Source organism: Patiria miniata, unplaced genomic scaffold (genome assembly GCF_015706575.1).
Source record: "Patiria miniata isolate m_02_andy unplaced genomic scaffold, ASM1570657v1 HiC_scaffold_7, whole genome shotgun sequence".
Classification (NCBI taxonomy): Eukaryota; Metazoa; Echinodermata; class Asteroidea; order Valvatida; family Asterinidae; genus Patiria; species Patiria miniata.
Genome location: NW_024037074.1, coordinates 5963553 through 6077942, shown reverse-complemented (window position 1 = coordinate 6077942; position 114390 = coordinate 5963553). Strand labels below are relative to the sequence as shown.

Below are 114390 nucleotides of genomic sequence, written 5' to 3'. Positions count from 1 at the left end.
TGTGGGTCCTGAAGTTTCCAGAAACTCTGGGTAGAAATAGATATTCATAAAAGTTGGAGGCGCCGGTAAGACGTTTTGATCCTTCCTCAAAGGTTAAAGCAAGATCGTGAGAACTTGAGATCCAGCTAGGCTGAGACATCGATCAGCTCATATATAAAGTGCCCTTTAATTTGTTTGATAGCACCATGGTTATGAGGAAACGCATTCCTCCATGGTTGTACACACTTCTTATTGAGGACTGTGTTACAATGTTTAAATGAACTAGCTGAGAAAAAGAGAATTCGAACAAATACTGAATAAACATGATTCAATTGAATGAACGAATCAATCAATCAACCAATCAATGAAACTGGTTTAAAACGCTGCAGACTTTTATCTAAATGTGCTTTGCGCCATCTCACAAGGTATCTCACAAGGGCGGATCAACATTTTCGTTTGAAGGGGGGATGGGGGGGGGGGGCAAAACAAATTTTGGTCCAACAAAAAGTGGGTCCATGACGGCGTGGAGTTCGTGGCCCGCTCAAGGGCCCCTGAATTCCTCTGTTGTGCGATCTGAGACAATTTCTGAGGCTACTGCCTCTGTTTGCTGGGATGTACAAAGTGAAACTTTTGTGCATTCATTGTTACTGGAGTGCTGTGGCCTCGTGGATTTGTGGTCTGTGGGTAAAGCTGCAGGTTGTGGGTTCCAGTCCAGCCCAGGGTCATGGTGCGTGTGCCCTTGGGCAAGGCCCTTTGTCACTCATTGCTTCTTTACACCCAGGAGTAAATGGGTACCTGTGAGGTTATTGTGATGGAATTAGCTTCCTTGCATCAGGCTGCATCAAGCTGTTAGCTGTATACTCCCCAAGGAGCTTTACATATATTTTATTGACATTTTTCGTACCTGTTGTGTTGGCATTATTTAACTAAAAACCATTTCGCGATCGCTGCTTGGTTTCCTAGGATCGGAAAATAAAGCCTAAAGGGAGAAAATAAAGAAAAAGATTAATTCCCAAGACGTTAGTGCGAGCAGCTCAGGCACGATGATGGTCTAATAATGCACGAACCACTAATAGCACTGTCGATCACTAGCGTCTATCATTTTCGTGTTTTGCACGATTCTGATAATAGACAATATTCAATATTGGTCACATTTCTGTGCTGGATGCAAGCACTCAATGAACCTCCTCCGATCTTCACAAAAACATTTTTTTTTCCGAAAGGTTTATTAAAAAAACAACGCACTTTTCTTTTCTGATTACAAATTTTGATTGACATTTCTGAAAGACTTGTGTGGATATTTTCCATCGAATTCCACGCAAACAAGTTTATGACAACAATGCAAAAAAAATATTCTCAGGACAAGAACGTTTACAGCAACAATCCTCAAAACACTTGGACAATATTTCCAGAAAAAAAATTCCTGTAAACAGAAAAGCGAGAATTAAAAAAGCCACTGGAATGCTAATAGTGACCACAACAGAAGTGCTCGCAGAAAGTAGTAAGGATCCGTGTCAAAGTTGTGAAATAATTTCAATTCCAGACATCCAAGCACACAGCGGCTCTATCACAATGCCAGCGTAAGCCTTTGTTATGCCATATAACTCCATGGCCATTCATGTTCGCCCTCGATCATAACATAATATTGGTTAGAATTTGTCTGGCAGAATATTATTTCATATCCCATCAACCCCCCCCCCCCCCCCCCCCCCCGGTCGAGCTCACCGTCGTTGTCAAGGATCGATGGACTGGATCCGTCTGTTACGCTCGCCCGTACTGGCTCGCCTTCACCAGTCTAACCAATCAGGCGCACCGTTACAAAACGCGTCGTGGCTGACTGTGTCACAAAATGGCGTCGAAAACTGTGGCGAAAGGCCAGCGATACATCGGCGAAACGAAACAACAGCTAAGAGATGGTTCGTAAATCTAATCGGTTGTATACAATGTGTTTTTTTAATCATGACATCATGATTGATAAGTTCCCTTCGTCGATTTTGTGAAGATTTAATGGATCTCCATGGATTTGGGGTTGGAAATAAATCCAAACCTCAGTCAGAATGTTCCCATTCACTCTACATGCTTTACACACGATGAGTTGTCTTGTTTATTATTCGTAAACAAATTCTTAAATCTGGACTGAGAAATATTGAATAAAAATATTTAAAAAAACGGTAAGAATATTGCAACCTGACGCTGCTTTTTTCTTCATATATCATCTCAATGAAGGTCAGTCATCGCAAAAATGATGATAAGACTGAGTAGACATGAATCTGGGACTCATTTCCATTTTCAATTTTGTTAGAAATAGGCCTAGGCCCCCTACTTTACTTAAAAAAAATTCTTGACTCTCCATAGACTGCTGACTCTCCGTACACAACTGCTGAAGAGGCGTTAGGTTGTAATATTCTTTCAAAAAAAAACAGTTGAACATGCTTATTTTATAAATATTTTAGCAAGATTAGGACACCTGACCTTTTTTTAAATTTTACTTTTAAGTTTTAGGCCCTATGCCTACTTGTTCCTTTCAAAAACTTTTACAAATGACTGTCATTGTCATGTTGATTGTGTCAAAACTCAAATTTCCTCAATGAATTTTCGGTAGGGCCTATTTATTTGTCTTTTGTTATTTAGATTAACTAATTTTATTTTATAAAATGCAACTTTCTAACCTGTTTTAGCGTTTTACAATGCTAATAATAGTCATGTTTTTGTTAGTCATACTCATCATAGAGACATTAGAGTCACTGGTAAAGAAGTTCAATGCCATCACTATAAAAACCCTGCCATCTTTCAACAATTTTTAGTGAATTTAACGGTTGTATAGGCCTGGATGAAGATTGTGCAGAGGTGGGGAACCTTTTCCCAAGTTGACCTAGCTTATTTTGGTGCGATCAGTTATGTTGTGCTTGAATATATAACATTTGACATTGAAAATAAATTCGTGATTATCGCAATTTTATCAATTATCAATACACTTCACAAATTCTGATGTTTGCATTTTCACAGGCTATGGGATCTATAAATATTCCAACAGCTTCTTCCGTTATGAAGGTGATTGGAAGGAGGGAAAGAAACATGGTAAGTGAAAAATAAAAAAAATTCAGGTTTCTGTAATTGAGCTAGGACACCAATTCCAAGCTCTGCTTAAAAAATGCAACAGCAGATTTTGATTGTGAATGTGGAAATTCGTCACCGGTTTCACGAAGGGGCGGGCATGTCAAAATTGACAATTTTTTCAATTTCGAGTTTTTTCACTATTTTACTTTAAAACATGGTACTCAAGCATTCTGACATGTTTCCGTAAGCAAAACATCATTAATTCCTGAATAACATTAATGACGCCAGGGGCAGGCATCTCTATAAATGCATTTTGCGATTTCACGAAGAGACGCGAACATGCCTGCCCCTTGTACACGCACAAAACGTATTGCACGGAGAGGCGTAAAAGTAGGTCAACAGGAGATTTTCGATTTCACGAAGCGACGGGCATCTTTGTTACATTCTCAGCTGCGCGCGCGTAATCGAACACGCGCGCCCTTCCCTATGGAAAAGCACATTAAACAAGAAGGGCGTAAATGTGAAACGGAGAGATTTTCGATTTCACGAAGGGACGGGCATCTTTACTAATTAATTTTGGCTTATTAGCCACTTTATTAATTATAATTAATGGGTTCAAATTAAAGTTTACCTATCAAAGAATAACGTCATGGTTTTCTTATTGCATAAAGTTGTTGCAAAGTAGTAGTTTTTGCAGTTTTAAAAACGGAGAAACTTCTCTTGCGATTATCTCGAAAACAGTTTTTCTTCAAAATCCACATGCCCGTCCCCTCGTGAAACCAGAGACAAATTGTAGGAACAAATTCAAAAAGACACTGTGAAAACTCCATTAGAATGGCAACACGGTGCAGAAAAGCCAAGTTGAATTGGACGCGAGTTTTTCAAGAATTTCTGGATCATGGATGACTAAAAGGTAGAATAGATCATTTGCAGCTATCCATATAGTAACTGACCAAAATATTGTTGAGAAGCTCACTTGGTTTAAAGATAGTAATGGCACTAAACGCCCTGTGAAATTATTCCTTCTGGCATGCTGTCATTTTGAAGAAAACAATAAAAGAAGGTCATTTCCAAAGATGAGTCAAGTGACACATTTTTTGGAAATTTCTGTTAGTAGTTGGTTTGTAATTGGGCAAATCCGTGAATGGGTGCCTGCGACGACACGACACACACATGTGCGTGGTTGTTATTATTGGTCAGTTCAGTGCGTGACATCGCGTAGCTGCAATCGACTGAATGAGAACATGTCCCAGATGCTGATTTCGGGCGGAATTCAAAACATGACTCCGCAGCTTTTGAATTGAAGTCAAGATCCTAGAGTATAATTTTCCTGGAATATACAGCATTCACAGAACCAAAAGTTCATCAGGTTAGTTGTTAAGCACCCGTCTTTGGATTTTGAACACTTTTGTTGCTTCAAACGAAACAAATGACATATGATCTTCTCTACCTTTAAAGGGAATATACATCATTTGCTTTTGCTGTAATTTTCAGAAATGGATGGAGTTGGGGGGTTGGAAATATATAGCAAATATAGTTACACTGACTTTTTGAGGTTTTGGGTTCGAAAATGCTATAAAAACCAAGAAAAACAATAATTTTCCTGTAGTCTGGTTCCCTGACTCCATATGAGAAGAAACAGAGCAGTTTACATACATTGGGGAATTGTAAGGTCAGGGAACCAGTCTAGCTGGCTTGTACCCGTTCATAGGTGTGTAATGGATTGCAAACAAGTGCGAAGGTCAATTGGGGCCAGTATTTGAAAAAAAAGCCAGTTTTTTTCCAACGCTGGTCGGCCGACCAGCGTTGGAAATTGATACAAAAATACCACTTTTCTTGAAAATGACAGTATACCAGGTGCCATGATTTAACAGGATGCTTTACACTGTCATTCACTAACAGTGCAGCAAGGTATTTCAAAATGATTTGGTAGTTTTATTTTTTGATGTTTGCAAATGTTGTATTTTCCCTTTAATTGAACGTACAGGGCATGGCAAGCTTGTCATGGCGGACGGTAGCTACTACGAAGGGGAGTTTATCCACGGGGAGATAGAAGGTCATGGCTTCAGGAAGTGGTCATCAGGGGTCACTTACTCCGGCCAGTTCTTGGACGGGGAGATGAACGGCCATGGTGTGATGACGTATGCTGACAACAGTGTGTATGAGGGAGAGTTTCTCGGCAACAAACGAGAAGGTAAAACTCAAACTTAGCGTATGGAGTGTTTGCGCGGGAACTATAGGTGGCGCTGTTTTGCCTTATCGTATGAGCCGAAGGACACATCACATTTGTGCTCTTGTTTACATATATGGCTGCCGGGGGTCCCAGGAACACTGAGCAACAATAGAAACAGTGGGACCCACACGTTCGTCCAAAAAAGTTTTCAGTGCACCTCTAGTGAAATGTTGTCAAGTTTGAACAAGGGTAGGGAAGTAAAGGATCGCAAGAAAGTTACCACATTTTCCGTAAAGAAGTATGTGTGAATGGTGCATAGTGGGCAAAGCCACATTTTAGACAGATTTTTACTTCGCTACCCCAACCAAGGATGGTCAGGTGAAAAAAAAACATCTTGGGAAATACAATGTAAGCAACCTCTATTAGTTCAAAAAAAGTCTTCGGTTTCTGGTATTCTGGTATGGAGCTTGCCCCAAAAATGGTGCAGCGAGGCCAGCGACGCGGCTTTTTTAGTTTTTTTGTTTTTTACTCTTTTTTTCTTCAAATGTCAGCTGATGTCTGCAAATGGTGCCACACTAAATTTAGTGCAAAATATATGGGTGCCCAGAGAGGCCACATAAAGCCTTACTCGATCGTAACCCCATCTAAAAACACATTATAATTGTGAAGCAGCAGGATTCCAGTCAAACCAGTGAGTTTGGCGGTTTTGAGACATCATCTTACATTGAAAAAAAAACTTTTTAATTTTGCCGACGTGCATGGCTACGGCGACGCGCACAGACCAGAAACTGGAGAATTTTTGGGGGCCTTATAGGGAGAGCAATGATAATTAAATAATGTATTTTGATATTTTTTTTGCAGGTCATGGCATTTTTAAACAATCTGATGGAGCAATCTATGAAGGTTCCTTCCACAATGATAAGAAACACGGTGAAGGCTCACAGCAGTATCTGTAAGTCATTCGCAGTGCTTTCAGTTGCTTAAAACTTTCATACATTCAGTGCACCCCACTTGACCCTGTAGCTCCGCCCCTACTTCTGTCTCAGCTCAGATGTCATATACCAATGTCAAAACTATGGCCAATTCTTCAGTATGGCATCAACTATGACTCTAGAATCAATTATTTAACCATAATAATTCATCCAAATTAAGATACTATACACTTAGGGCAATAGGCTTCAAATTAAATGAGTTTATGTTCCTGAAGTAAGAAAAATAGACTTATATTTTAAAGAATATTATTTGTTGGTTGTATGACTTTACATCCACTTGTTGAAGTGAAGGTTTAAGTCTTTGTTGATAATTTTGATTTTTTTGAAGTGCTTTCATTGATATATGAGTTGTATTACTTGGTTTGTGACAAAAATGTAAGGTGTGTGAATATTTTACTCCAAAGGTCTGTGATCGATATATCTTCCATCATTTTTGCAATTTGCTTTTCTATATCCACCCATTTTTTACAGGAATGGTGATGTGTACATCGGTGACTGGATCAAAGGCTGCAGACAAGGTAGCGGGGAACTCCGATGCGCAGACGGCACGCTTTATGATGTAAGATGCTTCCAAAGGATTTCGCAGATTATTATCCCCATAAACGGACCTAACAGCCGTTCCTGGAACCCCACCAACTCCAAAGTGAACAAGCACAAGCAAAAAAACGCAGCTTTAAGTTTTTGATATTCCATTTTCCCCACATATTTTTGTATCCAATGTATAGACTAATTCAGCGAACAGAATAAGAAGACACTTTTTTAAGGTGGAACCAGGCTCTCACTTAGGTAGTATGCACATGCTCCGGGCTCCGACGACCAATAGGGTTATCAAGATGCACACGTGCCTAGTCTTTTGTAAAGAAAGCATGCAGCATGCTTACAGACAGATTCCACCTCAAAATAGCTTCTTATTTAGTTCACCGAATTAGTCTGTAGAGTATAGACTACCGCTAGATGAGTAACTCGATTACTTGAGTAATTCGGGCGATTCACAATGCAGTGCGCCACCAAGAGTTTGCCACGGAGAGTTCGTTTTTCAAGGTCACGGTCGACAAAACATGGCCCATTTGAATGAGTGTCAGTAGAAAACTTGAGCTAATTATTATAGATTGGGGCAAAGCGATCTGCCGCCTTACAAAAAACTCCATGTTGATAAAACGAAAAGAAAAGGGCAAACAGATACTCGAATCATACGCTCCCACATCATCTCCCACAATGCACTGGGAAAAATGAACTCTCTGTGGCAAACTCTTGGTGGCGCACTGCATCGTGAATCGCCCGAATTGTGTGTAGTTTATGCTACTCGTTTTACTCATGGTTTTTTCATCTTTTTGAGTACTCGTCCTTGCGCGAGTAGAAGCAGGTACTCGCTAGTAGCAATTTACCCCTGCAAACACTGAACCACTCCCTTAACCTCTCTCTCCCCCTAGGATTCCATTTGTCTTGAATAAAAAAAAATCAAGTACATGTAAATGACCCAAAACTTTAGCATGTGCCGAGCACACTCACTTCGTCTCTGTAAAAGAACATGTGATGCTCCACAAAGAGGCCCCATTCACATTTGTTTGTTTACTGTTTATGTTAACAGGGTCAGTGGCGTAACGACCTGTACAACGGAGAAGGCACCATGATTCACAGCTCTGGCATGACGTACGAAGGCATGTGGATCAACGGTAGACCGGCAGGTAACCACGGCAACATGCTTCATTCTTGTCAGAAATTCGTTCATTCCTTCATTGTCGTCAGAAATTCAACAAATTATAGGTGGCATGGGTGGCTTGTGCGTAAAGCGCTCGCCTCTCACCAAGGTGACCACGGTTCGAATCCTGGCCGCAGATCGCATGTGAGTAGAGTTGTGCGTTGGTTCTCTCCTGTGCCACGAGGGTTTTTCTCCGGGCCCTCCGGTTTTCCTCCCTCCGGAAAAATCAAACACTTTCGATCTCAGGCTGTGCTCCGTGGTCATATATGGGTCGATGTGGCCGGCAGCCATAGGTGCCTTTACGTGCCAGCGGCCCGACCACGTTGCAGCCGCGTCCTTCGCAATTCAGCATACCAGCTGCGAGTAAGGATGATTAGCCTCCCAAATTATTATTATTATTATTATTATATTGTTCCTGAGGAAATGTTAATCACTGCACACCAGTCAAGACAGGTTGGCCTACTGTGCTACCCCAAACCATGTGATCTGGGTCCTTTCCTCGCTTTGCACCACTGTGACCAGGGTTCAAGTCCTGGCTGGGCCAATATGGGGATTCTGTGGGTTTTCCCTAGAATATCATTCTGGGGATTTCCTCCCACCACTAAAACTGTATTTTCCTTCAACATTTTCTACCAAGGGACCCTACCGGAAATAAGCCGAAAGACCTTTGTGGGTTATCCTGGCCAATTGACCTATCGTCATTTGTGAGTTAGCCACGCCCCTTAGACAACCCTATGAAGTTTTTGTACACTAAGTTTTGTTTGTGTCAGATTTTGTGCGTTTTGCGTCCATTTGTATCTCATGCAATTGGACAATATTTTACAAGCTGCGTTGACACGATTCTACCTCGATAGGTCAGTTGTTGTATAATCATACAGTGTTAATTAAAAATAAACGATAGTTGAGTGAGTAATAAGCAAGATGATTTCAGTTGCTATGGTGACCTAAGATTTGTAAGCTTTTTCCCTAATCCAAATCCTTGAAAAGTAAGAGTAAAATTATCTCAACTTCCCTCTTTCCTTTTTTTTTTAATAGTGGAGGCAGCGAAAATTTCCATTATTAACGACCCAGAGCTGGATATGTACCAAGGCACGTCGTTTAGCATCGAGGTGGAGGTGCGTTCAGAGAGCGGCGAGTTGGTCTCTCCGGAGAATGGACGCTCGCTACAGATCACCGCAGGGTTCAGGCACTACATGCCCAGCCAGACATCACCGCTGTTTGATCTCATCGAAGATATGGAAGAGAAGCCATCACCTACTCCGTAGTAAGTACAAAATAATCCAGTGTTTACTGTTTGGCTCATAATGCTTAAACGTAGGAGCGAAAGAAAACGTACTATAATTTGCCATGGGCTCTGTGCGCCAACGAAAGAGGGCACCCTTTTACCTAGCAACAACGTCCCATGGGCGGAACATTTAGCTGGTAGACGCGCACCGTTCCTTGTGTGTGACGCACGTACACCGAGGGACTTGTACTATGTACACGCAGTGGTATGGCTGCGCGTCGCGGCAAAATTGCAGTCAGGCAAGATGGCGTCGGTCTGTCACCCCCAACTGTTCTTTCTTTGTCGGTGAGGGGGTACTTGTGAATGGAGCGGATACTGGTGTATTGTGTTATTGTATACAAATAATGAATGTTTGTGAATGCAGTGTTGAGAATAATTTCATGAGGTGACAAATGAATGTTCCATTCCACGAGGCGAAGCTGAGTGAAATGGAACATCCATCTGTCACCGAAGGAAATTATTCATCCAATTTATGTATTTTAAAAACTGTTCTCGACAAGTTCAGAACTACCATATTCAAATTCGTCTAATTGTTTGGCAGCAAATCTTAATTGCTTCTTTGTGTTAGCAGCGTCAGCATTTACATAGAGTTCCGATATTTTTTCGGAGAACAAACAGAGATTCTCGCGTACGGTATTGTCCGCCAATTTGAAATTCTGTGAATCGGATTGGTAAACAGCACCCCCACTGGCAGTAATGAAAACTGTGCAATGGAAGTTCTATTCACCGTACAATAAACTTCTATTTTTTGTGGTACAGCCGCGCTGTGTGTTGGGACGAATTATTCAACGACATTTAATCAACGATCCACAAATCAGATGACGGAAATTTAGTCAGGTGTTGTATAATACAGTGAAACGCCGCTATAACGAACACAATTGGGTCCACAGAAAGTTATCGCTATAGTGGTTGTTCATTATAGTGATTGTGCATTATAATAGAATTCACTATTTCGGTAGCCCGTGGGGAAGTTCGTTATAACCAAATGTTCGTTATAGCGGTGTTTCACTGTACTGGATATTAGGTTGGAACAATACTGACAACACAATGGGATTCAAACCTAGGCCCCCTGGGTCACTATACATTTTGTGTACATGTGCTCTACCACCGATGTTGCTAGTCTCAAAAACCAAAATATTAAAGCATTACATTTGTTGTGCTTAATAACCGCATGAAATTGATTCCTCTGTCTCAAATTTGAATTCCCTCACGTGCAGCGGCTATGATGTGGTAGCCTACCCTCTGACTGAGTACAGTTACATTGAGGAGAAGTATTGTCTAGACGGCTACATACCCAAGCCCTCCACGGCACTGACGGAAGCCACGACGGTAGAAGCATCCATCCCTGAAGAGCCAGCACATGTTCCACAGATAGAAGGTACGAGGCTTTGAGGTATGAGGCCCGTTTCGCAGGGCAGGCAGCTTTGACGCTTGTCGCCGAGTTTGCTGCGTGCGGGATCAACTGTGATCATGAACAACTTGTGAACACATGCAACATAACACCCTTTGCGCTTTATTGTAAAGCGGTGATACGGGCTCCGTGCGCAAACAAGAGAGGGCGCTTTTTAGAGCTCAGTGGACGGGACTTACTGCGTGCACGTTCTGGTTAGCGCGTGTATAGGGCCGAAGTACGCACAATTCATTTTATTTTGAATGTGCACAAAGCGTCTTCGCGTGAGCGTCAGGCGTCGGCAATGCATTGGAATGTCACTCCAAGGTCTCCCCAACTCTCCCTTTCTTACCGTTGAGGGGGTACTTGTGCACGAAGCCCATAGTCGTGAGATGTAATGATGCACCATTTGGTTTTCTGGTGACTCTCTAAATTCCAGTTTAGTGGGTACAAAGGGACATCATCCCCATCTGGCTTCTAATGAGACAAGACATGTAGGGGTAAAGAAAGTTCGGACATCATGATGTCCGAGGTTTTCAGATATATGCCAAACTTACAATATATCATAGGGGAAAATTTGAAATCAGTTGTCAACATTGTATGGTTGTCAAACAATATATATCATGTTGCACGTTGACAAATTGCCTTTGGACAACCACTTCAGTAGCAAATTTACACTTTGGCACAATTTGCACATATTTTTTTTTTGATAATCCTTGTAGTTATCCACCCGGGCAGTGAAGCTCCAGAAGAGACTACAAAACCTGAACCAAGCAAAACAGACGAGGGCGCTGTGACAGACGTAACCAGCACCGAGCCCTCGCCCCTGGCTGGCAGCGAGCAAACAGAATCAGCACCTGGTAAGGAAGTCTAGCATTTCACGAACTGTGGTCATGTCCAAATTACTTGGTATACAGCTTGCAAGTACACATGCTTTATGGGAATGGATAAATCCACTCTAAATCTACAATCCTAACATTTGAAATTCTATTGATTGATTACAACGTGTAACGTTTACTTTTGTTTACTGAGATTTTCTCTATTTTACCCCTCTCCTGATGCGTCGACATAGCCACCGCAGCCGAAGGCTCCGTAGCAACCGACCAGCAGCTACCAGGCACGGCCGATCTGGCAGAGGAGTCATCACCCATCCCTCCCGCAATCAATGACCAAAAAACAGAGAGTGGACGCACCAGTTTCAAGGTAGGATAGTCTCTTTGACTTTAAATAAAAGTAATAGTACTAGCAAGTGTGAGCGCATATCGGTATCTTTACTAACCTGGATATCTTTACTAATCTGGTTTACTTAGTACTTAAGGTCAGCCCACAAGTGCAGCACTTCATGTACTAACTAGCACTTTTGTCAACCTGTAGGACCTCATCTTAATAGAAGTACTTTAGTCCAGGGCCAAGTAATATTCATCTACTTACTAACTTTTCTTTAACCTGTCCGAGTTTCAACTATCTTAAACAGACACTCATTGAACCTAGTTGAATTGATAAGTACTTTAGGTCAGCCCAAAGTACTCCACTTCATGTACTAACTTGCACTTTAGTCACCCTGTAAGAAGATGAGTCTGTCCTGGTTTATTCACTTATTCACTCACAAATCCTTGTCATAAAACAGGGTTTCTTACCTGGTTTAAGAAGGTACTTTAGCTGAGGGCCAACTTATGCACTTCAAGTACTAACTTGCGCTTTAGTCAACCTGTAAGAAGATGAGTCTGTCCTGTTTAATTCACTTATTCACTCACAAACCTTCATCATAAAACAGGGTATCTAACCAGGTTTAAGAAGGTACCTTAGCTTAGGGCCAAACCATTCACTTCATGTACTAACTAGCACTTTTGTCAATCTGTAAGATCAGTCTATCCTGGTGTCTCCCCTTCACTTACAAACCCTCATCATAAAACAGGGTATCTAACCAGGTTTAAGAAGGTACTTTAGCTCAGGGCCTAATCTTTCAATTCATGTACTAACTAGCACTTTTGTCAGTCTGTGAGATCAGTCCTGATATCTCCCCTTCACTTACAAACCCTCATCATGAAACAGGGTTTCAAACCAGGTTCAAGAAGGTACTTTAGCTCAGGGCCAAATCTTTCACTTCAAGTACTAACTAGCACTTTTGTCAACCTGTAGGACCTCATTCTCCCCGGCGTCTCCCCATCTTACTTTCCCTACGCCATTTCCCCGCTGAAGGAGGACTCTGACCTGAGCCTATCGGCCGAGCAAAGGTCCCGGAGCGGAACAAAAACCAAACTCAAAACCAGTACTGGCAAGGGAAATAAACGAGTGGAAGGTTTGAGTACAGCTGACCCTGGTTGATGGTTTATAGAATCAAAACCCGGTTTAACTCACTAATAACCGGGTCTTGACGCAGTTAGAAAGGACTTGACTTTATGGTGTTGCTGAAACTTTCAGAGGGCCCAATTTTATAGCGCTGCTTAACAGCCGAGTTTGTGCTAACAGAGCGTCCGTCTATTTCATGGAGACCGTAAGCAGTAAGCACAGCAAAAGCATGCTTAACCCCGGAGGAAAAACTTGCTTAAATCAGTGACGTAACAATAGAAATCCTCATGCACGCGTAACTGTTAGCACATCAATGCCAAGAAATAGTGTTTAAGCAGCAACATGATTTTCTGCTATACAGTGGAACGTCGCTACACCGAACACCGCTATATACCAAACATTCGGCAATACCGAACATCATGCTTGGCTCCCAACTTTTGTGTATAAAACGTACCGGTACCGAACATTGCTGTTGAAAAAATGTCAACAGAAGAGCGACAAGTGGCTATTATTTCCCCAAGGAATAGGAAGGGAAAGCCACCCATTGCTGTAGGTACAGGAGCTCAAAAACTGTGTAAACATAATTCAATAATCGGCACGTGTTCAAAAATCAGATTTCAGTAAATACCAGGGCGTGCAGGGTGAAGTTCTCAGAAGGGCGTTTTTTATTGAAAAGTAAGTACCGGAGCACCAGCAGCTTCAAATAGCTATACCGAACGATCGCTATTACAAACAATTTCTGTGGATCCCGCAATGTTCATTATAGCGGTGTTCCACTATAGTAAGCACAACTTTTCTGGTAACTTAATAAGCTATGAAATTGGGCCCGGGTTTTGTTAATGTATTTACTAATCAAATTTAGCACTCTGAAGGTTTGGTCATGCGCAGTGCAGTTTCTTGTTAACTACTAAAAGTGACTTTCAAACCAAGTTAAAAACCAAATGGATAATTACAGAAAAACAAAACATTGCACAAAAAACAATCCATCATAAAATTGGGTCCTTGTTGTTTTACAAAACGTTTAGCAGTTGCAGTTGCGTTTGAAAAGCAGGTTTGAGCTTAATTGTGCTGTAGCTGCAAGTGTGTCGTGTTCTGCTGGAGCAAATTTAACATTTTGCAGGTTTGAAGCACCGAAGTTCTGTTTGTTGCACTAGCACTAGCAATAACACACATTTCACTAACACACAAGTCATTCTAGGGTTGGAACCAGAGAAGTAAAAGGGAGATGTACTCACTATTTTTCCCCACAGCTGTAGAATATTAAATTTATCAGGCTTTTGTCACTTGTTTTCCTTTAAACCATTTTTCGCAAAAGGCCACATTTTCTTAGCCAACTTCTGATATTCGCAAGAGTCATTTCAACAGTATTTGTCTGATATCTCTTGCCGAAATGTCATGTTTCAAGACTCTGGGGTGTGCACTGGAGCGTAGATTGTACAACAATAGGCCGTGCACAACGGCCAATTCAAGATCAACACACGGTCTGCCTCCACAGACTTCACAGACTTTGTGTGTGTGTGTACAAAAGGAACGCGGGTTTAGCGTGATTAGACGTCGAGGCAATCTTGACGTCTTAACCCATCAGCCGTGCCTGTTTATAAAAATAATCAGTATGTGTTATCACGTCCTCCGACGCGAACAGGTTAAAAGAGGTCTCCCATATTTCACAAGTCTGGATCCACCTCTGGAAATTAATGCGTCGCATTCTAAATCTTGTTCATATGTTTGATGCCCTTGTGTGTTTTTATCAACAGCGTTTTCGCATTGTTTGTAGCACCTGGCAAACACCCTAACATCTTTCAACTGACAGCTAAAAATTCTGCCATTTTTGTTCATTTTTACTTCGTTTGACCCGGTTTCATTGCAGGCTGTTCGTCTAGAAGAAATGTTGAAGGTTTCGATGTTACTGTTGAATTGTTTGCTTTGTTTCTCATGGAATTGTTTTCACTTTTGAGTCATTTGACAATGTTTACAGGTTTTTGTGGTTAGAATTTCATGGGTAAGTGGTGTTTAAGCTGGGGTGGGGATCTGTTGGAGGCATAGCGGTGAACAACTCAAAAATTTGGCCTGCCCAATGACATGAAGCTCATAACCAGAAATGTTGCGTAAAATTCATTTAAACAAAAATCAGCTGAAAACGAGGCTCAGGCAATGTACATAGCATGAGATTTTGGCACTCGGTATTGAGTATTCAGTAAGCCAATATTTTCCAGTTCTTTGAAATATCTCTGGCTGTGAGTGGGAATATACCTGGAAAAATATTCCTACTCACAGTATGCCATGTTTCAAAAGGAGCACGTTGAACACGTTTTGATTTTGAGATAATCCCCTCCCTAATTCGCTACTTACTCATATTTTTGAATGCTGAAACTCACAAGCATGTTTTTGTTGAACCTGATGGACCCTTGCATGTGTTGGGCCTAACACGTGAGCTGTGCAAGGCAGAAGTTCTTTTCATTTTAAAATACTCCGAACCTTGGCTAGAAATCGATAAAATTATCAGCACGGAACTACTCAGCCCAGATAATGCCCCGCCTGGACTCCACCCATCCCCACCCTGGCTGCGAACCAAACTGACCACCAAATACCTCATGTTTGTTCTCCATTAATTATCGCAAATTGCTATCCGACTTCCCTCCCTGTCCCATCATTCCTGTCTCACTCCACACCCAACCCACCCCGGCCACGCCCTTCCGCACCCCCTTGTACACCCCTTGTACCCCTGATAGGGCTTGGTGCTGCCTGGGGCACCCATCGGCTATCGCCCGTTCAATGTGCTCGATATCATGTTGGAGGAAGAAGCACGCACCAAGACTCGCAATTCCAAAACGGCGGGGCTAGCCCAGCAATTGCGACTGGGCGCTAAGCTTGGGAAGACAGTAGGTAATGTACAGAAAAAGAAGAATTGTATACCTTCAAAAAAAATCCTTCAAAAACCAGGCTTCTTTTGATTCAGATTCTCAGATATCTCAGAATCCTGTTAAATTGTCAGAAAAACTCACGATAGCAAATACTTGAATACAGGAAATGATAGTCTCATCATACCAGATAAACAAATTCATTGAGAAATTTGATCAAACCAAGACATGAACCCAAGACCAGTGAATTAGTAGCCAGGACCGGCGGATTGGTAGTCTTAGTCTAAATAAACATCAGCCGATTGTTTTGACTGCAGCCAAATGATTAATTTAACAATCAAGACAGAGTGTTTGAGTGAATTAAACTAACTACAGCGTGTGTCAATAAAAACGTAGCAGTCAATCCATGAATATTATAAATACTAGCACTCACTTTTTGCAAAGCTTATCTACATGTATAGAGTCTAAAGGTGTAGTAAATACTCTACACAATGGTCTTTATCCCATCTCATTTGGACACCCCAGTCCAGGGATGCAGCTTATTAAATAAAAGGACTTGAATTCCAAGTTTGGCCACTTTTCAGGTTTTATCTGGTATCTAATGAAAGGCATTCACATACCAAAAAGGCGTGTGAATGCCAATATCAGAGAATCTGAAAAGTGGCCCAAGCAGATTTTGACAGTCTTTACAAGCTTTGCCGTAACTTTCAAGCAAAAGGTCCAAATCACACGGAACAAAAATCCTGTCAATGGTAAAGAAACAGTCTATCATCTCATAGTAATTATATTTTTTCCAAAATGTATCCCCGAAATAAAATGTTGCTTGACTACTGCACATTTTTTTTGAGACGCGCTGTAGTTACCACATTTTTGCAACGACACAAAAGACTCATGATGTAGCAACAGACTTTCACTGTGTTTCTAAAACAGCGTCTGAATTTCAAACGGTTCTTTTATCGAGATATCTCCTGTGAATTTGGATCAATACTTCCTGACTACTGAATTTTGCTTCCTTTACTTGTCAGTTTTCTTGATAATTTAAAACTTGAACTTTTTATCAATTGGTTTGCTGTACTTAACTACTGCTGCACATGACCATCAGTGGGTCATAGTGACCTCCAACCTCCCTGGTCACGGGCAAGAGTTGCTGTGATATGATATAAATTACGATATCATAGAATATAATGATGTCTCTATCAATGTAAAACTACGGTTGCTCCACCAGTTTTCCAAAATTCTCACAGTTTTTACTCACTTTGATTATCTTTAGTTTTTAATATAAGGAACATGCACATTTGCTGTGTTCCTCTCATTTCTCCTCGATTTGAATGTAAATTTATAGCCACCAGTCTCCATCCTGATTCCACGATGACCTCAACACCACAATCGTTACTGTCCGGTACAAATTCCTGTAATGACAAATTTGCTTGCTCGCCTGCCAAATGAAAAAAAAAAAAATCACCCATCAAATTTAAGTTAATGAAAGCGCTTCTGTATTTAATTCTAAGTCATAATTGCTGCATGTAAAAACACACACAGAAATTGCAAGCTCATTTGCATAGAATGTCAAATTTTGCATTTGAAATGATGAAAATCTTGTCCAATTCCTTTTGATTCACTTGCATCTTTTCATGCTTTGAATTAAACTGTTCCCCTTAATTTATTCACAAATGTGACTTCTCAGTGCTCAATATACATGTGGTGCGAAATTAAAATCCATTCCTGAAAATTTCCAACTCCGAGCAAAAAATTCTGCTCAAATTAATATTTGTAATAATCTTACCCTAGTAACATAACTGAGTCTCGTGCTCAGAATAGACATAAATACCATGTATTTCCAATGCTCCCCCTAAAGAAAAGACCCCCCCCCCCTCTAAAAAAGAAGAAGATAAATTCCAATTATAACAAGAATTTAAAATGAAGAGTGATAATTAAGCACGGGTCAGCTAACAAGGTTAATTTTGTTTCCCTGTGTGGTTCATTTGGGGGGAAAGGGTTAATTTTAAATAGTGGTGGGAGAAATCATAGATTCCAAAATTCGGTTCTCCCATTTTGTTCAAACCAAAGAACGGTTATCAGATTTCACGGGAAGTTCCCATCCAGCTCACAGTCACGCCAACAAAATGTGACGAGTGAGGTGCCACATGAAATGCCCTCCCAATGACTGGGTCTAGTTTGCAGGATTCAATGACCACTGGGCCTTTACAAAAACACAGCTGTAATGTTGAAAAAAATGGATGGGAACTCTCTTATAAGTCAAATGGGCAGGCTACTCATACACCAAGAAGACCCCTAGCAAGTGAATGCAGTTACAGTCAGAGACCACGGAGCAAATTGGGGGATGTTTTAGTTGTTTTCTTTTGCCTGTGTCACAAAAACTAGGAAACTTTATGGTTTTTAAGGTTGGTTTCGAATATCCACTTTCCAAAATCAAAACTGAAAAATGGAATTCAAAGCTATTTTTTTTTACAAAATCCAGATTTAAATCCCACCGCTAGTTTTAAAAAGGACTTTGAAACTTACTGCAAGTAACTGAGAGGTTGAATGAGAAGTCACGTAATTTTGTCCACACTAGTTCCCTTGTTCTGTACTTTCTCGTAGTCAAAAGCTTTTAGTTTGCATTTTGTGTTTCTAGCTTCTTGCTGTGCTGTATGTATCGATGTAGTTGCACCTGATGTGTCAGCATGATTGTGTCCACTTTTAGTCAGAAGTTTTGTTGCTTGCTTGTAGAATTTCTTAACTATTTATCTGAATGAATCTAATTTTTTATTTTAAATTTTTCATGAATTGTCACTTGATTATTTTACTTTTATATCCTATTTTAATTTTGCATGCTTTCTTTAAACTGCTTCATTTCATTGCTGTCAAATACTGGTAAGAATGATTTTTTAGGCCATGATAAAAAAAAGATACATTTATCATCTTCAAGCAATTGTTACCTTTCCTTTATTTTGAGAATATATTTTTGGGAGGAAAAATTGAACTAGAATGACGATTAGACAAGACACCAGAGAAGAATTCATTCCAACTTTATTAAGTTAAAACATTACGGTCATCTAGTATCGCCGAACATTTGTACAAAGCAAACATTTAGTGCAAGAAAAAAAATGTTATTTCTAAGCTAAACTGCATTAAACTAAATTAAAATGACTACTTCATCACATGATTAACTCCATTCACAGTTTGTTTTAATTTTTTTTTTGCTGAATCTTTAAGTGAATAGTATATATTTATTAATATTAAAGTTATGTCTGTTAAATTTTGCTGAACAGGATTTTCTCACCATTTCTTAACACTAGAAAATCATTCTTGTTTCAAGAAATGTTTTCCTGTCTCATCTGTAGAAACTTTTTTCTTGAGATTGAGACGACAATATTTTTCAGCATAATTTTTTTTTATTTAAGAAAACTGTTTTTAACAATGCTTGGGGAAGTGGAGATCTTACTGTCCACTTCCAAGCACAAAAACTACTTTTATTAATACTTTCTTTCTACTTTTCTATCCCTTAATCGAAAAAACAACTAAAACAAAACAGACGATATGCCGATAGATGCCACCTTGTTGGAGAAACGAGACCCTAAAGCCTACAAGATCAAGAGAGAGAAGCTGTACGGCGACGAACGATTTGCTAGACCAGGTGAGAAAATTGTTGGCTCAAACAAGGTATTGAGGGAGGCGGGGGAAGGAAGGGGGAGCGAAGGGGACTTCACAGAGGGTGTGGCCCTCTTGCCTCTCCATCAACCCTGGTAAACACAGAAACTCCACCCTCCTAAATTTTCCGACCTCGTTTTTTTTATCCTCCTAGCTGAATACGTGATCATGGTGAATGACGTCACTGAGCCACTGTTCTTTGGCAAACGTCTCCCCACGGCCTACTGTCTGGTCAGAATACAACACCCGAAGAAGTCCAAGAAGGTCAAGACTCCATCAAAGGGATCAAAGCCAAGCTCAAGGGGATCCACACATGATTAATATGGACCAATCGTGTAGCAAGGATTGTGTCACGTGACTTGTGACATCCAATCAGGATGGGAGAAACTCTTAGGTGACTGTGTGCCAACCAATCAGAATTTGAGCTTGGTTTCATCAGGAACCATCACATGACTGATGTCATCCAATGAGAGTACTCAGGTCTAGGGGATCATCACATGACTGATACCGTCCAATCAGGATCCAGTCCAACTATATGCATGGACCTGTCACATGATCAATTAATCCTATCAAAGTGTTGCAAAAAAAAAGTTACAAGCATTTCTATTTCAAAGTTGGTGCAACATTTGAGTTTATTCCGTCCAATCACATCCTTTACTTTACCCATCATGTGACCAATATCATCCAATCAAAGATGTTGGATGTTGAGGGCTCTATAATGGAAGCATGACGAATTTTTCAAGCCAGTCAGAGTATAGCATTTAAATAATGAAAGAGACCAATTAAGAACAGGTGCCCAGTCACATGACCTAATCCGTCCAATGAAATAACATAAGAGAAAATGCCTTATTTATCAGAAGTGCCATTGCGTCAGTTGCATATTTACACTTGATGGTTGTTGTTTTGTGTTTAGTGCAATCCTCGGACGCTAATGTACATAATAATGTAGAGTATATTGTTTGATTTAGTGTATATTGGAGACATTGTACATTACATTAAGTAGGACAGAAGTGAATTATTGACAGAGGGGAAAAGGACATGCATTCTCTATGTGAATTTCATCTTGTTTTCTTAAAGTTTTAACCATTGGTGAAGTGTGATTTCCAGCGCAGGTAATGCATGACTTCAGTTTGTATTCAATCTTGAAGGTTTAAGAAAAGAGGATTGTACGTATTGTGTTTTCTGGCCTTTTCATCCAATGATACATGTACATGTGGGGCACTTTTGTAGTCTGCCTAAATTGAAGTACTTGCTATATATTTAATGTCAAGTTATTGTTTCAGTGTATATAACTAGCTAAATATCGAATGTAACATTCACTGTACATGAAACTTGCAAACCTGTGTGCCATTTTTTTTTTTCGTAGGAGAGGGGTTGCTATCTTCCTTGCTGCCAAATTGAAGTGATTCCACTAAATTGTCAATTTTAAAAATATGTTCTGTGTGATCTAAATGATGTGATCACAGAGTAGCATTCAGTACCTTGTGTGAAACAAAGTTGTATATTTGTAGAATATTACATTCCTGTATGTGTGCGCAGATTTGTATTTTTTCTAGTAGAGAATGCACTGAAAATAAATATCAATTGAAATTGTTACTTTTGGTGTACACTTAAATTGTTTTTCTTTAAAAGCTCACCTAATTTATGCGGGCTTATGTTTGGTGCTATGATTGCAGTGATTGCAATGCTAACTTGTTTTTTAAGTGTGCAGGTTTTTTTTAATGGTTTACTACATTTCAAACTCTTCCTCAAACCCCCCCCCCCCCCCCCCTGGCTCCTAGGCCCGCCCAACAACCACCCACCAGCTTGCTAGGCACAACTCACGAAAACCTTTTTCTTGGGATGGACAGTACTTTACAACAACAATATCTGAAAGCACAGTCTCAAGAAATTATCCCTTGTTTTGCTCAAAGTAAATTTGTGAAAAGGTATCTGCATCTATTTGAATGCACGTTTTTGATTCTCTTGTTTCCAACTCGTGTCATTTTACCGTTCATGTTACCGTTACTATTGAAGTGCGCCCTCTATATTTTTCGGTACACGTTGGAGTATCGCACGTCCGGTTTTCTATTTGCGTAGTGCACATGTTAAGAAATTGCCCCAAATTCTTTCGTATTTCTCCACTGTGCACGGAAAATGTCGATCAGGAAAGCTCGTAAGTTGTGTTGCATTATGTCTTGTTTAATATCACAGTGTTAATAGTTTCACGACGGACATTACTGGTGCCGGGAGTGGTGGTCAGCACTGGTCATGCTGGTCAGCCCTTTCGTAAACTTGTTGTTTCCGACAATCATGACAATGCCCGAAAATGGGTAATCCTTACTTTTAGGACCCCTTTCCTATATAAAGGTTAAAAGACTCACCAAAACAGCTGACTAAATGACACTCAAAAGTGACATTCTGATATTTATTGACACATTTGAACATTTGGCAATGACACCTCTTGAATATCAGCAGGTTTGATTTTGTAGAAAGAGGGCAGGGTTTTGATTTATGAGGGGTTAAAGACGACGATGACAAACAGAAAATAAATTTAAAAAGCAAGATGGCGAACTGCAAAAAAAGGTAGGAAAGTCACATTTTCTTTGAAAGTGTTTTCAAAATTATAACTAACATGAGTTTGTCTGAAGAAAAAAGACTTCTTTAGCCTGCAAAAGTCACTTTGGTACTGGACAGTCATCTGCAAAAGTCAGTTTTGAACAGAACTCGTACAAAATAGAGGTGTCCTAAAAGTAAGGATTACCCGAAAATGGTTGGTCATTTAATGATTCATTTAGTTAGCGCATGAGTGGGCCCATATTGGGGGGGGGGGGGGTGGCATTATTGCTTTGAAATTTATTCATAGTCTACTTGAGAATGTAATATAATTACTAAATTAGCCAAGTAAAATGTCTTTTATGATTTAAGATCAGTCAGGATAAAAATAATGACTGACATTAATTAATAATTACGTTGGTCTGGCATGTCTGGGTTTTAAATATTATTTTTTTTGCAGTGGATATTTAGCCGGATCCAGCTTTCTTTTGTTAATAAATTTATAATGTAGGCCTACTCGTATACACATCAAAGAGAGTACTTTGCTAGCAGGCAAATCATCTGGCTAAAAATCCTGTATCTTTTTGTGCCATGCAGGTTTTGCTGCATAAATTTGAGAACTCGGTGTGACCGAAACCCCGAATAGAGGAGTAAAATCAACGTCATCTTTTGAAGAATCGTCGGTTAACACTTACGTCATCCACAATGAAGGTTTCAATATGCAGGGAGTGCCTGCAATCCTTCCTCCTTATCGTGGTGTTCTCAGTCGGTGCCTACAACGCAAACGTCATCCGCAGGACGGACAAGGACAAGCAAGAAATCGAACACAACAACTCCAAGATCGGAGACCCTGCCCCGCTCGATCGTCGGGAAAGGGTACGGCTGATGAAGGAAGGACAGCAAAATCGGGACAATGGGGGAGTGATTGATTTGGCCCCGCCCAATCACAACGACGGGGTGCGGATCATGAGGGGCGGGGAGCTGAACAAAGAGTTTCAACAGGAGGTGTTCCTGGGACCCGACCACGCCGATTTTGAGAACATCCCGGAGAAGGAAGGCAAACGGAGACTGATGGAAATATTCTCCAAGTAAAGTCCTCCTTTTGATATTTTTAAAAATGCATAAAGTATGGTATCCCGTCTCCACTTTTTGTCAGTCTTGCAAATCTGTTTTAACCCTTAACCACCCCGACTCCACCGAAATCCATCCCCCATTTTGGTGGATTTTGGGGGACTTGGTCCAGAAGGCCTGGCGTGACTAAATATTGATGGAGTATGATGGACTTGGGCCTAATGGTCTGAAGCAGTGCTAGGGATATCCGATTGATTTTGCCTAGCTTCCTGTACTGCTAATTGTGATAAAAGCCATGTGTAGCAAGTCCACGAATGTCAACCAGTGCGTCAGTGGTGGATTCCATTATGTCATGTACAGTTTTATATTGGACACACAGTGATCGATGGATTTTGATGGACTTGGTCCAGTTCCTTGTAAAAGACGCTAGGGAGTTAGGGTTAGACATTCATATCTGGGACTGAGAAACATTTGTAATTTTAGTAGAAACTACATGGGAAATGATCACGTCTCCCTATCATAGATTTTGTACACGACAACAGTCTATGTTGTCTTTATGTATTTTTCATGGCACAAATGTTGTACGCTAGGTTCATTCCAAGTGCCTTTGACGGGTCAAATTTTAGTGTGGAAGGTCATTTTTTATCCAAGTATGTTTTGTGTCTTATTTTATTCTGTACATGTATATGATGAACGATTTGAATTTTTGAATAAGTTTTATTTTTTGACATCTATTTATCCATTTTCTACATTTCGTCCAATCACAGGGCAGACACCAACAAGGATGAATATTTGGACCTCGGTGAACTGACGGAATGGATCGCTATCCAGACGGAGAAACACTTCGAAGAGGCACTGGAAGCGAGCAAGAAAATCTTCCCGTTTGTCGATACGGACTCAGACGGTAAGTGCTGATCATGAACAATACGCAAATACAACAACTTTAGAAGTTCTTCAGTTGTGGCTGTATTGGGAGAGTACCATTTGCTGTTCAAGAAACTTCCTTTTCCCAATTTTTCTAGGTAAAATTCACTGGGACGAGTATCGGAAACAGTTCCTCAAGCAGCGAGGTTACGACGAAAAGACTCTAGAGGAGCTCAAGAAAGGGAAAAGTGCCTTGAAAAATGAGGATGAAGGTATGTTGAATAATGTTCCTTCCCGTTTGTGTAGATGCCTTCTGTTTTTTTACCAAGGTCACATTGAGGGTAGAAATATAAACAAAACAGAAAATTGATCGGGTTCACTTTGTATCAACATTCAGTTGCACAACTGGAGTGGAGTTATTAATCGAAACTCATTCCAGCAGTTGGCCAAATGAATCGTTTTGAGTAGGAATCGAACCTGCAACTTCCCAAGCTCTGTACCAGCATTGGCAATTCAATACTCTTTGAGCAGAAAAAATGATGAAAAAAATGGCCGTTAGACTAATTTTGTGGGATCTGACCACATGTTGTTATCTTGTGGGATTTGACAACATGTGATTGATCCTCTATTCATTATTTATCGGTTATCTGAATGACAGAGGATTACATGACATACCGGGATCGATGGAGCCGGGCAGATGAGGACGATGATGACATCTTAAACCAGGAAGAATTCCTAGCCTTCCTGCATCCTGAACACTGCAAATCAATGCTCAACTTACTCGTGGAGGAACTCCTGCATGATTTTGGTGAATATATAAACCCTAACTACCCGAGAAGTTCCTTTAAAAATTTTTTAACCCTAACCATCCCAAATCCTCCAAAATCCTTTTTGCAAATTGGAGGAATTTGAAGGATTGAGGTTACATGGCAAAAGTGCGCTGCTGATTTCGGAGTACGCACTGTGTCAAGGTCTTGGGCCGTACCTTGTGTTGTTTATGTTCAGCCTAGCATAAATTTAGTCCTTGATTATACTTGAAATCCTCCGCACTGCTCCAGGATGTCACTGCCTCTGCCTCAGCCTATTGACAGTCATAGCTGGAGGATTTTGCAGGATTCAGGCAGTGGTCACCCCTCCATGGACAATATTCAAAGAATAATGGAGGAAATTACAGGATTGAGACTACAATGTTTATGCTATTTTTCCACGAGGCCAATTGGAGGATTTTGCAGGATTGAGGCTACATCCTAGCAAAAAGGCCTAGGGAGTTAGGGTTAATAGATGACTCCCAGTTCTCGCTCAAACTTGCTTAATATTGTAGTGATGGATTTGATTCACTCTTTGTTTTCTTGAAATTCTCGTTTGCAGACTCGGACGGCGACAGCAAGCTGACGCTGGGTGAGTTTGTCTCTCTTCCCCAGTTGAGCAGCAAGGAGTTGGAGAAAGCTGGCAAGGAAGATGAGTGGGTGCGAGAACGCATCAAGGAGTTCAAGGAGAACATGGACCTAAATCGGGATGGAGTCTGCGACGCCCAGGAACTAGAAGTAAGGGGGAAATGTTTAGTATGATTAGTATTTGTATAATTGGCACTGCATAATATCTCCCTGATGCAAAATTTTGGTCGTACATGATGTTATTTTTATCTTGTAATGAAACCGGGGATACCTCGATTTTAAACATTCAAGTATAAGGCATGAATTGCAGATCACGGGATGGGAAAAAAACCTGCAAAAACCCTTTGGGGGAAAAAAACACGGGGAAAGTCCTGATCCGGTTCCAAATTGATACCATGGCAACCAAGTATACAATTAACTCCATAGATCAGCGCATTTTGAACCAGTGTGTTTTTGCCAGAATTATCACAAACTAATGGCTCTGCGTAGTTCTGATTTGAATGTACCTTCATGGGTGGCTTGTGCGTACAGCGCTCGCCTCTCACCAAGGTGACCACGGTTCGAATCCTGGCCGCGGATCATATGTGAGTAGAGTTGTGCATTGGTTCTCTCCTGTGCCACGAGGGTTTTTCTCCGGGCCCTCCGGTTTTCCTCCCTCAGAAAAAATCAAACACTTTTGATCTCAGGCTGTGCTCCGTGGACATATATGGGTCGATGTGGCCGGCAGCCATAGGCGCCTTTACCTGCCAGCGGCCCGACCACGTTGTAGTTGCGTCCTTCGCAATTCAGCATACCAGCTGTGAGTAAGGATGATTAGCCTCCCAAAATATTATTATTATTATCGAAAGCTATACAGTATGAGTGCTTGGGCTCATAATAGAATGAATGACAGTCTAGAACAAATTTTAAAGGAGCAATTTTAAATATTGTGTAAATATACTTTCATCAAACCTCATTCTCTCCTGTTACCCCTTCTTCAAGGTGTATGTGAACCCGAGGAATCGACAGCATGCTGAGGGAGAGGCCAGTCACCTTATTGGAGTCGCCGACGAGAACGAAGACAACAAGCTCTCCCCCAGGGAGGTCTTGAGCAACTACTACGTCTTCATCGGCAGTAAACTCTACAATTACGGCAGGAACGTCCATGATGAATTCTGAGGAGACTGTTCGAAAATACATTACTTTCTTAAAATTTTGTTTTAGTTACATTTTTTGGGTGCAAACAAGAAACCTCCAAGCAGTGCTGCAGTTGAGTCTGTCACAAGACAGTCACAAGTCCAGTCACAAGTCCAGTCACAAGACTGTCACAAGACTGTCACAAGACCAGTCACAAGTCCAGTCACAAGACCGTCACAAGTCCAGTCACAAGACCGTCACAAGCCCAGTCACAAGACCGTCACAAGTCCAGTCACAAGACCGTCACAAGTCCAGTCACAAGACCGTCACAAATCCTGTCACAAAACCGTCACAAGTCCAGTCACAAGACAATCACAAGTCCAGTCGCAAGACTGTCACAAGTCGAGTCACAAGACCGTTGCAAGTCCAGTCACAAGACTGTCACAAGTCGAGTCACAAGTAAATCACAAGTCCAGTCACAAGTTACAAAGGGTGAACAAAGGAATGCTTTTGTCACCTTCTATTGGAATAGCTTGTGACTTGACTTGGGACTGATGTGATGGACTTTTTAGGGTTTTGTGATGGACTAACTGCAACACTGCCTTGCAGTGAGAAAGAGGCTGGCCGTGCGAAATTGCTCTGTGCCTCAGCATATGAGGGCACTGTTCGGCCTCTGTACTCACAAAAGCAAAGCGAGGGCGCCTTTATTTCAGTTTTGACGTGAACTTGGGTTTTCCAATGTCGGACTGGCTTTTAGATATTAAAGTGCACTGTTGTACGCAATTGTTTCGAGACTGAATTGTGCCGAATGTGTTTTCATGGGAAATGTACATATTGTACACCAGTAAAGGCACAGGAACATTGTCCTGAGAATTTTTACACTTACCCCACTAGAGGGCGACAAACTTTTCAAAGCCAACTGGGTACTTTCCATAATTGGTCAGAGTAGCTGAGATAGCCACTGATTAAATAATAATTTATTGTAGTGATAAATAAGATCTAGATGCCAGCTCCCACCAACACGTTCATTCCGTTGCAAAAGAGGCCGTGATTTTTTTCTAACATCTTTTTTTCCTAAAATACATACAAAATTGAAGTCACAAATTCTGGAGTTGTTTCTGCACCACTTTCTCAAACACAAATGCAATTTTTGCAGCAAAAACAAGGCAAAATTCTCCCATATTTAAATGAGGGTGCAGTCTTTTTTATGCTCTGTTCCTCATTTACACTTTTAATTTCCGTTGACTGTTGAGTGTAATACTAGATTTGAATTTTTGTTTTGGTAGTGTTAAGAAATTTCTAATTCCATAGTTTGTGGCTTTTTGGCCATGGAATTTTTTTCATAACACTTGTTGGTCAGTATAGATCTTTATGAATGGCACCATTTCATAACAGTTGTCAATTTTACTTATTTTAGCTTTCTCCAAAGTGGCCAAAAAAAAGTGAGTACATGTAGTAGGAACATGTATATTATGGCAACTACTAAACTGCAGTTAGTCTCAAACTGAGTCATGCAAGTGTATCTTTCTCAAATACATTGTCTTAAATGTAACTACACATAAATTCATACACCACTTTCATTAAAAAGAAAACACTTTCAATAAAGTATTTCATTTAAAATTTTTATTTAAGATAATTTCAAATGGCAACATGGCACGTTTAACGGGTTTATGGTTTCCGACTAGTGGCCCCTGAACATGGACCATGGCCTATTGGCACTGTGCCAAGATTTTGCAGGATACATGTAGCTCGGGAAACCTGTGCGGTGTGCTAGAGGTCTTGAGATCATGTCCCACCAAAGTTTGTCTTTTAAATATCATTCTTGGTTTTTCTTTTTTAAAAGATTACAATGTAGGTGCAAAGTTTAGTAGTGAAAAAAATGTATGCAAAATTTTAACATATGCAGTCGTCATTATCACATGAACAGTCTACACATTTTGTAGACCATGAATATGGAATGTACCGTTTATTTAATATGTTTTGTAAATGTAGAAGGAAAAAAAAAGTTTGTGCTTATAATTGCACAATACTGTGCAATTTGTGGACTAGATGATTCTGTTATTTTGAATTACATTGTATAATCGTATGGTGTGCATGACTTGTTGAATGATTGGTCAACAGTTGTAAATTTTACGATCAAGAATATCTGAATAAATTGTTCCCACTTTGGGGTTTTCATTTTAAAATTACTTAGAGTCATTCCATTGACATTTTAGATTTTGAAAACTGAGTGTTAAACTCTTAAATGCTTCGGAGTATCTTGGAGAACCTTGCTACTTAAACGCACACTCTGTAATTTTTTCAAAACTACAAAAAAAAGCAAGAACTTCAAATGTACTTGTATAGGGGTGTGCATTTACGAGTAATACGAGAACTGGGTACCCGACTGAAGAAAAAAATGGGTACCCGGATACCCGTTGTAACAGCCCTATTCTTGTAACTCAAAAACAAACACAACGAATCATTATCTTAAGCCCTCAATTCTAAATATAATCATGATGCCTAATTTGTGTAGATCTCATCACAAAAGATGTCTTATGAAGAATAAATCATCATTAATGTCAAAATAAAATCAACATAGGTTTTTGTTTCAAATGTGCCTTAGATAATTGTGGGTCTAACATGCATCAAGACGATTTTTACTTAATTAAGCAACACTTTAAAAATGAAAATGAAACTAAAATGTAGATTAAACTAACTTTTATTTGCAAATACTTTGTACTGCATACAAAGCGCATTTTGAAGAATTTTTTTTTAATAAAGAACTGTACTTTACTTTTGTAAAAAAAAAGAAGCAGCAAAAACGGTAGGTTTTAGGGAATGGTTCGTTTTCAATATTGATATTGTGAGAAAATATTGCTTTGGCGTTGCTAATTTTGCACTCAATTTTTTTTATGCACCTAGAAAAAGATAAGACTAGAAATGGCAAGATTTGTTAATATATAAGTTAGGCCAAAAAAAAAATAAAAGTCTCCGGTTTCTGGTATGGAGCTTGCCCAAAAAGTGGTGCGGCGACGCGGCTTTTTTTTTTTTTTACCTGATTTTTTTACTTCACTTGTCTGCTGATGACTGCAAATGGTGCCCGACTAAACTTAGTGCAAATTATATGGGAGTCCAGAGAGGCCACATAAAGCTTATTCTCGACCATAACCCAATCTAAAAACACGTTAAAATTGTGCAGCAGCAGGATTCCAGTCAGACCAGTGAGTTCGGCGGTTTTCAGACATCATCTTTCATTGAAAAAAAAACTTTTTCATTTTGCCGATGCGCATGGCTACGGCGACGCGCGCGCATACCAGAAACCGGATACTTTTTTGGGGGGCCTTATAATGATTTTTTTTTTAAATGCACCTTAAAAAGATAAGACTAAAAATAGCAGGATTTGGATATACATAAATGTATGTAGCTTACGAACCTCACAAAATTGGAAAAATATCTTATAAGAAATGGCAAGGATGTGTGTGTGGCTTTCAATTTCTGAAGTAAACAAAATATGCAGTAATTATAGTACAATGTTCTTTCAAAACTATAATTTGAACATAAGACAGTGATGTTAAAATAGTAAAAAAACAGACCACTTTGTAACAAACATGAACACCAATGTACATGTAGATGATGTCAACTATAAAATTAGGTTGCATAGTCTGTGTACACTGCAAAACGAGACATTTATCATTTTCCTTCAAATGCTACACTCTAATTACTAACTGCAACTACTTAATAGCTAAGCTAATAAAATCAAATTTATTGATGCAATAATGGACACATGCTAGCACAAATTCCAACTTATTTTGACTTTGTCAAATTCAACATCAACTGCATACCGCGTAATCCCATAATTTCATTATTAAAAAATGCATTCCCTGTGCTAATTCAAGTTTCAAACCCCCCCCCCATTTTTTTAATTGCAATTTTCCTAGCAACACAAAATTTACTCACTTTTGAATGAGACATCAAAACAAAACAAATCCACAGACCCTTTGTTATATTGAATTATTATTTGCTACAATATTCAAATCATTTACTGGCCGATACTAATTCGGCTCTCGCAGGATCGATTTGTTTTTGTTAGAGGTTGCAGATGCTTAAATAGGGGGAGGGGAGCATCATTTTAACGAAAAATAAAAAGTACTTTTTCACTGGAATGATACAAATTGAAAATGTGTTACGATAAAAAATCTCATTATTTGAAGAGCATGAGGCATCATATTTAAAGGGAATACACAACATTTTCTTTTGCTGCAATTTTCAGAAATAGATGGATTTGGAGGATTAGTATGTTATAGCAAATATTGTTAAAATGACTTGTTTCACGATTTGGGCTTGTAAATGCTGGAAAAACCAAGAAAACCAAACATGTTCTTGAGGTCTGGTTCCCTGACCCCACTTAAGATGAAACAGAGCAATTATAGACTTTGGGGAATTGTAAGGTCAGAGAACCAGTTTAGCAGGCTTGTACCCCTTCACAGGTGTGTAATCAATTGCAAAGAAAACGCGGAGTAACTAATTATGAAAACTTAGGAGCAGTTTTTGAAAAAAACCAGTTTTCTCCAATGCTGGTCGGCCGACCAGCGCTGGAAAAATATCATTTTTCTTGAAAATGACAGCAAACCAGGAGCCACAATTTTACAGGATGCTTTAGACTGCATTCTCTAACAATCCAGTAATGATAACTTGATCATTTCGTTTTGTGATGTTTGCAAATGTTGTATCTTCCCTTTAATGGCAAGGCGCTTGGCACCACACAATGCTGCAAGTTACTGTAGGTTCATGTAGAAGTATGGCAATGCCTGCAACGCGCAGTAGAGTGAGATTGTATTATTGTTTGAGTACAATACACCGTTTAGCGTTTTCTCTACAGACAGTAGGCAATCACATGTACACTTCAGCAAAATCCATCTGCGCCCCCCCCCCTTTCCATCAACACTGCCCCACCCCAAAAATAATGCATTATCCACCCCAACTATAGCGATGGACCCAACCATAGTTGCAACAAGTATGCTACTGGGCAATTCCGTAAAATCCAACGCATGTCCGACCACATAATGTACACTACATGTACAAGGTCGTTTAAAGGTGGTGGTACAACCTTAGTTTGGTCTGTAATGGGAGACTTTTGAGACTTTAGACATCAGTGGCAGCAAACACACCCATTCTTTTTCCATTGTTTGAGCATGCCCGCCTTAGCTTTTAACATGACGTAAACAAATGAAGAAGGACCGGTGTGTTTGCAGCCACCAACGTCTCCAAAGTCTCCCATTGTTTTCTACTCTTTAGATGCCATATTAGTGATGTATCACATTCATTTTTCATACAATAACTCATTAAAGTGTCTGACATGAACATTGTACAGCTGAATTAACAGAATTGCCCTTCTGCTAAAAAATAATGGAACGATGGAAGACTATAAGGAAGACTGACGGTTAACTGGACCAAACATTCGTTGAAAGCAATGATTTAAAGACGCTACACATGTTATTGATATAAAAATGGCAAGTAGAGTGGCATGAACACGTTGTTACATGCAAGTACATGTAGACCCCTGATAATATTGGAAGTTAAATTTTGGCAGACTCTTTAAGAGAACCCTCTATGCCCTAGCATGGCCTCCTTAAGGTACCCCTTCCACTCGTTCACAACACTCCGTGGGCACCTTCTCCCAGTTGTAGACGTAGGATAACCTAAACTGTTGCTCCTTGGCACACATCTTGCCCGTCGTCTGTAACTGTTGATACTTGGACCTCATGTCCTGTATCGACTGTTTGTGTGTAACGATGTAGACGTTGCGGCAGCCACGGGATTTGAACTCCGTGTCGAATCGGGGGTCGTGCTCGCGCTTGACGTCAACGGCTGCCAGCCAGGAGCCAACAGAGACATCTTCAGCATGGTACCGCTTCAAGTACTGGGCATTGTTTGCGATGAAGCTGACTAAATCGGACGAGAGCACGTAACCCCCGCCCATGGCATACGGCAAATACCGATCGCACAGAACCCAGTCTGTTTCAGCGTAGCGACCGGTGCGGTGAGCGTGTGCCCTCCCGTCAAAGAACCCCCAATACAGCTTCTCTTTGCTCTTCGACTTCAGTTCTTTGACCACCGCATCCAGTCGGACATACGTGTCATCGTCGGCCTTCAGTACATACTGAAAGTCGACATTTCTGTCCAACCACGTCAGCATTTGGAGGAGCTTGTTGGTGAGCGACCCGAAGGAGTCCTTGAGTTTGGGCAGGAAGAGCAAGTCCTTGTGGCGAGCCTGCTCAGAGTCCAGCATCTTCTTGTCCGACTCCTTGAGCTCTGCCGTGCCCACCACAAACTTGGGCAGGACGTCCTTGCCGTGCTTCTGCAGCCAGGTCTCTCGGATCGTGTAGCGTCGCTCCACCAGCTGAGGGCCCGTCATGATGAGAACCACCAGGAAAGAGGACAGTTTTTTCTTGGGCCGCGGGGCGTTCTTGTCCCCCTCTTGGTGGCTGGATTGATGGGGCTCACATGTCACCGGCTTGGTGCTCTGGTTGCTGGATCCATCATTGCATGTTGAGATGATGTATATGATGAAAATAATGAAGACGCAAGGCATAATAAACATTATCTTTGCCATGCCTGGTTTGGTCTTCCTACCCATGCCTTTCAGAACCTGATAATGAAAGAAAAACAATTATTTTATGAATGGATTGGTTTTTTTTAAAAGATAGCCGAAGAGAGAATGGGTACCCAATGCGTTTTTGTAGACAGAAGACACTATACACATATCCCTCACACTATAGATGAATTTCAAACCATGTCACAATCTATTCAACAAATAAATTGCATACATCACCAAATATTTAGAGCTGCTAAGTTTTCGGAAAGAATGTTGATACCTAACAACGCCACTTTTTTCTTCATTATCATTTCAGTAAAGGTCAGTCACGGGAATGTTGAAAAGCCATGAATGTGGGACTGAGAAACATTTCCAATTTTGTTAGGAAATACTTGGAAAATGTTCTTGACTCTCCATAGACTTTGTACAGAACGTGTACAAGTGGCGTCTGGATACTACATTCTTTCCTCATTTTCAAACAAGCTTTGATTTGGAACATCCTTTGAACTAACTGTAAAAAAATTGTAAATGTACCTTAAATTTTCAACTGGACTGTCGCCTGATGACCTGTTGCAATTCTGAGAGGGTCAATTGTCTAAGGGGGATGAGGTCATAGAGGGCTCTTTCCAAGTGCCATCTCTGAAACAACATTAAAAGTGAAATGCATGACAACTTTAAAGGGAAAATACAACACTTGCAAACATCAAAAAATAAAACTACCAAATCATTTTGAAATACCTTGCTGGACTGTTAGTGAATGACAGTGTAAAGCATCCTGTAAAATCATGGCACCTGGTATACTGTCATTTTCAAGAAAAGTGGTATTTTTGTATCAATTTCCAACGCTGATCGGCCGATCAGCGTTGGAAACAACTGGCTTTTTTTTTCAAATACTGGCCCCAATTGACCATTGCACTTGTTTGCAATCGATTACAAACCTATGAACGGGTACGAGCCAGCTAGACTGGTTCCTTGACCTTACAATTCCCCAATGTATGTAAACTGCTCTGTTTCTTCTTATATGGAGTCAGGGAACCAGACTACAGGAAAATGATCGTTTTTCTTGGTTTTTATAGCATTTCGAACCCAAAACCTCAAAAAAGTCAGTGTAACTATATTTGCTATATATTTCCAACCCCCCAATTCTATCCATTTCTGAAAATTACAGCAAAAGCAAATGATGTATATTCCCTTTAAGGATGGATGACAAATTTAAATGTGAAAGAAGAATTCATTGAATTAATTGAAATGACGCTGTAATCAGTTTTGGAAACAAATTTTTGAAACAATGATTTCATTCACAATAAAATCATAGTAAATCGTACATCAAAATGCAAAGACCAACACAAGACCCAGATTAGTGGCATTGCAATAGACACAGTTGCAGATGTTATGCAAATTAAGTACTTTCCTTGCGTGCCTGAGTGCCTGGCTGGATTGCCCTAGTGCTATTGTGTTTGTTAGGTGTGGCTCACCATGGAGCTATAAAACACATGGGCTCACTAGCCAAGAAGAGTTCAAGAAGTAAACATGTATGTATACGTGTACTGTGGTGGCCAGGCAGCCATAGCGCGGCAATAAGCTGTTGCTTGGTGAGTTTTATAACATAGTTTATTTCATTTACCTCATTTATAAAATAATTCTTGTTCTCTTTACTGGTTACAAGTCTGTTTAGAAGTTGAGAGAAATTTCAGCAATAATTGTCATAGTCATAGTCTATTTTCTTGTATTGCATGTTTTCAAGACTGTACCTTAAGTGTTGGGACTCTCATACACAGTATTGAGAGTCCCAAATTTTTGGACTAGTCATAGACCAATAACTTTTTTTGTTACTAAAGTTTACTAAAGCTTTGCCGTCTCCGGCAAAATATACACTGCCTAAAATAATAAAAGAAGAATATTCTTATTTATTTGGGGATGAGAAAAAAAAACTTCAAAATGTGGTGCGGTTGGAATCGAATGCGAGTCATCCCGCTTACTAGAGCCTTTGCTTAACCATTACACCAAACGTGCTACACAACTTCTGGCTGGAATTTAATACATCTTATAATTCAGCCCTATTTTAAAGAGTACAGCGCCCTCTGTTGATATGGATTGCCGCCGGCAAACCATTAGTAATCGTTAGTTTGCCGTCATTACCTCCGGCAAAATATCCACTATCTATAAATATTGCTTATCTTTTGACAAATTAAAAAAATATATATTAGCAATACTAGCAACAACATGGACATGATCAATAAAACAATCCCATTCAATCAGATTCAGAATTAGCATAGACACCCATCACTGCCCATGGCATATTAAGCAAATGTGGCCAATTTACCCGACTACGATCCAATAAATTGGCCACATTTATGGGGCTAATTCAGAATGAAATTCTTATTTTTCTTACTTACCGAATTATTAGGCGAACTTTCGGCGCGGCATATACTTTTCACTTTCAGTTTCACAACCGCTAGGCGCTAGTCGCTATCGAACTCAATCATGGCGCAGCCACGCACGCCGTTGAACAGTTTATGCATAGGACTAAACCTGTGAACTTTCCAAAACTTTGCCAACGTAGCACTTTCCCCAGGCCAGCCGGAATATCTGCCAAGTCAATCATCGCGGAAGTACTCTCTCGGGTCAAGGCAATAGGCCTAAATCGCTACACGGGTATAGTACCGCGCACGATCAAATTACATTATGAAACAAAAATAAACCCATGGACGCCGCCATCTTGACTGGTGGCCAAACGCACGGTTTTCGACGAAACGCGTATGGAATGAGGAATACCAGTTAACGTAATGCATGATGGGATCACACAAAATGGCAGCGCCCATAAGCTTGCAGTATAAGCTTGATTTTGGGTGTGAACTACATTTAAAAATCCAAGTCGAAAACAAGTTTTTGTTTACTATTTCTATTTGGTCGACCAAGAAAACTCCGAACGCGAAAACGTTGCGATGGGCGTCATCGGATCTTGTATTAGAGTAAGTACAAAGGTGCTAGGGCCTACTTGTTTTTGTTTTCTTCGAATTTTGTACTTGTGAATGTGAGTGAACATGGTGAAGTTTACTTAGCTGGAGTTACCCAGCCCTAAATTTTATCACAACCCAATGATAAAATTTAGGGCTGGGTAACTCCAGCTAGGTGAAGTTGTGTTCGTGGAGCGGGATGTCAATGTCATGATGTTGCAACGTACCACTCTTTTAATTATAGGCCTAGGCCTATCAATTATCTCAAATAAAGGTCAGTTATTGCAAAAATGTTGAAAAGACATGAGTCTGGGGAATTTTTCCAGTCTGGGAATGAGAAACATTTGTTAGAAAATACTAATAACTAGTAAATACTTCTTTTTGACTCGCCATTGACTTTGTACACAACTGCTGAAGTGGCGTTAAACAGTAAATTTCACTTTTCATCCAGTAGGCCTAAACCCAACTAGTTACTACCTCAATATTAATCATTAATCTCTGCTTGTAGTTGTACTTCAGGTGGTGTATCTAGTAGTGATTTTGTGGCCGTTTTGAAGGTGAAATCTGATGTTTTTGTTGGGTTGTTTCTATTGTGTCACATGATGGCAGCCCAACCCTACTTTTGTCGAAACCTTTTGTCAGACAATGTCCCAATGTTAATATAAGCGATAAGTAGTTACTCGGACGATGACATAAGTAGGCCTACATTGTGGGAGGATAGGTTTCCGTCCAATCCTTTTCCAATCAACTGAAATCACACCCTGCCATACCCTGTTATTGCCTATGTTATCCGTAATCTCACTGGGCCATTTTTTTTATTATTACGAATCAAACTTTAAACAAAAATTCAAAATGTCAGTGTTATTTTCAGCAGGATAATGGGTGGATGGGTTAGTGGTTGTGACATTAGTGAACTTAAGTTAAGGGAACCTATATACATGTACAGGGAAGGCTAAAATAATTTTTTTTTCTGTTTCTAAAGTGGCATCATGATACTACCCAAATGTTGACAGTAAGTCTACGGTACTAATTGCAATCAGTACGTATATTACTGATTTAGAAATAGAGCCTTTGTTTTATTTTTCTCTTTGTTTTAGGATGCAAACAATTGGTGTGGAAGACGCAGATCTGTCAACAAACTGCTGTTGCTGATGTGCGCCACAAGCTCCACCCTGCTGGTTATTTTCATCACATCTTGCGTAAATGACACAACCAATCGTAATGCTAAGGCCGTACCATGCGACCCGAACCTATCCCCGGCCCAGCCCAAAGCCAGCCAGAAGGAGCTTTCGGCATTCCTTGTGGTCCTGATAATGAGCGGGCCACAGATGGTCGAACGCAGGTACACGATCCGCGACACCTGGCTGCAGAATCACGGTGGAGATATCCTGCCGCGGTTTGTGATTGGAACAGCCGGGCTGTCCAGCTCAGACATGGAGACGCTGGAATCAGAACAGAAGCAGTTCCACGATATGCTCTTCCTCCCAGAGCTCAAAGATTCCTTCAGTGTCCTCACCTCAAAACTTCTCCAGATGTTAGCGTGGCTTGATCATACAGTAGACTTCCAGTACCTGCTGAAGGTAGACGATGATACCTTTGTCAGACTCGATCCCTTAGTCCAAGAGCTCGCAACCAAGTCCAGAGTTCGCCTTTACTGGGGTTTCTTTGACGGCCGGGCACATGTCCACAAGAGCGGCAAGTACAAGGAGACGGATTGGGTGCTGTGTGACCGCTACATCCCCTTTGCGGTAGGTGGTGGCTACGTCTTGTCCTCCGACTTGGTTCACTTTGTGGCTGAAAATGCCCCGCTTTTGAAGAAGTACCACGCGGAGGACGTGTCCCTTGGCTCCTGGCTGGCTCCGATTGACGTGAGGCGGGAGCACGACCCGCGATTTGACACCGAGTACAAGTCGCGCGGTTGCCGCAACAGCTACCTGATCACCCACAAACAGAGCGTGCAGAACATGCGGGGAAAATACCTGCAGCTGCAGACTATTGGGCAGATGTGCGCCAACGAGCAACAGATCAGGTTATCTTACATGTACAACTGGGACAAACCTCCAACTGAGTGTTGCGAACGTGTGGAGGGTGTTCCGTAAAGTTGCATCTTGCTAATAATCCATGAAAAGCTGCAGGGAACTTTGCATTACCTTGGCGAATCTTAGGGAGAGACTTCATCTGCTACTGCTTGAGTGAGTGGACTGTTCGTGCAACAAAGTACCCAGATATCACCGGCTGAGGCACGACCAGCATATTGGGAGAAACATTCTCCGCAGCTTTTCCAGGATTATTATTGAGACGACTCTTAAAAATTACTGTTGTTTCTTTGTGGCACCATTTCACTTTCTAAAAAGGGGTATGGTTTTTGGAAAAATCCGACTCAAATGTTTACTTCAAAAACTCTGAATGATGATATTTATTACTATCAATAAGCATGAATCATTTGGAAACAAAATGCAGGTGGATAGAGCTCATACATATTCATGTGCCGTTTTGTATTATTTGAAAAGCAAACTGTTTTATTCTTAGTAAGGAATTTTGATATATTTATATAGCAACTCATTATAAGCAGACCAGCAACATTTCATGCACTACATTGTTTGTAGTCAAGCATACTACATTCACTAGCACTTCATCAATTTTCCAATGCAGTGTGGGTGTACTAAGGCCCCCCCCCCCCCCAAAAGTCTCCGGTTTCTGGTATGCGCGCGCGTCGCTGTAGCCATGCGCGTCGGCAAAATGAAAAAAAAAAATTTTCAATGAAAGATGATGTCTCAAAACCGCCAAACTCACTGGTTTGACTGGAATCCTGCTGCTGCACAATTTTAACGTGTTTTTAGATTGGGTTATGGTCGAGAATAAGCTTTATGTGGCCTCTCTGGACTCCCATATATTTGCACTAAGTTTAGTCGGGCACCATTTGCAGTCATCAGCCGACATTTGAAACAAAAAAATAAGGTAAAAAAAAAAGCCATGTCGCCGTACCACTTTTTGGGCAAGCTCCATACCAGAAACCGGAGACTTTTTTTGTTGGCCTGAACAAGAAAACAGTGTTTTCTCTGTATATATACTTCAACATTTTCTCTGCTAAATTTGACTTTTAGGACATATTATCACTTTCTGATGGCTGAGTGATAGGTCACTGGTGGGAAAAATTAGTGATGGCCAGATATGGGAATCTTTCCATTGTATACAACGCCTGAATAAATCCTCGTCATCTCATTGGTCAAAGCCACAAATCATGTGACCATGCAATGGAGTTTTTTTTTTACCGTGGAAATAAACTTTTATGGTGCAGCAGGGCTGGGGGTTGGGTCGAATAATTCCATGACATGTGATCAGTGACCAACCAATGAGATGACTGGGATTTATTCAGGCATTGTAATAAGTATTATTCAATGTAAGCAGGGACCAAAGTAAGATATGAGTACTAGTATAGAAAAAAAATAAGCTTCTACTTGACTTTAAAAGCTAGTTAGGACAGATCCTTGTCATTTGATTGGTGGAACTCACATCACGTGGCATTCGTTATTGCTCCCATTCATGCCGCGGCTCAAAAACTACGATCCGCCCATGGGGAATGGGAAATACTATTCAACAGTTAGGATCATGACGCGGTATTTGTGTGCAAATGCATGCTGGTGTGCGCGTTCAGCGTTGCGCGTAGCGCGTATTGTTCCAAAGAGCCAGCGCTACATCGTTGGGTTCAAACATTTTCGTGAAAGGGTGGTTTGGAAGAGAGAAATACATTTTCCTCCAGTTTTGTATTGAAAAAAGTTCAAATATATCAAATGACAAGGATCTATATGTCAGTTATATAAAACAAATATTGAGTGGCTTTAAATTGTGGAATGGGAGGAATATTATCGCTCGATAAAATCTGGACTTTTCCAGTTCACTCGGCTTCGCCTCGTGAAATGGAAAAGTCCAGATTTTACCCTGCGATAATATTCCTCCCATTCCACGCTGAGCCACTCAATATTTGTATATTATTCAATGTAAGCAGGGACCAAAGTAAGATACGAGTACTAGTATAGAAAAAAAATAAGCTTCTACTTGACTTTAAAAGCTAGTTAGGACAGTTAAAATGAAATTATTTTTACTGGTAGTATTCTGCCTGCTGTTAGCGGCTGGCTACGTGTCATTATGGGCTAATGCCATTGGGCAGGATGCATTTACTGTTGTCACTTTTCCTTCGGACTTGAACTTTTGAACTGGGCTTATTTAAAGAAGGGAAGAAGTAGTTCTATTTTCTTACAATAATCAGCATTTTTGATAGCATTTTTTTGTATATATAGGTGGTGTCTGTTATTTTATAAATCGAATTTGTGGAATATATTTTGTACTTGATATATTTTTGTATGGGATGTAAATCTAGTCAAATGATCTAATTAACACGCGGAAGATACCATTTGATTAAATTGTTTGGCTATAGGCCATCCCTATTTATTTCTTTGTTTCTCATTTCCGACCGACCCTATTTTGGGCTCCCAAACCAAGGAAATAAAACTTTTTTTACCGCCGACCCTGTCTGGAACCCAATGAAAATTTATAAAAGAAAAAAGAAAAGAAATGACTTCTGTGGTTTCTAGACAATTTGCGCCAGACAAATAATCCCACTTTACTGTAATGATAGCAAAGAGTGTAAGCCTATTTATGCAAACAAATAAAGAACCTTCCCTCAAGCAAAAAAGAAAGTCCCCCCCTCAATACTTTTTGGTCTAACTCAAAAACTACCGGGCACATCTTGCTCATCAGACTACGACTGATCAGTACAAAAATTCCTTAGCAATCCAGCCATACTCTTTGTTTGGCCCAAAACAGTGATAATGTGTACAAAATTATGCAATTTATGACAAATAGTACGGAAGAAAGTTGCACTTTTTTATGCGTGCAAGGCGAGTGTGAACCACAACTTGCACGTATACAAATGTGCAACTGTTTTCGGTATCATTTGTCTTAAATTGCATAAATTCGTACACATTATCACTGTTTTGGGCCAAATAGAGAGTATGGCTGGATTGCTAAGGAATGTCTGTACTGATTAGTCGTTGTTTGAGCGAGAGGTGCTCAGTAGTTTTTGAGTTAGACCAAAACGTTTTGGAAGGGGGACTTTCTTTTTTGGTTGAGTGTATTATGCAAGTCGAACATCTTGCCAAATATGGTCTCATGATTTTATTCAGTGATATCAACTCATGATAAACCCATTGCAAAAATCAAAACTAGAGACAATACGCACTTGGCATCATTTAATTTAACCATCTATATATGGGTGAAACTGCAATGTTCTTTCTTCACATTTTTTTCGGCCGACCGACCCTACTTCAGGGACAAACAATTATGAGAACCGCAAAAAAAAAAAGAAATTCAAAGGGACGCCCTAAGATTAGCAGACAATACATGTAGGGCAAGGTAAATTGCCCTTGTAAATTGTATCTTCCGAGACAGTAAATATTTGTACTCTTAAGCTTCATGTGTGTCCTTTTTATTATATTATGTTTGAATAAATTGATACATTGTGTGCAAAAGGTTTACCAAAATTAAAGTGCATGTAATTTTTTTCGGCCGACCGACCCTACTTCAGGGACAAACAATTATGAGAACCGTAAAAAAAAAAAAAAATTCAAAGGGACGCCCTAAGATTAGCAGACAATACATGTAGGGCAAGGTAAAGTGCCCTTGTAAATTTTATCTTCCGAGACAGTAAATATTTGTACCCTTCAGCTTCATGTGTGTCCTTTTTATTATATTATGTTTGAATAAATTGATACATTGTGTGCAAAAGGTTTACCAAATGTGATAACTCAACCTTTATTTTAACTTTAGATAATGTGGAAACTAGTTCGACGTGAGATAACAAGGGACCTGAAAATATTAAGCGGGAATTCATGTGAAAGTATAAATTTATCTACACTACTATCGGAACTGCACCAGTGCTGAACCTCGGACTTTGGACAGTCGAACTTTTTTTAGCAATTTTGGTTCATTTCTTACATATATAAAAGGGTAGTGTGTTGATTTTAGTAGTTGAGTGTTTGTACATGTAATTGTATACAGAGCGAGAAAATGGCGTTTTTGTACACGCGACGCTGTTGCTGTTGTAGCTTGGAGTGGGGCACCATGGCCGTCGCAATATGGACAATGGTAGGGTTTTTTGTTGTTGGAAATACAGGGCGAGTCAAAAAATGCGAAACCCAGATGTCGGGACTTCTGTTTTAATGAAGTTCTGCAAATAGCACTTTGAAAATCTAGGATATGAAAGCCCAATTCATCAACTTTCTTTTGGTACAAGAATCATTCAAATCACTCATGCACTTTTGAAGTTACGGAATTTTAAACGCAACCACCGTTTTAAAGTTCTGTCCATGGATCACTACAAAAAAGGTGTGCGTTCTTTCAGCAATACATACAATTCACACGAATCCCTATGTGATTTGTTTTCGTTTTGCAGAAAGAACACTTACCTTCTGTTGATCCGTGGCCAGAACTATAAAACGGTGGTTGTGTTTAAAATTTCATAACTTCAAAAGTACATTAGTGATTTGAATGATTCTTGTACTAAAAGAAAGCTTATGAATTGGGATTTCATGTCCTAGATTTTGAAAGTGCTACATGCAGAACTTCACTTAAACAATGGTCCCGACATTTGGGTTTCGGTTTTTTTTACTCACCCTGTAGATAGCAGTTTTATTATTTGTTACCGTATTCAATGTAAAGGTGTATTTGATTGAGGCGAGTTTTATGCAGTTCCACTTGCTTTATATTTTGAAATTATTTGAGAGTATTCGGTGTTGTTTTTGTTGTTCGTTGCTGTTGCTTGTTCTTGTGTGTTTGTTGTTGCTTGTCGTTTGTTTGTGAAGGCCTATCCCGTGCAATTTTTAATTTGTATTGTACTATCTTTACTCAATAATAAATTACGAATCAATCAATTAAATAACACAAAACTAACATGTCTTATTTTATGGTATTCTCGGTAGATTTGCAGTCTAATGGCACTTATGCAGTGCGGATATACGCTAGCGTATACAGACCCACAAAACATACGTAAGTTTTCCTATTTTGGTCAAATAAATCCTTTATTGGCACTGATAAACTAATACAATTACAGGTGGTTGTTTTTTTATTGATTTTAGTATTATGTTACTACCAACTTCGACTAATTTGCTCACCAAAGTCCGGTTTTCAAATGACTTTTATTTTCAACATGTAGAGTACAGGGTGAGTCAAAAAGAAAGTGACCAAGTTGGTGAAAATATTTCAAAATATGTGGCTCACTCCATTTTCATACAAAAGAAAATGCAGGCATAAAGTACATGTTATTGACTGGCATAAAACACAGTGAAATTTCACGTGATTTGCATACTCCATTCCCAAGTTACGTTTATTTTGATATGAAGAGCACACAATTCAGCTATCCACCACTGATCATTTACCGTTCTACGAACTGATGCTGTATACCCATTAAATAGAATGAAACATGGACGTTTTCCCACCTCAATGAATGGAGGAGAACTTGCAAAGGAAAACATACCAAAATCGCCATTAATATTTCAGAACAAAAAAGATGACTTGTTCCTTATTGATATTCAAGTCATAAATCAGACGGTATACTGTTTCAGCCTTGACTTTGATCTAAATCTCATTGTATCTGGATGTTATTTACTTGAAGTGTGTTATCTGTAATTCTCACTCAGCTCAATAGCTTCCAATGGCATTCATGTGGACAGCTTTTAAAAAAAAAAGGGTTCTTTTATTAAAACGTGCATAACCTCCGATAGCAATTAGCAATGATCAATTTCAGAAATTATTTTTATTTGTTGAGATAAGTGGAAGAACATGCTCGTTTAAGATGTACTTCTTTTGGTGTTTCAAATATGATTACTTTTTGAGTGGAAAAAATTGTCCCTCTGTTTCATGTTTACTTCGCATTGGAGATTATTCCTTTCCCCTTTTTTCTGCAGCCAACGAAGCGAGAGTCTACGGCAGTTTGATAGTTCTTCACGCATTCCTCTTTCTGTCAGCTTTGCTGCTAGTTATCGGTATGGTTCGGGTAAGTATAGATTTTCCGATTCAGTATAAATTTGCCAGATGTTCGTCACATGTTTCTTCTCATCATGTTTTGGAAAGCGAACCGGCAACTTGTTAAACATTAGCGGATCATGGGGGACAGGCGCCATGCCCCCCCCTTTTTTTTTAATCGATGGAGTGCATAAGACCATTTTTTGTCTTTAATTGTGTATGAAATAAATTAGAACGTTGCGTATTTCCCTCGCAAGCCATCAGCTACACTCCTATTAACTTTAATTATATTACATTGTGGAAATAACACACGATACTTATACAATTCCTTTCCTCTTTAAAAAAAAAAAAACTCGATCCCTTTTGCCCCTCCCCCTCCCAAAAATGTGGTTCTGGATCCGCCCTTGTTTGTGATCAATAATGGTCGATTTTTTTGAAACCAGCTATCACTCGCGTTGATAAACCCGGAACCGAAAATATTGGTTGCATGGGCCTCCAAACGGACCACTACTTGCTCTTTGTGTTCTACTTTTTTTCGTTTGACTAAATGAAGCAACAGCATTGCTAACAATTAATGTCTTCAAACCTCAAGGGAACAGGTTTCAAAATTTGACTTATCAAGCAGAGTTTTGAGTTAAGCAGGGTCGTATATATATCATTGTTTAAACAAACAAAAAATGTTTATTAAGCCACTGAGCTCAGTCTTCAACTGATTATAGTGAAGTCTTGATAAGTTGTTATATCAGAGTTTGACTTATCGAAATTTCACAGTAACATGTTGAAGATATGACCTGGGCCTCGTAAACTGGATTCCCTTTCCAAATCACGTGAAAAAGTGTGGGCACACTTTCTTTATTAAATCCGACCTCGATGAATTTTCTCCAGAACGGTACAATTGATTACGGAACAATTTCACAAATCATACCAGTACTTTCTCCTCATTTGGCAAGGTTTTTCTCACCAAAGCACGTTCATTTTGTGGGTGACAACCCTTACATTCTGTAGATGAACGAGCTATTGCTGTGCCCTTACGTCGTGTTGGAGACGTTGGCGTTCCTAGCCTACATCGGGCTCGAGGTTGCTCTGATCGCTGCATTGGTGGTAAGTGAGACGACAAGGCTATTTCTCCCTCGTCCCCAGTGACTGATTGGAACCAAACTTGCTGTTGAGCTCTGTTTGAGGCAGTGTTCCTATGCAGGTTTTGGGGCCGAGGAAGATTGTCGCAAACTGGAGAGGTGCTGGTTTCCCGGTAGATACTTATTGCTGTACAGTTGAGTGCTCACTTTTATCCCCCCCCCCCCCCGCAACTTATGGCACTTTGTCAGTAGATAGAGTGGGTGGCCAGGGTATAGGGCAAGTTACCCCATACGCCAATGCACGGTGAAGTGAGTTGACAACGGACTCTTGTACAATATACAACGATCGATATACAGACAGTATACACTGTTTATGAAGAAATCGTTGATTTTCTAAAAAAAACACACACCTGGTTAGACTATCTTATCATATTTTAAAGGAGTATTTTCAAGCCTTTGCTCTTGTTTATAATTGAGAAAAATCAAGAAAATTCAATGATGCAAACCAGAGATGTCAGGGGCGGATCCAGGAATTTCGCGGGGGGGGGGGGGGGCAAAGGCAAAAAAAAACACCTGAAATGTAGACAGGGTGTTTTCTCCGGACACTTGGCCTCCGAAAATCAATAGGTGGGGTGGGGAGGGAGGGGGGGGGTTTAGGGTTATGCAAGGTTAGGGTCAGCGACTTGTTCACGCGCAATGTTCGTTGGGACACGCTGTGATTCGCTAACTGGTAGCCGTGCTTGCACATGTAGGCCTACACTATAAAAAAAATGCAAATAACGGAAGGCCAGACATATATATTAAACCAACATAGATAACATAGGTGGTTTGAAAGGTACGCCTTCCACTTTGAAATGAGACATAAACGGCCAAATGATAACGGCCTGATAATGTTTGTAAGAGTTGTGAGTAATTTTCCAAGGATACCAAAATGACCATGGAACCAAGTTTTAAATTTTAGGCATTTGGACAAAGGTAGTCTCTTTGTGGATATTTGCCTGGCCTATAAAAATGTTTTTTAGGGAGTAAACACAAATCTAAACCCTTTCTTGCTGACACCTCATGCTAAAAATGTTTAGCATGTAGGCCCTAAACATGCTTACAAACTGATAGCAAGAACGTGTTTAGATTTGTGTTCAATTGCTAAACACATTTGTTGTAGGCCAGGCAAATATCCACACAGAGGCAATTACGCTACCTTTGCCCCAATGCCTAAAATTGAAAACTCATGGTTTCACAGTCATTTTGACCTCTTGCACTGATAATCCCAATTTACTGTAAAGATAGCGATGTATGTAAGCCTATAGGCTCAGCCCAGATCAGTAATTGTGCCAAGGATATCTATTTCAGGTCCATGTATGTGTTTCCTTGCCTTAATTATCGCTTATTATTAATTAGTTCCCAATTCCTGTTGTAGAATGGGAGTTGGAAGAATTTTTCACTTTTCAGTAGCAGCACGGGCCCGATCAGTGGTGACAACTTCAAATTTCTTTACATCACTGCGGCGGCGGTAATTCCTGTATGGCTATTGGTTAAGGTGAGCTAGTTTATCAGTAACCATAAAATGTAAATCTACGGGTAGTGTGGGTTGATGTCAGTGGCGTAGCCATGGGGGGGGGGGGGGAGGGGGGGGGCTACAGCCCTCGTGAAACCTTGTCGCCCCCCCCCCAGTCGCCCCCCCACTGAGATTTTGAGTTTCCAAAAAAAAAAATTATAATTGATCTACATGACGCCCCCCCCCCCATGAAATGTTCCAGGCCCCTCAGCGCCCCCCCCCCCCCCCCCCCCCCCCCCCCCACTGAAAAATTCCTAGCTACGCCACTGGTTGATTTACTTTACGACTAATAGGTATAGATATGCCTAAACAGCCGTTTGGTTGCGAAGGCTTGAGCGTCGCCGTTGTTAAACAAAGTTAATCCGATTAAGTACTTGGGCGCTATAACAGCCTTTTGAATGTTGTGGTTCTCAGACAAATGCTCAGTATGATTGAAATGTAAAATTATAACAGAAGAAGAAATTCTAAACTTAGTGTTAGTGGGAACATCGCCGTCTGCCGATGCCGAAACGTCACTTCTGCATTGAAAAATTGCCTGGGTTAATTTTACCCAAGAAAGGGTAAAAATTGGAACTACACAAACTTGGGTTGTTCTATAACCAATTATTTGGGTTAGAACTTCTGCTAAATTCAACCAAAACTTGTGGTCATCCAAGACTAAATTTAATTTGGTCTTGTATGCCTACAACTTTTGGTTGAATTTAACATAAATTCTAACCCAAACAATTGGATATAGAACAACCCAAGTTTGGGTAGTTCCAGTTTTCACCCTTTCTTGGGTAAAATTAACCCAGGAAATTGTTCAGTGTGGTAACTGGTAAAGCTGACCTTCAAGTCGGGAAGAAATCGTTCCAAAACGTCCCCAAATCTATGTATTTATCTCAGTTATTAGGAATCCCCTCAAGTTGTTATTTCACGAGTACTTATGATCATCTAAGTATATTCCGAATTTTAGCTTAAAGAGGTTTTGGAATGCTGAAAGTCGTTTTGTTTTTTTATATTTTTTTATTGTAGAGTAGACCCATATATATCATAATGACAAACTCCTATTCTTTTGTAATGTGCGTTTATATGTTTATAAAACTGAAATTCATCGAGTAAGTTGTTGGTCGGCGAGCGCATAATTGAAATCAACAGTCGTCGGGTTCTTCGTAAAATCAGAAAAATCGTGACGTAATAAACAGGACTCGTTTATACTACGCTGCATAGGGAGTCCTGTTTATTACTATGTTTTGTTTGCTGTCCCCAACGACGACTTTTACACAAATTGCACGTTTGGGTCGAAACAGGACCTGAAAAACAGCTCTCAAAAGTACCTTTTGTATTCATTTCCTGACAGAAACAATAGTTGTTTTTTATTTCATCACACCTTAGCCTACATATACCCGAAAAATGACGGAAATGTCTTCGAGCATTCCACAACCTCTTTAATCTGTGGTTGCAAACGCTTGTGTTACACCTTGATATATCTCCAAGGCAAATTTCGACGAGGATTTTCGACTACATGATTTTCAGGAAGTTGGCTGATTTTGGGGCAACAATGACTAGGCGCATATTAGCATATTCATTAGCGCCACTCGGCGTGACTTCGCGTGGGTATTGGTATCGACCAATGGAAGCCGGCAACAAGGGCGATTTTTTATAAATTATTAACTCGTCAAGGAGGCTATTCTGCGATTTTTAGCACATAGGCCTAGTTGGATCAATAAAAGAAACAATGAAAGATCCATGAAGATACGGTCTTCCAAACGGGAGAAAGTAATTTTCAAAGTTTTCGCCCGGCATTTACAATCGTTTGGCTCGGCGAATTGAGAACTCAATTCACCCAGCCATAATATTGTTAAGTTCTCAACGCCGTGCTATCGCCGTGCCGTAACGAAAAAGTCCAATTATTTATTGCCTGCTTTGAAGTCGATTTGAATGTATTAATTTTTTTCAGATACCGTGTCTACTGTGCGTTGTGTCGCTCCATAGAGACATAAGAATTTACAAGGGTGACCTTAAGGTAATGGCAAAATTCTGCTAGATTTAACAAAAATCTGCTAAATCACCTATAATTACACAAAATACATTGTTAACACTTATGCTCACATTAATTTCCTTAAAAAATTCTTTTTTTAATGGCGCGTAGCCTGGCTTCCAATGTCTACAGTTACTTTATATCCGGGAAGTGTCGAGACTGGCTTGAATTGCGCGCGCATCATAATGGGTTATTTAAGTTCTTATTTAAGCATAATATGGGCCCTGAACTTAAGGGTTTGTCAAAAAAATAATAATAAGGATGGAAGCCGTGCACAGGACCGTGAGCTTGTATTTCTGTGAAATTTGGATGAAATTGGGGCCCAAAAAGTGCTCTATACTTTGCAATGGAGTGTATAGGCACCGTTTTTTGTTTTCAAAACGGCGATTGGCTTCAGGACTATTTTCAGGCGTGATCATCTTCGGATGGACATTTCTCCCAAAAGTTATCCGATTACCCTTAAAAAAAAATTGAAAAAAAAATGAAAGATGATGAATGAGCTTTAATGTGCGTTTCGAACATCTTGGAGAGTTGTGGGTATTTTTCCTGAATTTCTGAAGTGGAGGCATTTATCTTCAGTAAGGACAATGGGGACAGGGAACCAGTACCAGACTACGTACACGGTGCATGCAGGCTTGCATCCACAAACCGAGGGCGCCCTCTGGGCCGCCGTCAAGTTATACGTGTATGGAATTTGGGCTACGTCTAAAGTTCTTGGCTACGGCTACATCTTATGATGCATGCGCCTCTGGAAGCAGGTGAAGCCACTTTTCATAGACATTACTACAAGTCGTAACCACATGAGGTTGGGGTTGTTTTTTTTTTTTAATTTCTTTCTGGTAATGAAACCAAGGATTCCTCAAAAGTCCCCTAAGCACTGTAGCTCGAAAGCCTGAAGAAACCTGCAGAGAGAAGACAATGAGAAGAAATTACAGTTTTAGAGGTGGGAGGAAAAGCCCAGAGGAATATTCTGAGGAAAACTTACGGAATCAGGCAGGGAATGAAACCCCAATCCACATGTTGGCCCGGTGGGATTCGAACCCGGGTCACAGCGGTGGAAGGCGAGGAAAGTACCGCTACGCCAACCTGACTCCCCTTTAATCTTTCATTTTCAAATCTCTGTTTCAGACGCAGTTTCCCTTCTTTCCACGGCGCGGGAGCACACTGGACAACGCAGGCTTAATCCAGTAGTAATGCATGATGACCTGCCACCAAAAAATTGTGTAATGGTTGCCATGAAACTAGCTGTCAGAAGCAATATTTATCATTAACAAAAAACAAAGAAATTTAACATTTGGACCTATTTGTGTACCTCCTAATTCCACAGCAAAATAAAACCAATGTATATGTGACTTGAAGCTTTGCATGGCGGATGAGATAAATTATAAAGTTCGCGGATAACACCATGGGGAAAGAAATCTCTTCTTGGAAGAAGTGTGGTTCTGAAAAGAACCGGTTGGTTGAGGGTAGAACTCGACGTTTGAGACAGTGTGCTTTGTCCGTCCTCGGGAGGATCAGAGCACACTGTCCGAAACGTCGAGTTATACACACAACCAACCGGTTCTTTTTAGAACCACAACTTGTCCAAGAAGAGATTTCTTTCCACATGGTGTTACCCGCAAACATTATATAGGGTGGATAAAAAAAAAACACCACGAAACCGAGATATTATTGCTAATTGGAACAGAAGTAGGGCACATGTGAATCAAATGTGAATCAAATGTGAATCACATGTGAACCAATTTTATGAAATGGTCTGGCTTGCGCCACTTTTCATGATCAAATCTCTTTTGCCCCCACCTGCCTTGATTGGCAACCATAGCCTTTCACTCTGTGACAAATGACAACCAAAAACCACAATTGAAAAGTGGCGCAAGCCTGTAAATATACTCTTTCATAAAATTGGTCGCTGCTCAGTCAACCGTGAATGTAAGGACATGATCAGGGTGTCATTTTAAAGAGAAGATTCAACCCTAATAGAGGATATCTCCCTTTGATTCCCATGTGCCCTACTTCTGTTCCAATTAGCAATAATATCTCGGTTTCGGGTGTGCTTTTTTTTTATCCACCCTGTACATGTAATTTAAAACCAATGTCCCCATCTACCCATGCAAGAAAGATGACTCTATGATTTTGTAATATTAATAGCGCTATTTAGTAATGTTTCAATGTATATAAATCACGTTTGCTGCCCAGTATTCAAACTCATAAGAAAGTATTATGCGGTTTTAAGTGCCATTGCTAGCTAACGGTACTAATTTCAGAATGATATATATAATTGTATTAATTAACCAGTCAAAGAATTTTGTCAATCTAAGTCTTTGTCTATAGATTTAATTAAAGTCACTCTAGACTATAGGACAGCGACTCGAATGAGTCTAGGCTAGTCAAAGATTAAGGTCAAGAAGGTTGAAGTCCAGTCAGTCATAAAGTGAGTCGAGGCGAGGGGAGTGCATGCTATAGCGTCGCTGTTCGCAGCACCCCACATGCCTGTGATGATTCTTCGAACACCCAACAGGTTCGAGAGTTTAAACACATAGAAATTATTATAGATGATCAAATATGGATATTCTCAACTATTTACCAGACCATAATCGTATTTGCGTTTCTATACATGTACTAATTATTGATTTCGTATTGCGTATATACATGTAAAGTTAGAAATAAAGTAAAGTAATCCTAAAACAAAATATATTGGTCGTGGTAATTTAGCCAAAGTTCGAAGGAATTCAAATCTAATTTGAACGATATGTCTACACACGTACGTCCGATGTCCTGCGTCATTCGATGCCATTATCGCATACTTGGTAGGCATATCTGATGAAAATGGACCTTAATACTCAAATTCGATTGTAGTGTACAAATAATTGAACTTTTGTGATATCTCCCACGAGTGTACAAAGTTGAAATTCATAACGCATACAATTAGGTCTTTACCATGGTAACAGTGACGTCTGTAAAAGTATCCGCCAATCGGATGCGACGAAAACACGTCATGTTTATTTTTTGGGGTCACGCGCACGAGATGCCTATAAAACCGGCAGAGGGCTTGAAATTCTTTCACTTGAACTTGGCGAGCGGCTGCGGGGCTATACTCGTGATTTGTTTCTCCTGTAGATTGTGATTTTCCTAGTTCTGAAGTAGAAAAACGAAGACGAAGCAAACAAGATGGCGATAATGCACACATGTTGCTGCTGTAACGTCAGAGTAGGTTCAATAGTGGTTGCCGTATACACAGTGGTAAGTTGTACCATCATAACAAGGAATTTTGTGAAAAAGAAATGATGAAGCAAAACGACTGAGGGTGCACAAATGTACATAGGGACAAAACAAAACTGTATTGTCATCTGGTTAAACGTCCAGATCTGACCCATTATTGATGACAGTTTTGACACACTTTTGTCTAGACCAGGAAAAGGTTTTTTTATATAAAGGTTTTTAATTATTGTCTGAAGATATATTTTTTTGAAAAGTCAACAAAAGGTTTGCAAAAAACACCAATTTTTTTGGTTTTTGGAATGTTAATGTCCCGCAAATTTCTCTACTGTCGACTTTTCTAAAGACAGGTTTTCATGAAGTTGTTGCATTGCGGACAGAAACAATTCGATACCACCTTTCTTCTGAGCCAATTGTGTGGCTACTTTGTGTTATTTAAAAGGAATGTACAACATTTGCCTTTGCTGCAATTTTCAGAAATAAATGGATTTGGAAGATTAGTATGTACATAGCAAATATTGTTAAACTGACTTGTTTCACGTTTTGGGATTGTAGATGCTGGAAAAACCTAGAAAACCAAACTGTTCTTGTAGTCTGATTCCCCGACCCCACTTAAGATGAAACAGAGCAATTTATAGACTTTGGAGAATTGTAAGTTCAAAGAATCAGTCTAGCAGGCTTGTACCCATTCACAGGTGTAATCCATTGCCAAGTTAATGCGGAATGACTAAATAGGAAAACACAGGAGCAGTTTTGGAACAAACCAGTTTTTTTCCAACGCTGGTCGGCCGACCACCGTTGGAAAAATACAGTTTTTCTTGAAAATGTCAGCACACCAGGAGCCACGACTTTACAGGATGCTTTAGGCTGTCATTCCGTAACAATCCAGTAAGGTATTTCGTGATAACTTAATTTTTGATGTTTGAAAATGTTGTATCTTCCTTTTAAATTATATCAGCCAATTATATTGGACCCCCTTTCACGATTGTACGTTAACAATGTTTTTTTCCTCATTTATTTATGGCCATAGATAGTGTCGGCAGCCGCCCTTATCCAGAGCGCAAAGTCTTGGGCAGGGGAAGACAGTATCGGCACAACTCCGTCTGGCAAGTATTCTCAATAAATGCGCATCACTTTTACTCTAAACTAGAAAAGATACAATTTGTATAATTTATAGGCGTAGCCAGAAGGGGATAGGTGGTATTCCCACCAATATTTTGTAAAGACTGCCCTTTTCCATTCAAATGTCATTTTTTTTCTCTCCAGTGCTCCCCCCCCCCCCATAATTTGTAACGAGTGCCTTTTTTTTAATTTTTTTTTTAACAAGTTGCCTTTCTTTTTGTCTGAACAAGTGTCCTTTTTTAAAAAGAAGTGGTGCCCTTCTTTGTGCCATCGGCCGTTCTGGGTGCCTTTTTTTTAATTTCACGCATGGATCGCCCTGAAAAGGACCAAATGTGGTACCAACACCCCCCTCCCCCGGCTTTTTGATTTTACGGAGGTCAAGTGTCCGGTACATTTCACCACGGGCAAGTGCCCTTTTCAAGGTCTTTTCCCCCGAGTGATGAGTATATACATCGCATATTGATTGTCACTAAAGTGATAAAAACATCAGGATAAAGTCGGGAGCAAAACAAAAAAGGGTACACACAATGGAATCCTTCGCCACACGCGGTTTTGTACGCTTTCAAAATACAATTTAATACCCTCATGTCCAAGTCCCTGCTGGCAAAATTGTTTGTTTTTGTCTAATGAATTGCGTACATTTCTTCTTTTTTTTGCAGTCACTTTGACAGCTACGTGGGGAGCCTCGATCGGAGTCAATTCATTGCTGCTTATTGCAGCGGCTTGCCTCATCCTTGGTATTTTTAAGGTAGGCCTAGCCTACACGTGGCTTCTTAAATATTGTGTCAGAATTGCAATCCATTACGAACCATATATACAATTTTATGTGAATACAATCACAAGTTATTCAGTGTGTATCAAAAAAATGCAAACAAAATATAACGGAATGCCAGACGTAGAATGGTTAATCAACATAGATAATATAGGTATGCGTTGAAAGATTAGCCTTTCCACTTTCAAATGAGACATCAAACGTCCAAATCTGATAATTTTTGACAGAGTTTTGGGTAATTTTCCAAGAGAGGTCAAATTGACCATGGGACCAAGTTTTCAATTTCAGGCATTGGGACAAAAATAGCCTAAGAGGATATTTGCCTGGTCTACAAAAACTTGTGTTTAGCGAGTAAACACAGTTCTAACCACCTTCTTGCTGTCACCTCATGCTAAAAAATGTTAAGCATGTAATTCATGTTTACAAACTGATAGCAAGAAAGTGTTTAGAATTCTATTTACTCGCTTAACACATTTTTTTTTGAAGGCCAGGTACATATCCACCGAGAGGCAATTAGGCTACCTTCATCGCAACGCCTAAAATTGGAAACTTGGTCCCATGGTCAATTTGACCTCTCTTGGCAAATTAGCCATAACTCTGTCACAAATGATCAGATTTGGACTTTTGATGTCTCATTTTAAAGTGGAACGGTGTATCTTTCAAACCATACCTATATTATCTATTCTAAACGTCTGACATTCCGTTACATTTTGTTTGCATTTTTGTAAAACAAACTTTAGATCAAAATCTTCACAGTTTACAGAACATGAGTGTACAATGACATAGAATACCGTTGTACTTGGTACTTGGTTGGTACTTGGTTGGTTCTTCTCCTAAGGACTTCCACAAGGGAGTTCCACAAGGGACTTCCACAAGGGAATGCTGGCGTAGATTTGTGATGACTGGCGAAGATTTGCGACGACTTTTAAAGACCTCTGCATGGTGTTCAAAACGCATCATAGCAAAGCCACATCAATTACACAAAAAGAGAGAATTCCTGTTGAGAGAAAAAAAAACAATTGCAGGACTATTTTCTTCTGATGTTTGCATCCTTTTCATTTATGCAATTCCTACATTTTCTTCTGTATGTTCTTCTTAGGATGCAAAGGCACTGTTGGTACCGTACATGGTCGTCCAAAGCCTGTACATGCTCATCTACGTGGTGCTGGAAATTGCCATCATTGTTGTCTTGGTGGTAAGTGACATCAGGAGATTTGTGTCTGACTTTTCGTGCCTCCCCTGCTTCCTCTGTTGAATAATGACTTGCAATTGGCTCTTTTTTGGCACGCTTTGTGGAGTTTGTAAAATGTACGGTGGCATGCCTCTATAACAAGTTTCATTGTTCTCCAACTTCTTATGTGGAATTAAACATAAGACTTCAGCAACACACGTACTTATTTTGTGGCTCACACCTTTTCTTTATTTTTTTCTCTCTCTTCCTCAGAATGGAAACTACATCTATTTCAATTTCCTTAACCTTGACGCAGGAAGTTTCAGCGACCTCGATTTTGCAATAGTCAAGGACGTCTTGATCGGCCTTGCAGTTGGAGTCCCAATCGTTTTGGGAATAGATGTAAGTCAGCAAAAAAATCATCTAAAGCCTTGGTACTAGTTAACAGTTTACTTTTCGGTGAACTACACAACCAAAGTGGTGTGAAGTCTAAAATTAAGTGTTTTTCAGGATGAGCGTTGCTACATGATTGTGACCTTTGACCTAGTTTGCATATTTTAACCCCACGCTGTTGCTTCCCCCTCATAGTTTACTGTTGACGTCATGTGCGAGATGAACATCATCTTTGTTTTGGACCTGTTCTAATTGACCTCTGACCTTTTCAACTTTATTTCTCTGCAGCTTCTGTGTCTTCTCTGTGTCATCTCACAATACCAGGAACTTAGAGATGGGTGTGGCCGAAGGGTATGTCATGAATATATTTGAATATAATTTGCAGAAAATATAATATAATATATTATAGACCAGCGCGCCTACTTTTTAGCAGTGCGAGAAAGTAAATGCAACGATGCAACCATCGCTATCATTCACTGACGTTTTGGGTCAAGACTAGGACCTGCCAAACAGCAAAATATCGCTCAGAACATTCATTTATGGACCAAATGTGCTGAGGAAATATTACATGTCCTGCTGACCTTGGAAAATGTCTGTGCTGAATAGCTCCATCATGGTATAGGAACGTCCCACGGCGTTAAGACAGAAATATTTATGTTATGGTTTTTTTTCTCCTCGATGCAGGGTCATTCCGCACCTGTAGTTGTCATCCAACAACCTGGCTACAGCACCGGTTTTGCCCCTGCAACTTACGACCCCAGGCCGGCCCCACAACAACAGTACTACAGCAAGTGCTAAGCAGCAAGGGAACAAACTGTACCCGCGAAACATCGCACGAAATACATCGATCCACTAAAGCCCCGCCCATTGATGTGTTGACCAATTCACAGCCGTGATTACCGACATGCGCGCGTGCGCGTATGACGCGCGCATCTGGAACATGCGTAGTTGTCCACGTACGTGCGCAGTGGGCGGGACCTATAATGGATCCGTCTATTGAAAAAAAAAGTTGACTTGTCTAGAAACATTAATGTATTTCATTTTGGTGTCTGAATGGAATCAATCGGGGCTTTTTTTGCTGTACAGGAATCTCGCGAAATAGTGGGACCTAGAAAGAAAAAAAAAAAAAAAAACCACCGAAGAGAAAATCAGCTGTAAAAAAAAGTGAAAGGAATGTTAGCCGACCTAAAGTCAGTTAAAGATTATCAGAAGCTTCTTTATTGCTAAAAGTCTCACACATGTTCGGGTTGCGCAAAATAGTCCCTATTCAAGACCGTCTGCCTTGAAGAGACCTGCACTTATATAGCTAGGCATTTTGTATGTTTACATTCTCAAGAAGCAGATCATGTGAAAGGATTCATTTTGTTGACTTGCCTAATATTACTGATAACTTTCGTAAATGCATAAATGAACCTGCCGGGTTATGCACAAGATAATTAGAATACCATGTTTTGTAACAAACACCAGAAATATTGTAAATACTTTCATAATCGTTCAATTCCTGTATAATATTGTAAAAGCTGGATGTAGAATTATTGAACATGTTTTGGTATTACTATAAGAATTGAAAAGAAATTCAGAATGTGTATATTTTTTTGTCATCCATGGAGTCTGTACGTTCTTATTAGTGGAGATAAACGATCAGAATAAACGCTCTCGTGACTGTTCAATTATCACACAACATTGATTAGACTTGTATATTAAGTTACACTGTAATTTTTTTATGAGGCCGACTTGAGACGATGTGAATTTGTTAACGTTTTACACTTGAACTATATCACTTTACCTTCCCCTATGATTTGGTTTGAAATATGATTAAACTTTGCAGAAGACTTAAAGTATTTGTCAATTTGTAGAGTTTTTCAAAGCTTACGTTGAAAACAACAATTTTATCGCTAAAATATTATCCAATATGCTAGACCTCTCTTGACCTTTTGCCCGTTGAGGGCGGGTCTCTGTTCCACTCCGAAAGCAGGAGTGGAACAAGGAGTACACACATTGTGCGTTCATTAATGTCACAAAATTTAAATGACAACAGATGCCCTAATAGAAGGCGCATCGTACAAGGGCTCTGTGATGTTTCAAGTGCAAACAGTGTATTATAACTCCAAAGAATGTATTAAAAGAGAAATTTGTGAATCTTAGTTCGATGCTTGTGCTTTATTGCAGGCGCGGTTCTACGGGGGGGGGGGGGGGGGGGGGCTAGGGGGGCTGTAGCCCCCCCCCCCCCCCCCCCAATTTTTGTCTAGCCCCCCCAAAATAAATTCCGTAAAAAAAAAATTGCATTAGCAAAAAGAAGGATTGTGATGTACATGCGAACGGTCTCCCCCTAATGAAGAAATAGCCGTGACAAGGGTGCATTAGTTAATATAGTGTGAATTTTAGGATTTTAGTGGCGCTCCCCATTGAAAATATGGCATGACCCCCCCCCCCCCCCCCCCCTATTGATCTTCGGAGGCCCTAAGTGTCTGAAAAAAATAACCGGTCAACATTTCAGCTCGCCTCCCTGAAAAAATTCTGGATCCACCGTGCTAGCCCCCCAAAATATTGGTTCTAGAACCGCGCCTGCTTTATTGTTATTCCTGTCGCAAAGTATTGAGGTATTTCACCACAAGTTATCAAAGAAGGCAGTCGCATGAGAATTGTTTTTGTTTGGCTGAAAGCACACTTGCCTTTTTGTGATCCGTGGACAGAACTTTAAAACGGTGTTTATGTTCAGAATTCCGTAACTTGAAAAGTACATGAGTGATCTGAATTATTTTTATACTAAAAGAAAGCTTAATGACTTGGCTGTCATATCCTAGATTTTGAAAGTGCTACAGGCAAAACTTCATTCATAAATTGGTCCTGCCATTTTGGTTTCGTGGTGTTTTTTTTACTCACCCTGTATGTCACTAAGTTTTACATATTTCATCTTTACATAGCCGCATTTCTTCCTCTTTTGCAGATAGTGAAGTTCGCTAACTTGAGTTCATATTGCAATGTTAACTTCAGGCCTCTATTTTTTTTCACCAAGTCCTCATATGGATGGTACTAAAAGTGCATATTGTTGTTGGAGATAAAAATTGATAAAATTGATAAAAATATATGTCCTTAAAAAAGAAAGAACAAACAAGCAAACAGTTATACAAATAAATCACTCAGCGCCTATGAACTTCAGTCTCGCCTTAGCACGGGGTATTTTTTGTTGACGATAACAGCCTCTTAAGCAAACTCATTAGGCAAAAAAATGCATCATTGGTAAACAGTTAAGGTACAGATTATTAGCCGATTAAGGCAAGGGTGACGTTAGCGGGTCACAACAACCAACCACGTGACCACCGGGCTGTTTCAAGGTCTATGGGTAAAAATGGGCACACCCATTGACACCGCCAGCAAGAACGAAGCCTCGTAATTAACGTCTATTTCTCTTCATAGAATAATTAACCATTCATCGGTTCCTGTTAGTTAGAAAAGCAGATCGGAAACCACAGAGGGACGACAACAAGATGGCCGTCTTTAGAAGATGTTGCTGCTGTTGTGACGTCAGAGTTGGGTCTATTGTCGTGGCTTTATGGTCAATGGTGAGTATGAACTTGATTTTTTTCTGTCGGTTTTACAGAAGCGAAGCAAATAGAATCAATAGCTTAAAACATATTTGTTGGTCATACCAAAATGCCTTTCAATACATTAAAAAAAACTGCACTAATGTCATTGAAATTTTATATGCTTTCGCGTGTATGTTCTAAATAATTATTAATAAAATGAAAACATGAAACTATAGGACATGAAGTACGGGCTAAAACAATGACACATCTTTACAAATCTTTGGCATTAAAGACCAACACAAAGAAATAGCAATACAATGTCTGCAATCTTAAAACGCTAATTAATAGCAAAAAATTATGAGTCTGTCTCTTTTCCTCCTATTAGGTATTATGCTTGGGTACCGGCATCCAGAGCGCGAGGGCCTTGGTGTTATTCTATAATACATTCAAAGGTTCAGCGCCAGCAGGTGAGCCAATATTTTGATTAGGTAATTTTGCGAAATCTCATTATATAATTTCTCAAGAAATTTGCCTGACTCTTACAAAGTGGCACAATTTTCAGGATGAACGTTAACAAATGTCAGTTGGTTTGTTGAAGAGTTGGTATATAGGTTCCATTGTTTATTTATTTTTGGGGGGGTTAAATCTTGTTGGTCCTTGAGAGGGCCAGCCATGACTGGCTGGCTGGCTGGCTGGCTGGCTGGTTGCATGACTGACTGGCTGGCTCCATGGCTGGGCAGATTGGCTGGCAGGCTTGGCTGGCTGGCTGGCTGGGCTGCTGGCTTGCTGGTTGGCTGGTTTGTGGCTGGCTGGCTGGGCTGCTGGCTTGCTCCCCGGCTGGCTTGTGGTTGGCTGGCTTGCTGACTGGCTGGCTGGCCCCCCGGCTGGCTGGGCTGGCTGGTTGCATGGCTGACTAGCTGGCTGCATGGCTGGGCTGGCTGGCTGACTGGCAGGCTGGCTGGCTGTCTCCCCCCCCCCCCCCCCCCCCCCCGGGCTGGCTGGCTGGCTAGCTGGCTGGTTGTTGTGAATTAGACTGCAGTAGACTGGTCACCTGTCTCAATAACTGACTGTTACTTGTGACTTACCCTGGTGCGGGAGTAGGGTTTATACGAGGCTTTCCTATTCATGTACAATATGTCGTATGTGATTTAGCATAATTGTTTGTTTCATATGCTTTCATGGTACAATGGACAATAAGTCAGGTCTCCATGCGAACTGCGAATTCTACGAACTTTGTAGCCAGTCTGAATCAAAAGAATAGAATTTGGTTCGCACTGAGACCAGATTTAGGCTTGCCTTTTTTTTGGGGGGGGGGAGAAACGACTGCGCAGGGTCTCTGTGTGTATTTAAACCAAAAGAGGGTTAAACATTTCACGGGATTGAATCTGTGTATGTTATATTTTCGACACATTCAGCATACCTGCTGGCGTATTGGATCACGATGATCTTACTCAGCGTGGGTTTGGTATCACTACAATAGTTCTCGTGGTTGGCATCTTCAAGGTAAACTCATACAACCGCACATACTAGAATTTGTATCCTTGTGGCGTCATTTCTTTGTTCTCGTGTACTTAAGTTTTCGACTTTGAAAGTGTACTTTCAAAATGCCCAGAAACAAATTTGTGAGGAGGCCGTAGGGCGGGGGCCGGAGGGGGGGGGGGTTAAAATGACCAGTTGGCCGTTACAAATTCGACAAGGTGGGGCCTGACGCAATTTAGGGAGGCGTTCTTTTTTCCCCCTGTTCCTTTCGTTCTATTAATATTCATGAATCCGTAGAAGGAAAGGCATGAGTATAAACATCGACTAAGAAAAAGTCGTCTTTACTCCTTTTTCTGATTTAATTATTTAAAAGGATTATTTTTTTGGGGGGGGGGTTGTTGGTTGGGGTGGGGACATGGTTCCCGCTGGGTCCTCTGAATTTGGTCACAATGCAGGACCATCAGAGAAGGCTGCTGTATTAGATCGAGCTATTTATGTCAATATGGCAGCATCAAGCTATATATAGGCCTACACTCCCTTAAAGGAACTGAAATGATTGTATAGGGACTCCTTTCATTTTATAAATTATATTCTGTTTTATACCAACAATTTTAGAGCAAGAAAGGGCTGCTCGTTCCCTTCATAGTAGCCCAGACCGTCATGATTGGAGTCTTTGTGGCCCTGGTAGTGATTCTGGTCGTCAATCTTGCTGTAAGTTATTACACATGCATGTATATCACATCTGACTAAAGGTGCTTGGGGGGAGGGGTATGAGAAGCGAAGCAGCTAAAATTCTGTTCGTGAAAAACCAGACCCTTTACCAAATGCTTTATAGTTTATACCCGTATTTCAAACATGGGAGGCGGAAGTAGCGGTAAATTGCTCATGCTTGGAAACACCAAAAAGGTGGAAATCATAACTAGGCCCCATGTAGTTTCTTTTCAATCAAAATGTTCATAAACGAAATTCGAATGTTCAGAGTATTGTCCGATAATTTTCAAAAATAATCCGCGTTAGACTTCTCAATTCAGTTTTAGTGATTTGTGTAACTGATCTTGGACTTTTCCCCTCTTTTTTTTTTTTAGAACGGAAATAATATATACTACTTTGACATCCTGACCTTGTGGGCGAATGAACTTGGGGGTGACCCGATTTTCATCTACAGGGCTGTTTACTGGCCTCTGGTGGCGTTACTGGCTTGTGCTGTTATACTTGAGGTGAGTCAGATATTTCATATTAATGTCTATTGTTTTCATGACGGTTCGAAGATTGACGCCGATTCGCGAATGGATCAGACCAGAACTCTCTGCCGTGATGAGATGCAAAGATAACTTCTGATCTATGGATAATAATCATTATTTGATTGGGATAACAAGAACCACTGGCTTAATAAAATGATGAACTTTGGAAGTTAATGGCGTCAAGATCGTATAACCTTTGACCTTGTGACCCGCTGATATTTTTTTCTAGCTTGGATGCCTGCTGTGCGTTGTGTCGCAGTACCAAGAACTGAGGGATGGGCGTGGCACAGGGGTATGTAAATGAGTTTGATTTGCATATTCAGGATGAATGTAGCTACAAAGTAGTTGTGTTGATGCTGTAAAAACCGACTTTTTAAATGAAACAGTCCTGTTGTTTATCAACCCGAGCCGGCAAGCTAGGGTGAAAATGACACTTCACCATCTACTATCAACTTCTTGGCGGGGGATTTTCGTAAATGCTGGATTTAGGGCGGTCTTCTTGTGGAGTGCGACAACAGCAGTTTGTCATCAAGAAAATATATCTCCTGACCTGAAAGAAATCTTCCGCTCTAGCCTCTATGGGCCCTTGACGATTATGTTATGACAAGCTGGTTTACCCGATCATAGATCGGGTAGGGCGTAGTGTTGGGGATGAAAATGTGGGGAGTTAAATGTAAATGGGGGATATAGTTGGTGAGACATGCAGTTAAAGAATATCAATTTCTGTGGTGTGATCTGAGGCAATTTCTGATCACTAAAACCAATTTGAGCAAAAGATCATCTGTGAAAGTTTTGAGTTTTGAGTAATTGAATCAGCTACATGTATTCTGAGCAATAGAATCATTATTGTAGGCTACAATATTTTTATTCGGGGAAGAAAAAGTGTGTGTGTGGGGGGGGGGGGAGGGAGACCAAACAATGTCCCCCCTCAAAATGTGGGTTGTGTGTGTGTGTGGGGGGGGGGGGTCCCCTGTCCCCCGTCGATTTACGCACATGATAATTATGTACCATGGCAACTGTCTGTAAATGTTGCCGTTGGTCTGTTAAATTGGCTTTTTGTGAGGCAGTCGCATTTGGAAAACGAAGATCATCTTTTAAACATCATTTTTGAGTTTGGTGTCATTGAATCAGCTATTCTGAGTAATGGAATCATTATACATGTAGTAGCTACAATTTTTATTCGGGGAAGAAAAGTGGGGGGGGGACCAAAAAGTCTCCACCGCTTTAAAATGGGGGGGGGGGGGGGGGTTCCCCGTCCCCCACCGATTGACGCCCATGATAATTATGTACCATGGCAACAGTCTGTAAATGTTCCCTTTGGTCTGTTAAATTGGCATTTTGTGAGGCAGTGGCATTTGTGAGAAAACGTACTTGAAAGGCTTGCCGTAGTACACAGGCGAAGGCTGATTAAGAAGGTCATAATTAAGTTTCAGTATATTGGACTCTTCAACAAACGTAAACTTGAACGTCTTACAATTTGCGAGACTGTCTGCGAGGAACTTGTCGAGTCAACTGTTATTCAACTTGGGTCAACCATCTATATAAGAGCAAATTTTACTCGGCCTCCGAGAAATGTTTGCTCCTGAAACGATCTGAGACCGCGGTCTTTCGCGACGCCAAAATCGCTCCACGTCCGTGGAAAAATGTGGAGGGTGTCTTCCGCCGGATCGGACACATTTTCGTTGATTTTTTGTGTGACTGCGTTTAAGATCGCGATGTTTGAATGCATCGATCCTTCGTTGATCCCAGACAGGCCCCCGAAATTATAACGCAACACTGTGGCGGGCAGCGAACTCACAACGCTCAGCCTTGGTGGAAGCATGGAGCTGTATTAACACACGACGAAGCAACAGAGCACTATACACGTCACTCACATGCTTGTGCTGCAAATCATGCAAATAGCGAGCACCGTAGACCCAACCTCGTTTCCAGGGTGTGGAGCAGGCTGCAGTACGCGTTGCCAGCGACAGTTTTGCATAGCCCGGATATACTACGCAGTGTAGACTTTCGATTGGTCAGACCGCGCAAGGCATACTTAATGTGTAGTCCTTCTGAGTATTCGTTGCACTCGGCGCAGGGGCGGCAAGCGAAGCATATGAAAGAATAGGGGCACTCGGTGGCCACGCACCATGGAGAAAAAATATTTTACCAAGGTCACCCCATATCACAATTTGGTGAACGCTTTGGCAGTACGGCTGAGTAGAACACGTAAACGAAACCCCTACGTTGACCTCGCTGACCTCGCACAGTCTAGACTCGCAGAAAAGCCAGCACAGGGGGCGGCCAGGCAGTCAACGTGAAAGCGCACACGACGGAAAATTCCTGTGCAAAATGCTGTCACGAAAAATAGACGAAAAGGATCGCCGGTCCGTACGGGAAAATCAGGACGACCCGAAGTGTCCGACCCGGCGGAAGACACCCTCCGTATTTTTCCACGGACGTGGAGCGATTTTGGCGCCGCGGGAGCCCGCGGTCTCGGATCCTTTCATGAGCAAACATCGTCGCGGAGGCCGAGTTAAACTCTCTCTTATATATATAGATGACAGAGGCTATTCATATGGCTAGTAATGCCAAAGACCCTGTAGCTTTGGTTGCAATTTATTATATGGCGTGTGGAAACTAAAATGTCAACTGGTCAAAAATAAGTTAGACTTTTTATTCAGATATAACCAAAGTTGATTTTTTTTTTGGGTACAGCCTCTTCCCATGACGACGACCACAACTGTCGTCATGGTGCCGCAAGGTAGTTACGTCAACCAGGGCGGTGATACCGGTGGGGAGCCGGGCACCACACCAAACACCGAGGAACAAGCCACCACGTCGACAGGCGGTGGCCGTAAGAAGCCGGCCAGGGCTGGGAAGAGTTCCGGCGACGGCCCGTCCGGCGCCAGCCCCCCAAAGCCAGACCATAGCTCATCATCAGAAAGCGAATCGGATCACGACTAAAAATTTACAATCTAGGAGCACTGAGCAATAGGCCTTTTGAAAAAGTTCCTGATTGGGTAGTGGTTGCCTATCCACCAACCTCGTCCCCAGTGCTTACTTTATTTCCAACATCGTTTCCAATATATATAGCCCTGGCCCTGGATAGGAAACTTTCTTCCTGTGTCCTGATTCCATACCGCAATTTGCTAATAATGGATTTATATCGTGTAGTTGGTGTTGTTATTTCCAACCGTGCATTACGTGTTTTCATTGTAATTATGACACCTTCTCAAAAATACTCATTTTCTTTCCAGTTTGCTCATATGAAATGTGATACTGCATATTGGCGGGCCAGATTGTAACATTTTAACTTCCAAAAAAATCGTGTTTTCATAACTCACGGCGCTACGAATTGATGCAGAATTTAATCCAGACACCGCATACAAAAACAAACGCTAATGCAACGCACATGCCGGCACCAGACTATTTCTCAATTGCATACGTGTTCAAAAATCTTGCACATGCAAAATGATCCAATACCAGGGTGAGAGAGCAGGTAGTGGTGGTTGCGTACTGCTCGACACCCTGGGGGCGAGGTTGCCTATCCACATACCCGTTATCCCCAATACTTAAAGGGAGGGGCATGTTATGAATTTTTTTCGCTGAAACATATTTTGTGCATATAGTTTCATTCCTCTGATAAGTTTCGCTCGTACCCCCGCCCTGCAAACAGGACGCTGGGAAGGGCTGATGAATTCACGCTCTGATTGGATAGACTTTGCGTGACCTGTGTACACGTATTACATTCATTCGTTTGTGAAATTTTATAAAGTGCGCTTTTTTAAGTTTTATAAAAAAACATTGTTTCACTGGCAAATGAGGGCGCTGTTGCTGGATGTTATGTGAGGCACACTATTCGGTTTAGGGGTTTCCGGTTCAACTCGGGAACCCAAAACAAATTGCTTTTCGGAAACGTTTGTGCATTAAGTTTGCACATTGAATTTGTATTATGTACTGAAACCACAAAGAATCACCAAAATCAGAAGGTTTATGAAAGCATAAAGTAACTGTCCACACTCTTTAAAAGTTGGGGACGGGGTTAAAGTAAAAGCCTATTACAATCAGACCGCCTGTATATTAAATCATGAGAGTTAAACCTGTGTAATTGTTTAATTCGATTTATTTCTTCTAGCTTTTGCAGTATAAAATAAAGCGGGACATGGTCCCATCGTTCCGAAATGCTTTTTTTTTTTAGGACATCGGCCGTGTTATTAAAAAAAGAAGTCATTTGAAATCACATGTCTGTTTGTCATGTTGATTTGTGCTGCAAGTCACGAGGTCAATTTATCAGAAACCTTGTGCAAATAGAGTCGCTAACTCGTTATAAATACAACTATTTGCAATGTGACCACTTGATCACAAAAACGAAACGAAAAACACCAACTTGTGCTGCCGTTGCTTTGCCAACCGTGACGTGGGTACAGCCCATATCAGCCCGCGAACACCTATTGTACCTTTGGACCAAGCGTTTTCACATTAAATTCACAGTGCCACGTTCACAGCCTCACATTTCCGTCTCTGTTAAGCTCGGAGGTAGAGCAGTTGCTTTTCCGATACTTGAATATTTTTGTTGAGAAAGGAAAAACACACAAATTGAAATCAAGATGCCTATTATGAACAGGTGCTGCTGCTGTGACGTCAGAAGCGGGACGTTTGTAGTGGCCATATGGACAATGGTAAGGCAATTTGAAATTTCTACACTTTTGGGCAAATTCTTCCCAATTTGGTGGTTAATTTTCCACACTAATTTTGGACAAACAACATTGCCCAATAGTGTTTTCCAATTTATTTTTTTGTTTGTATAATAGTAGTCACTATATAAGCTAAAACTTCAACAGGTTTGTTCATATGCATCCCCACACAAAAAATACACAAATAGCAACTGATCGTATTACCTTTTAACGTTGTTTTTTTTCGCTTGGCAATATTTTTTTCTCTGTTATTAAAAAAAGTGTTGAAAAATCAACCGCGAGATATTTAATGCAGATGTTTGCTTCAAATCGCACAGCTCTCAAGCTTTCTGGTAATGACGTCTCACGATGACGTCGTCAAGTATCAGATTGGAAGCAACCAAAGAGTTTTAATCTTTTGAAAAGATTTAATCTTTGAAAATCAATTTAAAATCAACTGTGGGAGATCTGATTTTGCTTTTTACGGGAGTTAACGGATAATCCAGGATCCTCATTTTAAAATTCCTTCTTTTTCTTCCCATTGACAGATAGCAGCTGCTGGATCCCTGATCGCAAGCGTCAGAGCCTGGGCTAATCTACCCGACGGGTACATCGAAATCACTGGTATTCATAAAGCAAACCTTTATCATTCATTGGTTCAAACTCGATGTTTCGAACAGTATGCTCTGCTCGTCATCAGAAGATTGATGACGAGCAGAGCATACTGCTCGAAACGTTGAGACTAACTGGTTCTTCTCATAAAGATATCATTCACATGGTGTTACTGCAAACTTCCCATTCATTGATCGCGTCCACCGTGCAAACCCTTCAGTCTTATCTTTAATTATGTTGTTCTTCTTTATAGCTATGCCTATAAGTTATTTCCTCATGCCAGAACAAAACTCATCGTCAATTTCTGTTGAAATAAAATGCCCGATACATTTCCGTCTGATTTTTCTTCTTCAGGTAGCCACTTGACCGCTTACTATGTCATCACGATCATTGTTCAAGCGGGTATTGAACTGGGCGCTGTATGTCTTGTCTTTGGAGCGATCAAGGTAAACATGGTTTATATTAGGTTTTTTTAGGCGCTAACATAATTGGAGCCTAGAGATTATCCTCTCATAATATCATACACATTTCATTTGCAGTTTAAAGCTGCGATAATGTAGTTATGATTAGGGGCCATTCAGAATTTTCAATGTTTTAAAATGTCGATCTTTTTTTCCAAATTGTGGGTGGTTGGGTCAAGCTAAATAATTGAAAATCGAAATTCACTTTCCATGGAAAAAAGATTAAAAAAAACAAAGAAAGATAGATCTTTTGACTTGCCTGAACTACGCGCAAGCGTTCCGATATCGCGATGCGTGTTTCTTTTCCAACTTTGTCCCCTGTATGTACTGTCAGTGGCGTAGCCAGGAATTTTTCAGTGGGGGGTGGGGGGGGGGGGCGCTGGGGGGAGGGCTGGAACATTTCATGGGGGGGGGGGCGTCATGTAGATCAATGATAATTTTTTTAGAAACTCAAAATCTCAGTGGGGGAGGCGACTGGGGGGGGGCGACAAGGTTTCATGGGGGGGGGGGCTGTCGCCCCCCACGGCGCCCCCCCCCCCCCCCCCCCCCCCCCATCCTGGCTACGCCACTGCAGGTCATACAGTTAAAGTTTATGTATAAACTTGTATGAAAAGTCAAAGAAAAGTAACTCCCATGATCTATTTGACACCAAGTTTGTGTTAACTTGCCGGTAACGCCCTAAAAAATTATCCAGACAAATATGTTTATTTTGTAACATTTTATGTTCGTCTGTCGGTCTTCTATGCTGTTATGTTTACTTTTAGGTACCTTCAATGGTACTATGTTTAATTAACCTGTTCATTTGTTTAATTAAACTAATAACGCACATATAGTTGCCAAATATGGCACTAACAAGTTTGAGGTCGGCAATTTCGTCTTTAAAAATCTGGGTACGTAGGGTTACCGTACACAATTGTCCTGGAAACAACAGTACCAAAGTGCAGAAAGTCGCACGCAAGAGCTCCCCAGCAAGTATCGCTGACGCCATTATGATTCCAAAATTTCTCACTGTGTCACACAGTGAAATAACTAAACAGCGTCGTTGTATTGTGAACACAAAAAAAACATTCAAGTCGCGTTCCTGCACACTTTCTGCAAGACGACATAGATATCCTTGAAGCACTGCCCCTGCTTTGCATAACAAGTGCACATGAATGAATGATTCGACTTTTATTCAAAGAAATTTCTATGTACAGTCACCAGACTCTATTCAGTAAAGTCCCCGTCAAAACGAAAGTAAACAATCCACGTGCATAACGCACGGCTACACCATCGAACAGTGTGGCAGGGACACCAACAAGTAACACAACAACTAAAAAAAAATTAAAAAATTGATAAATATTCTGATTGAATTTCGTTAAAAGATACTTGTTGGTGAGGTATCACATATTCTAGCAAATTGATAAAAATGTACAATATTACAATATGCAATTTTGAGGGAAATGGGCAAAATACTGCATAAATAATTTAACTTGATCATATTCATAATACACAAACCGACAATTTTCATTTTCAGGCTGGAGCATTTCATGGGGGGGGGGGGCGGCATGTAGATCAATGATAATTTTTTTAGCGACTGGGGGGGGGGGGGGGCGACAAGGTTTCATGCCCCCCCCCAAACGTGGCTACGCCACTGTGTACTGTACATGTACGTCATGTAGGCCTACGTGTATCCAATCGCTATAAAACTGGACTATTCAACTACTGGACTCAAAGACTACGAGGACCGCAGCCTGTGCTGTGATGTCTGCCCAAACCTGATGTTTTCTTTCGCTCGTACCCCCGCCCTGCAAACAGGGCGTGGGGGGGGGGGGGGGTACGAGCGAATGTTTTTTTCTCAGCTATCTCACGTGACAGGCACAACCTCGTATGTCACATGTCATCCACCTCATCCAGAAAACGACAAATCCACGGTCATCTTTGTGGCTTCCAAAACTGCAACCTGTCATTCCCAACAGCATATCAGCTGGCGGCTGGCACCATCTTCCAAAATAGGGGACGCTCTTCAAAACCAGCCATTATGCAAACTACGCATTATGTTGGGGTTTTGGGGCTTGGTTTTCATATTCCTCGTTCATATCAGAACTCTCTTTACCATTTTGGGAAATTGTTACTGAATAAAATTATCTGAAATTTTGGGCCAGTTTTGTTTTCATCTCGAGGGGCATGCACATTTATGCTCGAGGGGGCACTTTTATGTCCGCAAGAGGGGCACTTGGGTGCCCCCCCCCCCTGCTCCCCTTATACTTTGAACTGTGGGACCCACTACAAAAATGGCCGCCACGATCCTCCGTTTTGTTTCCACTATTTCTCTTTTCTTCATCCAGTATAAGAAAGAGCTGTTACTTCCCTACCTGGTCGCCCAGGGCTTGGCCATCTTTGTGGACATAATCCTTGTGATTATTCTCATCGTTGTCGTTGCTGTAAGTTTTACTTGGAAGTATTAATTTACAAGCCTGAAGAAATTTGTATTGAAGGGAATAAGACAGTGATAAAACGTTCAGTGTTATAGAAGTGGGAGGAAATTCATTTGTGCCCCCCCCCCCCCCGAGGTTCGGAAGCTCAAGATTGTTGAGAAAGTCTTTTGCCGCCCGGAGATCTGTGAACCATGAGCAGGGATCCCCAAGAGGAGTCAACACCAACACCCCCGCCTCCTTGGCTGGGACATGCATTGGCAATGTCACCCTAATAACTCGTGTCATTGTGTATAAACAGCTTTCAAATTGTTAAAAATTCTGTACCCCAATCTTCAAATGATTCAATTCGTATGTTTGCTAGACATTTACATAATACACACGAGTACATGTATGTACAGGGGCGGATCCAGGATTTTTTTTCTTGGGAGGGGGTGTTTTTTTCATCAGTAAATCAATGCTGAAATGTAGACCATTTTTTTCTAGTAAAATCAATGGAGGAGGGGGGGGGGGGGCTCGTACCATACTTTCAATTACCATACTTTCAAATTATTTTTTTTTTGGGGGGGGGGGTGTCAGAGCAGGGGGGGGGGTTCCACATCATTTTTAATGTATTCCTTTAAAAAAAATAATGACCCCCAAACCACCTCTGGATCTGCGCCTGATGTATAAAACAAGACTTGAATCTACGAATCAGCAAAATCCATAATCTTGACAAGAAATCGCCATTTCTTCATTTTGTCATTATCGACTGCCAGTTATCGATCTATCATTAATGCCTGCTCATTTTGGATGTACCATTTCGACAGAATGGCAACATATCTATGTTTAATTTCCTGGACATCACTGTTGATGTGACTGACCCAGATGTCATACAGGCTTATCGCATCGCATACGGTATCGTGGCTGCGGCTCTCGCTGTTAGTGTCCTGATTGCGGTAAGTTTGAAATCCCAATTTTAATTTCCTTAAGTCATTCGTGAAATTAAACTGGTCATAACCCCGAATCCGATTAGCCAGACGAATTTCAAAAGAATCACGTGACCCATAGGCAATCAGTACGATCCCAGTAGCGGACACAATCGTACTTATACACTCTTAAAAAAAACCCCACATTAATCACATTTGACTAGAAACTACTTTTTTTTTTAGTCATTATGAAACCTTGCATGTTAAACTTTCACTAACTAGGAAAACAAGTCAATATCTGGACTAAGTTGTTTTTAGAGCGTAGTACCTTTGAGAATATGTATATACCAAGTTTATTAACAAGTTTAGTAGTGTATTCATAGCGTTTTGAGACCTTTAATCAGTTGTAAGATTAAACATTTTGGTAACCATTTCCTTTTGACAGCTGCTGTGTTTCTTCTGCGTCGTGTCTTTCTTCCAGCAGCTTCGCGATGGATGTCACGATGGGGTATGTATCAGAAACAACAAGTCTGCAGGGGTGTTAGTGGGGTGGGGTGGGCAAAATCTCCCCGCCCACCCTAACAAAAAATTATAAATTGAGAACATGCTGGAGAAAGTACAAGGAATTTTTGGAAAAATGTGCTTTACCCCCTCTAGAGGAAAACCTGGCGACGCCCATGACTACTGGCAGTATAGGCTAAGTGAGCCATACAGCAACCTCGTCCCCAGTGCTTACTTTATTTCCAACCGCGTTTCCAATAGTAAACCCCGGATAGGAAACTTTCTTCCTGTATCCTGATTGGATACCACAATTGGCTAGTAATGGATTTTTATCGTGTACTTGGTGCTATATATTCACAACGTGCAGTACGTATTTTCGCGATCATTCGTCCACGCCTTCTCGAAAATACTAATTTCCTTTCCAATTTGCTCATATTAATATGAAATATGATACTGCATGTTGTCTTGATAAGATCGTAACAGTTTGATTTCAAAAATCGTGTTTTCGTAACTCACGCCGTGCTCGCGCTGCTACGAATTGACTCTGTTTTTACCCCAGACACCGCATACAAAAACAAACGCTAATGTGTAACGCATATCCAGGCACCAGATTGTTCCTCATTTGCATACGTGTGCAAAAATCTTGCACATGCAAATGATTTAATGCCAGGGTGAGAGAGCAGGTAGTGGTGGGCGCGTACTGCTCGACACCCTGGGGACGAGGTTGGCCACACAGGGACTTATACATTTTGTTATAATACTTCAAAGAACCGAATCAAATTTTCGGTTGGAGAATGGAAAACAACCATCAGCCGCCCTATGCGCCCTTGCAAAATCACCGTAAATGCTGAAACAAAAAGTAAAATGACGAAAATTGAAAAATTGACCGTTTTGCCGTCCATACACAACCTGACAGCATTTGCGTGGCATGAATTTCGTTCAGGATCGTCACATGATTTTTCTGTTAGAGCAAAGAAACGTTCCATGTTATAATTTGTTTTTCGTTTTGCCCATTGCAGACCTTACTCAGTGTCAACCAGGACTGCCAGCCGATCATGAGCCCCCAACAGAAACAAGGATACTATACTTCTTGCTAAAATGCCGGTTGCCTAACCTAGCTAGACCACATGCAACAGGGGAGCATTGGGGGGGGGGGGGGGGCGAACTTACTCGGAGAGCTCTTAGACTAGACTTGTGATCAAGTCCTTGCAATCTTAAAAGTCCCGTGTCAGTTTGACCCGGAAAACGGGTTCTATTTGAACTCATATTTTTTTCATGGTCAAAATTAAACTTACCGGGTCAGAATGGCACTCTTCTTTTTCATTTTCCGGGTCATGTCGACCCGGAAACCCTTGGCAAAATGTTCAATTCTGACCCGGTATTTTTTGTACAGCGTGACTAATGTGTGGCTAATGTTTGTTCTGCAACCGGGCATTAGCCACCATAATACGCATGCGTGAAACCATAGACATATCACGTGATTGAAATAATAACGTGATTTTAGATTTTAAAAAAATTGACAAAGTTTTGATTTCAAAGAAGTTTGGTTGAAGCAACTCCTAATCGTTTGGGCGGTGTTTTGGGGTGTAGGAGCACCATGGGTTCGAATCCTAAACACCTTTTCCCCAGCTGATTATAATGTATTATCTTTCTGTTATCGTGTTTGATCAAGTCCAATTATCCATGAAATCAATTTCACCTTCTTTTCATTCCGATTCATGGCTCCGGAGTATTTTTGATACTTAGTGTATTATACCAGGTTGCTTGAAAAAAAAAAACTAAAATGTGACTGGGGGATGGGGGAACTGACATGACAAACATTGAGTGTCACTTGATTCAGGTCAAGGACTCCGTACCAATGCACTGAGCTAATAATTTCATAAGCATTTTAAATCAAACACCTGGCTGTTATGCGCCTATCAAATGTTCCCCCCGCCCCACCCCACCCCCGCTACCCCAGGTCCGATGTCGGGGTTTGGTCACGTTTTTCATGCCCCATGGTGGGGATTTTAGTCCCTCAAAAACATTTTTATGCTATTGACGAACTGCATGTACATGGAAAGCAATCACTAGTGCGCCCCACATGTATGTCGGAGATTGTCACTTAAATTTTTCCCGAGGGGTGGGGATTTTGTCGCTTTAAAAATGACAATTCCCACGTCTTGGGTGGGGCAGCCCGGGGGAGGGGAGGGTTGGGAAACAATTGATAGGCGCATTATCTTGGCGTGCGTATACAATGTACATGCCTCATTTTTATACACATTTTGTAAATAAGGTTTTTTTTGACGACACTTTTTAAAATGAAAAATAAGCAAGTGGCTCGATATCCAGACAGAATCACCAAAATGTTAATACTCAGATTGTATCAATGAATTAATGTTCAATTTGGTGGAAGCTATAGGCGGGAATAAACTGTAAGTATGCATCTCCAAACTTTTCATTATAAAGGCCTAAACATCAGTTGCCAAATTGTGTATACATTGAATGTAACAATACTTGCCACATTTCCTTTAACTAGTTTGACATTAATGCTTTTGTAAACTATTCGCTTTGTTAAAAAACAAATCTGTAAATACTGCAATGATTTTGTTGCATTAACAATAAATTAGGAAATCACCATGATTGGTTTTGGACTTCATTTCTTCGGATGTGACTCGGCGAGTTTTAGGCTAAGGATCCATGTTAAGTAGACATTCATATTGATGAAAGCCCCAAAAACCTCGCTGAAAATTGTCCGAATACGAATACTTGACGACGCCCTCTATAGAGCCTGAAAGTTCAATCCTGGTGGCGCGCTTCCGAAACTCTTGAATAGGAAAATAAACGTGCAAAAATTATAATTATTTTTGGTACCTTAAACGTGCAAAAATTTAAAATTGTTTTCGGTACCTATTTCTTGAGAAAATCTCCCTCGAAAAAGCCTTTGTAAAATTGTTACTAGCATCTCAATTTATGGAAACTGAAAAATCGCCTCACGTGAAGGAGAAATATCGTGCACAAAATTGGCCTCTCACTTCCGAAAACTATTGGGGGGGGGAGAGGAAAACCTAATACATTCATGGGATTCGAACCCATGGCGTCCATTGTTTTCAACTGAACTCCGTTAGCCACAGCGTCGGATATTGTGTTGAAAGTGAAACGGGAGGGGGTCTGGGCACAAGATGGGGTACGTCAGAATTGTTTGTTATAGTGGTCGTTCGTTATAGTGATTGTGCATGATAATATAATATTTAATTTTTCGGGAACCAAAGCGGATGTTCGTTTATATCAAAATGTTCGTTATAGTGAAACTGTACCCTTATTTGGAGTTGTGCAATTTCATATGAATTGTGAAGTCATGCAAGTTACTGCTTCTTTACCGTGCCGTGCTTTTGTACCATACATCAAAACAGAACAAGACTACCCAATTCAACTTTGAAATGACAATCTACACAAAATGTGCACTTCTTTCTGATACGGCTTTGTTTATATAGTGGTAGGCACCGAGTGCTACAGTTGGTAAACTGTTTTTTTCCCGATCTTGTACTGCAAATCAAGAGCTTATGACATTTTATCCGAAATATTTGTCTGAAGAGAGTCAAAACGAAATGAAAAAAAAAATCTCTTATTGTTTTTGATGCAACCGTGTCGTGGATCATCCCTGAATACCTTTGGTTTGGACAAACCGTTTTCACAATATATTCACAGTGCCAAGTTCCGAGAGGTTGACATATCCGTCACCGTTAAGCTCTTTTTCGATAACTGAGAAATATTTTCGAGAGTGGGAGACATATACAAATTGAGACAAGATGCCTACCATGAACAGATGCTGCTGTTATGATGTCAGAACTGGGCCAATGATCATAGCAGTTCGGACAAATACGGATATTTCTAATTCACCTTCAATATTTGTTTCACATTAATATCTAAATCGGAATTGAAATCGAGATCCGCCCAACACTTTTTGGGGGATGGTAGATGCTCTGTGTGTGATCTGAGGCAATTTCTGACCACTTTATCATTTTTTTTTTCGAGAAAAAGATGGGGGTGTCTTCAAATCCCAAAGTGAAACGTTTTATTATGTAAGCAGGAAGCCCCCCCCCTCCCCGGTGTGAGGTCCAGGCCCCGCTTAACTGCCCCGGAAAATTTTGGATTCTAGATACGGCTCTGTGGTGCAATCTGAGTCATTTCGTGGCCACTTTCCTCCGACCCTTTGAAGCAATTTTCTTGCTCGTATTTACAACTTGAAGGCAAGATTTTTTGGGAGGGGGGGGAGGGGCGAGATTTTTGGGGAGTAGGAGGGGTCATCAACAGTAGATTTGTTTTTGTTTTTGTTTTAATTTTTGTTTGTTTTAATTTTCTGAGCGGAAGGGGGGGGGGGGGAGGCGTATGGGCCTGACCTGGCATGAACTTGAACGTGACTCATCGTAACATCTCCATAATGAGCCTAAATGTCTAGGATGCCAATGTCAGACAGTGCATCTGGATTTGACACGCGGCAGTGCATGCCAAAATTGGAGCTAGATACACGAGGGATTAAGTTTGCCCAGCTTAATTGGTCTGAAACGGAAAATGTGACAGCCAGTCTTACAAAAAATGTCTTGTCTTAGCAGGTTTTTAGCAGTAATGATAATGATAACTTTTTTACGTCATGACATGTACCTTTTAATTTACAATTTAAAGATGTCTTGATTGTTGTAAATTTGAATGTTTTCAGCCCGTGGGCTGCTTTTATTGCAAATAAATAAACCATAATGATACAAAACGTGATTTAGGTTTTCCAGGGGTGGGGTGGCTGGGGTAGGCACTATACTGAAGTCAACATATTTGTTTTCAAGGGTGGGGTGGGGTGGGGAGGAAGGGGTTGAAACATTGCAGTAGGCCTATAGAGGCATGCAAAGACGAAGACCTGAAGCAATGAATTAAGTTTTATCGAGTGATGACATTATCCAGTGATGTTAAGAAAACTTGGGATTTTTTTTGTAGTTTGTTAATAATTAACATTACTCAGTCGGGGGGAGGGGGGGGGGCTAGCTACCTCCTTGCTATTCGGATTATCATTAGCATTAGGATCGAAACTTCAGGCCTCTATTATTTGGTTGATTTAAAGTTATTTTGTTATGTCTCAATTCTTGCTGTTGGATGTGATCTGAAATAACAAAATCGATAATTTAAAATGTGCCAAAAGTTTTGACTAAACCTTGATTTAAAAAGATATCGCATTCTTTCTTCAAACAATTTATAATTACAAAAATACCAACAATATTGAAAGATTTGCTTTTAATATCAACATGCACTGAACACTGTTATACAAGCAACAAGTCTGAATAAATAAAGTGAATTTCCTTCATCGATGTCGTCCGGGGAGTTTTGATTATGATCGTGAGAAACACAACTTTCCTTTCTGTGAGCGCCAGGCACGTGCCGATCATTCTCGTTTGGTGTCGGTGTCGTTGTATTTACATGTAGGTTCCCGTAGGCCATGTGACGATGGCCGTTATATTGAAATGCGCCAAGGCAACATGCTGGGCCTGCACGTGTTTACTAGCATGGGATGGGTGTACGCACGACTCGACTCGTCTGGTATAACCGGCTATACTGGTAGTGGTAGCCTTTGTGTTTTTGCGTGAATAATCAACATTTCTTCTGCCAAAAGTGCCTCTGACGTCTAAATTTTGTCATTTTGGGAAGAGTATCATGTCCACTTGCCATCATTTTCGACCTGTAGGATGAAGACCAGGTACTTGAATCCTATTTGCTATTTTTTAATTTAGTTGGAATGTTTCTTGTCAGCATTTTCTATTGTCGCCATTGTTGAAGTTGTCATTGTTGTCTGTCACGCCCGGACATCTGTTTCAGGTCAGTCATGCGTTACATATTTGATGAAAAATCGTTTAATATTTCATGTGTATGTCTGGACCTTGCAATGATAGACCTATAATTGGTTTAAATTTGTTCATTATTTCAGTGGATGGTGTCAGATTTCGGTTGTGTAAATCGTTTGGCTCATATACAGACATAATGAGGTATTTCTGTCTTGAAAATCTAGAAGTGTTCAAATGTATGTCAGTTGGTTTTCATTTACAGAATTTTTGTATGTGTGCAAACAAAATTCAAACTCAAAAGAGATATTTTTTTTAAGATACAGTTATTTTATGAATTGTCTGGGGAAAGATTCCCATATCTGGCCATCACGTTTGTGCACAAACCGTATGAGTATGAGACTGGTCTGAAAATGTCTAATTAGTGTTTTCTCAGTAAATACTTCACATTTTCCGTGCTAAATTTGACTTGTTTGGACATTATCACTTTGTGATGGCTGTTAGGTCACTGAAGGGAAAAATGAGTGATGACCAGATATGGGAATCTTTCCCAGGAAATATGTAAGACAAGCTAATTGCATATTGAATATATGCCTACATGTATTCGTTTTGCCATTATCAGTTGTCAGTTTCTTCTGTTAATGTTGCAGGTGTATATCAAATTGAAAACCTGGCGTAGCATGCGAAAGTGGCCTTAAAACCCCTCCTATGCAAACATATATTCTGTGCCTAGTTGTCCTTTCATAAAAATCAATCAAGTGACGAGCTCCAGGCTACATAAAGCATGATTGTCTGGTTGTGACTGTTAATGTAACTTGATAGCTGTGGTTACCACTTGCCAGCTGTGGTTAACGCTTGCCTGCTTTTGTCTGTTGACTGTAATAGACTAGTCAGAGTGCTTGCTTGAAATATGATCTGACTGTTGGTGACTAGCCTGCCTAAAACTAAAAGGCATGGCAGGGGAAGTGGATATAAATTTTGACTGTCTGTGACTGTTCAAACAGTAGGAGGGTTATTAATTTATAACCAAAATTATCCTGTCGAACTTATTTTTGACAGGAATCATACCATGCTACTTTTTTAGTACTGAGTTTTTTTTCATGAATTTGCTGGGAAATGAGTATATGTTGAGTGGAAGAGTGTTGCACTTAGAGTGGACAAGCGATTACAAAACTGGCTGGATTGCATTTCCGTTCAGACTGACTATCACTTCCTGCCGTTGGTAGTATTTGTATTTTCCTTCCCTTATCATTATTGTTTCAGCCGGTAACCATCTGGGCCGAGTGAACTTTGTTAGCAGTTCAATCAGCTACCCCAACAACAAAATTGAGTTACATGAATATGATACAATAATATTCAAAATGACATTTCAGCCCAAACACTGAGGCTTAAAAAGAAGCAATAAATGGAATATTTAATACATTAAAATACAGTACAGTGCATTTGAAAGTTAACACTGCGAATGGGAATGGGAAATTTTGTGAATAGAATTAGCATTTGCATTCACATTCCCATATTTCCCATTTCGTGAAAATGTTCTCCCACTCCTGGAAAAAAGATGTGAAAAAGCTTTCCCAATTGTGCGAAAAGACCGGAAAATGGTTACCCACATGTGTGAAAAAAAATGAAAAAGCGTGAAGATGTTTTCCCCACTTTTGTGAAAAAGCGTGAAAAGGTTTTTTCACTTGTGTGAAGTCATGACACCTGGTGTGCTATCATTTCCAACGATGGTCAGCCTACCATCGTTGGAAAAAAATAACTTTTTCAAATGCTGCCTCCAATTTGCCAAATTTAGTTAGTCCACATTTTGTTTGCGATCGGTTGCACATCCATGAATGGGTGCAAACCAGCTAGTCTGGCTCCATGACCAAACAATTCCCCAACGTGTATAAATTGTTCCATTTCGTCTGAAGTAGGGTCAGGAAACTAGATTACACGAACAGCATTTCCTTCGTGGTTTTTCCAGCATAAATGAACACAAAACTTTAAACAGGTCAGTGTAACAATATTTTCTATAAAATACTAACCTCAAAATCTATCAATTTCTGTTATCAAACTACAGCAAAGCCAATGTTGTATATTAGCTTGAAGTGTCAATCTGATGAGAGTCTTGTGTACATGAATATTAAATTAAAGAAACTCATTCTCCACTTTTGACAATATCCCGAGCGACAAGGAAATCAATCAAACAATCTAAGAACAATAAACGAAAATGAAATCTGTTTGGTACAGTTCATGAGGGGTTTTCCACACACACTTCTTGATTTTGTTGTCTTCAGTTTCTCTCTTTTCCTTCCCTTTTCATCGAGAAGTAGGCAAAGTAAATGCAGTGCCAAGTTTCGTTTTACAGAGTGGGTCTAGTTTTTTATACATGGATCTTCCTTGTCTGGACCAAAAAAAAATTAAAAAATAACAAACCTAGGTTATTGACTTTATAAATTTGTGAAGTGAAATTTCTCTGCCAAAATGAAGATCCTTGAGCAACATTCTGCATGCAGTTCTTGGACAAGTTTATATGTGGACAAAATTTAACTTATACAAATTACAAGTTAAGAAATTGTTAAAGTTTTGATGTGATACATTCCTATCTTTTGAAAACAGCTTTTGAGTAAAAATATTGTTGGGCCAAGACAATGAAGACAAATATACCCCCAAAATATAAAAAAAATACATGGAAATACTATAAAAGTAATGTACGACAAAACTGGTTGTTACAATATCATCATTTTGTTTGAATTATTAATCCTAACCGAAATCAACCCATCAAAGACCAACAGCAGGTGTCGTTTAAATCTGTTAGAATGGGTACAGTACCCCTAAACTGATGGTCATTTACACTGGGTTTGGCATACCTCCAGAAACTAAGTCCAACAGTGTGTGTGTGTGTGTTCGATATCCCATGTAGCTGTTTGAATTTGCCTGGATGGGTATGTTTCCTAGTAAATTATGCTAGTTAAATTGGTTGTTTTTTTCTTTATTTTATTAGCTTCATTTGTAATTCAACTCAAGAACAGAAGCAGTAACAGATGGCAATGACATGTACTGATAAAGTTTAAAATGGATACGTCCAATTAATGCATTGTCGTTCACTCTCTGCGTGTTACAGACATTGATAAATGGTTCGTTTCTTCTGGTAGCCGTGTGAACGGCCAAATAAGGATAACGATGCTCGGTGATATATGGCTCCGTAGCCAACACTTCATGTTTGGATCTGGCGACACTAGCTCCAGTAATAAATGAGCACGATCGGTGTAAAGTATGATGAAATCCGGCACCACGGTCTAATTTCACAGAAACAGAAAATACTGTTTGGCAAATTTGTGTGCTAAACCAAAATCAGGGGGAAACCAGTTATAAGCTATAGACATCTCATGAGTTTTTGGCTAGTAAGCTGTTTCTTTTTGGTAAGCATTATTTTCTATACTAAGCTGCTTAATAAAATTGGCCCCATTCTTTTGAAAATTGTATTGCCCGGGATGTATGCTGTGCATTTTGTTGTTGTTGCAAATTGCCCACATTCCTAACATGGTGGCATTGCAATTAGTGAAGCAAAACACTTCTCCAATATTTTAGAGTGGCACTCTGAGCCATCAACCTCAAGAATAGAAATATCAGTCATTCTTTACTCATAAACAAACATTTCAACAATTTTTTATTTGCAATCATCAAAAAACAGAATACCAAATAGGCCTTATGAAAAACTTTACTGGAGTGTAAAAAGTGTATGCGAATAATAGTATCAAGCATCCTGTGAAATCATAGTACCTGGTGTGTTATCACTTTCAACAAAAGTGGAGTTTTTCAATTTCCAACGATGGTCAGCTAACCATCGTTGGAAAAAAAGTAAATAGTCAGACCCCAATTTACCAAATTTAGTTATTCCGCATTTTGTTCGCAATCGGTTACACATCCGTGAACGGGTTCAAGCCAGTTAGTCTGGTTCCATGACCTGACAATTCCCCGACATCTACAAATTGCTTTGTTTGGTCAGAAGTAGGGTCAGGGAACCAGACTATAAGAACTTTCTTCCTGGGTTTTTAACACAAAACTTTAAGCAGGTCAGTGTCACCTACTCGTAAACAAACATTTCAACAATTTTTTTATTTGCAATCATCAAAAAACAGAATTCCAAATAGGCCTTATGAAAAATTTACTGGACTGTAAAAAGTTTATGCGAATAATAGTATCAAGCATCCTGTGAAATCATGACACCTGGTGTGTTATCACTTTCAACAAAAGTGGAGTTCTTGTATCAATTTCCAACGATGGTCAGCTGACCATCGTTGGAAAAAAAGTAAATAGTCAGACCCCAATTTACCAAATTTAGTTATTCCGCATTTTGTTCGCAATCGGTTACACATCCGTGAACGGGTGCAAGCCAGTTAGTCTGGTTCCATGACCTGACAATTCCCCGACGTCTACAAATTGCTTTAGTTTGTCAGAAGTAGGGTCAGGGAACCAGACTACAAGAACAGCATTATTTTTTCTTGGGCTTTTCCAGTATACATGTGTATGAACACAAAACTTTAAGCAAGTCAGTGTAACAATTATAATACTAACCCCCAAATCCATCTCTTTCTGAAAACGACAGCAAAAGCAAATGTTGTATATTAGCAATCTTTTGCTTTGGTATCTTCCTTTGAGGCTCTTCCTGTCAGAGGGACTAACCTTGTTTTAAAAGAGGTCACTATCTCTATCGCAGGATCAAATGTCACGATATGATACCCGATGCAGTCAAGTACAGATTCCTTTCATGACTTAGCAATCGAGAATGACAGCTCAGTGTTCGATCTAATTACTAAGGAATCAGATATAACTAGTTGCACCGGCTGTCAATTTTATGACATTTAACTCAAGAATTGCTGAAAATTATGGTTAAAATACACACTTTAATGCATTCGTGAAGAAATTTGACACTATGAAGTTCAGGATTTTAGACAAAACTTTGGAACAACTTCATTATAATACATATTTCTTAATTATTCATACATTTACTTAACTCATTAGAGATCTATCATTTTTTCTGTGTCTTTCATTAATCGTGGAGTTTAAAGTAGAACTGAAGTGGTGAACATTCATGCCAAAACAAAACTTCATGACCATATGCCAACACATACAAAGACTCCTCTATGTAAATAAAAGCGTGCCACTGTTTAATACTGTAATTATTTTCTTAATGGTGGAAAATGACAGTTAAAATGAGACCAGTATAAAAACAAAGATGACTTTGAGATCTCTGTCAGTAGAGGCAAGATGCAGGTACCTTCAGAAGTTGTCTTCTCTGTATGATTCAGCACGGGGCAAGGATAATGATTGTATTAAAAGAAAAAATACAACAGCAAATATCCAAAATTTTGGTGATGAAATAGTGACGTTTGGTGATGAAATAGTGGTATGTTGCAGTTTCTGCCTGAAATGACATCACACATTTGCCTGTGAATATGGAAATTTGCATTAGCATAAAAACCAAAAAGGCACTAATACCCTTGAAAATAGCAAAACGAAAATTGAGAATTGGGACACAAAGGTGTATTGAAGGATTGCTGTTTATGTCCTCTTGGCGTTTCTTGATAAAAGCTGATTTTTCATTGACACATTTCTACAGTGTGGTTATAATCATAATAATAATGATGAAGATTTATAAAGCGCACATATCCACCTATTAAGGTGCTCAAGGCGCTTTAAACACAATCCAATTTACTAAAAAAATAAACATACCAATAGATCCATATTGTCATTTTCACACTTGATAAAAGTCGATAATGCTTGATGTCCAATTACTTGATTGAAAAAAATCTTAGTTGTGACAAGGATTGAGAAATTTAATCTGTGAGAAATGACATGTACTTCTTAAAGTTTGTACCTGTTGGAACGAATTACTAATCCGTTCGCACGAATTAGTAATTCGTTCGCACGAATTGCTAATTCGTTCGCACGAATTGCTAATTCGTTCGCACGATTTGCTAATTCGTGCGCACGAATTACTAATTAGTGCGCACGAATTACTAATTCGTTCCCACGAATCGCTAATTCGTTCGCATGAATTACTAATTCGTTCGCACAAATTACTAATTCGTTCGCACGAATTGCTAATTCATTCGCACGAATTACTAATTCGTTCGCACGAATTGCTAATTCGTTCGCACGAATTCCTATTTCGTTCGCACGAATTCCTAATTCGTTCGCACGAATTGCTATTTCGTTCGCACGAATTCCTAATTCGTTCGCCCGAGTTAGCAATTTGTTCCCACGAATTAGGAAATCGTGCGAACGAAATAGCAATTCATGCGAATGAGTTAGCAATTCGTGGGAACGAAATAGCAATTTGTGTGAACGAAATTTCAATTCGTAGGAACGAACTAGTAATTCGTGCGCACAATTAGTAATTCGTGCGAACGAATTAGTAATTCGTGCGAACGAAATAGGAATTCCTGCGAACGAATTAGGAATTCGTGCGAACGAAATAGGAATTCGTGCGAACGAATTAGGAAATTCCAAAAAAAAATTCCACCCTGTCCCTTCCCGGGCTTCATACATTGCTAATATTGGCAGGGCATATGACCAATCCCGATCGGCCATTTTTCTACCTAAAGTATGGCGGCAGCGTGTCTATGTGGGCACATGCGCGTGTGCGCGTAGTATAGCGAGTACACTCTCTAGTTTTGCATGTAGCATTTTCAAAATCTAGTATATGAAAGCCCAATCCATTAGCTTTCTTTTGGTACAAGAATCATTCAAATCACTTATGTGCTTTTCAAGTTACGGAATTTTAAACACAACCGCCATTTTAAGGTTCTGTCCACGGATCACAAAACAGTTCAGTGTTCTTTCAGCAAAACGAAAAGAAATCACATATACGTGTGTGAATTGTTTTCGTTTTGCTGAAAGAATGCACATCCTTTTTGTGATCCATGGACAGAACCTTAAAACGGTGGATGTGTTTAAAATTCTGTGACTTGTAAAGTACATGAGTGATCTGAATGATTCTTGTGCTAAAAGAAAGCTAATGATTCGGGCTTTCATACCCTAGATTTTGAAAGTGCTACACATGCAGAATTTCAATAAAACAATGGTCCCAACATTTGGGTTTCCTTTTATTTTTTCTCACCCTGTACAAATATGCTTGCCCTTCTGGGACTAGTAAAACCTCAGGCAAAGTTATGTTTTTGATAATTTTCTATTTTGTTTGGTGGGAAGTGAGAAGCTGAAACTGTTTTGTAGATGATGTCAGGTGGAAGTGTGAACGTACTTTCATGAGCAGAATTGTGTGGATGGTTGCATGTATCAAGTCAAGTATAGCCTATCTTTTGTCCCTGTTTGTTTTGTTTTGCAAATTTGTATGAAATGGTGTCTTTTATTTAGAACTATTGAAATACACTGTACATATGTAGCAAACAGTATATTTGAGTATATGGAAACTTATTTGTGTTATCACATGCAGCTGTGACAAACGATTGCATAGTGTTTGAATGTCAACTAAAACTGTAGTCATTAGAAAAATAATGATCAGGTTTGAACATTGGAAGGTTAATTATTGCCCATACCCATAGAGTTGTGGTAAAAAGAGTTAAGGGATAAATGATTCAGTGCTGAAAGTTTCGAAAAAGTAAATATCTGTCCAATAAGATATAAAATGACCATATCAGATGTAGGAAAAGAATGGGGAAGCTTATCATATCTTATGCAAGTATTTCAAAACACATAAGGGTAGGTCCGATCGTCATGTAACTTGGTGGGTAGAAAGATACTGAAGTGACGTCAAGATGACGTCAACTGATTTTTTATACATTATAAAAATTTTACATATTTTTCGACCAGCAAAATTTGACATAAAAGGAAGTCAGAGTGACTTGAAACGAGGCACAGACAAAGATCCAAAGGTAAAGTTTGCCCTAGGCAAGCGACATTATGATCAGGCATGCAACTTCCTCGGATCCGCTGATTCCTCGTTTTTTTTTGAAAAATACTGTACAAAGTCTTGTGTGGTTTGGAGTTTCCTTGTTTTTTTTCTAAATTCCCAGTTGCCTGCCTGTATGATGAACGTCATCATGGGTCATGTGACATCAAAAAGGTGCATAAATTAAAATCCTATATCTAGAGAACCATGTCCGATCGGGTTGAAACAAGGTATGTACTTTGAAATGTGTTAAAGGTCAAAATTGGGTTTAGTGACGTCATGATGACATCATCTTGGGTTATGAGATGTCATCTTAATGGTGAATATTGTAAAATTCTATATCTAGAGAAATGCAAGCTGAAACAGCTAATATTTCATGTTACTATGTTCATGAACATAAACTCATCAAAAATCGTGATGCAGAAAAGCCCTATGTTCTGTTCATCCAACAGACATATAGTATATAGTATTTTTTTTTTGGGGGGGGGGGGCGTGTTGGGAAGAATATTTGTCAAGAGTCATTCAACATCTGGATGGGACCTCCTGTCTGATGAGCGAATGTTTCATTCAGTCCATGCCACACTGAACCAGTGACACCAAGTCTCTACATATGCCCAAGACATTTCTGTCATTGAGATCTTTTACGATAATAAACTTTTACGAGCAGTGACACACATTTTCTCTGCCACATTTGCACATTCTTGCGCATTTAGTCACAAGTGATTGAAGTGAGCTACCATACCGTTCTGAATAGTTGATGAGATTCGGCTGTTTTTGTTTATATTCTTACCCCAGCTCGGTGTATTTTTTCTGTATCGTGAAATGTACACAGATATTCCGGGTATGTTTTCTGAGCTCTCTTGTAGACAGTTTTTTATGTGAGGAACCGGAAGTCAATCCTTTTGCTGCAGTTTTTACAGAATTTCATATTTCTCAACTCCCCCCTCAATAAAAAAAATAGGTCACCGTTTTGGCATTACCGGGGTAATATTGTAACTATATGCTTAAATATATGTTTTTTGCAGATAGGCAATTCCGTGACAATGTGGACATGGTTGAAAATGAAAAAGTTATGAAGTGTTCAAAGCTACAAGCATCACAGCCTCAAAATGTGGTATCAAATTAAAGGGAACAGCAAGACCTTTCATTTGAGTGATGTGGCAGCGAGACGGAATATAGATACCCCTAGCACTGCTTCAGGCCATTTGGCCTAAGTCAATCATACTCCATCAATATTTAGTAATGCCAGGCCTCCAGGACCCAGTCTCCAATATCCACCAAAATGGAGGGATGAATTTTGATGGAGTTTGGGTGGTTAGAGTTAATTTCAGGGATCTTGTGAGAGAAAAAGCCACCCTCAATGATTTGACTATGACAGAACAGAATGACAGCACCGAGTCGACAGAAGACTCCCTTCAAATATAATGAGAGTTACCTTGGAATTGCCCACCATGTTATTGCAAAATTTCATCGATTAAAGGGAAAATACAACATTTGCAAACATCAAAAAATAAAACTACCAAATCATTTTGAAATACCTTGCTGGACTGTTAGTGAATGACAGTGTAAAGCATCCTGTAAAATCATGGCACCTGGTATACTGTCATTTTCAAGAAAAGTGGTATTTTTGTATCAATTTCCAACGCTGATCGGCCGATCAGCGTTGGCAAAAAACTGGCTTTTTTTTCAAATACTGGCCCCAATAGACCATCGCACTTGTCTGCAATCGATTACAAACCTATGAACGGGTACGAGCCAGCTAGACTGGTTCCCTGACCTTACAATTCCCCAATGTATGTAAACTGCTCTGTTTCTTCTTATATGGAGTCAGGGAACCAGACTACAGGAAAATGATTGTTTTTCTTGGTTTTTATAGCATTTTCGAACCCAAAACCTCAAAAAAGTCAGTGTAACTATATTTGCTATATATTTCCAACCCCCCAACATGGGCGTCGCGAGGGGGGGGGGCAAGGGGGGGCACTTGCCCCCCTCCCTGGAAAAGCAAAAAAAAAAAAAAAAAAAAGGAAAAAAAAAAGTGAAAAAAAAGGAAAGAAAAAGAGGCGCGAAGACAAAGTGGTGTAAATTTAATGAGTTGGGGGGGGGGCAAAATGTCCCTGCCCCCCTCTAAAACTGATAAATCGAGAATGTGTTGAGAAATACAAGCATTTTTTAGCAAAAAAAAATTTGCCCCCCTCTAGAAAAAATCCTGGCGACGCCCATGCCCCCCAATTCCATCCATTTCTGAAAATTACAGCAAAAGCAAATGATGTATATTCCCTTTAATGAAGAACAGCTCATTTAATGTATTTTACAACAATTGTCTGTTGGGTATAGAAACAGAAATAAAATTGTGATCAGGTAATTATTTAACAAACTTTGTTATTCGACAGAGTTTGATACGTAAGTATACAGATATGCAAATCTGTAGTTTTGCATCTATTGTTAAGAAAAAAACCCTGTTAATGCGTTTCGTTTTAATAAAGTACAGATCTAGATCATCATGCTGCGTAGGCAGTTAAATAAAACAAAACAGCTGAACTATTGTTCTTTTGTTTTCACATCATCAGTGACTTCCCATAGGCCACACGCAATGGATGTTTATTGCCGGCCAGTTATAAATCACTTTCTATTTCAGATCAGACACAGCTTTCAAATTAATTCAGAAATTACTTCCTTGTCCATTTCCAAATTTACGAACACAAGGAAATTTGGTCACGTTGGCTCATCACATGATTTTCCCAACCTTGAAAGAGTTATATATATTTGCTGGGGAAAAAAACAATGTTGTGTTTCCCATTGTTTGTGATGCCTGTTTAAACTATCTTTGTTCTTGTGTGGACATGTTTTAACTTGTGTCAAATCTGAGTGATGCAACCATCGTTGATGTAAACATTGCAAGGCCGGTGTTGGTGCACGGAACTTCATTGCTTGGTGCGAAAGGAAATTTTGCCACTCTGTTTTGGATTTTTGATTGTGCAATTGCTGTTTTACCTTAATCACTTCGCAGTTTTTATTTGAACCATCCAGAGTCTGTCAACATCTCAAATTTGTACTTATTCCAGCTGCAATTTCTTCATTAAAAATTGTGGTCGAAGGACTCAAGACTCATGAAATTGATCTTTACATTAGGGGTAGTTCTTGTAAGTGTCTAGCAAATTATTTGAATTATAAAGGCATGAGCCGGTATAAATTATGTGATGTATTTTTTAGAATGCCCATTAAAGTTGCAGCACTTCCACGTACTAGCTGTTTGTGTAGATGGAATGTATTTTAGGTCATCGAGCCAGGAAGTGTTAACCTCATCCCACTTGCATCTTTAAGGCATCTTGAGTGTTTGCCCTTGATTGACGATGATGTTGTCTGATATTCACTCCCAGCTGCAGAGTCTGGCGGGGCCGCCATCCAAACGTCTCGAGGAGACTGTATCTGTGTATGAGGTAGCCGGCGATCACGCTGCAGAGTCGTCGTAGAGGAATTCCACTCCACATTGCTGCACTTGAGAGACCCCCGTCCCAAGAAGCAGAGAAGAAAATACACAGAGATGCTGATGGGACCATGATGATGATGATGATGGTAAGGGACTATTTTTAGCCAATGATTGGATGAGGAAAGAGGATACTGATGAGTAGGCCCGCGTAATATTTGAAGCAATTTGTAAATGCTTTGAATGACTTGGGGAATTTGAATGTCAAGAACCTTATTACAAACTGAATAGTTCGCAAAAGTCTTTGTAAGAGTTCCATCTTGACATCATTGAAGACTACTTCAACCGGATGTTGCAAGGACTTTTCAGGAGTATTGAAGTAAGCTTGCGCGGGCCAGGTAATGTACAGCTCAAACTTTTTAACTCTCATTGTTCAGAATTATCCCGGAGGCTTTTCAGAAAGCACTTGTTTTAGAAATGATGCTGTAGATAATGTTGATAATGCTTTTGGTAATTTTTGGCAAATTAACTTGTTACACTAGAGGTCCAGGATTGGCAGCAGTCTTTTACAAAAACATGGAACTTTTACACATTTTACTGGTACTTTGGGAGTGTCTGTGGGGATCTGTCATCTTTCCAACAGGGTTGTGAAATCTCAGCTTTAAAGCTGATTTAAGCGTTTTTTGTGTTGGATTTCAGATTTTTTCAGCTTTTCCCCTCACTTGCTGTGTACAAAAGTATAGGAGATTTCCAAAGTTCAGCTTTTTCACACCTTTTCAGCTGTTTTCAGCTATCTTTATCAGTGGTCACTCACACCCCTGTTCCATTGAGCTGGCCACCTCAGGGCCTTGAACATTCTGTTAGGCCACCATGGACCTCAGGATCGAGTCAAGATCCATGTTCTTGAACTTCAAGGGGTTGTCTCAGATGAGCAATATTACGGTGACATTCTTCATATTCTGATTGTTGGGCAATTCCATGAGAATGTAGACATGACTGAAAAATGGACAATTTATGAAATCTTCAAACACTGCAGGCATCACAGCCTCAAATGTGGTGTCAAGTTATAGGGGACAACCAGACCTTTCATTGCAGTGATGTGGCGGTTAGATGGAGTATGTTTATGTGTAGTTTTTGTCAAGAAAAGTTTTTTGGGGGGCTAAAATTATGGATTTCAGGTTGTCAGTTTGGCACCTTGAAAATGCAAGTGCTACCCCCTGGTATTGTGAGTTTTTGTTTTTAAGACACAGAGAAAGATTGATCTTTTATGTAAAAAGAGTTTTTTGTTTGATGTTTAGTTTCTTGTATGTTTTAACTTGTAACAAAGATAGGCGGACAAACTGTAATGTTCGATACCGTAACGTGAGTTACTGAAATATATCCCTTTAGAGATTATGTGACTATTATTTTCTAATAATTGTTGTGGTAGCATATGACTTGCACCCTAATGATGTAGTATGAGTAAACTTTCAAATGCAGGGTATTTAAATTTTTGGCATACGACCATTCCTTGTAACAGGAGTTGCCAAACAAACAAAAGTTTATTTTGTTGGCTTTTTTGTACTTAAGTCTCTTAATTTCAAGGGATCTTCTGTGAGAAAAATCCACCCTCAATGCTTTGACTTTATAGAATAACAGCACAGAGACTAGTTGACATGCACAACTAGAAGACACCCTCCAAATGTAACGTTTTTACTGTGAGTAACCATGAGTATGTAAACACCGGCAATCGTGGACCTAGGACAAAAGGGTTAGGGCATAAACAATACTTCCACGATTGACCGATAGTCCATGATTGAAATTCGTGTACAAAAGTTGAAGTACAAAGAAAGGATTGAGGATTAGGGGCAATAGGGGGTCCACGATTGCCGGTGTTTACGAAGATGGGTGAGTTACCGTGAGTTACTGTGGAATTCCCCTGTTATCTGTTTCTGATGTGATGCAACCCACAACAATTATCATGTTCCTAGACTGTTATGGCCCAAAAATTATTCAGGATCGTGCCGATGATGGCTGTATTAAATGGAGTATTTTTCCATTATATTCAGGAAATGCCAATCTTTATTCAATATTTAGCACAAACATGCTTCATGTGAGAGGCAGAAACTCAAGGCACTGAAGAATTGTTCGCTGTTGACAATAATTGTGAGTGCATAGGTTTGCATGCTCAGAGCCATAGACAATGCAAAGTTTATAACTGAATTGATTTTTTTATTTCATCTTGCAATTCTTTCTTTTTTCCCCAGCCATTTTTCATCTCACATCCCACTTGCATTAATATAGTAACGGCCATTCAATAATTATGACTCAATAATATATATGCCTCTGCCGGTCGTTCCAAAAGATCAACGTCTTTTTCCAATAGTCTTGTGTCAATAGCTTCTCGCCATCTCAGTCATTATACCTGCTTAATTGGCTTTATCGTAGTCCTTCTCTTTTATTTAATTCGGGAATATTTGTTGATCTTGTCACGAAGAGGATTAGGTGTCAACAGATGGTGTCTGTCCCCAGTGCTAATGTTTGTCATCATTGTTTATATTCTCTCATAGGCCAGCCTTCTGCTTTTTTCATCCAAATGATTGCGGTTGGTTGAATTTTTTTGACGGTTTTGTTTCTTGCATCGAGTAAGCTTTTTGTTGGGGGTCTTGAGGCTGGCATTCCGCCTTGACGTCACATCGTCAGGTTTCATGTAGGTACTAGGATTGAAATTGTTGCATGCGTTTGTTTACATACCACACTCTAGCTGCTCCACATTATACAATGTAAATTATAATTAAGCTTTGCTGCATAAATAATTTTCAGTTTGCCTGATGCATATTTATGACCAGCAAAATCTGAAAATTGTATTGAAATTTAGTAATGATTTTGCCCGTCAGTGCCAAATTATCAGCACTTTAATTTCTGTGGGCGCTGTGGGAAAATACTCATCAATATTCCGCTCTGCAAAATGTCATCATCTGTCATGTTTGAAAAAACCTTCATCTTTCTTTGCCAGATTTGAAGCTTTAAGAAAGAAAATAAAATGTAGGCCTAAATGAAACCCAAAACCCAAAACAACCCCCACCCCCGAAAAGATAGACAGTTCATTTATTGTAAAGAAGTGATTTGATGAATAGGGTTTAATTATTATCTTGCAACTGATTGGACTTTCCTATACTAATTTGGGAAAAAAACTCGGTATATTTCCTCAGTTTATTTCTAAAAATGTGACATATGCCATTTTGTTCCCCGTTAAAATCCTGCCTTTTCCTAGCTTCCATACAGCAATGGCTGTTATATTTTTAAACACAACTTAAAGGGAATGTACATCATTGGCTTTTGCTGTAATTTTTAGAAATGAACTATTTAAGGGGTTAGTATAATAGATCAAATATTGTTACACTAACTTGTTTGAAATTTTGTGTTCGAAAATGCTGGAAAAACCAAGAAAAACAAAAATGTTTAAGCAGTCTGGTTCCCTGACTGCACTCAAGATGTAATAGATCAATATTTATAGTTGGCGGAAAATTGTAAGGTAAGGGAACCAGTCTGGCCTACCTGCACCCGTTCATAAACATCTAACCAATGGCAAACAAAATTTGGACTGAAAAAATGGTAAATTTGGATCAGTAGTTCAAAAATAGTCAGGTTTTTCCAACGGTGGTCGGCCGACCACCGTTGGAAATGTATACGAAAATACTATTTTCTTGAAAATGACTTCACACCAGGTGCCATAATTTTACAGGATGCTTTCGACTGTCATTTATCAACATCCTAGTAAAGTTTTTCGTAAAAACTTGGTAGTTTTATTTTTCGATGTTTGCAAATGTTGTATATTCCCTTTAAGTACAAACACGGGCACGATAAATTCTTATTTGAAACGCCAAAAGTTGATTGACCAGTTTAATGCGTTAATTTCCCTTAAAAGAACACTGATGGTCGTGACCAAATGTGTGCAGTGCCGGGTGGAATTCTGACTATGCAAGTGGCCCAGCCTCTGCTATTTGCGTATCCCTCTAGAGACAATATCCAGCTGATCTTGCACGATCTTCTTAAAGTTTCCTCCCTTTCAGACACCTTGGAGAAAATTATTTCTTAAAGCTACAGTCCATCATTTGTAATTTGTGCATTTTGTTCGTTTGAAGCAACAAAAGAGTTCAAAATCTATTGAAGGATACTGAGCAACTAACCTGATGAAGCTTCAGCTAAGCTTCAGCTGTACATTCTGAGAAAAACAGCATTCTAAGACCTCAATTTCAAATCAAAAGTTACTAAATCATGTTTTGAATTGTTTTGAATTGCAGCTATACGCGACGTCGCGCACTGATCCGACGAATTATAACAACCGTGCGCGCGTGTGCGTTGTTCCAATACTTGTGCGCGCTGCGCTGAATAACAAAACGAACTACTAATTTAAATTTTCCTACGGTGCTTCTTAAGAATCACCGTTGGAAATGCCTTCTTTCGTTGATTACTTCAAAATGACAGCTTCCCAGAAAGAATAATTTCACAGGGAGTTTAGTTCCCTTACTATCTTTCAAACAAGTATGTTTTTCAACAATAATTACGCCAGTTACTTTTCGGATGGCTGCAAATGATGGACTATAGCTTTAAGGATGGACTGCCATGTATAATTTTTCATGTGGCTCAAATCTTGCCAAACCTCAGTATTGATTGCGATTCACTGGTGTTCTAATTGTAAACTACAGGTAGCTTTACTCTGTCCAGAAATGACGTAAAACAAATTGGCACCTTCAGACTGCAAAGACACGCGTACATGTCCTTTGGTTTGCTTCCACGTTTTGATGCGTCATCTTTTTTTTAATGAGTGGCATCAGGCAACTGGCGGCATTCCTGTGTTTACAGAGGTCGGTGGGGGGATACGAATGTCTGCATCTTGTCTGTGTCATCCCTCTTCTCCAGCTGTGCCAGCCACTTTGGCATCGGTAGCCCCCTCCCCCCCCCCCCCCCCCAGACATCTCGAGTTCATTTAATGATATCATGTGTTTACGTTGATAAAGTTGATAAAAGGAAAGAGTTGTCAGAGGCGTTCCACTCACGTTTCACGCTGGCTCTGAAAAGTGACGTGGAAGACATGGCATTTAAATTTGGATCGCTTAATTTGTTAAGCTACGAGGGTTTGAATTTCACTAAAGAGAACAGTAGAAACGGGAAAACCATCTAAGAATGGATTCTAAGCTGTGACCTCAGGAACGTTTATTCATAAGATCAATTTTGTTCAGGTGCTCAACCAATGGACCGATCCAGTAAGCACCGCCCCATGGTATTCTGACCAATCACAGCCGTGATTTATGTCCGACATGCGTGCATAAAAGTCTGACATGCGTGCACGCGCGAATGATGCGCGCGGCAGGAAAATGCAGTGTGGCATTGGAGAGGAGCACGTGTTAATTTGCCCACGTGCGCAGTGGGACGGGCTTACTGGATCGGTCCATTGTCAGAACCTGTGTTCCTATTATTCTTAAGTGTCTTGTCTATGGCAGATACGGTACATGTACTCTGAAGCGTTTAAGCTACAAAGGTTGGGATTCCATTAAGGAGAAGGATTTAACAAAGAAAGTAGTAACATGTAACCTAAGGAATACGGTGCAGTTGCTGTACCTAGCTACTATCAGACTCTTTGTCCTATGGCTTGAGCATGGGCGTCGCGAGGGGGGGGCAAGGGGGGGCACTTGCCCCCCCCCCCTGGAAAAGCAACAAAAAAAAAAAAAAAAAAGGAAGAAAAAGAAAAGAAAAAAAGAAAAAAAGAAAAAGAGGCGCGAAGACAAAGTGGTGTAAATTTTATGAGTTGGGAGGGGGGTAAAATGTCCCTGCCCCCCTCTAAAACTGATAAATCGAGAATGTGTTGAGAAATACAAGCATTTTTTGGCAAAATTTTTTTTTGCCCCCCTCTAGAAAAAATTCTGGCGACGCCCATGGGCTTGAGCCTAAGTGCTAGCGACATTTGAGAAACAAAAGTTTGGGATCACCATACCTAGAGAGACAACTATAAGCTTATAGACCACACTGGGAAACTGCAAGACTAAAAATATAATGAACTTGCAGTTTTGTTACACTTAATTGTTTATACGGTTTTGAATATACAAATGTAAGTTGAATTACCTTTGTATGTGCGTGATAGTGTTGTACATTTGCAATTTAATAATCATAAAATGGTAACACATACATAACTGTAGAATGATATGGGATATTTTATGCATGATTGGGTTGTTATTTTTTCTTCATGAATAATGTTTCCTCACCACAAAAAGGGAAAGCTAAAGTGACAAATTACCATACACATATGTAGCTATGACTTATACTTCCTCAGTAATGAACAAAACTGAAAGAAAAAAAACAAATTCCCTTTGGCTTTAGTTTTGAGTGTACATAGTAAACCTCATAGGTCAGATTCTTGCATTTCAACTGCTTTTTCCTGGTAATGATCAAGGAAATATACAAACATTGAAAGCTGCATGTTACAGAAGTTTGCTGTGAGCATAACAAGAAGTTTATATTTGTATAGGTCACTTTTTCTGTTTTGGTTTCAGAGATTTGCTGAGGTACTCTGACGGGATCGATCGACTGAGAGTCAAGATGAATGCCCCGTTTGCCAACTTCCAAGAAGAAGACCGCTTTCAAACTGTCTCCTCCAGGGCTTACAGAGCACCAGGCTCAATAATGGCGGCCAACCAGACAAAGCTTACTGCTCCTCAGAAGATGTTTGCCCAGCCAGCCACACCGGAATCCCGTCAGTCAAAAAGTGTGCTAGCTAGACAAGAAAACCTGGAGAAAAACTCTGAATATGGTGGGGAGATGCAAAACTCTTCAACCACTGATGACACAACTTATCGAGAATGCAGTATCGAGAATGCAGGGAATTCAGGGAATTCTCAAGGATCCAAAACTAAGAGACCTCTTGAGAGACTGTCGGGTATCCAAAGCTTTCAGGAGGCTGTTGAAGGGGAGACAATGGCCAGATGCATCGCTGAGATGTCCCGTAACGTCGGCACTGGCACAGGACCTGCCAGCAGGAGTGGCCATTATGCCTACAACCTGCGGCGGGCCTCTGTGGGCAACCCGCGGGACACCCCACGAGACACCATCAAGTTTGTGGTAGGACCATCAGGCCGAGCTGAGATGCCGAGAGCTCCCCATTATACCCCTAAGAATCTCCCTCACAGTCCCCAGAGTCTGCAGAATCCACCTGTGAGGGGGCACATGGAGTTACGCAGGCAGATGAGTGCACCGGTTTTCGGAAAGAGTGCTCCGCCTCCTAAACCACCCAGAAGGCTGACCTCAACTGATGCTCCGGGCTCCGGGAGCACCTCACCCAACGGAGACAATGCTAGTTGTAGACCCAGACCAAAATTGCATGAATTTAGGAGGCTTGATTCAGCCCCTTGTGGGATGCCAGCAGTAGAAGTCGAAGGAAAGAATGCACATGGAGAATCGATGAACTTAAATCAACCACCTGGGAACAAATACCCTGGTAATAACAAAGAATACCATGATGAGGCAGTAGTAAGTCCTTGGTCAACCAGAGCTGTTTCTGCCCGTATCTCAACTAGACCAAGTAAGAGCGAAGGAACATCCCAAAGAGTTCGAACGCTCTCCAGTTCCAGTAACTCATCAAACTCCAGTTCCAGTCCTGATGCCGTGACACCCTCTAGGCCGATGACTTACAAGACCACTGCGTATTACCGCCAGGCCTCTGAGCCTGCTTTCAAGCCACAGAGCCAAACCAGCATCCACCTCCCAGTAGTAGCCAACAGTCGTGAACTGTTGGCCGAAGAGCGATTCAGCTATATCGAGAGATCCCATTGTACAAAATTGAAGATGCCCAAATCCAAGAGTTTTGAGTTTTCATCACTACCGCAACACAAGGGCGCGAGAGCCGAAAGTCCCAGCCACAATTCCAGCAGCAATAAAAATCAAGTGACATCAAAGATCCCTGTTCCAAAAGCGCTTCCTCTTTCCTCTCATAGCAATGAATCCAGGGCACCTGTGAAGCCAATTAGATTTACCAATGCGGCTTTCATGTTTTCAGTGGAAGGGACGCAGTCTGCACCGACTACTCCTTTTGATGCGCCGTCAAAAAAGGAGAGTCCTTTTCCCTCCAAAATACCAGTTTCTTCATCACTTGGAAGTCTTGCTTCTGAATGTACCCCAAGAGGATCTACCAGTTCAGTGAAATCAGCTTCAGCCTCCAACAGAAAATACTTGGACTCCGAAGAATCCGGTGCCCACGACCATACTGGTGGAGAGTATCAGGTAATGCACAATTGGGACTTTGGGGCATCTAAGCCCACCTCTGGTTCCAAAGAGAATCTCATTTCATTTAAACAAGAGGCAAATACGCACTCCTCGTCTTCTAAAAAAGCTGGTGTGAAGAGGTACGTCCCATCCTCGCGCACCAGCAACCAGAAGCGGGGAGGCAACCAGTATACCTCCCTAAAGTCTAGCCGGGTTTCAAAATCACTCAGCCTTGAAAACGTCAACGATGCCTTGCAGGACGAAGACCGCAGCAGTGGCGAAGAAGAAGAGGACACCGACAAGGGGACCCTGAAGGCTGACGGCACCTACAACGGCAGCTGTAAGAGAGATAGTGGCTCAGGATTTGCTCGTTACCTCTCCCAAATGTCCCAGTACACTGGCAAGACCGGACCGACCGAAACACTAGCCCCCAAACAGGCAGCATCCCTTCCCAATCGTTACAAACGCACCAAATCCTGGGAGGCGGGAGGTGAACCCTTACTTGGTGATTCCCCAGTTCAGCCCAAGCAGGCAGGCATCGGCAGCAAGCTGTGGGGCTTCACTAAGAAGAGTCCCCTCGTCACGCGAAAATTCAAACCCAATAAGATCCGTAGCATGTCGGACTCCTCTCCGAAGCGGGAACCTGCGTCGGAACTACGTGCCCGGTACGGCTACAGCAGCACCCAGAAATCCCAGTATTCTGGGAACCCCACCAAGAGCCCTGTTAAGCCACCCACTAAGGGTGCCCTACACGGACTGAGACGCATGCTATCCAGGGAGTCACTGAATGCAGACAAAGCTGCCACTAAGAAGAAGAATGGGAACAACTCCAAGGGTGGGGATTACTACGGTGTCTGTAAGGCTTGCGGACTGAGCGTGTATGTTGGGGAGGAGGTTAGTCTTCCGGATAGTGTCTACCATACTGCTTGCTTCAAGTGCTCGAGGTAAGTGCTGTTTCACTATCTTATACTTATTCTGCTAATATTCTTATTCATTTAGGTGGATAGTTTTATATAACACCTGAATAAATCCCCGTCATCTGATTGGTGGGCCGTTGATCACGTGTCATCCAATCATTCGTACCAATGCACGGTGCAGGCCGCATGGAAGTTCCATTGCACGGTCACACTTTTGGCAGCTTTGACCAATCAGATGACAACGATTCACTCAGGTGTTGTAAAAAACAAATGATGAATGTTTCACGTTCGTGCAATATATGGGAGGAATAATTTCATTCGGTGACAAATTGAGTGTTCCATTCCACGAGGCGAATACCATTGCAGTCACAAACATTCAGTATATGTATTATAGTAGTAATTTCAAAGACGCTATATAGTCTTTCTGTCTTCAGACTTTTATGTAGGGGTTACGTACTCATCATGCTCACTGTCACATACCTACCGTGTGTACGCAACATTCACAAAACCACACAATGCTCATGATGACCCGTCTTATATTTTTGTCTATAAATTCAGTTTAAAAACCTTGCAAAGAAAAAAGAAAATAGACCATTATCATATTGCGGCCTTTTTTTCCCATTCAAATCAACGTAACCAAAGCGAGGCTGGAAGGAAAAAATAGTCTGGTTCCTTTTTGCACGCAAAAAAATTATCATTCAGTACTGTTGGATACAGGGAACATGACTGAAATGGTGGCAGCATGATAAAGGTCTATTATCATCCTGCTACATTTCTAATCATGGCAGGATAAGTGAGGCATTTACTGTACTTTACTGTCTTTTAAAACCCCTGTTGTGTCCTGGCATTGTGCGGCGCGTGGCTGTGTGCCGCCTGATGTGCAGCCTGTTGAATCTCAAATTTCGCATGAACCTGTCGCTATTGTCACATCAGAAATTATTGTATCAAATGAAAATTATACGTGTCAATCCATCAGATGACTGCTGAGAAATAGTGAGTCAACTCATCCTCGTTACAAAATTATCGGACTGTGCCTCGAAGGTTGTAATTAACAGTTCTGAAGGGTTGAAAAATACTGGTATGATACGTAACATTAAAAATAAAACATTCAAAAATATCTATTCTAGAATCATACATCTTTAGGTAAAAATTAGAAAAATTTGAAAATCACATATAATTTTCAAGCCATGGATTTTGCGGAACCATGGTCGTCAGACATCAGAGATAAGATGGCCAATGTGAAGCACTCATGAAAATCTCCAAAGTCTTGAGTGATCAATTTACAAACTCAAGCGAAAAATTCTGTGGACAGCTACTCCATGTTGAATAAAGAACTTTACTTTATTTGCCTATTAGAGAAAGAAACTTGAGTTGGCATCGTCATATTTTTTTCATAGCTTGTGATCATGTGCATAGATTTTTTTTACAAGAACCCTCATATCTTGACCATTTTGTCAGGATGGGTCAAAACAATATGTAGAGATATCTCTTAAGACTTTTAAGAACCAGACAGGTTGTTATTCATTTGGTTCATTTAAAGGCAGAGTGGACCATTATAATTTATGCATTTTTATTTTCTATTTGAAGCAACGAAAAGTTTAAAATCTTAAGAAGGGTGCTCAACAATTAATCGTGAAGTTTTAGCACTGTGCATGCTGATATCCTAAGAAACAATGATTCTATGATTACCATTTCGATTCAAAAGTTGCCGAGTCATATTTTGAATTGCGCCCGAAATCAGCATCCGGGGTATGTTCTCATTCAGCTGATTGCAGCCACGTAATGTCTTGTACTGAAAAATCCGACGAATAACAGCAACCGCGCACGTGCATGTGCATCGATGTCAACGCTTGCGCGCTCCCATTCACAGATTTGCCCCATTACAAAACAACTACTAACGGAAATTTACAAAAATGTGTCACTTGACACATTTTTGGAAACGGCCTTCTTTTATTGTTTTTGTCAAAATAACAGCATGCCAGAAGGAATAATGTCACAGAGAGAGTTTAGTGCCATTTCTTATCTTTAAACCAAGTAAGCTTTTCAACAATAATTAGATCAGTTACTTTTTGGATAGCTGCAAATTAATGGTCCACTCTACGGTACCTTTACAATTGGTGCTTGTAATAATGTTACACTTATTTTAATAATTGATATTTCCGACAAAAGTGAATTATATAGGCACAGAAAAAGCTGTTGTTACAAACTAGCTAGCCGGTAGTCACAGTCTTAGCAATATTTTTTCTGCCCAACAGAGGGCAGCATTCAGTAACCACTGTCTGCTGAAGCAGCTATCACTATGCGTGTACAGCAGGTATACATACTCGGTGGAGTTGTCGTAGGATATGATCATGACTCCCTGTTTTGTTCTGACTTGATGAAAGGCAGTACTTTAAAAATCTGTCATGATGATGGATAGGTTTATTATCATAATTTTGATGTATAAACTTTGAAAATTTTGTCCTTGACTTTCAGTAGGCCTAAGGTTTGAGTGAAGACTAATACTTATACCTCTCAATAATGCGCCTATCAAATGTTTCCCCACCCCTCCCACCCCGCGCTGCCCCAGGTCCGATGTCGGGATTTGGTCACGTTTTTTATGCCCCAGGGTGGGGATTTTGGTCACTCAAATTGCATTGTTAACGTTGGCGTACTTATGGAAAGGCAATCACTAGCGTGCCCCATGTATGTAAGTTGGGGCATGGTCAGGAATTGTCACTTAAATTTTGCCCGAGGGGTGGGGATTTTGTCACTTCAAAAGTGACAATCCCCACGTCTTGGGTGGGGCAGCCCGGGAGGGGAGGGATGGGGGAAACAATTGATAGGCGCATAACACTCAGGGTTGACTAAAACAAAACAAAACAACACCCAAATCAAAAACAAAAATTTATAACAACAAAACATAAACTAATATGAACAAGTGAGTTACTTTGACATTTCATTTCATTTTTTCTTTAAAAATTGTACAGTGTTGTTTTTTTACACGAACCTTTGGTTACCAAAAAATGTGTTCCATTAACCTCAGACCAACATGATACACAAATAATTAGTGAAACTTTACATTATCCTACCAGTGATGTAAAGTGTAATTAGATTTTTTTTTTATTTGGGGAGTCAGGTTGGCATAGCTTTCCTCGCCTTCCACCACTGTGACCCGGGTTCGAATCCCGCCTGGGCCAACATGTGGGTTGGTTTTCAGTCCCCACCTGATTCCGTGGGTTTCCCCCCAGAATTTTCTGCTGGGGTTTTCCTCCCAGCTCTAAAACTGTAATTTCTTCCCATCGCCTCCTCTCTACAGATTTCTTCAGGCTTGTGAGCTACGTGTGCCTAGGGATCTTTTTAGGAATTGTTGGTTTCATTATCAGAAATAAATAGCAGGGAGGAGGAAAGGGGTGCAAGAGGGTAGCGAAAACTAGATTTGTCAAGAATTGTTGGTCAAATCAAGGAATTCGCAGGCTGAGTACAAATTATTGTACATACATGTGTGCTAATGTCAACCAAGCAATTCAATTCAATTCAATTCAATTCAATTCAGCCGCTGATCGTGAAGGCCTGGCATAAATATGAGGGATTCCCCCCTCCCCCCGCAACTTAAGGCTTACTTGACTTTTTGTATTGTTTTTGAAAGCCCTTCAGTGCCGCCCTCCAGAAACTGATGTCCCCAAACCAAGTGCCCCCAACCCTTGCAAAGTGGACCCCAGTACTGTGGCACTACTGAATCTGTATCTGAATTACACTGCTACAGCTGACAATAACAAACTTGTCTATGAGATCTACTTTTACAGGGAGTTGCAAGCCACTCAGCCACTTCCACAAGCCACTCAGCCACTTCCACAAGCCACTCAGCCACTTCCACAAGCCTATACATATGCGCAAGCCATATCCTCGTGTAATAATGGGACAAAGTCCGATTCGGCTTGTGGCTGCAGCGTGGCCTTCAGTCCCTGCCAGTAGGGAGTGGATAAAACCATGTACTTCCATAGGCCGGCCGTACTTGCCAAATGTATAATAATGGCATCACGCAATCTTTTTGGCTCGAGGCTGCGTGGCCTTCATCACTCCCAGCAAATAGCCGTGCACTTGACTCGCTCTGACTGCTAATGCATCCAGCCTCAACCTTGATCTGCATGGCAAGGCCATTAAGACTGATGCGGACTGTCATTTCTGAGCTAATACTCCCCGCTCCAAAATTAGCCCAGGATCGATTTTCACCCCAGCAGGTTTTCAAACTTAGCGTGTTATTGCAGCATGCAGTCATGATGCAGTTTTCCCAGAATCTAGGCAGTCATGCTCATAATGTGTACAACCATAGTGAGAAAAATGACTAGACAATTATGTTTTTCAAAATGTGTTTGATTGGCTTAGGCCTACATAACAAAACAAAGGTTTGCTGGAAGGTGGGGGGGGGGGGGGGCAACAAGGCCTTGGCACTCCCCCCCCCACCTCCAACAAGTGTATTTTTTTAGCAATCAAACCAGAAGATGAGTGGCGACAGCTTTTTTTTAAATTTAAAATCAATGCTACTCTTCTCCTTTCCCTTCCATGGATTTGTGAAATAAGAAAAAGGGTAAAAGAGCACTCTGGAATCAAATCGCCCCCTCCCCCAAATGTGCAATGGCTTGCTGGCTGGTGATCTCCCCCCCCCCCCCTCCTGAAAAATAAAAATGGTACTGGCTCTTCCCACGTTTACACTTAAAACAATCATTTTCACACATAAATAAACCCTTTTTTCAATAGCTGCTGAAAAAAAAACTTAAAACTTTAATGTTGAGTGGCTCAGAGTGAAATGGGAGGAATATTATTGCAAGGTAAAATCTGGACTTTTCCATTTCACAAGGCGAAAATGGAAAAGTCCAGCAATAATATTCCTCCCATTTCACAATTTAAAGCCACTCAATATTTCTTTTGTATAACTGACCTGGTAGATCCTTGTCATTTGACATATTTGAACTTTTATTTCAATTCAAAATTGGTGGAAAATGTATTTCTCTCTTTCAACCACCCCTTCACCAAAAAAGTTTGAACCCAATGCTGTAGCGCTTGCTCTTTTGAACAATACGCGCTACGCGCAACGCTGGACGCGCACACCAGCATGCATTTGCACACAAAAATACCGCATCATGGAACAAGAATGATCTTAACTGTTGAATGGTATTTCCTATTTCCCATGGGTGAATGGGACTTTTTGAGCCCCGGCGTGATTGGGAGCAATAACAAATGTCACCTGATGTGAGCTCCACCAATCACATGGCAAGGATCTGTATGTCGGTTATATAAACTTAAATAATGCACATCCTTGACCCGAGATTAAGTTTCTCTCTCTCTACATCCTCGTCATCTTCCATCTGGCAGGAGGCACTCAAGAGGAGGATTTTGGAATCCCCAAGGTACGCCTGACACATCAGAACAAAAATATGAAACAAAAGTAATCCCTGTCAGATGTGGAATTGCGGAACAGGACGGTTGTTTTCTTTTTGGTATTAAAAGTCTGTTTTCATTTGATCAGGCTGTCTGTCTTTAGTCGCTGTTCGATTTTTTTGTTCTACAATTCACATCTTTTTTTCCCTCAAAGTCCACAGGGAGATTTAGGATTCTTGGCAAGATTGAAGAAGGTAGAATAAAGTATCTGTGATAACATCGGGGTTGATGGAATCTGGGTTCAAAAAAATTGTGTCACTTGTCAATTGTTTTCTTGTGGTCATGTTGGGGGATAACAGAGAGTTCAAGCAGGTTACTGCAAAAGTGTGCCAAGAAATCAGGATAGTACGGCTGCATATTCTGTTGATTTCTTGCTGGCAACAATCTTCAACTACATGTGGGTATAGCATTATTATTTCTTGTAGAGAAGACCGACTTAATCATATATTTTACAACATATTCCATGAATATAAAAGAATGCGTGTGCAAGTTTACAATTAGTTCACTACTAAAGTGAAATTCCCATTTAGTTCTCTGAGATGGAGTAAAAATAAAAGGACATGAATAAATGAATGATTTTACATTTGTTTTTGTTATTAGTACATTGTAGTTATTTCTGGTAATGAGACCAAGGAATCCTCAAAAGCGCCCTAGGCACTGTAGCTCGCAAGCCTGAAGAAACTTGTAGAGAGAAGACAATGAGAAGAAATTACAGTTTCGGAGGTGAGAGGAAAACCCCAGAAGGATATTCTGAGGAAAACTCACAGAATCAGTCAGGGAATGAAAACCCAATCCACATATTGGCCCAAGTGGTGGTGGTGTTCAAAGCGTTCTATCATGGATAGTATTGGACAATAAGTGGCGCTCTTCAACCTAGCAAATTTGCCAACTGGGATACGATTTTGCCAACAAAACGATTGAAGGGGGGGGGGGGGGAGGTTGTCACACTCCACCCTCCCCCCCCCCCCTAGTGATGCCCATGTGCCCAAGGCATATCAACTGCAGTGAAATAAGTATCACTGAGCTGAACCAAACTGTGCAATTTGTAACAAAACCTGTGTGGCAACGTATAACACTACACCCTATCTCCCAGAACAAGCTTTTATTGCACTTTCGTTTGAGCGACAGCTAGGTTTTCATTTTCTACACGGTTTATTATACTTGATCTAATTTGACGTGCAAATGTACGAAATACGACGCCGGCGGTACTAAAGAGTCCTTTTGAAAGTCCTTGTTAATAACACGTATGGTTTACGTGCCTTGCAGCACTCATAACGTTGAGTGCACACATTTTATCCCATTAGCTCGAGCCTTTGAGACGGGATTAATGGAGCAAAAAATACGTTATAAGCAAACACTGGCCCCAGCCTCGCTTCTGGCCAAACTAAGAAGTTCAAGGAGAGTTCTTCGTATCAGGTAAAAATCTAGAGTTTCCAATGAAAGACAAAAATGTTGGAAGTCCTATATAAAGTAGGCAAACAAATTGCCAAAAATAATACATTTTGTGAAAGGCTAGATCATAATGTGTTACCGTTTTCACGAACTAACACTCACGCGCTAGTGTGTGTTAGTTCATGAAAACCGCGTAATCAACAATTTTGGTTTCACGAACTACTAACACCCGAGTTGTGATGATAAAAAGACGACCTTTTATTAACTTTAGGAAATATTCATTTCATCCTTTGTTTCAATGTAGTTTCTTTATATGGTGTAAAAACTGTGTTTCTATACCTCAGTTGATAAGAACTTAATTTACGTGCATTGCCATTTTTTGTGTGATCATCGATTGAGCCAAACCACGGTCACTTAATCATTTTTAAGGTCCCGACCAGAAAGAATGACCTTTTTTTTGCTATTTATAGTTTTTTTAATAATGGAAAGAATCAATGTTGCTATGGTTTTTTACTTAAATTCCAATTTGTCGTCCATTTCGAGGTAATTTGGCTGTAATTGCCATTGCTCTAAATGCCGGGCAGTAATTTTTGTTGGGGGGGGGGGGTTCAGGATTGATTTTTAATTTACTTTCTGCTGATACTGCAATGTCTTCAGCGGCTTGTAGCCACTGTGGGTTTTGTGGCAGTAAAGGTGCTTGCATGTCATGTTCCGAGTGGTCCTCAAATTGTGTCATTTGGACTTTGGCAAAAATGTCTTCCAAGTGGTTTTGTAGGTATGATGGATCATTTGGCAAAATTGTTATTTGTTTAAAGTCCAAAAAAAAATTTTTTTGGTGGGGGGGGGGGGGGGACCTTATGTCCTGGAATGCACCCAGTTGGGCTACAAAACGCATTTTAAACAAAATGATGTTAATTGGAAAGAACATTTAAAAGTAGGATATAATTTGTCCACACAACCATCCTTCAAATACTGGAAGTTTTTGTGTTTTTTTTGCAAGAACCATGCGAGAACGAATTTCAGCGGACAACATTTTGACTCTGCATATGCCACAAAAGGTCCGCCGCATCCGATATAAACAGCCAATTTTTCCGTATTTTCTCCGGAATGGTAAGACATCATGTTAGGTCCTTTTATCAAGACCTTTGAAATAGGATTTATGTAAACAATCCCAAACATAAAATTTTCGGAGATTTTAGGCCGTAATGTCGCTTTCAATTCTCATTGAAACCATGTGAAACATGACGCAGGCTTCTAATTAAGCAGGACGGAAAAACAAAAAAAATTCAGTCCATCCTTTTTAACCCCAACCGGCAACCAAATATCTGCATGTTCTCCTTCCTCCATCTGCTGAACCTCAGGTACTCCCCCCCTTTGTTTGGATATATAGCACCATTTCTATTATTGCTTAATTTTGATGATAATAATTTTACATAAATGCACCAGCACATGCTACCCCTTAACCCATAAAAATATCTTTATCCGATACAGTACGTGAAGCATTTTGTTCTTCAAGACCTAACCCACACTCATCTTTTGTGGTATTGATTCAAGCACTTGTCCGCAACTAACCGTAATCGATATGCGATCTGTGCAAACACTTGGCACTCCACAATTGCAGCCCCACACAAAAAGACACCAAGGAAAATGTGATGCGGAGATAAGCGCAAATGAAATTTGGGCCGCGGCTAATTCAATAATGGGCTGTATACGTGCTCTTGGTATCTGCCCATTTTGGAGACAAGTGGTGGGAGAAACATTACGCAGCGCCTTGACCGCAAGAAAGGGCATATTTGCGCGACCGGTACACATGTTGTTTTTACCGCACCTGATGTAGACTCATCACTTTGAAAGCTTGCGTTCTCGTGAACCCTCCTTGCAAACAAGTCAATTATAAACGTTGCACGTTATTTCTGTGACCTACTTTCTGCTACCTTTGTTTTATAACAAGTAGGCCTGCGTGTTATTTGCCCTTTACCAACGTATACACGCTGTATACTCAGACATTTTTTTTTATGCACACCCCCCTTTTATTTTCAATACTTTCATTCATCTACTATTAAAAGGCATTGTCATAAACCAACCTAGGCAGTTCATAATGAACAAATATTATCCTTTTCAATCAAAATTTGAAAGAATCTCAAACATGTTAACTCAAAAGAGAATTACTTTATTGTATCCAGTCAGGCAGAAAGTATAAAGGTATAGGAACTGGACAGAAGTGAGTTTGGTACATGTATGTCTTAATTAAAATACCTGAAATTTTTTTCGTGTTACTTTCACCATCAAAAAGGCCTTTGCCTTTTGAAATAATTTAATAATAATTACCGCACATGTCAAGATGTAAAATGGAAGACCAAGAAATGAATTGACAAAAGAGACAATTTATGGTTGAAAATAGTTTGGCAGCAAAAAAAATTAAAATCTGAAATAGGCAAGAAAAGCTAGTTTGAATACTGACAAAGTTTACTTCTCTCTCTAAAGTACACTTACCAAGCAAGCATGCTACTGGCAAGTCATTGAACCCGAACAATCGACCCACATTTTTGTCTGTCGGATGACAAGACAGTCGAAATTAAATTTTTGTAGCATGTGATGGGAATCATATTAGATTCCAATCATACTCCTTTTTGCCGAGTGGCCGAGGCTCAGTGACTCCACTCCACCACTCCTTGAGTGTCAGTCCTGGTTTATGGCAATCAAAGCTGAACAAACGCTTTCTTTGATTGAAAAAAAGGGATTTGTGCAGGCCCAGAAATTATGAACTCCATGGAGTACGTGGAGGATTCCTTGTCATATTCTTCAAAATCTACTCTGCTGTTTTCACGCATAGACAGGGTTCTCACCATAGGAGGAGAATGGGGGCAAGTAGGGGGGAGTAGGGGGCTTGATGCTACACTCGGGGCGGGGGGGGGGGGGGGGGGGGGGGGGGGGAATGGGGGGCACCAATTACTGTAAACAGCTGTTAACCATGGTACTTTAACAGCACTAACAAACTTCCGGGGGCGGGTTTTTTTTATGGGGGAATGCACCCCCATCGATCGAGGCCCGTCACTATTAAGGGTAAGAGAAAGCTTGTTTAAAAAGGCCCCCCCCCCCTCGGGCAAAAACAATCAGCATCAAAATTACATGTACCCGGTATTATTAGTATAATTTGCGTTTTTCTTTTGGTGTGCCCCCCCCCCCCAGCTGGTACACTGTGGCCCCCTAATGCCTGGAGCTGGCAACAGGAATGTCCCCATACCCACCCCACTCACCCTACACTCCTCCCATACCCCCACGCCCCCATACTCCCCCACCCCCTCCCCACACCCCCAAACCCCACTCCCCAACCCCCACCCCCCTCTCCACCCACCCCCCCCCACACCTATGCTGCTGGCTATGCTGCTGGCTATATTACTCGCCTATTATCCCAGGGTGACACTTCACTCTATTGGACTGAAGATTAAATCTACTGACTGAAACTGTAGGGACCAGACGATTTGAGTAAAATCTCATCTAGTGACTTTTCACTTCAGTTTCTACTGGATTGATTCTTGTTTTTAGAGTATTTAAATAAAAAATTGAGTTGTCTTCACTCTCCATCACGTGGTCCCTGAGTTTCCCTCTTAGGAAATAAGAACGTATACATAAATAAATCTGTCAACTGAGCCATCAGTTGATCCCCACACCAAGGCTGATTAAGACCATTATTAACCAATTATACAATAATTGCTGGGGGGGGGGGGGGGGGGGGGGTTAGACCGTCCATTGTCTCCCATCCATTGTGTCCTGTTTGTTAGCCGAGCGCAGTTATTGGTTTTGGCGGGTGATGTCAAGGAACCCGTGAAACTTGGGTATAATTGTTATTTCCTTATTAGTGTGGCTCGTCCAGGATTTTCAGTGTGCACAGTGTAACTATAATTGTTGACAGAACTTTGTGAAAATTTGTGACGAAATTGTTTTTGCATCAGGGAAATGTGTAACTTTATTAGCATAGATTTTTGCTTTCTGCGCACACCAACATGACACTTACAATTAACTAGACTGTTAAGGCCAAAAAAAAAAAAGTCTCCGGTTTCTGGTATGGAGCTTGCCCAAAAAGTGGTGCGGCGACGCGGCTTTTTTTTTTTTACCTGATTTTTTTTGCTTCAAATGTCGGCTGATGACTGCAAATGGTGCCCGACTAAACTTAGTGCAAATATATATGGGAGTCCAGAGAGGCCACATAAAGCTTATTCTCGACCATAACCCAATCTAAAAACACGTTAAAATTGAGCAGCAGCAGGATTCCAGTCAAACCAGTGAGTTTGGTGGTTTTGAGACATCATCTTTCATTGAAAAAAAACCTTTTTCATTTTGCCGACGCGCATGGCTACGGCGACGCGCGCGCATACCAGAAACCGGAGACTTTTTTTTTTTGGCCTAACCTAGGCTCTTTAGACATTTTTGCTAGGATGCAACCTTAATCCTGCAAAATCCTCCAACTGCATCCATGTAAAAATTCATTTAGCATACAGCCTCGATAAATCCTGCAAAATCATCTGTTATTTCTTGACTGTGGTCCTTGGAGGGGTGACCACTGCCTCAATCCGGCCAGTTGCCGAAACAGCCAATTACAGGAAAATACATTAAACACCGGTTAGTTTAAAATTACATACATTATTTTTAGAAGAAGGAATTTTTTAAAGTTTAGTATTTAAAATAGGCCTACCGGTACACGAATCCAAAATTACAAAAAAATAAAAATATTCCAATTATAGATAAAAAGGGCAACACCAGAGAAAAACATATGATATAAAATAAACCCCCAGAAACAATAAAAGAGAGACACAGAGTAAAAAACAACAACAACAACAAGAGCTTATTCCATATCCAGTCATTGTAAATCGTAACAGATTTGTAGTTCCGAATTCACACTTTTAACAATAGGTGTGACGTCATAGCAATGGTTTAATAGATTGTAATGGCAACTTTTCAAGTTGTACACTCTGTAGTGTGGAGCCTCTAATTGCATTCATCAAGCTTGATGCGTAGCTCCCATAGTGCTTGATAGTATGGCAGAGCTTCTTCAATCATCTTCTCAATCTCTGGCGTCAGCGGGTACTTTCCGACTTCCCCGTCTGTGTTCTGCTGCTTTGCGGGCTTAATAAAACCAGTGCTTCTCAGACAATTGTTCATCCAGCCGAGTGACTCACAGTCCTCCCACATAGCAGAGGACATTATCCAGTTGCTCGGTTTCCCATCGATAGGATCCCAAGTCAGAAGTCGATCGCTGAAGGGCAGTCCAAGGATTTGGCAGAGAGTCTGGATGGTCTTCTCTGGGTTCTGAATCAGGTCTTGAGCATCCAGAATAGTAACCTGCTGGTCAAGCTTGCTTGTCACATGTCTGTGGAGGTCAAATAGAGGCTTGTATTGATTCAGCCCGATGTAAAACTCTTTTTGCTCCCTTGGAAGAGGTGCAAGAAGCGCTTCTAGTGACGGGATGGATTTAGCAGGATGCCTGACCAAGAAGATGTGCTGATATCCTTCAGGTACCATCTCAAACTTCCCTGACATTGTAAAACCCATGTCCTTGCCAAGAACCAGAGACTTGCCTTCCCGGGGCTGCTCGTAGACGGCCTTTGCTGACTCAAAAGTCCCGGTAGCGTATAAAAGGGCAGATGTAAATTCCTCAAAAAGGACGATGGAATCTGGCACTTGGGAGAGAGAGCGTACAAAAACTGTAGACAGGGAGCGTGCTACACTCCAGATAGCAACTCTCTTCTGGCTACGTTTGCATTCAGACATTCTGTAGTTTTCTTACTGGTTCATGTACGGTAACTCGGGAAGTGATTGTAGTTTATATTGTTTACCTACCGGTACGTACTGATCATGCAGAAACCAGTGCAGTCACAGCTATGAAACCGTGTGCAACAAAAGGTTGATTGTGTACAGTACACATATGTATGTCAAGCTGAGGTCAACTTCCATGGTCACTGATTTGGACATTTTGTTGCATGTACATGTACATGTACATGTAGGTGCATACATGCACTTTGAACTTATCAAATTGAACTGACCCAAATTCAATCAGCTATGGTATTATGAGAAGGGGGGGGGGTGTTTCACTTTGGGAGCTATATTTTTCTGGAGGGGGCTTTTCATTGTTTTTCAAACACTATAAATGCTCTGGTTCAATTGAGGGGCATATATCAGAAGGGTGTCATGTGTGTAAGGGTGTGTGTGAGAAGGGGGGGGGGGATTCTCAACATGAGCCTTAAGTTGAGAGGTGGGTTATAGGGGAGGCATTTCATTATAGAGACACAATATCTCTGATGTCGACGTCCAAGTACAAAATTACAGTTTGAGTTGTACACTATGTCCCTGTCAAGGGAAATGAGTCACACAATGCAAGCCAATAAAGTAACCAAAAATAGAACACCGTTTTTCATTGAAAGTATCTTTAGTATATAAATATAGTATAGGACGACGTACGTACAACACTAGAGAAAAACGCTTAAATATGTAGAATAAACCCCCATAAAATAGTATATGGAAAACCAGTAACACCAATAAGTAAGATAAAAAATAATCATTTCTTTTTCAAATCCCCAGTACAGGTGTTTGAAAATATACAGAATAGATCTCTATTTTCAGTTCATTCCATACTTTTGCTCCAGTGATGTTAAATGCATGCTTGACAGCACCAGTGCATGGCTGAGGTAGTAGGCGTATCCACTATGTATTTCTTTATTTAAACTTGTTTATATACACCTGAACCCATTCAACCAAGCTTGGTTTTGCGAGAGGCTGTGTTGCATAAAAAAACATGTACCGATAGTAAAATTGAACAATACACAAATAAAATCAGTCATTTAAACCATAAAAGTATTGAAGTATATCGAGGTAGACATAGCCGCTATCTATATATTTCTTTATTTGATCTTGTTTATATACACCTGAACCCATTCAACCAGCTTGTTGTTGCAAAAGGCCATGTTGCAAAAAAAAAAATATACCGGTGGTAAAATTGAACAATACACAAATAAAATCAGTAATTTAAATCATAAAAGTACTGAAACATCAAGTCGTTGTGCCAATTAAAGTACAAACAAAATTGAAAGAAAATGAAAAATCAGTATGACCCAACGGAAAACAGTAGTTAGAATAAAAATGCCAGAAAACAGTACAAACCAAATACATTTAGAATTTAGCATTTTTTTTATTCCACCTCATAGGTCCGAAGCCTCATAAGTCCGATGTCGGAAAAACGAGGCGTTTTAATTTGTCGGACGTATACGAGGCGTCGGAGCTATGAGGCGTCGGACCTATGAGGCGTCGGACTTATGGGCCTTTATTTGGTTAGGGGATGCGATTTTGTCAGACTTATGAGGCGTCGGACCTGTGAGGTGTCGAACTTATGAGCGGACCCCAATTGGATGTTAATTAAGCTCTCCACAGGAATAACGTAATTTTTGTTCACTAGCCAGCCGGGCTACTGAAACATACCGTTAACTAGCCCGCGGGCATTTTCATTAGCTGCATGGTTTTTTCTTTTGTAGAATGTCTCATAAACAACAATGTGCATAGATTTAAACGTGTATATTTGGCCTGAAAGTTGACGCCTGGTGGCGCGCTTCAGGGCCCCTCGAAAAGGAAAGTTTTTGAAGTTAGTTTTGGTATATGTTAATTTCTTAAAAAAAAAAAAACACCCTCGGAATTTTATGGAAACTGAAAAACGCATGACGTGAAAGAGACCTCTCACTTACGAAAAGTTCCGTGTGGACTCGTGGAGCTCGATCACTCCTTCAAGCGTGAAAATTTATGAAATAAATTTGTGGCGGACAATTTTTTTAACAAACTTGAAGGGATTTTTTGTCATTTACAAACAAATCTAAAATGACTGTTGATAAGAACTGTATTAAACCCATTTCCAACTGATTTCTCATCTATTCTGAGGCAACTTGTCAGCGTTTTTGATAAACAGATCTTATAATTCAACCCTTTAAAACAGTTGATACAATTATACACAAATTGATACAGGTTTGACTTCTGAATTCAATGATATATTTCTTCCTATCCTTCCATCTTTGCCGTATCCCAATATTTTTCTGACTCGGCAGCCGGGCTACTTAAGGAATAGTTTGACTAGCCCGCCGCTGTTTTGACTAGCATTTGGCTAGTGGGCTACCGCTAATTTCGAACCCTGCACTGTTAGTATTATACCTGTACAAAAGTAGCTGTTGCAAAAGCTGACTATCCTTGGCCAAGATTTTAAGATATTAAGAACACATCACTGAAATGATTGTTGCATAAATCCTATGTGTGTGTTTTATGAAACCGGCTACATGATGTTAAATAGATTGGAGCTCTCTCCTGATTCCTACACCCTTTAGTGATATGTTTTACTAGGAACCTTCCTCACTCTTGCAAAATCCAACACCATATGGTAAACTCAATACCCAAACTGTTGGACTCTGATATATGCCGCTAACACAATGGAAAGTTTATTACTAGTGCAGTAGTCCGCACTCCAACAGATTCCAACAAACCCTGGTGTTGGAGTTTGACTGGATGGGGACGTTATAGGGTTAATTAATGAATCTTCTCATGAGCGTTTAAAAACTCCATACTTAACGCATCTGTTCATCTTAGAGCCATGTCCATATAGATACCGCTACACATAGGGCCTACAATATACATTTAGTAACTGTAAACTAAGTTGTACTCTTTGCAGTGTGGAGCCTCTAATTGCATTCATCAAACTTGATGCGTAGCTCCCATAATGCTTGATAGTATGGCAGAGCTTCTTCAATCATCTTCTCAATCTCTGGCGTCAGCGGGTACTTTCCGACTTCCCCATCTGTGTTCTGCTGCTTTGTGGGCTTAACAAAACCAGTGCTTCTCAGACAATTGTCCATCCAGCCAAGTAACTCACAGTCCTCCCACATAGCAGAGGACATTATCCAGTTGCCTGGTTTCCCATCGATAGGATCCCAAGTCAGAAGTCGATCGCTGAAGGGCAGTCCAAGGATTTGGCAGAGAGTCTGGATGGTCTTCTCTGGGTTCTGAATCAGGTCTTGAGCATCCAGAATGGTAACCTGCTGGCCAAGCTTGCTTGTCACATGTCTGTGGAGGTCAGATAGAGGCTTGTATTGATTCAGCCCGATGTAGAACTCTTTTTGCTCTTTTTTGATAGGAGCTAGAGCGGACTCGATAGACGGGATGGATTTAGCAGGATGCCTGGTCAGGAAGATGTGCTGATATCCTTCAGGTATCATGTCATACCTGCCTGTCATGCTGTAACCCATGTCCTTGGCAAGAACCAAAGACTTGCCCTGCCAGGGTTGCTCGTAGAGGACCTTTACTGACTCAAAAGTCTCAGTGGCACAGCTTTTGTATGTGTTGTTGCACACTCGTTGGGGGCCGTATAAAGCAGCAGATGTAAATGGCTCAAAGAGGACGACGGTATCTGGTACTTGGGAGAGAGAACAGGCAAAAACTGAAGACAGGGAGCGTGCTACACTCCAGATAACAACTCTCTTCTGGCTACGTGGACAGTCAGACATTCTGTAGTTTTGGTAATGGCTCGTGTTTGACTGCAAGGAGCTTTTAGATTATATACCGGTAGTACTGTGCTGGGCAAACACCACATTGGAGTTCCAGGTTTAATTGAGACCTAGCTGCTTAATTCTGCCGTGTGTACAATTGTGTGTGACATATCGATTGTGTACTTGTCTTTGAACTCAAATTCCATATGCTTGTCGGTTATCAATGGTTACTGATGTGAATTTTTTTTGTTATAACATGCATGTCAGGTGCATAGTGCATGTTGTACCTTGTACATTGACCTTGCAATTGTGACTCATTATAAATTGAATTGACTCAGATTCCATCAGCTATAAGGGACTACAAAAGGGGGAGGGGAGGGAGAGGGGGAGGGACTTTGGAGGGGGCACTCATTGTTTGGGGGTCGTTGGTGAGGGGAAGGGAGGTGTGTCCTGTCCTAGCTTATGTAGATAGCCGCAGTGAAATTTAAAAAAAAAATCACAATTTCACTGACTTCCAAGCTGAGGGACATGAGCCATAACATGTACATGTGCACACACATTTGTTTATGGTGTCAATCAAGGATTTTCTTTTGTTCTTCTTCCCTTTCCTTTGTTAATACCCTAACTTTTTCGCAACAGCTCTCATTGGTTTTGTACACGTTTTCTAATCGAGGTCGTCCTCAATTTAGTTCCTGTCCTCGATTCACAGATGATGTTACACGTGTGTGTTCTCGATTTACACCTTTATAATAACAAACGCATACA

The 114390-nt window shown here is 40.4% G+C and overlaps 11 protein-coding genes across 15 annotated transcripts; 8 read left to right on the top strand and 3 right to left on the bottom strand.

Annotated features, from left to right (window-relative positions):
* The first annotated feature begins 1760 nt into the window (after positions 1–1760).
* Positions 1761–20973, top strand: LOC119745516 (MORN repeat-containing protein 1-like). 3 transcript variants are annotated; one of them, XM_038221904.1, is made up of 13 exons: positions 1761–1895; positions 2986–3057; positions 5024–5230; positions 6071–6161; positions 6673–6760; positions 7790–7886; positions 8936–9164; positions 10403–10563; positions 11298–11435; positions 11648–11778; positions 15594–15747; positions 19273–19359; positions 19528–20973. In XM_038221904.1, exons 1-13 carry the CDS (start codon positions 1829–1831, stop codon positions 19692–19694), a joined length of 1689 nt encoding a protein of 562 aa, XP_038077832.1. In that variant the 5' UTR covers positions 1761–1828; the 3' UTR covers positions 19695–20973. The 3 variants fall into 3 exon arrangements, with proteins under 3 accessions (XP_038077832.1, XP_038077831.1, XP_038077830.1); XM_038221903.1 differs by having other exon boundaries at positions 19258–19359; XM_038221902.1 differs by lacking the exon at positions 15594–15747 and adding an exon at positions 12715–12874 and having other exon boundaries at positions 19258–19359.
* A 417-nt stretch (positions 20974–21390) lies between these two features.
* LOC119744469 (45 kDa calcium-binding protein-like) lies at positions 21391–26508 on the top strand. Its single transcript, XM_038220405.1, has 7 exons — positions 21391–21528; positions 22506–22996; positions 23747–23883; positions 24002–24115; positions 24502–24651; positions 25212–25387; positions 26219–26508. The coding sequence occupies exons 2-7, from the start codon at positions 22614–22616 to the stop codon at positions 26393–26395; spliced, it is 1137 nt and encodes a 378-aa protein (XP_038076333.1). The 5' UTR covers positions 21391–21528; positions 22506–22613; the 3' UTR covers positions 26396–26508.
* Positions 26509–31477: 4969 nt separating this feature from the next.
* Positions 31478–35743, bottom strand: LOC119744467 (beta-1,3-galactosyltransferase 6-like). 2 transcript variants are annotated; one of them, XM_038220401.1, is made up of 3 exons: positions 35327–35743; positions 33465–33569; positions 31478–32984 (listed from the first exon to the last, which is right to left on the bottom strand). In XM_038220401.1, the coding sequence occupies exon 3, from the start codon at positions 32970–32972 to the stop codon at positions 31965–31967; it is 1008 nt and encodes a 335-aa protein (XP_038076329.1). In that variant the 5' UTR covers positions 32973–32984; positions 33465–33569; positions 35327–35743; the 3' UTR covers positions 31478–31964. The 2 variants fall into 2 exon arrangements, with proteins under 2 accessions (XP_038076329.1, XP_038076330.1); XM_038220402.1 differs by lacking the exon at positions 33465–33569.
* LOC119744468 lies at positions 34375–49787 on the top strand. 2 transcript variants are annotated; one of them, XM_038220403.1, is made up of 8 exons: positions 34375–34522; positions 41945–42031; positions 42865–42931; positions 43849–43937; positions 44912–45007; positions 46400–46519; positions 48477–48542; positions 49686–49787. In XM_038220403.1, exons 1-8 carry the CDS (start codon positions 34424–34426, stop codon positions 49746–49748), a joined length of 687 nt encoding a protein of 228 aa, XP_038076331.1. In that variant the 5' UTR covers positions 34375–34423; the 3' UTR covers positions 49749–49787. The 2 variants fall into 2 exon arrangements, with proteins under 2 accessions (XP_038076331.1, XP_038076332.1); XM_038220404.1 differs by lacking the exon at positions 41945–42031 and having other exon boundaries at positions 34381–34522.
* Positions 35764–38565, top strand: LOC119744466 (beta-1,3-galactosyltransferase 6-like). Its single transcript, XM_038220400.1, has 2 exons — positions 35764–35902; positions 36985–38565. The coding sequence occupies exons 1-2, from the start codon at positions 35876–35878 to the stop codon at positions 37984–37986; spliced, it is 1029 nt and encodes a 342-aa protein (XP_038076328.1). The 5' UTR covers positions 35764–35875; the 3' UTR covers positions 37987–38565.
* A 734-nt stretch (positions 49788–50521) lies between the features above and the next one.
* LOC119744465 (lysosomal-associated transmembrane protein 5-like) lies at positions 50522–57375 on the top strand. The gene is made up of 7 exons (XM_038220398.1): positions 50522–51797; positions 52804–52879; positions 53555–53643; positions 54767–54862; positions 55112–55240; positions 55520–55582; positions 55916–57375. Exons 1-7 carry the CDS (start codon positions 51726–51728, stop codon positions 56027–56029), a joined length of 639 nt encoding a protein of 212 aa, XP_038076326.1. The 5' UTR covers positions 50522–51725; the 3' UTR covers positions 56030–57375.
* A 2517-nt stretch (positions 57376–59892) lies between these two features.
* On the top strand, positions 59893–64597 carry LOC119744275. Its single transcript, XM_038220144.1, has 6 exons — positions 59893–59897; positions 60174–60261; positions 60853–60948; positions 61323–61454; positions 61708–61770; positions 64176–64597. The coding sequence occupies exons 1-6, from the start codon at positions 59893–59895 to the stop codon at positions 64422–64424; spliced, it is 633 nt and encodes a 210-aa protein (XP_038076072.1). The 3' UTR covers positions 64425–64597.
* Positions 64598–66067: 1470 nt separating this feature from the next.
* LOC119744274 lies at positions 66068–72126 on the top strand. The gene is made up of 7 exons (XM_038220143.1): positions 66068–66139; positions 66682–66757; positions 67100–67191; positions 69534–69629; positions 70430–70558; positions 70974–71036; positions 72049–72126. Exons 1-7 carry the CDS (start codon positions 66068–66070, stop codon positions 72124–72126), a joined length of 606 nt encoding a protein of 201 aa, XP_038076071.1.
* A 4403-nt stretch (positions 72127–76529) lies between these two features.
* Positions 76530–97445, top strand: LOC119718832. The gene is made up of 3 exons (XM_038188250.1): positions 76530–76748; positions 88105–88300; positions 94682–97445. The coding sequence occupies exon 3, from the start codon at positions 94728–94730 to the stop codon at positions 97332–97334; it is 2607 nt and encodes an 868-aa protein (XP_038044178.1). The 5' UTR covers positions 76530–76748; positions 88105–88300; positions 94682–94727; the 3' UTR covers positions 97335–97445.
* Positions 97446–108524: 11079 nt separating this feature from the next.
* LOC119744733 lies at positions 108525–110014 on the bottom strand. The gene has a single exon (XM_038220819.1). It carries the CDS (start codon positions 109880–109882, stop codon positions 109100–109102), a length of 783 nt encoding a protein of 260 aa, XP_038076747.1. The 5' UTR covers positions 109883–110014; the 3' UTR covers positions 108525–109099.
* A 2807-nt stretch (positions 110015–112821) lies between these two features.
* LOC119744271 lies at positions 112822–113643 on the bottom strand. Its single transcript, XM_038220132.1, has one exon. It carries the CDS (start codon positions 113641–113643, stop codon positions 112822–112824), a length of 822 nt encoding a protein of 273 aa, XP_038076060.1.
* Between the last annotated feature and the right edge of the window lie 747 nt (positions 113644–114390).

Coding starts and splice junctions, on each gene's coding strand:
- LOC119744274 (XM_038220143.1), top strand. CDS start 66,068: ATGCCTATTATGAACAGGTGCTGCTGCTGTGACGTCAGAAGCGGGACG. Junction 66,140..66,681: donor TAGTGGCCATATGGACAATG/GTAAGGCAATTT, acceptor TCCCATTGACAG/ATAGCAGCTGCTGGATCCCT. Junction 69,630..70,429: donor TTCTCATCGTTGTCGTTGCT/GTAAGTTTTACT, acceptor CCATTTCGACAG/AATGGCAACATATCTATGTT.
- LOC119744465 (XM_038220398.1), top strand. CDS start 51,726: ATGGCGATAATGCACACATGTTGCTGCTGTAACGTCAGAGTAGGTTCA. Junction 51,798..52,803: donor TGGTTGCCGTATACACAGTG/GTAAGTTGTACC, acceptor TTATGGCCATAG/ATAGTGTCGGCAGCCGCCCT. Junction 54,863..55,111: donor CCATCATTGTTGTCTTGGTG/GTAAGTGACATC, acceptor TCTCTTCCTCAG/AATGGAAACTACATCTATTT.
- LOC119744468 (XM_038220403.1), top strand. CDS start 34,424: ATGGGCTCACTAGCCAAGAAGAGTTCAAGAAGTAAACATGTATGTATA. Junction 42,932..43,848: donor TACAGACCCACAAAACATAC/GTAAGTTTTCCT, acceptor TTTTTTCTGCAG/CCAACGAAGCGAGAGTCTAC. Junction 48,543..49,685: donor TTTACAAGGGTGACCTTAAG/GTAATGGCAAAA, acceptor TCTCTGTTTCAG/ACGCAGTTTCCCTTCTTTCC.
- LOC119718832 (XM_038188250.1), top strand. CDS start 94,728: ATGAATGCCCCGTTTGCCAACTTCCAAGAAGAAGACCGCTTTCAAACT.
- LOC119745516 (XM_038221902.1), top strand. CDS start 1,829: ATGGCGTCGAAAACTGTGGCGAAAGGCCAGCGATACATCGGCGAAACG. Junction 3,058..5,023: donor GAAGGAGGGAAAGAAACATG/GTAAGTGAAAAA, acceptor TTGAACGTACAG/GGCATGGCAAGCTTGTCATG. Junction 10,564..11,297: donor ACATGTTCCACAGATAGAAG/GTACGAGGCTTT, acceptor TAATCCTTGTAG/TTATCCACCCGGGCAGTGAA.
- LOC119744733 (XM_038220819.1), bottom strand. CDS start 109,882: ATGTCTGAATGCAAACGTAGCCAGAAGAGAGTTGCTATCTGGAGTGTA.
- LOC119744271 (XM_038220132.1), bottom strand. CDS start 113,643: ATGTCTGACTGTCCACGTAGCCAGAAGAGAGTTGTTATCTGGAGTGTA.
- LOC119744466 (XM_038220400.1), top strand. CDS start 35,876: ATGGGCGTCATCGGATCTTGTATTAGA. Junction 35,903..36,984: donor TCATCGGATCTTGTATTAGA/GTAAGTACAAAG, acceptor TCTTTGTTTTAG/GATGCAAACAATTGGTGTGG.
- LOC119744275 (XM_038220144.1), top strand. Junction 60,262..60,852: donor TCGTGGTTGGCATCTTCAAG/GTAAACTCATAC, acceptor CAACAATTTTAG/AGCAAGAAAGGGCTGCTCGT. Junction 61,771..64,175: donor GGGATGGGCGTGGCACAGGG/GTATGTAAATGA, acceptor TTTTGGGTACAG/CCTCTTCCCATGACGACGAC.
- LOC119744469 (XM_038220405.1), top strand. CDS start 22,614: ATGAAGGTTTCAATATGCAGGGAGTGCCTGCAATCCTTCCTCCTTATC. Junction 22,997..23,746: donor CTGATGGAAATATTCTCCAA/GTAAAGTCCTCC, acceptor GTCCAATCACAG/GGCAGACACCAACAAGGATG. Junction 24,652..25,211: donor GGAACTCCTGCATGATTTTG/GTGAATATATAA, acceptor TCTCGTTTGCAG/ACTCGGACGGCGACAGCAAG.
- LOC119744467 (XM_038220401.1), bottom strand. CDS start 32,972: ATGGGTAGGAAGACCAAACCAGGCATGGCAAAGATAATGTTTATTATG.